The sequence below is a fragment of the Fulvia fulva genome, chromosome 2 (assembly GCF_020509005.1).
Source record: "Fulvia fulva chromosome 2, complete sequence".
Classification (NCBI taxonomy): Eukaryota; Fungi; Ascomycota; class Dothideomycetes; order Mycosphaerellales; family Mycosphaerellaceae; genus Fulvia; species Fulvia fulva.
Genome location: NC_063013.1, coordinates 5,931,537 through 6,072,433, shown reverse-complemented (window position 1 = coordinate 6,072,433; position 140,897 = coordinate 5,931,537). Strand labels below are relative to the sequence as shown.

At 45.9% G+C, this 140,897-nt stretch overlaps 18 protein-coding genes across 18 annotated transcripts; 9 read left to right on the top strand and 9 right to left on the bottom strand.

The window, feature by feature from the left end:
- Positions 1–76,724: 76,724 nt before the first annotated feature.
- Positions 76,725–77,294, bottom strand: CLAFUR5_03592 (General amino acid permease AGP3; the record flags this gene model as incomplete). The annotated part of the gene is made up of 1 exon (XM_047902740.1): positions 76,725–77,294. The coding sequence occupies one exon, from the start codon at positions 77,292–77,294 to the stop codon at positions 76,725–76,727; it is 570 nt and encodes a 189-aa protein (XP_047758816.1).
- A 51-nt stretch (positions 77,295–77,345) lies between these two features.
- CLAFUR5_03591 (General amino acid permease AGP3) lies at positions 77,346–78,384 on the bottom strand (the record flags this gene model as incomplete). The annotated part of the gene is made up of 3 exons (XM_047902739.1): positions 77,346–77,372; positions 77,420–78,039; positions 78,108–78,384. The coding sequence occupies 3 exons, from the start codon at positions 78,382–78,384 to the stop codon at positions 77,346–77,348; spliced, it is 924 nt and encodes a 307-aa protein (XP_047758813.1).
- A 2,322-nt stretch (positions 78,385–80,706) lies between these two features.
- Positions 80,707–81,567, bottom strand: CLAFUR5_03590 (N-methyltransferase tcpN; the record flags this gene model as incomplete). Its single annotated transcript, XM_047902738.1, has 1 exon — positions 80,707–81,567. One exon carries the CDS (start codon positions 81,565–81,567, stop codon positions 80,707–80,709), a length of 861 nt encoding a protein of 286 aa, XP_047758814.1.
- A 1,229-nt stretch (positions 81,568–82,796) lies between these two features.
- CLAFUR5_03589 (Chromosome transmission fidelity protein 18) lies at positions 82,797–85,433 on the bottom strand (the record flags this gene model as incomplete). The annotated part of the gene is made up of 1 exon (XM_047902737.1): positions 82,797–85,433. One exon carries the CDS (start codon positions 85,431–85,433, stop codon positions 82,797–82,799), a length of 2,637 nt encoding a protein of 878 aa, XP_047758052.1.
- A 339-nt stretch (positions 85,434–85,772) lies between these two features.
- Positions 85,773–86,957, bottom strand: CLAFUR5_03588 (Mitochondrial phosphate carrier protein; the record flags this gene model as incomplete). The annotated part of the gene is made up of 3 exons (XM_047902736.1): positions 85,773–86,160; positions 86,213–86,632; positions 86,773–86,957. The coding sequence occupies 3 exons, from the start codon at positions 86,955–86,957 to the stop codon at positions 85,773–85,775; spliced, it is 993 nt and encodes a 330-aa protein (XP_047758051.1).
- Positions 86,958–88,921: 1,964 nt separating this feature from the next.
- On the top strand, positions 88,922–90,135 carry CLAFUR5_03587 (uncharacterized protein; the record flags this gene model as incomplete). The annotated part of the gene is made up of 3 exons (XM_047902735.1): positions 88,922–89,011; positions 89,061–89,288; positions 89,461–90,135. 3 exons carry the CDS (start codon positions 88,922–88,924, stop codon positions 90,133–90,135), a joined length of 993 nt encoding a protein of 330 aa, XP_047758058.1.
- Positions 90,136–90,293: 158 nt separating this feature from the next.
- Positions 90,294–92,540, top strand: CLAFUR5_03586 (ATP-dependent RNA helicase DRS1; the record flags this gene model as incomplete). The annotated part of the gene is made up of 1 exon (XM_047902734.1): positions 90,294–92,540. One exon carries the CDS (start codon positions 90,294–90,296, stop codon positions 92,538–92,540), a length of 2,247 nt encoding a protein of 748 aa, XP_047758057.1.
- Positions 92,541–94,691: 2,151 nt separating this feature from the next.
- CLAFUR5_03585 (GTPase-activating protein gyp10) lies at positions 94,692–96,455 on the bottom strand (the record flags this gene model as incomplete). The annotated part of the gene is made up of 4 exons (XM_047902733.1): positions 94,692–95,204; positions 95,265–95,698; positions 95,749–95,877; positions 95,936–96,455. 4 exons carry the CDS (start codon positions 96,453–96,455, stop codon positions 94,692–94,694), a joined length of 1,596 nt encoding a protein of 531 aa, XP_047758060.1.
- An 840-nt stretch (positions 96,456–97,295) lies between these two features.
- CLAFUR5_03584 (uncharacterized protein) lies at positions 97,296–101,249 on the top strand (the record flags this gene model as incomplete). Its single annotated transcript, XM_047902732.1, has 1 exon — positions 97,296–101,249. The coding sequence occupies one exon, from the start codon at positions 97,296–97,298 to the stop codon at positions 101,247–101,249; it is 3,954 nt and encodes a 1,317-aa protein (XP_047758059.1).
- A 303-nt stretch (positions 101,250–101,552) lies between these two features.
- CLAFUR5_03583 (Hercynylcysteine sulfoxide lyase) lies at positions 101,553–103,031 on the bottom strand (the record flags this gene model as incomplete). Its single annotated transcript, XM_047902731.1, has 3 exons — positions 101,553–101,745; positions 101,803–102,847; positions 102,908–103,031. The coding sequence occupies 3 exons, from the start codon at positions 103,029–103,031 to the stop codon at positions 101,553–101,555; spliced, it is 1,362 nt and encodes a 453-aa protein (XP_047758054.1).
- Positions 103,032–103,389: 358 nt separating this feature from the next.
- CLAFUR5_03582 (uncharacterized protein) lies at positions 103,390–104,313 on the bottom strand (the record flags this gene model as incomplete). The annotated part of the gene is made up of 1 exon (XM_047902730.1): positions 103,390–104,313. One exon carries the CDS (start codon positions 104,311–104,313, stop codon positions 103,390–103,392), a length of 924 nt encoding a protein of 307 aa, XP_047758053.1.
- A 359-nt stretch (positions 104,314–104,672) lies between these two features.
- CLAFUR5_03581 (Mediator of RNA polymerase II transcription subunit 21) lies at positions 104,673–105,208 on the top strand (the record flags this gene model as incomplete). The annotated part of the gene is made up of 2 exons (XM_047902729.1): positions 104,673–104,723; positions 104,774–105,208. The coding sequence occupies 2 exons, from the start codon at positions 104,673–104,675 to the stop codon at positions 105,206–105,208; spliced, it is 486 nt and encodes a 161-aa protein (XP_047758056.1).
- A 1,272-nt stretch (positions 105,209–106,480) lies between these two features.
- On the bottom strand, positions 106,481–109,366 carry CLAFUR5_03580 (TPR repeat-containing protein; the record flags this gene model as incomplete). Its single annotated transcript, XM_047902728.1, has 1 exon — positions 106,481–109,366. The coding sequence occupies one exon, from the start codon at positions 109,364–109,366 to the stop codon at positions 106,481–106,483; it is 2,886 nt and encodes a 961-aa protein (XP_047758055.1).
- A 1,020-nt stretch (positions 109,367–110,386) lies between these two features.
- Positions 110,387–111,106, top strand: CLAFUR5_03579 (uncharacterized protein; the record flags this gene model as incomplete). Its single annotated transcript, XM_047902727.1, has 1 exon — positions 110,387–111,106. One exon carries the CDS (start codon positions 110,387–110,389, stop codon positions 111,104–111,106), a length of 720 nt encoding a protein of 239 aa, XP_047758516.1.
- A 425-nt stretch (positions 111,107–111,531) lies between these two features.
- CLAFUR5_03578 (uncharacterized protein) lies at positions 111,532–112,227 on the top strand (the record flags this gene model as incomplete). Its single annotated transcript, XM_047902726.1, has 1 exon — positions 111,532–112,227. The coding sequence occupies one exon, from the start codon at positions 111,532–111,534 to the stop codon at positions 112,225–112,227; it is 696 nt and encodes a 231-aa protein (XP_047758517.1).
- A 20,261-nt stretch (positions 112,228–132,488) lies between these two features.
- On the top strand, positions 132,489–133,301 carry CLAFUR5_03577 (uncharacterized protein; the record flags this gene model as incomplete). Its single annotated transcript, XM_047902725.1, has 3 exons — positions 132,489–132,789; positions 132,872–132,946; positions 132,994–133,301. The coding sequence occupies 3 exons, from the start codon at positions 132,489–132,491 to the stop codon at positions 133,299–133,301; spliced, it is 684 nt and encodes a 227-aa protein (XP_047758522.1).
- A 1,162-nt stretch (positions 133,302–134,463) lies between these two features.
- Positions 134,464–134,763, top strand: CLAFUR5_03576 (uncharacterized protein; the record flags this gene model as incomplete). The annotated part of the gene is made up of 1 exon (XM_047902724.1): positions 134,464–134,763. One exon carries the CDS (start codon positions 134,464–134,466, stop codon positions 134,761–134,763), a length of 300 nt encoding a protein of 99 aa, XP_047758523.1.
- Positions 134,764–136,489: 1,726 nt separating this feature from the next.
- On the top strand, positions 136,490–138,516 carry CLAFUR5_03575 (uncharacterized protein; the record flags this gene model as incomplete). Its single annotated transcript, XM_047902723.1, has 2 exons — positions 136,490–136,637; positions 136,712–138,516. 2 exons carry the CDS (start codon positions 136,490–136,492, stop codon positions 138,514–138,516), a joined length of 1,953 nt encoding a protein of 650 aa, XP_047758524.1.
- Positions 138,517–140,897: the final 2,381 nt, after the last annotated feature.

Genomic DNA, 140,897 nt, shown 5'->3' with positions numbered 1-140,897 from the left:
AAAGCGAACCTAGGAGTGGATAGAGAGGAAGGAGGAGGAGGAAAAGGTACGGAGGAAAAAGGGCAATAAGGCAAAGATATAAAGCCTCGTAGAGTAGGTAGCGGGCTACCTTTAGGAATAGGAATAGAAAGAGAATCCCCTACCGAATCGAGGACCCCTAGCCTTACGCCCCTTCTAGAGACACAACTACCTACTCTACCGTGACCTAATAAGGGCCGAAGTAAGTATCGCGATATAGATTAGGTCCGAACATATCGGGTTAAGGGCCTACCTATATAGAAGGAAAGTCCCGGACGTATATAGCCTAGTATACTAGTATAACTACCCGATATAGAACCCGGAGCACATAATACTACGGTGCCCGTAATAGGTAGAAGGACGAGGCTAGTAGAGAGCTAAGGTAGTAAGACGCGACTACTAGTTACTCGTAACGGATAAGCTAGACGTAAGACGGATAGTATAGTAGATACTATAGTAGGGCTTTCTTAAACAGTTCGCGCTAGCTAGCGAGACGGAGGAGTAGATAGAGAAGAGGCGGGAGGTTAAGGGGGTATAGACAGGGTAGTTATTAGGGCAGGCCTATAATACTAGTATACCCTTAATAAGGAAAACACGAAAGAAGGTAAGGTTAAGAACGTATAGGAGAGGAAAGGGGGTTTTTACTTTATAATACGAGTTTCCCCTTTATAATAAGAAGTAGGTAGTATAGCTATAAAGACTAATAGGCTCTATAACAGTATAATAAACAATATATATATATATATATATATATACTACCCTTACCTTATCGAATATTACTCCCTATATAGACGCCGTAAGCCTCTTTATCGAGGCTTCGTTAACTTACGCTCGACTCTAGGCTTTCTTAATCTACACGTTCTAGCTTAGCTTCGGGTCGAGCTAGATCCCTAGTACTTATAGCTCCGCTAATAGCTTAGTCTCGTAGCCTTAGATTCTTACCGCTAACTTTATATTATAGTATATTCTCGCTCTACTAAAGTATATAAACTAGTACTTTTTAGGGGCGAACCGGGTACTATACTTCTTTACCTACTCCTCGTATTTCTTATACCTATCTTTAAGGAGGCGACAGTTCTCCTCTATCGAGTCTAACTAGGCTAGACTGTTTATGTCGTCTACGAATCCTAATACTAAGGTTTACGGAGAGGTAAGTAGGGGGATTAGATTAGACATAAATATTAGAAACAGAATAGGGGAGAGAGTAGATCCCTAAGGTATTCTAGCCTCTACCTTTACCGGGTCGGACGTATACCTCGCTAGGACTAGGTATATTGTCCGTTCCTAAAGAAAGGAGTAGACGAACTTCGTTACCTACTAGGGGATACCTTTCTACTATAGGATATGTATTAGCCTTTAGTATTAGACGTTGTCAAAGGCTCCTACGATAGCGAGGGATAGTAAGGACGCTACTCGGTTCCTACCGTAGTACTAGAGGGTCTGAATTTGCTCTATAATTAGCTCTATTACTATTAGTGTTAATCGCTAGCTTCTTCCCCCTATCTATATTACTAGGAGTACGTAGTTGTCCTCGGCTAGCTACGTAAGTCTCTAGGCTACTATCTTTTCTAGGACCTTCCCTATTATGTTTAGAAGTACGATTAGTCTATACGATTTGGGCTAAGTATAGTCCTCCTTCTATAGCTTACGTAGCACTACTATAATAGACTCTCTATACGGCTTCGGGTGATACCCTAGCCGTAGGTACGCGGTAAATAGGTTTATAAGGCTCGGCGCGATCTCTTCTCTTTATTCTTTTAGTAGTATATTTAGTATCCTATCTAGGCCTAGGGCTTTTCGTCCTTTTAGCTTACTTATAACTCCTATTACTATATTAGACCTAACCGCCTAATCTATATCTAGGGGTTCCGGATATATACTCGGGTCGATATCCGTAAGGTCTACCTCTACTTACGTCGAAAAGAAATAGTCGGCTAATACTTTTGCCTTGCCCCGGGGCGTAGTCTAGGCGATCCCTTCGCGGTCTACGATCAGAGGGAAGTAAGGGGTTCGTTACTCTTTAGGTAGTCGTACCTATTTAGCTAGTCTCTATATCTATTCCGGGTTTTCTATAACGAGCCCGATCGTCGCTCTCTAGTCCTATAGCTTATCGCGTCTTATCTATGCCTTCTTCTCTTATGTCGCGTAATAGTATTGCTCCTACGTCTCTTAGGTATATTCCTTTGTCTACTATCGCCTTGCCCTTCTAGCCTCCTTTACCTTCGTAGAGTATTTAGGGGTCTAGAAGGCCTTCTACTACGTTAAGGGCCGGAGTAACGGCGTATATTGTTACGCTACTTACTATATAACCGAGGTAATCTATTCTACTACTTGATCTAGCTAAGCTATCGTCTCGAGTTCCCTATACTACGGTAGGTTCGCTATTAGGAAGTCTCTTATATCGTCCTAGCGTACCTTCTTCTAGTTATAGCGTAGTTCGTTTACTAGCTCCTCTATCTCCTTTACCCCTAGCGTAGTTTAAATAGGGATATAGTCTAAGGAGGCCTCTAGCGCGTAGTTCGGTCGGTATTAGACTAGTCTCTCTTTAAGTTCTCGTAATAGAAAGTATTAGTCGATTATACTTATACTTATACGGGCCTTCTACGTCTTTATTCCCTTTAGGGTTACTAAGGCTATTCCGTAGCGTACGGTTATATCTAGTAGCTCCCCCCTAGAAACGCGTACGGGGGAGTGAAGTCGAGTCCCTACTATAGGTAATAGAGGTTAAAGTCGCCGAGGAGTACTTACTTCGCGTCTTAGCTTAGGGTCCGCTCTAGGTAGGCGAGGGTTCCTAGTTCCCTACTCGTTCGACCCTACGGTAGCGGGTTATAGACGGTATAGATCTAGATAGAGCCTTATATCGTATCGATCTAGATTAATATTATGTCTCCTAGGTTACCCTACTACGGTAGTATAACCTTCTACGACTTAAGGTCTATAGTCTTACTTACGTATATATATATCCTCGGGATAATACCTCGTTTACCTACGATTACGGTATAGTATCTCCGGTTATTATAAGTAGCTAGGAATTTTACGTAGGGGTTGATCTATAGTTCCTATACTATAATAACGTAATGCCGTAGCGGGTCTAGCTCTTATAGAGAGTAGCGCTAGAATTTGTCCTTACTTTTGTTTACGTTATACTAAACAATAGTAATATCGTCGTATAGTATTATTTATTATCCGTAAGATCTATTTCCGTACTAACCTACTATATCTCCTAAGTCTATATCCCGCTATCCGGCTAGCCCTAGGACCGCTAGGGCGCTCTAAAGATTCGTATTTGGCCTAGTTCGTTAGTAGCCCGGTTAAGGTGTCTAGGCCTACCGGGAGGTAGATACGTTTAAGGTTAGGTTCCCTTATTTAACTCTTCTACCCTCTTCCTCTTACTCGGCTCGAAGCCCTTATATACGGTAGGTCCCTACTACTATCGTTAGAGGTACCTAGCTAGTATAGAGATCCTTACTTATCTCGCTCGTTCTTATACTACTATTCTAGCTAGGCATTAGTTTAAATACGCTAGGTACCTTCTACCGTAGTATATATACCTACTCTCCTTTTTTAGGCATTCCCTTCCCTAGTATAGGCCTACGTAGTAAGGACACCTTAGGGTCTTCTCCCCGTATTTTAGGGCTATTTAACCGTACTACTAGTATTAGAAGTACTATAGTACCCTATAGCTACTCTAATAGATCTCCGTGTCTATTCTCTCGTAGTTCTAGAATAGCCTATTATCTAGTATCTAGTTAGCTTGTTTCGCTGTCTCTACCTAGATAATAGGCGATAAATACGTCTTCTCTCCGTTTACTATCTTATATAACTATACCGCCTTCGTTAGTCGTACTCCTAGGGATATATTCTAGTTCTATACTTAGAGTTAGGAAAGGTCTTTGACCTTAAATGTCCTAGGGACCCCGTAGGCGATAACGGTGTACTATTAGTAGGAGACTCGTACCGACTTCGCGACTTTAGTAGTCTACTCCTTATAGGTCTCTAGTTTTTGTCTATTAGACTCTTATACGGTAGAGAGTCTTACTACGCCTATTACCTCTATCTTCGCTCTAACTATCTCCTTACTTATTACGGCTACGATTTCTTATTTCTCCGCCGGATTAGTAATATATAGGCGTACCGTATTACTTACCTTCGTAGGGGGTTAATTCTTACCTACTACTACTATTACCTATATAGTTAGTATAGACAACTGACCACCCTAGTAAGTAAGGGCGCGCCTAGTGACTATAGGATAGCTTACGCGTAGGTGTATATACTTGTCGGTCCGCGGGCCGTAAAATATATATAGTGATCCTAAAAAAAAATCTGAAATTTTTAGATTCCTATATCTTCGCCTTATAGAGAGATTCCTCGTAAATCCTAGCTTCCTACTAAGGTCGCCTCCTAACTATATAGATAGATAGATAGATAGATATTTCATTAAGCTGTTGTAGTGCCCTTTGGCCTATATAGCTATACTATCTTGTTTTTGTATATATAGAGGGGAGACCGTGTTAGTGAAAACCCCTCCTCCTTCCCGCCTGTCTTTTCCCCCTAGTTATCGTCTTAGATTTCCCTTGTTAGGGGTACGCTAGTGTTATAGGCCTGCCCTAATAACTACCCTATCTATAACCCTCCTAGCTTCCGCCTCTTATCTATCTACTCCTCCGTCTCGCTAGCGCGGCTAAACTACTAGAGGTATCCCTACTATAGTATCTACCGAGAGATTCGGCGAATGTTGTCCCTAATAATTGACTTATAGTCTCTCCTTCCCGCTTAGTGCCTCCAATTTTCCCTACCTCTCGCCTACTACGGGCATCGTAGTAGTATATATTCTAGGTTTTACGATAGGTAGCTACACTAGTAGGCTAGGCTATAGATGTCTAGTACGCGTCTCCTAAATAGGTAGGCCCTTAATCTAATGTGTTCGGACCTAATTTGGATCGCTATACTTGCTTCGGCCCTTATTAGGTCCCTATATAGCTAGTAATTATGTCTCTAGAATACTCGGAGTACTATCGGGCCTATTGTCTTAGGGGGCTTCCTTTTCTAGTCCTACTCCTATAGGTAGCTCGCTATCTATTCCGCTAGGCTTTAGGTCTTAGCCTTGCTCCCGCCGGCCTAGCGAGTCCTACGCTCCTCCTCTTTTCGTACTAGCCATTCGGTACTTATCTATACGGCCGTAAAGGTAGTAAGGTCATCCTCTTTTTAGCTTGTCCTATATCCGGCCCCTCTCCGGTAGCGGCTTTCTATCTTATTCTTTGCCTCCTAGATCGTGGTTTATACTAGGTAATCTGTCGTCTTTGCCGCGTATTAAATTCTTATTCCCCGGATATATTAGCCGATTAGTAGTGTTCCTATCTCTATTTCTACCGTGCTTATTAACGTTGTCTTATATACGCCTAGTATCCTACGTAGGTTGCCTACCTACTAACTATATATATCTTAGTAGTACCCCTATATACCCCTACTACGTAATTAACCGTTAAAGGTTAACGAGATTCGACGCGTAAATTTTAGGGTCTAAAGGGGGCCCTTAGCTCGTTAATATATCCTTCTCTATTACGAAACTGTTCCTAGTTTCACCTCCGCTACGCCTATTATAAACTAAGAAACTATACCTATAAGTTATACGTTAGGAAGGCGGATCCGGCGTCTAGTCAAGTAGTTAGTCTAGAGATAATAAGGAGATCGCAAGTTTATTCTATAAGGGGCTAAGGAGGCTAAGTTAAGGTCTAGTCTTCGTAGTAAGCCTACTCTTAAATTAAGAATATAGCCTAGAAATCGGTTAAGCACGCTAGAAACTAGGTACTAGAACTAGAAGCTAGTTAAATTAAGGTTAGAAACCAAAACTACTAAGTAAACTCCTTAGTAAAGGAGGCACGACTAGGAAGTAAGAGCCTCCTTCTAAGCATTTTTCTAAAGGCTAATATATATCTATAGTACTAGTGAACTATAAGTTAGGGAACTCCTTACGCCTAAAAAAAGAAACAATAAAATCCTATCCCTCCTTTAACCTAAATCCTAGTGAATTTGGCTATCTCCTCCGTAGTAAGGTTATTAGGCCGTACCTATAGTCTCGTCGGCTTAGATTCTAGTTCCGGAAGTATAGTAGCTCTATTAATGCCTATTAGAAGTATATCGTCATCCTATTCGTCGTTAGATTCGGACGTAGTAGGTCTGTTCTCGTTCGGAAGATTGCCTTTTTCGATATTCGTAGTATTAACCCTATCCTCTAGCGCTATAATGTCTTTAGCTTTAGGAAGATCAAGCTCCGGGTCCGGTCTTAACTATAGGATTAGCTTGAGGTTCTCTCGGGCTTATATACCCTTTAATCTCGTACTATCAAGCTCTTCGAGGACGTATATACTAAACCCCGAGTATACCTTAGCTATACGATACGGCCTAAGCTAGCGGTAACTAATCTTTCTAGATAGGTCACCCTTATACTGCTTGTCGAACTTGACTATAAGATCCCCGACCTAGAACCCCTCGAAGTTAATACTATATTTAGTATCGAAGTATTCCTTACTTAGAGTACGAAGCCTTACTCTTCGTAACTACAACTCCTAAAGACTTATGTCCCGTACCTATAATTAACGCGCCCGAATAGCTAATAGCTCCTCTGTTAATCTAATAGAGCCCTATTTATAGTTCGCCTATATCGGGTATTCTACCTCGATTAGGAGAACAGTACGATAGCTATATAGGACCTCCGCCGGAGTTATACCCGTAATTCTAGATACTATAGTTCTATTAGCCTAAAGTACCGTAGTAATCTATCGTTCCTAGGACTTATAGGTGTGCTTAGTAAGCTACGCTAATATAGCTAGAACAGGTCGATATCCTACTTCTATAGTTATATTTAACTACGTATAGTAGGGTAAGATCCGGATATACTTAATACCTATACTAATAAGTATCCTCTCTACCTCCCCTTTGTTAATACTAGCGTTATTAAGCATAATCTTATAGTAGCATCTATGCCGGCTAAACACTATCTTATATAAGAACTTAGTAATCGCCCGTAAATTTAGAGGCTTCCGTATGACCTTCGCCTTAATCTACCTACTTAGAGCTTCTCGGGCGATAAGTAAGTACCCGTTTCTATATACGTAGACGGGATCGTAGTACTACCTCTCTTCTCTAACCTACTAAGTCGATAAGTACATTTCTCCTACTCTCTAGTTGCCTTCGCAAAAGTTATAAGGAGCACAAGTCCTTACCTAATTCGATATATTAGAGAAGTAGCCCTTCTAGTAATACCGGCTAGTAATAAGATTATATACGAGCTCTATATTCCGGTGACTATACTTTTTATAACAGTGTAATACGATCTCTTTCTAAGTATTATTATCGTCTACTACTAGCTATATTAGTACACACCTTCGCCGCTAATAAAATAAGAGCTTGTCTCTTAAGTAGTACCGAGGACTCTTCCTAACGAGGTTTCGATACTTAGCCCGGGTGACCCCTTCCGGTCGTGTTCGATATACTAGAATATAAGCTATAAGCTCGGAATTGTTACTATACTAGGGTTCGAGGAGTCGTTTACGCTCTAGAATAACGGGGAAAGTGTTAACTACCTCGGCGTAACGGAAGAATTTGTCGTTAATTATCTTATTAATATTATCCTTAGGTTTCGTAAGCTCCTTAGCTATATATAGTTTACGAGATAGTACATCCGGTCCGTAGTACTTCTTCCTATCGATATACCTTACTTCAAAGGTAAATAGCCGGATCTAAGTAACCTACCTTACTATTATAGAGTTGAGAACATTAGATACTAGCCGATTTAACTACTATACTAGCGTTTTAGTATTAACTTCGAGGGATCGACTTCTTATTATAGGGCCTAATGTTATTATCGATCTCTACGCCAAAACACGACACATTCGAAAGCTCTTATTAAGGCTATTCTAACGATATATAAAGTAGGCCACTACCCCTAGGACTAAGGGAGTTCTACCTTATTTAATCTAGATAGCTTAAAGCTCTCTTCACCCTGTTTCTTTAGCTCTAAACGCCGCGGAGGTGCCTAGCTACATTAGGCAACTCCTAGGCAATAGTAGCCTAGGCTACGGTACTAACGGCGCCTACGGCCCTATAGGCGAAGCACCCCTAAGACAACTAGTAGCAACTTATAGAGGACGTAAAAAGTATAGAAACTAACGATCAGCTCCCTTACCGGTCTCTATAGGTAATGATCACTTAGCTACGTACGGCGCTTATACTGTCGTATTACCGAGGGTAATAAGAAATAAGGACGACGTCCTAGGCGATTAGTAAGGCCACCCGGAATCAACACCCCTATAGCTAGGTATTGGTCGCGGCATCGATACTAGGCCCCCGCCTAACGTACGATACAGTTACGATCCGTATTATAGTAAAGGAAGACTAGGCCAAAGTTACGAAGCTATCGAACAAGGAGCTCGCCTAACGAATTAACTAACTAGGGGTAGTCGTAGTAAACTAACAGTCTAACGGCACTCTATAGATCTATACTAGCTCTACTACTACTAGGAGGCACCTAGAGGTATAGCTATAGTAGGTATCTAAGGTTACGGTATTAGCGAAGGTCTTAATAAAACAATTCACGATCCTAGTCTACGATATGCCTAAGGAGTTTGAACTAACTAACTAGGGTTACCTACGCGCTCTCTAAGAGGACAACCCGGTCACTCTTAACTCTCTAATCTAGAAGGCGACTTGGCTCTATAGGAAATGGCTAGAAGGTAAGAAGGCCTCGGCGCTAATAGTATAGCTATAAGACGCGAAAGCGGCGGATCTAGCGATAGAATAAGGCCTAGTCTAGTAATATAGCCTTAAGATAGTAGAAAAGTACTCCTTATCCTTTCGTGTCCTCTAATGCTTCAAATGCTAACAGTATAGACACTAAACCTATACGTATATAAACAAGTAGGCCTACTCGAACTGTATAGGAGACTATATATCTAGGGACTATATATCGACTACGAGACGGTACGCGAACTGTCCGGGGTACTACCTATCGTATAGTACGGAATGCCTATAGCGGAAACTAGCGAAAAACAAGGTAATCATAAACAGAACCGTCGCCCTAAGATTCTACGGCGACCGTAAGGCTAGCCTATACCGGAACTAACTAGCGGTAGTCGGGTATAAGCGCCCTAGGGCCGAGAACGATATAAAGGATACGTAACCTAGGGCGTACGGGACGCTACGTGCTCTACTAGCTACGGCGAGGGAATCTAACTAGGCCCGGCTCCCCTTTAGTATATAGCCGATAGGCGTAGACTAGGACGTATAGGGTAGTAGGATATAGGACGATATAGAGGAAATGATTGTCGATACCGATAACTAGCCTCGACACGCTTAGTATTATCTAGTATAATGTTAACTATAGTAAGGATATAGTCTAGAACTATTTCCTATACGAGGCGGACCTACGCGTCTACTACGTCCTTATAATCTAGGAGCTATAGATTAACCCGTACTATAAGAGACTAACGACCTATAAGTCACTAGGCTATACGATATACTTACGAGGCGACGGTAGACCCCGTACGTGCTTCTATATTAGTAAGGACATACTAGAATCCGACTAGGAGGTAGTATACTACGTAGACGAAGAGGGCGGGGGCGATGTTACCTCCCTCTACGTAGATAGTACCTAGATATACAACCTATATACACAGCCGCTAGCCTCGAGGTCTAGCCGCGACCTAGGGGTCTATAGACACCTAGACAGTGCGCTTAAGAGACAAGGGTGCCACATCGTAGTAGGAGACTTTAACATATACTACCCTTCCTAGGAAAGCCTTATATAGCCGCACCCTATAGCCGACGAAGTACTCGACTTAATAGCGAGTAACGTAATTGCCCTTAATACCCCGAAGGACCTAGGTACCTAGAAGAGAGGGGGACTCTAAGGCACGATCGACCTCTCCTAGATCTTAGATAGCTACTACTATACGGTAACCTACTATAGGATCGAATATAAACTCGAGGCGTCGTTAGACTATATACTAGTTAGGACCTCTATTACGATATAGATATAACGTATACTAGCGAGAACCCCTAAGCTAAACTAGGGAAAGGCCTACTAGGCTAACATCTAGGCGTACCTCGATAACTCTAAGAGGCTAGTCTAGATCGCGTAGTAGTAATACAATAGTAAAGACGAGATAGACAAAGAAGTCTAGGGGTTAATAGACGAAATAAGAAAAGCGACCTCACTTTACGTTCCGCTTACCTAACTAACGATATAGTCTAAACTATACTAGACGCCGGAGTGTACTACGGTAGTAAGAGAAGTAAGGAGAGCCCGCCGGGTATAGACGAGCAGCTATAGCGAGGAGGCCTAGAACGTATATAGGGAGGCATACTAATAGAAGAAAGCTATAATACGGAGGGAGAAAGCAGTCGGCTAGAGGGCTATAGTAGAAGAAATCGCCGGCAAGCTAGAGAGGATATAGAAGCTAGCGAAATAGGCCCGATAGGACCCTATATAGGGCCCCTCCTTCTCTATCCTAGCGCTATAATCGCCTAGTAGCCCGGTTAGCGACCCCGAGGCCAAGGCGCTTCTACTAGCTAGCAAGTTCTTCCCGCCCCTAGTCGAGGCTGATCTAAGCGATATAAACAGCTCTACTCCCCTAGCCCCTAGTATCGCGGTCTAATAGGAGGTGTCCGAGGGAGAAGTTGCCGCTATACTAAGGAAGTTACCGGCGAAGAAAGCCCCGGGGCGGGATAGGATCCTAAACGAGCTACTATAGAAGTATAGAGATTAACTAGCCCTAGTAGTTATAGCGATCTTTAACGCCTGCCTACAGACCGGGTACCACCCGATAGCTTTTAAATAATCGACGACAGTGGTCCTACGTAAGCCGTAGAAGGAAGACTATACGTAGGTAAAGTCGTACCGCCTAATTACGCTCCTTAATACTCTTAGGAAGGCGCTTAAGAAGCTAGTTATAACGAGACTCTCCGAGGCGGTAGAGGAACACTCCCTACTCCCGGACACCTAGATAGGTACGCGCCTATAGCGATCGACGCTATCCGCGATAGAACTTATTACCTCTTAGGTAAAGGCTATCTAGTATAAGAATAGGGACAAGGTAGCTTCCTTACTTAGCCTAGACATATCGGGAGCCTTCGACTACGTGTTATACCCGCGGCTACTCTATATCCTAAGGTCGAAAGGACTCCCTAAGTAGCTTATTAACTTCGTACGGTCCTACCTCTAAAACCGTAGTACGTCGATCCTAGTCGGCTAGTATAGAAGCCCATTTCAAGTAGTCTATACTAGAATCCCGTAAGGCTTAACGCTAGTACCTATTCTGTTCCTCTTCTTTATAGCGACGCTACTCCTAGCCCTAGGATCCTAGAACACCGCTACGAGCGGCTTCGTAGACGACATAAACATCCTAGCGTAGTCTTCCTCGACTAAGAAGAACTATAGGCTACTAGAAGAGAAGTATAAGATCTACGAGGATTAGGCTAGGAGGCACGGGGCTCGGTTTGCCCTAGAAAAGTATAATCTGATACACTTTACGCGCCGGCTACGGTTCTATAATATATAAGCTTCTATCTAGATATAGGGGCACACGACTAACCCGGCAAATTAGCTTAGGATCCTCGGACTATAGGTAGACCCGGCGCTACGGTAGAGGAAGTACGTATAGGCAATATTACGGAAAGCTAAACAGAATATTGCATTATACTAGAGGCTCACTACGTCTATATAGGGGGTAGACTTCCGGTAGTTACGCCTTCTATATACGGCTATTATACGGCTAGTCCTTACCTATAGTAGCCAAGTGTAGTCCTTAGGCGAGAGGGCCTACCTATCGAAGGGACTCGTCGCGCCGCTAGCGAAGATCTAAAACTAATGCCTAAGGAAGGGCACCGGGGTATATAAGTCGACGCTAATAAGGATGCTTAAGTACGAGACCGCTATACCGCCGATCGACCTATATATCTAGGGACTACGGACCTCCTACTTAGGCAAGTCGGCATAGTACCTAGTATAGAAGGTCATCGCTAGTACAGTCGTAAGGGCCCGCGAATTAGTACTAGCGTATAAGGGTATTCGACCCGGAAACGAGCCGAACTACCGGGTAAGGGACGAATAGCTAGCAATATAATAGGAAGGTAAGAAATCGTTTATAGAGCAACTATAGATAGAGAGGTAGAACAACTAGGTTGTAGGGCATAGTAGACGCCCTTAGCTAGCGGGACAACCTAAGGAATAGTTAGCTACAAAATCCGCGGTTAAGTACCCCCCGAAGCTTATCTACTACCGCCTTACGAGGGTATAGAGTAGTATAGTAACCTAACTACGAAGCGAACATATCGGCCTCTAGGGGTACCTATTATAGAGGAAGGTTCTAGGATATACGAATACTAGCTACCCCTACGGCTATCGCTCCTAGAACGTACGGTACGTACTCCTCGTCTATCCGAGGTAGTCGCTAGGAAGGGGGGAGTAGATAGTAAAGGCGAGGAACCGGACGATTAGGGCACTTCTTAACAACGCTAAGGACCTACGGCGTATTACGAACTAGATACTAGAGAAGGGCTAGCTAGAACAGTACCGCCTAGTAGGAGTAGTATAGGAAGAGAGGACACGACGTAGCGCGACGAGACCGGCTAGGAGCGGGGGCTAACGGGGTAGTGACATAGACTACGTACGTTTAGAGGGAAAGCTAATCTAGATAAGGAGTAGTTAGGAGCGGGAAGGGTTTTCACCTATTCGGGTTTCCCTTTATATATAACAATAGATATATACCTATATAGGCCGGATAGGGTCCTAGAACAGGGGAATGACAAATCTATCTATCTATTAACTTCGAGGATAAAGTCTACTCCTACGAGGTAGCGCTATACCTTCTTAAGGCCCTTTAGTACTTCGAGGCACTCCCGCTTTCCTATTTCGTACTTAGCCTCGTTTACGTTCTAGGTACCGCTCTTATACCTTACTAGGTATCTTCGTCGAGTGTTATCTAGTAATTACTACGATATTATACAACCCTACCTAATACTACTCGCGTAAATAGAAACAAAGATCCTACTAGCTCCTAGTGCGTAGGAGATAGTTACTAACGCTAGTACTAGTACTAAGAATCTTACTAGGTTCTCTTTCGAGAACTACTTATTCTTAGTCTAGACAAACTCGACGTCCTTCCTTAAAAGCTTATATATTAGCCGAGCGATAATCACGAACTAGGGGACCTAAATCCGGAAGTAAATATAGATCCTAATATAAACTCGAACGTCCTTTACGTACTTTAGGGTTAGCTAGTCTAAGATTTTAGCTACTACCTTAGGATCTAGATAGCGGCCGCTCGGGCTAGTAATATAGCCTACGATCTTTAGGGTCTTATAAAGCCACTACGACTTCTCCCGTACGACTACCGCTCCGGCCCTCTCTAGGTCCGTAAGAACAAGATTAAGGGATATAATATATTCTACGACCTATCGTCAAAAGCTAGACTCTACCTTAGCGTTACTATAGTCCTTAGTAGGACCTTTTACGCCGATATCGTCAAGAAATAGTTTTACTCGGTAAGAAATATAGTCTATTAACACCCTAGTTACTACCCGTACGAACTAAGTAACTAAGTTCGTCGTACCCTATAGAAAAGTTATATACCGTATAAGCCTAAGAGGCGTTATAAAGGCCGTCAAATCTCGGCTGCTTTCGTTAAGCGTGATCTAGTCGTACCCTAAAAACAAGTCTACTAAAGAGGCTACTCTATACCTAGTAAAGTCCTCCGAGAACCCGTCTATATCTAGGGGAATGTTCGTATCCCTTATCGTTACCTCGTTTAAGAGTATAGCGGAGTTGATCAATCTATATAGTATAGCTTTACTATTAAGCTCGACCTTCTTCGCTACTAAGAACTAAGCATTCGTATAAGTACCTTAACTATACTTAAGAATTCTGTTCTTAATTCTAGCGCGGATAATCTATTCTATAATCGCTCGTAAGCTTAGGTATAACCGAATGTTCCGCGCCTACTACGGTTTATACGTAATCGTTATAATCTTCTAAGGAGGCATAACATTATGTCTAATCTACCGTATATAGCTAAAATCCTACGCTAGGACACCTTCTCGGTTAAAGAGCATTTTATTAAACATTTGTCTTTCCTTAGCCGAGAGAGCGATACTAACCTTAATACTAGCGAGCCTTTTAGGTATAATTCTCGAGCCGCGCTTAATACTAGAGAACTTTTTAATAAGATACCTCCTATCGAACGGGCCTTGCCCTACTAGTATTAGAGATTCCTAGTAAAGGGCCTTCCGCTTCTAATCTATATCACTATCTACCTTCGACTAAGGCCTCTTATAAACGCACGTATTAACAGGTCTTTTCTTGTTAGCTTTTCGCTTATATATAGTAAATATATACGGTATCCTAATACCGGGTCTATATAACCCTACGTCCTGTTTCTAAGCCTACCTATTAATCTAGCCCTATTTTAGGATCTTAGTATACTAGTCGCCCTATACGGAGTATATATTTATAATGACCTACTCTCCTAGAGCGTTAGTAGTTACCTTAGCGCTTAAGTATTAGCGATTCCCGAGTAGTCCTAGCAATTTCTTCGAATACGGGCTAAGGTCGAGGACATTTTCTCTTTATTATAATACGGGGCCGCGGTAGTTCTTAAAGTAGTCGAAGACAGTCGTGTCTATAGGCTTGGGTTTTAGCTTCGTTATGCCTTCTTATCGATGTCGATACGCCGTATTATTAGAACACTCCGCCCCTAATATATTTACTAAGGTCTCCCCGACTAGACTCGAAAAGCGGACTTGTTTTAAAACCGGACTTCTAATGCTTTTAGCGGGTTGACTACCGTGAATTAACCCGCGTTCGTATTTTTCGAGGACTATAGAAGTTCTTAAAGAGTTTTGTACTTGTTAGTACCTATAATAGCCGTGAATATCACACTTTTACCTTCCCTACTAGCGATTGTTCCCTCCTATAATCTATCGTCGTAGTTACGGCCTATTAGTCGTACCTTCCTATACTAAGGGTAGCTAAGGATCGTAGGCGAATCTAGATTAGCGGAGATGAATATATCGATCTAGTAGTATATACTAAACACCTAAGTGTCAAGCTTTAAAATTACCCTCTTAAACTTCGCTCTTCTACCCGCTCCTTAAAAGGACAAGTAGGCGCTAGGTACGATAGGCAAGCTAAACTTATATACTATCCTCGGGCTAATAATATTGACTTTAGATCCCTCGTTAAGTAGGGCTCGAGTCTAACCTTTACTAGTCCTAAGCTCGGTAACTACCTAAGGACTAGGTACTACTATAAAATCGTCTAGTATACTAGAGAGACCGATCTTTTTAATGTTCTCGTACAACTCGGCGGTAGGGACAGTATCCTTACTATATAATATCGTTAAGAACATACCTATAGAGCGAGCTTAATAATTATCCCGAAAGACTTCTTTATTAGCCTCTTCTTCCTCGTCTTTATAGGTAGTAACATAACTCGTACGGACTTGAGTCCCTTCTTAGCTAGCTAACTTACGGACGGTAGTAAGCTTAGACTATAGATTAGGGGTATTTACTACTCTCCTAAACAAGGTAGTCTTAACTTAGCGACTATACCGAAACTAGTCCCGGGTATTAACGTTTAGAAACGTAGTCTAAAGAATTTGATCAATCTAATAGGTCACTTCCTCCTCCTTAGTAACGGGCCTATCTCCTATACCGTACTGTCGGACGTAGTTATTAATCCTTATCGTCTTTATATTCTATAGCCGTTTACGCTATACGAATAGGGCATTAATAGGCCCTACCGGCTGTTCCGAGGGCGTGGGCCTTAACTTAGCTCGAGGCTTAGGTGTCCTTCTAAGAGTCTCCCCTAACGCTACCGTTAACTAGCTTCTACTAGTCCTAGAACCGGCGTCTTTAATCATCTCTACCTCCTACTAACTAAGTTCTTCCTACCGGATCTCCTCTTCGAGTTCTTATCGTATAGCTTTAGCGGCCTCGGCTCGTACCCTTAATGCCTATATACTAGACCTAGTTCGAGGATTCGGGTTCTTTATAATTCCTACTAGAGCTTTGCCTCGAGATTTATTACTCTAGATTAGGTAGGCCTTAACCTTAACCTCGTCCTAGTTTATAATCCTACTCCCTTATAGAACCGGTTCTCCTTCTTCCTTAAACTAGATCTAGTGACTACTAGCGGCCGTCGGTTACTACCTAGATCTAACATCTTAAGGGCCGTATTCTATAAGGTGTCGGTTATTTAGTAGAGGTTTAGAGGAGTCAGGAAGCTTTACGCTTAAGACACTAGTATAATCTCGACCTATCTATTGTTTCCGAAGCATAGGGATTTTCATGTCCTTATTAAATAGAATCGGGCTATAGTGTTTCTTAAGCTACGGAAGTATACAAAGGAGCTTAGATTTACTATAGTCCCGTCGGAAGTTAAACTTAGGGGGATTTAGATCGGTCTTCTTTCCTAGGTACTACTAGTTATTCGTCGCTAAAAAGACATACCCTTATAAGATAAGGAATAGTATCGCGGGGTATCTATAAGCCTAATGTTTCGTACTACTATAGTTATAATAGTACTAATTAAGCGCTTTAGACTACTCGCGGTTCTATAACTACGGGCGCTATATTAAATAAACCTACGGTTTAGGCACTCGATTAGGGTTCTCTAGTTATAAAGACCTTTGATTTTCACTAGAGTTAAAGGATCTAACCTCCGCCGCGCGACCTTGTTAGTAAGCCCGAATACTTATTTCTGCTATTTTCTAAATAAGATTATCGTCGATAGTAGCGGAAATAGCTAGTTTGTTAAGTATATTAATCTTAGGGATTAAGCGCGGCATCTACTTTATAACTGACCGATAAAGCTACGGTAAAGTAAGTAGAAAGTCCGTATATACGGCCTTCTATCCTTCTTTACTATTAGCGATACTTGTCGCCTCGTCTAGTATCTTTTAAAAGCGCCGAAACTTCTTAGGCTACTTTAGATAGAGCCTATATTTCTTTTAAACTGCCTTAGTAACTGACTCTAGGAGCCCCTAAAGTAGAAGACGGCTACGGGAGCTATTATCGAGGTCTTCGGGATCAATTAGGTCACTAGAGGCTACGGAGAGACGGATAAACTCCTTTATATCCTATTCCTTAGAGCTTTTCCCTTTCTCTGCCCGGACTATCTCTTTAAGATATTCTCGACTTCCTAATATCGAATAGGTATCGAATCTCGAAAATTTAGCTAAGAAGGACCTCCTAAAGGTACTCCGCCTTACTTACTATCCCTCTAACCTTATTACTAAACGTCGGATAGTAGTCTCGTAGTTACGCTCGAAACGACCCTATAAGTTGTCTTTCTTAATTAATAGCCTTAGTAGATACTAGTCTATAAGATTATTAAACCTCTCCTAGAATTTAGTAGCGTTCCTACTATTAAAGAGGGGGTTTTCCGGACTCCCTAGAGTAGGGAAGCGAGGTCCTACATTTTCTATAGTAATAGATAGATTTGTTATTCCCCTATTCTAGGACTCTATTTAGCCTATATAGGTATATATCTATTATTATATATAGAGGGAAACCCGAATAGGTGAAAACCCTTCCCGCCCCTAACTTCTCCTTATCTAGATTAGCTTTCCCTCTAAACGTACGTAGTCTATGTCACTACCCCGTTAGCCCCCGCTCCTAGCCGGTCTCGTCGCGCTACGCCGTATCTTCTCTTCCTATACTACTCCTACTAGGCGGTACTGTTCTAGCTAGCCCTTCTCTAGTATCTAGTTTGTAATGCGCCGTAGGTCCTTAGCGTTGTTAAGAAGTGCCCTAATCGTCCGGTTCCTCGCCTTTACTATCTACTCCCCCCTTCCTAGCGACTACCTCGGACAGACGAGGAGTACGTACCGTACGTTCTAGGAGCGATAGCCGTAGGGGTAGCTAGTATTCGTGTATCCTAGAACCTTCCTCTATAATAGGTACCCCTAGAGGCCGATATATTCGCTTTGTAGTTAGGTTACTATACTACTCTATACCTTCGTAAGGCGGTAGTAGATAAGCTTCGGGGGGTACTTAACCGCGGATTTCGTAGCTAACTATTCCTTAGGTTATCCCGCTAGCTAAGGGCGTCTACTATACCCTACACCCTAGTTGTTCTACCTCTCTTTCTATAGTTACTCTATTAACAATTTGTTACCTTCCTATCGTATTACTAGCTATTCGTCCCTTACCCGGTAGTTCGGCTCGTTTCCGGGTCGAATACCTTTATACGCTAGTACTAATTCGCGGGCCCTTACGACTATACTAGCGATAACCTTCTATACTAGGTACTATACCAACTTGCCTAAGTAGGAGGTCCGTAGTCTCTAGATATATAGGTCGATCGGCGGTATAGCGGTCTCGTACTTAAGTATCCTTATTAGTATCGACTTATATACCCCGGTGACCTTCCTTAGGCATTAGTTTTAGATCTTCGCTAATGGCGCGACGAGTCCCCTTAATAGGTAGGCCCTCTCGCCTAAGGACTATACTTAGCTACTATAGGTAAGGACTATTACGTTAGAAGTATAGGAAGTTATTATACGGGCTTATATAGGGTGTTTTAAAAGCAGGTTATATATTATATATGTCTATCTAGAATAGACAAGTGTTGCTCTTAAAGAGGCTATAGGTAACTAATTAGTCACCTAATTCTTATCGTACGTAGCCTTAAGTCCTAATAATAGGATATTACCTATATATATACTCGGATCGCGACACACCCCCTTAGCTCGTACGCTAGAGTAAATGAGCTAATTCCTATATAATCGCGTGTACCCTATTATAACTACTCCCCCTACCTATAGTAGTAACGTCAGGCCCTCGGTGTCACTACTACTATAGTAAGGGTAAGTCAGCTATTTTAAGTAAAGTGAGCTAAGGTGAGTAAGGTAAGCTTTGTACCCCTTCCCTTATTCCTTACTTTCACTACTACTATTGTTACCTATATAAAAAAGTATAGATTTTATAACTATTACCGGTAAGATAGCTTAGGTAATAGTCCCGTTATACGGACTTTTACTTAAGTATATAATCATCTTACCTACCGGCAAACATTAGAGGTCCTGAGTTTAATCTAGGGGTAGCCTTAGTCCTATTGTATACTTAAACATATATTGTCGTCCGCTTAACTTATTAAATTGTCCGATAATTACTCTATACTAAGTTATTTCGCTCCGGCGAATAGTAAGAGAGCTCGCTCTACCCCTAGGGAGTATAAGATACTAGTTAGTAGCGTAATGTACTAGGCTGTCTACGACAGAGCTTATACTATATAAGGTATAATAGGGCTCTAATAGGTAACACCGGAGTAACGGTATCGGAAAGTTAAAAAGGCACCTTCGGGGTGCCTTACTTTCTATACTTTTAAAGGTAGTGACACCTTTTTGTTTTAGGCAAGTGTGTACTATATATAAGGTACGAAAGTAGCGGATAATATAGTAATAAGGTAGTAGTATTGTTACTAGTAGTAAGTTAGAGGCGTTTCTTACGTTCTAATTAGACGCGCTACTTTTGTCGCGCGCGCGTACGCTACTACTAGTAATAGGGGTGTTTCTCGCCCTTACGCTATTAGCTAATAGGAGTCCGAGAAACACCTATTAATAATAGTACTAGGGCCGTACCGGTGAATAGTAGATACTTTGCCCTAGCTTCGTTATTGTCTATAGTATTAGTAGCTACTAGTAGCCGTGTTTTACGCCTACTAGTACTTCTAGAGAGGTGTCCGTAAAGATAAAGCCGTTCGGTGTTCGTTTCGAGATAAGGTAAGGCCGCTACTACGGGCTTCTTAGGCATCTATTAACCCGTTACCTCCTAATACGGCTATAGAGGGTACTAAGGTACGTAGGTCTACGCCTTCCTTAGCTATATTAAGCAGCTTGACGAAGTGCTTATGCTTCTATAGTAGAAGTAGCTTAGTCAGCCCGTCTATAGGCATGTCGTTAGTACTAAGATACTTGATCTTAATGTCTCTACGCTAGTCTCGCTATCGGAGCTAGTAGTAGTAGATATTAACGTAGCGTAGCTTCGTATTAAGCTTTTGCCCTTATTAGTTAATAAGGCGGATAGTCTACGTATTATCGTAGTATAAGTAGGTACGCTAATTGAACTAAAGGTATATCTTAGCGAAGACTCGTTCCTACTATATAAGCTCTAAGGCGGCTTACGAAAGCCCGAGTAGCTTAGCCTCTATTAAGGACTTAGTAATAGTAATTTGTTTAGATGCCTTATAATCTACTAGTCTACTAAACAGTATAAAGAGTATAAGAACCTAGCTATTTAAGCTAGTCCTATTATTATTTATACCGTAGGACGCGTCTAATGCTCTAAAGAACTCGTAGTTATACTAAGGTACTCTAGTTAGCTATAAAGGCTAGTGATATGTTTACTAGCGCTATATATAAGGTAGAGGTTCTTAGTCTCTAGGAGATAGCGTAAGTACTAATCTATAAGCTTAAGGTATGTCTTAGTTAGCTTAGTTAGATACTACGATAGTATAGATACGGAAAAGGCGATATTAGGCCGCGTATATATAGCGGCGAAGTTAAGGGATCCTATACGTTATTAGTACGTAAGGATAGCGATAGAGGTAGGTTAATGACCCTCTAGAACGGTCTAATCAAGGTGTTAATCTACTAGTACTATCGTTTTGCGTACATTCGTAGATATACTAAATTTGGCGGCTAGCTTCTTAATATAGTCTTCTTAAGAGAGCTATAGTAAGCGCTTGTTTCTATCGCGCGTAACCTTAATTCCTAGGAACTAGGAGAGATTACCGAGCTCGTACATTTTGTACTTAGTAAGTAGCCGCTACTTAATATTAGTAGTATAGGCCTTATACTTACGGTAGTAGAGTATAACTAGGTCGTTAACGTAAAAGAAGAACATAACCTTGTTATTATAGTAGATATATTCGGAGTCCGATAGGGGTACTAGTCTAAGGGAGGCTAGCGTCTCGGTTAGGGAGTTATACTATAATAAAGGGGATTCCTTTAGACCGTAGAGGGCCTTAACTAGCTTAAGGGCGTGTCTATAGGGTGGCCTATCGATTCTAGGAGGTGGTTATAGAGATATAGTATATAGTAGGTCCGAGTTTAGGAAGGCGTTAATAATATCGAATTGTTCGGCTTCTAGGTCAAAGCTCGCGGCTATAGTATAGTAGAGGCGGAACATACTTACTAGTAGTATAGCCGCGTATATATCTAAGTGTGTTCCTTATAAATCGCCTCTTACGTATAGCCTAGCCTTAAAGCTCTTTAGTATACCGTGCTCGTCTAGTTTATATTTATATACCTACTTAAGCGGTAGTAGTAGCTAAAGTCCCTCCTCTTACTAAGTATCCTAATCCTTCTCTTCCTTTATTACCTATCTGAACGTACCTGTTGCTAGGGCTTTAGCAAACTCCTTAGCTATAGCTTCGATCTACTATTAGGAGAAGCGGTGTTTTATAGCGGCTCGGTAGTTAGAAGGTTCGGGCGGAAGGTTATCGCGGTATATAGAGGTAGTAGTATCAATACGCCTTAGAGGGCTATTGCCTCTTCGTGTAGGGCTTCGATCGCTCTTATCGCGATAGGCGCGTGTTCTAGGTCGTATACCGGATATCTAGCCGATAATAATATTAGCGACTATAATCTAGTATAGTATATAGTAGAAGTAGGCCGTTCGTAGGCGCTTTCTATTCTCTATAACTATATAGTCAGACTCCTCTAGTGTGTAGAGCTCTAGCTCTAGGGGGAAGAGTAGTATATTAGACGCGTTATATATTAACGCGTCTTCTAGTAGTATAAATATAAATAGATATAGCTCGCGATTAGGGTCCGTATTACCTATAATCTCCTTACGGTCTTCTACGGTAAGGGCATCTATTATCTACTACTAGAGGGTGTTGTAGTAGTTAGTAGTATTATATACTAACTACTATATATTGTCTTGAGTCACGTGATCTGTTACGTACTCGATTTGCCGGTCTTTTTAGTTATATATTACTAACTCGTAGTGTTACGGCTAGTATAGTTCTTACCTAAGGAGCTTTTAGTAGGCGTCTCGAGGTTATTAGGTATATAGCTACTAAGCCTGTTCTTCTACCCCCTCGGTCTATACTATGTCTTGCTCGTAATAAGCGATATATAGGTCGTAGTATTATTTAGGCTCTTTAGCCGGTTCCGCTATTACGATATTCTCGATAGGGGTCGTATACCCTACTATTAGGCGTAATAGGTTATAGAACATAGTCTTATCGAAGAGGACGTCCTTAACTCGTATAACCCTATCTTTTAATAGGTCCTATACGCGGTAGATGTTAGTAGAGTCGTATCCTATAAGGTAGCCTATAAGCGCTCTCTCTTAGAGTTTCTCGCTCTTACTAGGCTAATCTAGTCTATAGATAAATACGTATATAAGGGAGCTATATACTACTATATAACCTACGTTCGGAATTCGTCCTATTACTAATTCGAATAGGGTCTTCTAGCACTTTAACTAGATAGGGGATTACTAGAGGATATATACCGCTACTATAGTATATTCTAGCTAGAGCTTTTCCGGTAATCGTACGTAGATACAAATAGTTATACTTATAGTAATAATTAGAGCTCTAGCTCTTTCTACTAGGTCCTACGTAGGCGCGTATTCCGCGGTTACGTACTATTTAATCTTGTTGTTATTAATGACTAAGCGAAACACCTTCCTAATAGCGGGCTTATTATCGCTATAGAAGTATACGAACCTACGACTAATAAAGTTAATAAAGCTTAGTAGGCTATTAAAGCAAGCTAATACCGATTACTAATCCCTATTCTTAATAGTAAACTAGAAGTATCTATAGGTATCTAGATCGTAGAAGTAGACGAGGTACCTATTACCGTTATAGGCGACAGTGAATTCTACTAAGTCTATAGCTATATAGCCGTATAGGGTTATTACCCTAATAGGCTAAGACCGATTATATACCTTATAAGCTTTACTAAGCCTATATACTCTATAATATATAGTAAGGGGTACGCTTAGACTATCGTTAATAATCACCTCCTTAACTCTAAGCGGTAACTACTTAATACGTTTAGCGCTAATATAACTAAAGATTTGATACTACTAGCGGCTAGAGAGCTTTTAGTATTTAATAGGGGTCCTACTAGACGTAGCTATACCTTTAGTACCCCTAGTACTGTTTATAACTACGAGAACGGTACGGTTACTATCCTCTTAAGTAGTTAGAGATACTACGCTATTAGTAGGTTTATCGCCGATGTTTGCACCCCTACTAATAGTGCTAATAAAGTGCGCGTTACGCATCTTTTTAGTAACCTTCGGTAGTACTAGGCCCTCTTTTATAGGCTATTAGTAAATGATAGGTGACTTAGTTAGTATAACTACCTTAAAGAAAGGGATTGTACTAGTAGGGCGGTATAGGTCTATCAATTTAGTGTCGTTATACTATATTAAATTGCTACGTCCGTACTACTAGAGTCCGGCTCTTTCTATACGTATATAAGAGATAACGTTTATATAAAAGCCTAGGCAGTAAGCTATATCTAGTAAGGTAAATAAATAGCCCCTAATTGATATATAAACACGCCCTAACGCTATAATTAGAAAGGTAGTTATTCTAGCCTAGATTTCTAAGGTAGTAAGGCGCTCTATAATAAACTCTTCACCCTCCTAGTTATAATAATTGATTATATAAGTGTCTAAACAGTTATTATATACCTAGTAATCCCTAAAGTTAACGCTTAACTTACTAATTGAGCTAGAAAGAACAGTAAGGCCAATAAAGCCCTTATCGCTTAGTAATGCCTTCTTCGTATTAGCAATAGCCTTATCACGTTCCTAGTCCTTACGATTGTTACGATTTAACACGCTAAGTAGACGCTCGCCGTCGTTGCTTAAGTAGTAGTTAATAAAGTTTCTCTAGTACTTCTTCTACTACTCTAAGCGCTAATCCTTTACTAGGCGCTTATCGGGGTTAATTATATTATATAAGAACAGGCCCTTATAATAGGTGTCCTTAGGCTCGCCGGTAATGTTCTAGTAGCCGCTTAGCCTATTATTATCCTTGTCTTTATTCTTATTGCCGCGGCTACTACTACGACCCTTATTACCGCGGCTATTACTACGGTTATTGTTACTACGGCTACTACTACGGTCACCCTCCTTTTAACTAGTACCTATACGTGCTATTTTATCCTCTACTAAGGTTTCTCCGGAGAAGGTTACGAAGACTAATCGACCGTTAGTTATTACTAGTACGGTATTGCGTATCTATTCGAGGTAACGCTTAGTAAGCTTTTATAGTAACATTTTATTACGCTTCTACTCGTTATATAGAGAAGCACCGTAGGCTAGAGCCTACTTCTACTAAATAGTAAGTAGGGAGTGTCTTCTTAGGTCGTTGTACTTAGCGTAGTTATACTTAAGTATCTTAGTCTATAAAACTAACTAGTCTAAGTACTAGTTATCGATTCTACGTACGCTAGCCTTCTAAAGCCTAGACAGCTTAAGCGTAAGCTACCGCTTACGTAGTATATCGTCTAGACTATACTGATCCTTAAGAGCCTAGTATTTTGCTCTAAGGGTATTCTAGCTATATATTAGCTCTTACCCTAGCTCTATCGTCGTACGGATAAGGTAGGTAATGAGCTTTAATTGCGTAGTAGTGAAGATATCGTATATCCGTTACCTTCGGTCTACGTCTATTTATCGTAGCTTAATAAGGTCTTTTAATATAGCGTCTCCTACCGTATACGCTTATTAGATTTCCTTAAACGTTAAGTAAGTAGGCTCTATTAGCTTGTTACTTAGTAAGGATCTATATACTTCTAGACATTTAAAGACTCTACGTAGAGCTCTAGCTAACGGTCAAACTTGTCCTATTAGTTATAGCTCTTTAGAACTACGGTACCCTAAGGTAGGGTACCGGTAGTTACCGGCGTCTCGGTAGTAGCTATAACTACAAAATAGGTTATATATAGGCTAGTAAAAGTTCTACGCGGGTTTACTAGGCCTAGGGGATACTACTATACTAGTTGTAGTAGTAGTGCTATAATAATACAAACTCTGCTTTAGGGCTTCCTTATTATAGCGAATATTAGTAAGCGCTAACCGGGCTTATAACTATTACGTTAGAAGTGTAGGAAGTTATTATACGGGCTTATATAGGGTGTTTCAAAAGCAGGTTATATATTATATACGTCTATCTAGAATGGACAAGTGTTGCTCTTAAAGAGGCTATAGGTAACTAATTAGTCACCTAATTCTTAGCGTACGTAGCCTTAAGTTTTAATAATAGGATGTTACCTATATATACGCTCGGATCGCGACAAGGACTAGCCGTATAATAGCCGTATATAGAAGTCGTAACTACTAAAAGTCCGCCCCCTATATAGACGTAGTGAGCCTCTAGTATAATACTATATTCTGTTTAGCTTTCCGTAATATTACCTATACGTGCTTCCTCTACCGTAGCGCCGGGTCTACCTATAGTCCGAGGATCCTAAGCTAATTTACCGGGTTAGTCGTATACCCCTATATCTAGATAGAAGCTTATATATTATAGAACCGTAGCCGGCGCGTAAATTGTATTAGATTGTACTTTTCTAGAGCAAACTAAGCCCTATACCTCTTAGCCTAGTCCTCGTAGATCTTATACTTCTCTTCTAGTAGCCTATAGTTCTCCTTAGTCGAGGAAGACTACGCTAGGATGTTTATGTCGTCTACGAAGCCGCTCGTAGCGGTGTTCTAGGATTCTACGGCTAGGAGTAGTGTCGCTATAAAGAAGAGGAACAGAATAGGTACTAGCGTTAAGCCTTACGGGATTCTAGTATAGACTACTTGAAATAGGCTTCTATACTAGCCGACTAGGATCGACGTACTACGGTTTTAGAGGTAGGACCGTACGAAGTCAATAAGCTACTTAGGGAGTCCTTTCGACCTTAGGATATAGAGTAGCCGCGGGTATAATACGTAGTTAAAGGCTCCCGATATGTCTAGACTAAGTAAGGATACTACCTTGTCCCTATTCTTATACTAGATAGCCTTTACCTAAGAGGTAATAAGTTCTATCGCGGATAGCGTCGATCGCTAAAGGCGCGTACCTATCTAGGTGTCCGGGAGTAGGGAGTATTCCTCTACCGCCTCGGAAGGTCTTATTATAACTAGCTTCTTAAGCGCCTTCCTAGGAGTATTAAGGAGCGTAATTAGGCGGTACGACTTTACCTACGTATAATCTTGCTTTTACGGCTTACGTAGGACTACTATTGTCGATTACTTAAATACCGTTAGGTAGTATCCGGTCTATAGGTAGGCGTTAAAGATCGCTACGACTACTAGGGCTAGTTAATCTCTATACTTCCTTAGTAGTTCTTTTAGGATCCTATCCGGCCCCGGGGCTTTCTTCGCCGGTAACCTCCTAAGTATAGCGGTAACTTCTCTCTCGGACACCTCCTATTAGACCGCGATACTAGGGGCTAGGGGAGTAGAGCTATTTATATCGCTTAGATTAGCCTCGACTAGGGGCGGGAAGAACTTACTAGCTAGTAGACGCGCCTTAGCCTCGGGGTCGCTAACCGGGTCACTAGGCGATTATAGCGCTAGAATAGAGAAGGAGGGGCCCTATATAGGGTCCTATTAGGCCTATTTCGCTAGCTTCTATATCCTCGCTAGCTTGCCGGCGATTTCTTCTACTATAGCTCTCTAGCCGACTACTTTCTCCCCCCGTATTATAGCTTTCTTCTATTAGTATGCCTCCCTATATACGTTCTAGGCCTCCTCGCTATAGCTGCTCGTCTATACCCGGCGGGCTCTCCTTACTTCTCTTACTACCGTAGTATACTTCGGCGTCTAGTATAGTTTAGACTATATCGTTAGTTAGATAAGCGGAACGTAAAGTAAGGTCGCTTTTCTTATTTCGTCTATTAACCCTTAGACTGCCTCGTCTATCTCGTCTTTACTAGTATATTGCTACTACGCGATCTAGTCTAGCCTCTCGGAGTCGTCGAGGTATACCTAGATATTAGCCTAGTAGGCCTTTCCCTAGTTTAGCTTAGGGGTTCTCGCTAGTATATATTATATCTATATCGTAATAGAGGTCCTAACTAGTATATAGTCTAACGACGGCTCGAGTTTATGTTCGATCCTATAGTAGGTTACTATATAGTAGTAGCTATCTAAGATCTAGGAGAGGTCGATCGTGCCTTAGAGTCCCCCTTACTTCTAGGTACCTAGGTCCTTCGGGGTATTAAGGGCAATTACGTTACTCGCTATTAAGTCGAGTACTTCGTTAGCTATAGGGTACGGCTATATAAGGCTTTCCTAGAAAGGGTAGTATATATTAAAGTCTCCTACTACGATATAGTACCCTTGTCTCTTAAGCGTACTATATAGGTATCTATAGACCCTAAGGTCGCGGCTAGACCTCGAGGCTAGCGGCTGTGTATATAGGTTGTATATCTAGGTACTATCTACGTAGAGGGAGGTAACATCGCCCCCGCCCTCTTCGTCTACGTAGTATACTACCTCCTAGTCGGATTCTAGTATGTCCTTACTAATATAGAAGCACGTACGGGGTCTACCGTCGCCTCGTAAGTATATCGTATAGCCTAGTAACTTATAGGTCGTTAGTCTCTTACAGTACGGGTTAATCTATAGCTCCTAGATTACTAGGACGTAGTAGACGTACGGGTCCGCCTCGTATAGGAAATGGTTCTAGACTATATCCTTGCTATAGTTAACGTTATACTAGATAATACTAAGCGTGTCGAGGCTAGTTATCGTTATCGATAATCATTTCCTCTATAATGTCCTATGTTCTACTACCTTATACGTCCTAGTCTACGCCTATCGGCTATATACTAAAGGGGAGCCGGGCCTAGTTAGATTCCCTCGCCGTAGCTAGTAGAGCACGTGGCCTCCCGTACGCCCTAGGTTACGTATCCTTTATATCGTTCTCGGCTCTAGGGCGCTTATACCCGACCGCCGCTAGCTAGTTCCGGTATAGGCTAGCCTTACGGTCGCCGTAGAATCCTAGGGCGACGGTTCTGTTTATAATTGCCTTGTTTTTCGCTAGTTTACGCTATAGGTATTCTACGCTATACGATAGGTAGTACCCCGGACAGTTCGCGTACCGTCTCGTAGCCGATATATAGTCCCTAGATATATAGTCTCCTATATAGTTCGAGTAGGCCTACTTGTTTATATACGTATAGGTTTAGTGTCTATACTATGAGTATTTAAAGTATTAGAGGACACGAAAGGGTAAGGAGTACTTTTCGACTATCTTAAGGCTATATTACTAGATTAGGCCTTGTTCTATTACTAGATCCGCCGCTTTCGCGTCTTATAGCTATATAATTAGCGCCGAGGCCTTCTTACCTTCTAGCCATTTCCTATAGAGCTAAGTCGCCTTCTAGATTAGAGAGTTAAGAGTGACCGGGTTGTCCTCTTAGAGAGTACGTAGGTGACCTTAGTTATTTATATCGAGCTCTTTAGGTATATCGTAGACTAGGATCGAAAATTATCTCGTTAAGACCTTCGCTAATACCGTAACCTTAGATACCTACTATAGCTATACCCCTAGGTGCCTCCTAGTAGTAGTAGAGCTAGTATAGATTTATAGAGTACCGTTAGACTATTAGTTTACTACTACTACCCCTAGTTAATTAATTCGCTAGGCGAGCTCCTTATTCGATAACTTCGTCACTTCGGCCTAGTCTTCCTTTACTATAATACGGATCGTAACTCTATAGTATATTAGGCGGGGGCCTAGTATCGATACCGCGACCGATACCTAGCTATAGGGGTATTAAATCCGGGTGGCCTTATTAATCGCCTAAGCCGTGGTCCTTATTTCTTATTACCCTCGGTAATACGATAGTACTAGCGCCGTACGTAGCTAAGTAATTATTACCTAGAGAGACTAGTATAGGAGCTAATCGTTAGTTTCTATACTTTTGACGTCCTCTATAAGTTGCTACTAGTTGTCTTAGGGGAGCTTCGCCTATAGAGCCGTAGGCGCCGGTAGTACCGTAGCCTAGACTACTATTACCTAGGAGTTACCTAATGTAGCTAGGCACCTCCGCGGCGTTTAGAGCTAAAGAAATAGGGTGAAGAGAACTTTAAGCTATCCAAATTAAATAAGGTAGAACTCCCTTAATTCTAGGGGTAGTAGCCTACTTTATAGATCGTTAGAATAGCCTTAATAAGGGCTTTCGAATATATCGTGTTTAGTAATAGCGCCTCGATCGATATATTCTAGTAGTATATAAGTATAATATATAAGGATATACCGAAGGTAGTCGTAGATTTCAAGTATAATAACTAAGACAAGTCTATACTAGTTAACTTCTATCCGCTATAGGACTAGGTACTAAACGAGACGCTACGCGACCTTAACAGACACTTTGCCGAAGTAGATATATACGCTATAGATCTAGCGTCTTAGGTGACTTTATTTATACGACTACTTTATAGTACTAGCGATATAGCTCTACCTCCGACTAACTATACGCCTTATAATATTACTATAGACTATAATAGGGGGGTTTTACTAGTACCTACTTCTAGTAATTGTCTAAGCGAGGATACTAGCTCGGCTATATCTTTACACGCTCGTACCGGCTATATTAGCTATAGTAAGGGATAGGCTAACGGCGCTTACTACGGAGGACTAGATTTAACGGCGTAAACTTATATAGATAGATAGATAGATTATTCATTCGCCTGTTTTAGTGCCCTATGGCCTATGCAGGTCTCTCGCTATTTAGGTCTATTTGTGTAGGTAGGAAACCCGATTAACGGATGAAAACCTCCTCGTCTTTGCCCTCCTCGTTCTTTCCTGTCTTGTCCTTTCGTTCTCCTTCCTTCAGGGTACGCTAGTGTCATGGTTGTTACCCTATGACTACCTTGCCCGTAACCCTGGTGATGTCCTCCTCTCGATTCCCTTTCTCCCTTCTGTTTCCCCGGCTCTTCTCTCTCTCTCCCTCCTCTCTATCCACCTTTCCGTTTCTACTGCTAGGGAGAATTGCTCTAGGTAGTCCTCGTTAAGGATCCATCTTGTCACTCTCCTTATATCTTGTCTGTCCTGGATGATGGCCTGGTATTGCCTGTCTCTTGCCTTCGCCCTCCACTGGCTTCTCCCTTTTACCCACTTAGTACAGTTCAGCACCATGTGCTCCGGGTTTTGGGCAAGGAAGGAATCGTATTTAGCAAGCTAGCTACGAGATAAGGTGACAAGTCTTAACCGCGCTTTCCCACTCATCTAGCACCACCGTGTAGCCTCGTTTCGAGAGGTTAGCCCGGAGCAAAAGCTTCCCTCTACGCCCTCCCTCCCTGTTTGCTCCTTAAGCCAATATCCACCTCCATAGGCCTGAGCCCTTTAGTGCTCTCTATTGACCGACATGCGCATCCGTCCTCTCGGGCTGTACAGACAGTGTCAGCCGTCGCTGCCAGTGTACACCACGCCCCAGGTTTTGACGCCCTTCGCGTTACCGCAGCCTATCTCTAGAAAGCGGCCGTCCATGCCTCGCAGGTCTGCTCGGGGCACACACCACGCCGGGCAGCGTACTCCTTGCGTTTCCACCTACTAACCAATATGAAGTTCCTTATCACCCTGCCCTCGATCCTCCCCGATCACAGAACTAATCCACTTGCATTGTACGTCTTTTCCCCGTCCTAACAGCCGTCTTTTCCTTGCTCAGGCTATCGTCTTTTCCTCGTCGCAATCTACCATGTCAGACTAGGTGCGTTGTGTAGCGGGACAGGCAGTGCCTCAGGCAAAACCCTCGTTCCCATACCGGGTGTTCAACAGGCCCTTACAGGCTTCGTCGCGTGTCCACCTACCCACCGCATTGCCCGCTGGCAAACACCAGATTGTTTCGTAGTCCGCTCGACGCCGTTGCATAGTCCGCTCAGTTGTTGTTCTGTAGTCCGCTCGTCCAATGTTCGTCGCTTAGCCCGCTCGGTTTGCGGTCTCCGGAGGTGAAAATTCTGCACTCATACCAGAGGTGTCCTGTCGAGCGTATAGGCCACGGTTCCGCGCCCTTCTTACACGTAGAAAGAAGAGGGACTCGCTCCCGACACGAGTACACGCTCGTCGGATGGTTTTCATACCCGTTTTGCTGGTAGTCCTCTGTTCGCCGCGGCTTCGCCTACGCTACGCGCCCGTCGCGCCCACGACGCTCCAGCGTGAGAATACTTGGCTCTCTCGTAGCTAGACGAGAGGTTCGTAGCCGACACCACGTACAGGTGATTCTCGTCGTCGACCCGTAAACTTATATAGTTAAGCTACTAGAGGATACGATAGATATAGAGGATAATAAAGCCTTCGCGTACGTATTAAGGATAGTTTAAGGATATACGCTTCGAGACGAACGTGTCTTAAGGGGGGGTAGTGTTACGGTAGCTCCGTAAGTAGAAGATTCGGATCGGGTCACGTGACTCGTGATCACGTGACATCAATGACTAAGCTTAGCCCGAGCGCGACCTCGGCTTCCCTTAAGAAGCCCTCTCTCTCTCTCTTAGAACTACCTTCTCTCTTTAGCTATTGACTTCGTTAATAAACTACTACTATACTCGTCTACTATAGCCTCGTAATATAAGTAACCGGCCGACTACTAGTATACTTCTTTACCGGCTATTTAGCTAATAACGATAGCGATACTATACGCTTCTTCTTATCTATCTTCTTTACGAGAAGTTGCTCTTACTTAATCTTATTAGATTATCCTCGATACTTTTTATATATCGCGAGTATCTTACCCTTATTCTTCTTACTTACTTTTAAGATAAACTTCGACTTCTTCTTATATCTCTTATGTTTACTATAGTAATACTTATTAGGATAGGCGGACTTACTAGTATCGGAATTGCTACTATTAGTAAGCTCTAGATCGATATCGATACGAGATATAGACTATTTAGATAGATTATTAGGTAGTAGTAAAGGGCCTATACCGCCCGGCGCTAATATAACGGTAGCTATCGGGGAAGTAGGAAGGGCAATATTAGTTGTAGTTAGTAGTATTATATCGCTATACCTATTCTCTAACTCGATTACTCGCTAAATACGGAGGTAGAGTAGGAGAAAGTACGATATTAAGATAGAGATTACGAAAGAATAAGAGAGGGTTTAAGAATTAAGCGCAAATTATTTACGGAAGGAAAGGCGGAAGAGAGTAGAGCCTTCTATACGGCTATAACCCTAATTTACTATATTATATATAAGAATCCTCTACGCGTATCCGCTACGATTTATTAAATATTTCCGGCGTATATAGCCTCCTATACTAAAGACCGAGCTATATATATAATATTAGCTTATTAGTAGTATCTATAACTATATTATTAGGAATAGAGTATACGTACTAGGGCTTTAGGGTCCGCGGAGCTATAAGATTTAAGATATAGCTATAGGACCTTTTTAAGGAGAGGGAATCTCTAGCGTAAATAGCCTCTATAATATCGCTTAGGTCCCTAAAGGTAAATAGAATACCCCTTTTAATTACTATAAGGATCTCTAAGATAGAGCGTAGTAGTAAGCTACTTTACGTATTACTACTCTATTTAATATATAATAGTCCTACTTACTTATTATATTAGTAAATACTTTATTTAAGATTTAGGTAGCTTTTAACTTTCCTAGGCTTACTTCTTACCTTACTTTTAATAAAGGTATATATTTAATATAATATTACTTTACCCTATTCTTACGGGCGATATAGCCGAGTAGTTACCTATAACTATAGTACGTTATACAATATATCCTCGGTATACTATTATATTAAGCGTAGGAATATATATCTATAGAGATTAAACTTATCGCTTTGCTACGCTCTAAGTTTAATTATAGTAGTAGGCTAGGAAATTATTTCTTATAACTACTATTTAAATCTAGCTTACTATCTTATTAGTCTTAGTAAACTGTCGTATAGAACTAAATTAGATACGTAGGTCCTCGGCGCGTATTACTTTTAAGCCTATTAGTTCTTAATAGTATTATAAGGGCGCGCGTACTATAGGGTCCGAATAAGAGAGTTGTTGTTCTATAAAGCTACGAAAGAGGAGCGCGAGGCGCGGCGAAGTTATAAAGTAAAGCTAAGCCGCGCTAAACCGATACGGAAGGTCCGCGGTTTACCCGGGCCGACGTAGCTATAGTAAGGGGTCGCGGGCTACCCGTAATAGTACCCTACCTCTTAAAATGCGTCTTAGTCCTCGAAGCGTTATCTATCTTATACGGCCACTTGCCCGTACTACTCTATAACCGTACGAAAGTCTAATTATTCTCTAATACCTTATTATCGTCTAGTAATATATCTACATCCTGTCTATCTAAAACTAGCCTATCCGCGACCGGCTCCCTTCGAGAAATATACTACCTAGTTAGCTAGTTTACCCTAGACCGAAGTCTGTCTTCGGCTAGTACTTACGTATAATCCTTATAGCTAAGGTTAGGTATTATTATAGGCTCTATAGGTTTTACTCGAGTATCGGTATAACTACCGGTACTATCGTAGAGCTAAGGGTAGTAGGTAATACCGGAGTCCTTAGTTAAGACAGTAGGCTTTCCCGTAACCTAGCTAGTATAGCGGTACGTAGTAAATATATACTAAGTATATTCTATTAGAGGTATAGCTCGAGACAACTTATTCGTAACGGTGTTACTATTAACCCTAATCGTGTTAAGCCCGAGGACCTTATTACTTAGGAGGACCTAACTAGATAGAGCTACGAAGCCTATAGGCGTAGATAACTCCGGCCGGTTATAGTAAAAGTCTATAATAGCGGCGGCCGCGTGTTTAAACATATTCTTAGCCGGTTACTAGGTCTTACTATCCTCCTCATTCTAATATCTAAGCCATTTCACCTTATACTAAGTGTCTACTTTACGCTTCTACCCCTTCTTTACTTTACCTACTCGCTTACGGGTATATATATCTAAGATCTTCTCTACCTTATATATATATAGGTGTTACGACTATATTAGCGACTATATTGGCTTCTATAGTATCGGGCTCGATAATTATCGGTAGTAGTAGTACTAGATACTAGCCTTCGAGTAGTAGGAAGTCGGGATGATCGGCTCGCTAACGTAACGAAGTATAAAAGTAGTTATTAAGTCCTACTATAGCGTCCGATAATCTTAGTTTATATAAGAGCTTAGCTAGTATAACTTCTATAATCTAGTACGGGCTAGCGTATCTTCTACCGAGCTTCTTAGATAGTAGAGTCGTACGGATGTTCTTAGTACTTAGGTATACCTAGTCGTCTACTTTATAGTCTAGCGAGATGCTTTAGTAGCGGTTTACTACTTTAGCTTAGAGAGCTTATAACATCCGTATATTTTCTTAAAGGTACTTATAAAGGTCGTAAATCCGGCGTATAAAGGCTTTAGCCGATCGCGTATCTAGTCGCTAGAGTATAGTTAGTCCTCCCTCTTTTCTAGCGCTTAGGTCTACGCGCTCTATAAACTTAGGGTTATAGCCTAAAGTAGCGTAGAATAGCGACATACTAGTAATTTTAGAAAGGTGGTTGTTGATCGCGAACTGAGCTAGACAAAGCTATTCTACCTAGTCATCTTATACCTCGTTAGTAAATATACGGAGATACTATTCTATTACTTAGTTAGTACGTTCCGACTATCTATTAGTTTCTAGGTAGTATAAAGAACTTAGCCTACGACTTGTACAAAGTATCTTATAAAGTTTCTTCTAGAAGGTAGTAACCTATTACTTACCGCGGTCTAAAGTAATAGTATTAGGAAATCCGCGTCGGGAGAATATATACTTAAGGAAAAGTCTTACCGTATTCTATATAGTTATCGCTCCGATCGGAATTAGCTCGACTTCCTTTATTAGCCTATCTATTACGGTCATAATGTTATTATAGGTCATACTATCGAGGGTGCTATTAGGAAGTCCGACTACGAAGTCTACCGCGATATACCTCTAAGGTCGGTCCGGTACTAAAAGTAGGTATAATAATCTAGGTGGCTAGGAGTTATAAGATTTCGTCGTACGGTATATACGGCAATTCGCGGTATATCTACGTACTAATCTTACTAAGCTAGGCTAATAGAAATCTCGTGCTACGAGTTTATAGATTCGAGCTCTTCCTAAATGTCCTACTACTAGAGCGTTATAATTCATTCTAATAAGCCGAGTCCGTAGGGCCTAGTTATCGGGTACCTATAGGCTCTAACTATCGTACTAGTTTCGTATATATAATATATTACTATCTACCTTATAGTACGTAGGGTGTATCTTCGCCTTCTATAAGAGTAGAGGGATAGTACTATCTTTCTATAGTATCTTAATTACCGCCTTAAGTTCTTAGTCTAGGGCGTAAGTAGTCGTTATACGGTACTCGAGTTCAGCTTCGACTTCCGCTTTATTCGTAGTCTATACTTCCTAAGCTAGTACTAGCTATGTTTATAGTACCTGTTCTAGTTCTAGAATAAACTCGATTGCTTTAGGATTTAGGGGAGTCGTCTCTTCTTCTTCGGGCGTATCTTCGATAGTAGCTCGTATAGAGTCGATCTTAAGGAATCGCTCTAGCGGAAGTAATGTCTAATACTAGTACTAATTTCTCGGATCGTCTACCCCCTACGGAAGGTCCTAGCTACGTCTCGTTAGGCTATCTAGCTTCGTTCCTTATATACCTAGGCGGTATATAATCTAGAAGTTGAATTGTAATAGAAATTCTGCCTATTATTAAGATGTAGCATCTTAAAGGGAGTCAATAATTAGGAAGTGATCTAGTAGCCTAAGGCATCTACGATAACTTAGCTTATAGGGAGATACCTTCTCTCCCCTTTAGCTTAGATAGACATCTAACACAATCAATATATTGGATCCTAATATATTGCTATATACTCGTACTATTAGTTAGTTAAAGATTGATCTCTTACTCCACTCCGCTACTATCTACCCGTACCTATTTAATAGGTTATAAGCCCGGGTTTATATAGGAATAAGAGTATCCTATATCAGTATAGGTTACTTATATCCCTAGCTATCGTAGTAGAAAACATCTAGGAATTAGAAGTCTACTCCGTCTATCCTATTAAGGAGCTTAGTTCGATACTAAGTAATAGGTAACCTAGATAAGGACTCTATACGGCTTACTTAAAGCTAGTACCTTAAAGATACTCTATAGGTAGAACTATATCGAGATACTATTAAGAAGGACTTTAAGTAAGTCATTTAAAGCTCTGCTAGGAGAGACAGACCTATGTCCTAGCCCCGAGACCTTATACCGCTCCTTCTTTACTTTACTAAGTAGGCCTTAGTATCTATACCTACGAACTTTCCTATTCTATACTAGAAGCCTTAGTAGGATCTAAGCCACCACCTTGGAACATATACACCTTGTTTCATTACATCCAATTTATTATAGATTAATACTAAGAGAAGACAGAGGAGAAGGGAGGCAAAATCCTAATTCTTAGGAGGGACAATTAGAAGAGATAGTTCAACCTTTAGAGATATAAGGTAGAGAGCCAATTAGTATTCTTTGCAATTAATGACCTAATAGAAGTGTCTTTTGACAACATTAAGGGCAAGACTCTAAAACCCTAAGAAGGGGCTATAACTAAAGAGATCCTTAATACGCTAATATAGACAAGACACAATGTAGTGTACAACTTTAGTATCCTTAGTAGGATTATAGAAGAAGATGAATTTGAGCTTAAGGGCTTATGTGAATCTAGAAGAGCTGCTAAGAAGTAGGTATATCTCTAGAACAAGTATAGCTAGGTACTACTAACCTATATATATAAGCTCGTAAAGCAATTTGTGACCTTTGAGATAAGTAAAGAGTTCACTATTAGATCTATATAGACACACCTAGTTTCTCTTAGAAAAACGATTGCTAATATTGACCTAGAGGGTCAGTATTATAGGAAAGCTAATATAAGGATGACCTAGCTCTTAAGCTTACTGCTACCTGACTACTATATAGCTAGGGATACTATTACGGCTTAGCTAAAGATAGATCATAAAAGGACCTTAAAGATCCTTAAAGCTTAAGAAGCTAGGTTGGATCCCTCTAAGGCTAAGTATAGTATAGTAGCCACCTAGGTCAAGCCCTTAGGTCTAGTAAGACTACTCTCCTACCTTCTCTATAAGAAGGATCATCTGATTAAGGACTGCCCTAGTTTGCCTAAGGCAAGAAAGGTCCTTAGATCTCATTCCTAACTACTATCTTCCTAGAATATAACACATATTAAGAAGAAGAGAACTCCACTACCTACTTCAAGGAGGACACTAAGAGAGAAGCCTTCTATAGAAGAACTTAAGAAAATGGTGAAGAAACTCAGCTCTAACATGCTATCACTCTAGAAGAACTAGGCCTAGTCTTATATCTCTAAAGTAAAGAAGACTAGAAAAGGTTTTTCCGCCTAAGAGTTACGTAACTTATACAGCTCATCCCTAGAGATAATGTCTAATAATGATGAGTATGATGAAGTGGCTTACTCAACTATAGAAGTCTAAGGCAAGTTCCCCTCGTTAGAGTGGTTACTTAACTCCTATGCTTCATCCTATATAACTGACTAAAGCTACCTCTTTAGATCTATAACTCCCTTAATAAGGAAGAAATGGATCAAAGTGGAAGGTGGGTTTTTATTGGCTACTTATATTAGGAATGTAGACATAAGTAGGAGAGCTAGTAGAAAAGTTGTTTTAGAAGATGGCCTACTTATACCTAAGCTAGGAGTGAACCTGGTTTTATAGAACCAGTTTAGTAAGCAGTTTAGTGTATAACCTCTATTATTTTCTCTTGTTTCCCCCTCTAGTAAGACTGTTGTCTAGATAAAGCTCCTTAGGGGGGTTCTATTTATTAATAAGATTTCTTCTCTCCTATAAGAACGGGCATATTACTCATTATATACACTACTAATAAAGAATGCCTTTGTGACTACCCAATTAGAGACCGACCTGAAGCAGTAGGAGCTTTAGTATAGAAGATTTGCACACTTTAGGAAGAATTTGCTCTAGAATCTTTATAAGGTAATAGACATAAAAGAACCTATTCCTATCCCTAAGGATAGCTTTCACTAGTACAGAGTCTGTTTAATAGCAAAGATAAAGAAGTATAAAGGCAAAGTTATAGAGAGAAGACCTAAAAGACTTGCCCTTATATCTACTAATATATATGGCCCACTACTAATCTTAAGACTAGGATTCAAATACTAGCTTGAGATTATTAACAACTTCTCTAGGAAGAAGTGGAACCTTCCTCTTAGGAAAGGAGAAGATGCTCCAGTTGCTCTCTAGAACTAGAAGATCAAAGTAGAGAGGAAATCATTAGCGTAGCTAAAAGTAGTAAGACTTGATAATACAAAAGAACTTATTATATTAGTGAAGCAGTAGGAGAAGGATTTAGGGATTAGGCTCGAGCCGACTAAGGCATACAACTCTCTACAGAATGGACTAGTTAAGAGGTCAATACAAACCTTAGAGGACTCTATAAGGGCAATGCTTAAAGAGGCTAAAATGCCGGTTAAATTTTGGCCTAAAGCACTAGAGGCCCAAACTTATATAAGGAACAAACTACTAAATAGCCTAGATTACGAAAGGTTTAAGGTTTTACTAGATAAGGCTTTTAATAGTATCAAACCGACTATTAACTATTTGAAAGTTTAGGGATACAAAGCTATTGTCTATATAGACATAAGATCCTAACCTCAATAGGCAAGAAGTGACAAGCTAATAAATAGGGGTAAAGAAGCAGTATTTATTAGGTATATTAAAAACATAGCTAAAGCCTAGCTCTTTTAGGAACTAGACATAAGAGCTGTTAAACAACACATATATATAGACTTCTTTAAGGACCAGCCTAGAGGTGATATAGGTCTTAATGTTCTAACGTTAAATCTACTAAGTAGTACACTAGCTAGGAAGCCCTTAGGAAGGCCGAGGAAGAACATATCCTTAGGACAATCTACCTACCATTTAGGCGTCTATTAGAGCACCCCCGAAATAGATCAGCTAATTAAGAGCTCTAAAGTTGCTTAGCCGAGAAAGCTGTTTATATAACTTCCCTAACCTCCGGAGAACGTAGGGGAATTTTAGAAAATCGATTAGCTAATTAAGAGAAGCTCCCTAGATCCCTAGAAAATAGACGTTACTAGGTTATAAGTAACGGTCCCTAAATTATCCCTTAGAAAGAGAAAGGCTGACTATAATGTTAAGGGCTATAATATAAAATAGAAAGCCCTAAAATCTATAGTCCCTAAGCCTAGTAGGAGACTGTTCCTATTAACCAAAAATCACTAGACACTAGGAGACTATATTAAATTTAAGACCAGTCTAATTAAGAGGTGACAATCAAGCTACCCTCACCCTAGTGAAAGATGCACATGTTTATAACAAGTCGAAGTACATTAATATTGCCTATAACGCTATTAGGAAACTTTAGTAGAGGAGGCTTATTGCTATTAAGTACACCCTAACCTCTAAGATAGTTATAGACGGGTTTATAAAACCAAAGACTAGTCTACACTTCTAGAGGTTTATAAGCTAGCTGAACCTGTCATAAAAAGGTCCAAGTACTATTGACAGGAAGTGAGCAGACTATAACCTCCTATACGAGATGAGTAGGAGTGTTAAGATGTAGCATCTTAAAGGGAGTCAACAATTAGGAAGTGATCTAGTAGCCTAAGGCATCTACGATAACTTAGCTTATAGGGAGATACCTTCTCTCCCCTTTAGCTTAGATAGACATCCAACACAATTAACATATTGGTTCCTAATATATTGCTATATGCTCGTGCTATTAGTTAGTTAAAGATTGATCTCTTACTCTACTCCGCTACTATCTACCCGTACCTATTTAATACCTATTACGCTTATTAGCGATTTAGCTACTTCGCTATTATAAAATATTCGAGGTTCTTGTAGTCTATAAACACTTTAACTAGATCGCCGTCCTCGTCTACTTCGTAAGTAAGCTCCGGGCGCTACTCTTTGAATGCTTTAATAATCGCGAGGAGTTCCTTATCGTAGATCTCGTAATTATACTCCTAGGGGCTTAGCTTCTTCGAATAGAAAGCTATAGGATGTAACACTCCCTACTCGTCGTATTGTAAGAGCACACCTATATTAATAAAGTCTAAGGAGTTAGTCTTAACGACGGTCTACCTACCCGGTATATAGTATACTAGTATACCCGCCTTACTGAACGCTACTTTTAACGCCTCGAATGCCCTCTAGTAATCATTAGTCTAGTTGATTCTGCGGTTCTTGTAATTACTAGGCCTATCTAACTTCGTTAGGTTAGTTAATAGGGATGTAATATAAGAGAAGGTCTCGATAAACCTACGGTAGAAGTTCGCGAATCCTAGGAAGGCTTAGACATCCTTAAGATTAGTTAGTGCTTCCTAGGTCTATATATATTCTAATTTCTCCGGGTCTATCTCGATGCCCTAGGGTATAATAATAAGGCCTATATATTTTATACGTTCCTAGTAGAACTCGGACTTATCGATATTAATAGTAAGCCCGGTATCTCGTAGCTTAATTAATACCTTTCGTACGTATTCGACGGGTTCCTCTAGAGTGTCGCTAAAGATAAAGACGTTATCTAGATATACTAATATAAAGTTATCTAGATGTTCCTATAGAACCTTATTAATATATAACTAAAAGGTTACGGATCCGTTATAGAGGCCGAACGGTAATACGAGGCATTTATATATACCGTAGCGTATTACGAAAGATATTAGCCACTCGTACCCTTCCGCGATACGTAACTTATTAAAGGCTACTATAATATCTAGTTTCGTAAAGTACTTCTTTCCGTATATACGATTAGGCGTTTCCTATATTAATAGAATAGGATAGCGATTCTTAATAGTAATAGCGTTTAGCCTACGGTAGTTAAGATATACTCGTAGCCCTCCTCTAGGCTTTCTTACTACTAATACCGGTGCCGGTAACTAGCTTGTTTTCTAACCGGCCTTACATACCTTACCTTTTAAAGTCTATTAGAGTAACTATTTCTTAGCGGCTTTATTCTCCTTCTCGGCTAGTCCGTATAGCTTTCGATATAGCGGTTCTTAAGGTCTACCGGGTTTAATATAAATCTCGTAGTCGATGCCTAGTCGGTAAGGTAGGAGTCCCTCGTAGTATATAGGCGGGAGCTTCTCTTTAGGATTGTAGTTGAACTGCTTATCTAAGAGCTAATCTAGGTCATTAGCTACTATCGCGCTTAGTTTAAGGCTATTATCGTTATTGTTGTTATCCTCGCGCCCCGTAGGTATAATATAGAAGTACTCGGCCCTAGGCCGGTACGCGTATATCTCCTATACGCGCTACGAGACTTCCTAGTAATCTACCTCTTTATCTACCTCTAGAGCGGACATATTTAGCTCCGCCCCTCCGGCTACAAATCCTACTAATTCGCTAGTAAAGGGCTTTAGTCTATATTTCGTCTACTAGGTTCTACCGATATAGTTTAGAGATTATACTATTATCGATATCTTATTATATAGATAGTGACCGAAGCAGTAGTTAGATCCAAACGCCACCTCGCTAGTTTCCTAGAAGATGTTCGGGTTGTACGCGGAGAGCTACGATAGTCTAAAGACGATATCGTATTCGAGGTCGGTAACGTAGTATAGTATTTACTCGTAATAACCGCCGATAACCACGTCTATAAGGGCTATATATATAATCTAACGCGCTATAGCCGATCTATCTCCTATTATTAATCGTCTATTCTTCGTTAAAGGGATTAAGGGGGTTATATATTTACGTATAAATTTCTAATTAAGAAAGAGAGAGGTAGAGGTAGAATCTATAAGGCCGCGAGCCTTTTTATATTATATTATTACGGGTAATACTACATAAGCGTGTATAGCTAGTTATTGTTTATCTAGTATATATACTAATATCTTAAGCTCCTTACTATAGTCCGTCTCTTATATTCTATATCTCTTGATCTTATACTCTTTCTATCTTAGAAAGTTCGATTACTAACCGCTATCTACTACGCTTAGGTAGCGGTCGTACTATTTCCCTATTGCTATAGGTCGGTAGTAAGGGAGCCAAGGTTCGGGTTAGCGTTCGCGTTATTTCGTAGACGTAGAGAGCGGTAGTCGCCGTCGTAACTATATATCGGGCATTCGGGGTTTATTAATACGTACGAGCCTATACGGTAGCGGTAGTACTTACCCTACTTCTTAAGGTCCTTACGCTACTTACGGTTTAATAAAGGTAGGTTCTATAAGTGAACTAGTAGGTCCTCCTTCTTCTTCGTACCTACGTATTATAGTAGTCGCTAGACAATTATAGCGGTCGTACTAGTAGCTACGGCGCCTACGGTATTACTACCGCCCTATACGCCGTTATTGTTCGAATTAGGGTTACTATATAGGCGCTCCTTCTATAGATATAGTCGGTCGGTCTCGTAGAAGCTCTTATCTAATACCGTATATTCCTTAATAATATCCTATATATCGTATAAGCGTCTATCTACTTCCCTATCGCCGAAAGTCTTAATAAAGTACTTACGGTTAAGGCGGTTACGAAATAGCATTAGCTTAGTCTCGTCGGTCTACTCTATCTAAGTACGTAGCTTCGAGTAGCGAGCGTAGAAGGTAATAAAGGTCTCGCTCTACTCCTACTTATAGGTAGCGATATTAACTATAGCCTTAGTTCCTTCGTTACGGGTGCCGTACTAGCGCGTTATCTAATCTAGTAGTTCTTTACTAGTCTTAAACTCGTTAAATAATTATTGTCTAGGTACGGGGATCCTTAGCTTAATACTTCTCTAAGGGTTACCCTATGTCTATCTATATATAAAACGTAGGCCGTCTACCTCGGAGCGAAAAGTAGTTATAGTTAGCTTAAGAAGCACGCTACTATACTAACTATCGAAGTTAGGGTCGTTATCGTTCTTAAAGTACTTTAGGTTAGGTACGCCCTTACTAACCTCGATACCGCGTATTAGAGTACGGTCAATAGTAAATAGGCGTTTTAAAAGTTCGGTTAGGGGAGTCTATATACGGGTATTACGCGCTCGAGAGTCGCGACCGTTATTATTGTTAGGTCGTAGATAGTTTCTATTACGTCCTCGGTCGTTATTACTATTGCCGTCATTATCGTTACTACCGCCTCCGCCGCCGCCGCCTCTACTAGTAGCTTTACGATACTTACGTATTAGCTACTCGAGTAAAGTCTCGCGCGGAGGTGAATAGGAGGGTCGGCGACTAGAGCGGCCCCTACCTCTATTCTATATAGTGTCTTTAGTAGCTTAGAGTCGAGTCTTTAGATCGTTAACCTCCTTCTATAGAGCCTAGTTCTTAGCTTCGGTATCCTATACCTTCTTCTTCTCCTTTTCGTAAATCTCGCTAAATTGCTTATATAGGTTATTAGCCTCCCTATACTTCTTCTCTACCTCTTATAACTTTGCTAGGTTATAATCCTTCTTACTCTTTAGGTCTATAGCTATCTTCTATACTATAGCCTCCTCGCTTCGTAGTATCTTATAGATACGGTTATACTCGGTATATAGATAGATAGATGATTCATTTACCCGTTGTGGTGCCCTCCGGCCCATGCGGGTTTATGTCTATATATGTTACTGTATAAGGTAGGAAACCTATTCCTAGGTAAAAACCTCCTCTCCTTCTCTAATAGCTTCCTTGCCATGAGTTCTCAGTTTTCCTTCCATTAGGGTGCACTAGTGTCATGGTGGTTAGCCTCTGACTACCTTGTCTGCAACCCTAGAGTTGTCCCCCTCTTCCTGCTCTCCTCCTCCTTCTTTCTCTCCTCAATCCATCTCTCTGTTTCCCTAGTAAGAGAGAACTGCTCCAAAAATCCTTGGTGGATGATCCACCTTGTAATTCTCTGGAGGTCTCCCTTATTGCTGATCATGGCTTGGAAGTTTCTGTTCCTTGCCCTTGCCCTCCATTCACCTCTCCCTGTACTCCATTCTTTGCAAACCAGAAGTCTATGTTCGACATTCTGGGACAGGTAGCCGCATGGGCAACTCTTGTCTTCGATACCTGGGACTTTTCTCTGATGCAGGTATGCCCTGACTCCGATGTGTTCAGAGCGGATTTGTATTGCTATGCTTGCTTCTGACCTGGTCAGGTCTGAGTACAGTAGGTAGTTGTGGCTACCAAACTGTTGGAGTGCCTTTGGGGTTCCTGGCCTCTGTGGGGTTCTTGTCCATTCAGTCTTCCAGAGGAGTCCTGCCATCCTTTCAGCTAGAGACTGTTGCTTCTTCCCTTGGCTGGCTGCTGATCCTCTCCCTTGAGCCCTTCTGTCCTGTTCCTGCTGGGCTAGGTGCAGCTGTTCTGCTAGTTCTTTGAACTTCTGCAGGTCCTGCTGCTTCTGTGGGGCTGGATTGGGTCTTGCTTGTCTGTGCCTTCTTGTGCACTGGCTCCTGATTTTGTTGACTGCCTTCTGGATTACTAGCTGGGCTGGGTATGCAGACGTCTTTCCTGCATACTGGTATCTCAACCCTTGAAGGTAGAGCTTGGCTGGTGGGGAGCCAGACTCCATTTCGACCACCCTTGTTGGAGTTGACTTGTATGCTCCAAGCACCTTTTTCAGACAGGAGGCTTGGGCTCTGCTGATGGGATCTGCAATTCTCTTTGGGATCTTGTCTTGGGCTGACCAGATCTGGGCTCCATATAGCATGGCTGGCTTCACAATGGCCTTGTACATAACCTTTGCTTTCGCAAATGTGGCTCCCCATGTGGAGGCTGTAAGCCTGTCAATTGATTGCCTGTTGTTGTCTGCTCTTGCCTGTGCTTTCTTGACCTGTGGTCCCCAGCTGAGCTTTGGATCCATCCATATTCCTAGCACCCTTAATTCACTTGAGGGTTCTGTTGTGTGTCCCTGAATAGTGATTGGGGCTTGCATATTGTGTCTGTTTCTGGCTCTACTGAAGTGGATGAGTTGATACTTCTCTGGGGCAAATCTGGCTCCATGTTTCCTGGCCCATTCCTCACATTCCTTGTGTTTCTTCTGCAAGATTCTGCAGTTCTCTTCTGTGCTGTCTGACCAGGCTAGGATGTTTGTGTCATCTACAAACCCTGAGGCTGATGTGTTTCTGGAGTTTAGCTTTGCTGGCAGGTCTGCCATAAAGAGGAGAAACAGGATTGGAGACATTGTTGATCCCTGTGGGATTCCTGTCTCTGTAGGCATGCTGTCAGATTTGTATCTGCCCAGTCTTAGTCTTGTGGTTCTGCCTCTGAGGAAGGACTGGATAAACTGGACTGTCCAGTTAGGGATAGCCTTCTGTTTCAGGATGTGGATCAGCCTCTGGTGTGAGACATTGTCAAAGGCTCCTGATATGTCTAGTGAGAGGAGTGTGGCTGCTTTGTTGTTCCCAAAGTGCCATAGGGTCTTGATCTGCTCTGTGATAAGTTCCACAGCTGTTAGTGTTGATCTTTGTTTCCTGCCTCCCATCTGTTCTTCAGGAAGGATTCCATGTTCTTCAGCTAGGTTTGTCAGCCTTTCTGCTATGATCTTTTCCAGGAGTTTGCCTAGTGTGTTGAGCAAGGCAATAGGTCTGTATGCCTTTAGCTTTGTGTAGTCCTCTTTCTGTGGTTTTCTCAAGACCACAGTCAGTGACTCCTTGAAGTGTTTAGGGCAGTGTCCTTGGGCCATGCACTGTGAAAAGATGTTTGACAGTGCAGGGGAGATCTGGTCCTTGCATGTCTTAATGAACAAGTTTGGAATCCCATCTGGTCCTGGGGCCTTGTTTCCTGAGAGTGTCTTAATGATGCTCTTGATCTCTCCCTCTCCCACTGTGCAGGCAAGGAAGGAATCGTATTTAGCAAGCTAGCTACGAGATAAGGTGACAAGTCTTAACCGCGCTTTCCCACTCATCTAGCACCACCGTGTAGCCTCGTTTCGAGAGGTTAGCCCGGAGCAAAAGCTTCCCTCTACGCCCTCCCTCCCTGTTTGCTCCTTAAGCCAATATCCACCTCCATAGGCCTAAGCCCTTTAGTGCTCTCTATTGACCGACATGCGCATCCGTCCTCTCGGGCTGTACAGACAGTGTCAGCCGTCGCTGCTAGTGTACACCACGCCCCAGGTTTTGACGCCCTTCGCATTACCGCAGCCTATCTCTAGAAAGCGGCCGTCCATGCCTCGCAGGTTTGCTCGGGGCACACACCACGCCGGGTAGCGTACTCCTTACGTTTCCACCTACTAACCAATATGAAGTTCCTTATTACCCTACCCTCGATCCTCCCCGATCACAGAACTAATCCACTTATATTGTACGTCTTTTCCCTGTCCTAACAGCCGTCTTTTCCTTGCTTAGGCTATCGTCTTTTCCTCGTCGCAATCTACTATGTCAGACTAGGTGCGTTGTGTAGCGGGACAGGTAGTGCCTTAGGCAAAACCCTCGTTCCTATACCGGGTGTTTAATAGGCCCTTATAGGCTTCGTCGCGTGTCCACCTACCCACCGCATTGCCCGCTGGCAAACACTAGATTGTTTCGTAGTCCGCTCGACGCCGTTACATAGTCCGCTCAGTTATTGTTCTGTAGTCCGCTCGTCTAATGTTCGTCGCTTAGCCCGCTCGGTTTACGGTCTCCGGAGGTAAAAATTCTGTACTTATACTAGAGGTGTCCTATCGAGCGTATAGGCCACGGTTCCGCGCCCTTCTTATACGTAGAAAGAAGAGGGACTCGCTCCCGACACGAGTACACGCTCGTCGGATAGTTTTCATACCCGTTTTGCTAGTAGTCCTCTGTTCGCCGCGGCTTCGCCTACGCTACGCGCCCGTCGCGCCTACGACGCTCTAGCGTAAGAATACTTGGCTCTCTCGTAGCTAGACGAGAGGTTCGTAGCCGACACTACGTATAGGTGATTCTCGTCGTCGACCTATACTCGGTATATAGCGTAGTATACTAGGTGTTCTAGAGGTTATTAGCTCGCTCTATTATATCGAGTTGTCTACCTTTAGTAATCGCTATATTCACTACCTATAGTACGAAGTCGTAGGTAGTCTTCGGGTACTAGGATACGAGGGTCGTAAGTTTATCTAGTATAACACTCTAGTATTCGGATACGAGAATATGCTCTACCTCGTCGAGTAATAGGTACACCTTGTCTAGGTCGCCGCCTAGATTCTCTTCGAGCTTAAACTCGAACAGTTCTATAAAGTTAATCTTACTACCTTCTTCTCGCTCGAAGGCTTTCTAGTAAGCTTTATGAATTTCCTATTATAGCGCGATACCGGTGTCTACTATAACCCGCCGGTTGTCGTCCTATATCTAACTCTAAGGAAAAGAGGAGAGGTCGGGGAAAAGAGATATACGCTACTTACCTTTACTCTTAAGCTTTAGTAGCGGTAGTATACCGCCGTTCCTCTATAAAGTTATATTATCTAGGTTCGGGGGAGGCGTAACGATACCTGTTTCCTAACTATCTACGAGCGCGCGACTACCTACTATTAATGTCGCCGCGTTACGTTCTCTAGGTATTTACGCGCTATACGCCTTACCGTGTTCTATATTCTAATACGACTCTACGCGTTCTTCGAGTTCTATAGTTCTATCTATTCCTATTATTACGCGTCTCTTACCTAGATCCGCGATCTAGATAGGGTAGTAGAATAAACTATAAGGGCACGCGTACTATAGGGTCCGAATAAGAGAGTTATTATTCTACGAAGCTACGAAAGAGGAGCGCGAGGCGCGGCGAAGTTATAAAGTAAAGCTAAGCCGCGCTAACCTAATACGGAAGGTCCGCGGCTTACCCGGGCCTACGTAGCTATAGTAAGGGGTCGCGGGCTACCCGTAATACCTAGTTAAGGATACTATACTTCTCCTTTATATTACGTATAAGTAAGAACTACTTCTCGATAACGTCTAGATCTTCTATTAAGGCTCGCTAACGATCGTATCTACGTATTATACGAACCTTTAGCTCACGATACCGCCTAATAAACCTGTCTATCTAATTAAGACTAGCGGGCTTAAGACCCTTCTCTTATAGTAATAAATCGGCTATTACTCGTATACTAGCCTTTAATAGCGGGAAACCTCTAAGATCTAGCTCGAGTATATACTTAAGTATCACCCTCTCTTGTAGCTCTATAAGCTTCTTTGAATTAGGCTCGTAGTCACCCCGAGGAGGTCGTCTATTCAATCGATACCCTAGTATAGTTCGAGACGCGTCGTATACCTTTATAGTAAGTCGATTCGTGATTATCGCGTCGCGTTTTGTAGCCTAGATAGCTAAGGTCAGTTTAGCTTTGTTTAAAGATAGTATACGCTATAATAGTTATTATATAGCTATATCTATAGAAGTGGTACAGTTCTTAGTAAAAGTAGTCCGCTCGGTAGTATAGCCCGCTCGGTAGTAAAGTACGTTATATATCTATTATATATAGATAGATAAATTTGTTATTCCCCTATTCTAGGACCCTATTCGGCCTATATAGGTATATATCTATTGTTATGTACAAAGGGAAACCCGAATAGGTGAAAACCCTTCCCGCCCCCGACTACTCCTTATCTAGATTAGCTTTCCCTCTAAACGTACGTAGTCTATGTCACTACCCTATTAGCCCCCGCTCCTAGCCGGTCTCGTCGCGCTACGCCGTGTCCTCTCTTCCTATACTGCTCCCACTAGGCGGTACTATTCTAGCTAGCCCTTCTCTAGTATCTAGTTCGTAATACGCCGTAGGCCCTTAACGCTATTAAGAAGTGCCCTAATCGTCCGGTTCCTCGCCTTTACTATCTACTCCCCCCTTCCTAGCGACTACCTTAGATAGACGAGGAGTACGTACCGTATATTCTAGGAGTAATAGCCGTAGGGGTAGCTAGTATTCGTATATTCTAGAACCTTCCTCTATAATAGGTACCCCTAGAGGCCGATATGTTCGCTTTATAGTTAGGTTACTATACTACTCTATACCCTCGTAAGGCGGTAGTAGATAAGCTTCGGGGGGTGCTTAACCGCGGATTTTATACCTAACTATTCCTTAGGTTGTCCCGCTAGCTAAGGGTATCTACTATACCCTATAACCTAGTTGTTCTACCTCTCTTTCTATAGTTACTCTATCAACAAATTCTTACCCTCCTATTATATTACTAGCTATTCGTCTCTTACCCGGTAGTTCGGGTCGTTTCCGGGTCGAATGCCCTTATACGCTAGTACTAATTTGCGTGCCCTTACGACTATACTAGCGATGACCTTCTATACTAGGTACTATACCGACTTACCTAAGTAGGAGGTCCGTAGTCCCTAGATATATAGGTCGATTAGCGGTATAGCGGTCTTATGCTTAAGTATCCTCGTTAGTATCGACTTATATACCCCGGTGACCTTCCTTAGGCATTAGTTTTAGATCTTCGCTAACGGCGCGACGAGTCCCTTTAATAGGCAGGCCCTCTCGCCTAAGAACTATACTTAGCTACTATAGGTAAGGACTAGCCGTATAATAGCCGTATATAGAAGTCGTAACTACCGAAAGTCCGCCCCCTATATAGACGTAGTAAGCCTCTAGTATAATACTATATTCTGTTTAGCTTTCCGTAATATTGCCTATACGTACTTCCTCTACCGTAGCGCCGGGTCTACCTATAGTCCGAGGATCCTAAGCTAATTTACCGGGTTAGTCGTATACCCCTATATCTAGATAGAAGCTTATATATTATAGAACCGTAGCCGGCGCGTAAAGTATATTAGATTGTACTTTTCTAGGGCAAGCCGAGCCCTATACCTCCTAGCCTAGTCCTCGTAGATCTTGTGCTTCTCTTCTAGTAGCCTATAGTTCTCCTTAGTCGAGGAAGACTACGCTAGGATGTTCGTATCGTCTACGAAGCCGCTCGTAGCGGTGTTCTAGGATTCTACGGCTAGGAGTAGCGTCGCTATAAAGAAGAGGAATAGGATAGGTACTAGCGTTAAGCCTTACGGGATTCTAGTATAGACTACTTAAAATAGGCTTTTATACTAACCGACTAGGATCGACGTACTACGGTTTTAGAGGTAGGACCGTACGAAGTTAATAAGCTACTTAGGGAGTCCTTTCGACCTTAGGATATAGAGTAGCCGCGGGTATAACACGTAGTCGAAGGCTCCCGATATATCTAGACTAAGTAAGGATACTACCTTGTCCCTATTCTTATACTAGATAGCCTTTACCTAAGAGGTAATAAGTTCTATTACGGATAGCGTCGATCGCTATAGGCGCGGACCTATCTAGGTGTCCGGGAGTAGGGTACTCCTCTAGCGCCTCGGAGAGTCTCGTTATAACTAGCTTCTTAAGCGCCTTCCTAAGAGTATTAAGGAGCGTAATTAGGCGGTACGACTTTACCTACGTATAGTCTTCCTTTTACGGCTTACGTAGGACTACTATCGTCGATTACTTAAATACCGTTAGGAAGTATCCGGTCTATAGGTAGGCGTTAAAGATCGCTACGACTACTAGGGCTAGTTAATCTCTACACTTCTTTAGCAGCTCGTTTAGGATCCTATCCGGCCCCGGGACTTTCTTCGCCGGTAACTTCCTAAGTATAGCGGTAACTTCTCCCTCGGATATATTCTATTAGACCGCGATACTAGGGGCTAGGAGAGTAGAGCTATTTATATTGCTTAGATTAGCCTCGACTAGAGGCGGGAAGAACTTACTAGCTAGTAGACGCGCCTTGGCCTCGGGGTCGCTAACCGGGCTACTAGGCGATTATAGCGCTAGAATAGAGAAGGAGGGGCCCTATATAGGGTCCTATTAGGCCTATTTCGCTAGCTTCTATATCCTCGCTAGCTTGCCGGCGATTTCTTCTACTATAGCTCTCTAGCCGACTACTTTCTCCCCCCGTATTATAGCTTTCTTCTATTAGTATGCCTCCCTATATACGTTCTAGGCCTCCTCGCTATAGCTGCTCGTCTATACCCGGCGGGCTCTCCTTACTTCTCTTACTACCGTAGTATACTTCGGCGTCTAGTATAGTTTAGACTATATCGTTAGTTAGATAAGCGGAACGTAAAGTAAGGTCGCTTTTCTTATTTCGTCTATTAACCCTTAGACTGCCTCGTCTATCTCGTCTTTACTAGTATATTACTACTACGCGATCTAGTCTAGCCTCGCGGAGTCGTCGAGGTATACCTAGATATTAGCCTAGTAGGTCTTTCCCTAGTTTAGCTTAGGGGTTCTCGCTAGTATATATTATATCTATATCGTAATAGAGGTCCTAACTAGTATATAGTCTAACGACGGCTCGAGTTTATGTTCGATCCTATAGTAGGTTACTATATAGTAGTAGCTATCTAAGATCTAGGAGAGGTCGATCGTGCCTTAGAGTCCCCCTTACTTCTAGGTACCTAGGTCCTTTAGGGTATGAAGGGCAATTACGTTACTTACTATTAAGTCGAGTGCTTCGTCGGCTATAGAGTACGGCTATATAAGGCTTTCCTAGGAAGGGTAGTATATATTGAAGTCTCCTACTACGATATAGTATCCTTATCTCTTAATAAGGAAGGAATCGTATTTAGTAAGCTAGCTACGAGATAAGGTAATAAGTCTTAACCGCGCTTTCCTACTTATCTAGTACTACCGTATAGTATCACGGCCCTAGGCCTAGTAAATAGTTAGCTAGTATATAGGTCACGTGACCGCGCGTTACTAGCGCGCCTCGGCTATATATAACCTCGGCGTACCTCGCGCTCCTCTTTCCTACGTACCTAGCTACTTTATATTAATACGATTATAAACCGTTATACTTAGCTAGGTCTCTATATCTATAGAAGAGCTACGATAGGATCTATAAGAGCGTAGATTATTAATAACCGCGACAAGAAATCGCGGCGTACGATAGAAGAGTACGACGTAGTATAAGAGACTACCTTAGGCTAAGTAGTACCTAATATAGTACGACCCTAAGGATAGCGAGGCTCGCTACTAGCTATACGCCTAGTAGTACGGCGCGAGTCTATATTTAATATATAGACTTAAGGACAAACTTAAGAATAGTAGTAGGCTACTAACGACGCCGTCTAGTAGAGACTCGAGAACTTATAGCGCCTAGTTACCTACCTACCTACTAAGTTCAACTTGTACGACCTCCTTACCGACGACGAGATTTAAGAAGTTAACGGTATAGCTATAGCGGTAGTCGACTCCGATAATAACGGCGGGACCGAGGAAGGCGAAGGAGAAGAAATATAATAAGTCGCGAAAACCCTCCGTATCCTAGTTATTAACTTCCTCTAACTCGACGCTAACTAGCTCGTTAGGCTAATATAAGATCCCGAGATAGTAGCGGCTATTTACTTTATCCTACGCCGCGCCGAGTAAGAGTATAGGAATGTAATATAGATAGCTACTATCCTTTACGAATAACTAGGTAAGGTAGGGTAGGAACTCGGGAAATAGAAGAGCTACAAACAGTAGATACGTAACGAGTATAACGTATTAGTTAAGGACCGCGATATATAGAAGACTAAGAAGGAGGAAGCTACTAAGTACCGCGATATATATTAGAAGGACTTAGGTATAGTACGAGTAGAGATGAATTAGGCTAAGTAGTAGCTTATTACGGTCTAGTAGGAACTCGATAACCTAAAGGCTTAACCTAAATCCTCCTCTAGCGCCGTACTCGTAGTACAAAACGAGTCTCTAAAGAAGTAAGCTAAGGAAGCCCTATAATAGCTTAACGATAACGACTCTAAGATCAAGGCACTTGAATTAGACCTCGATATATATAAGACAGAGGCTCAAACCCACTAGAACGATATCTAGGAGCTGAATTAATCCTAGTAAAACTAGGTCGACGAGCTTAAGAAGTAACTCGAGGATCGTAGTAGGTCTAGGATACGCTCGTCGCTATCTCGCGTAATGTTATAACGCCGCGTACTATAGAACGGTCGTAACTCTTTAAGAGGTAAGGATGATAAGGCGGAAGGTAGACGAGTAACTAAGAAGGTTAAGAAACACTCTCGTAAGCTAGATAATAACGACTCGGACCTATTATCCGAAGGTTTAGAGTTAGAGGAAGACTCGGAGTCGGATAGCGATACCCGTACTTATTACCGCTCTTCTAAGAAGAAGAAGTAGGTATACGACTTCGAGTCTCTAGTTAAGTACGATACCGAACTTAGCCAGCCCTTTAAGACTTAGCGCGGTATTAATAAGCCCGAGAAGTTTATTAGTACTATCGATAGTAAGCTATTAGGACCCTCCCTTAAGAAGTTCCTCTTAGAGTTAGAGACTATCGTCGACTATACGGTCTTCCGTAATAAGAAGGTAGTATTAAAGTTCGTCTATAACCTCCTTACTTCTCCTAGTAACGCGTAGGAGTTAGTCGGACCTAAGATTCCTACTATTTCTAGCATCCTCGCGAGTAATAAGAAGTTATATAAGGGCATTAACGACCTAATTTAAGAGCTCGCTAATCGCTATAGTAACCGTAACCCTATCGGCCGAGCCCGCGAGCGTATATACTCTCTAAAGATAGACGGTAAGGACACCTTCTAGTCCTTCTACCCGAAGTAGCGCTAGAACGTAAACATCCTAGGCCTAAAGGGTAAGGACGCGATAGACTACCTATAACGTAAGCTAATAGTCCGCTACCTTAATAAGTATCTAACGTATCGGCTAACCTCTCTTAGCGATATAATCGATAACTATTAAATAGGTACGGGTAGATAGTAGCGGAGTAGAGTAAGAGATCAATCTTTAACTGACTAATAGCACTAGTATATAGCAATATATTAGGAACCAATATGTTAACTGTGTTAGATGTCTATCTAAGCTAAAGGGGAGAGAAGGTATCTCCCTATAAGCTAAGTCATCGTAGATGCCTTAGGCTACTAGATCACTTCCTGATTATTGACTCCCTTTAAGATGCTACATCTTAACACTCCTTCTCATCTTGTATAGGAGGTTACGGTCTGCTCACTTCCTATTAATAGTACTTAGACCTTTTTATGACAGGTTTAGCTAGCTTACAAACCTCTAGAAGTGTAGACTAGTCTTTGGTTTTATAAACCCGTCTATAACTATCTTAGAGGCTAGGGTGTACTTAATAGCAATAAGCCTCCTCTACCAAAGTTTCCTAATAGCGTTATAGCTAATGTCAATGTACTTCGACTTTTTATGAATATGTGCATCTTTCACTAGGGTAAGGGTAGCTTGATTGTCACCTCTTAATTGGACTAGTCTCAAATTTTATATAGTCTCCTAGTTTCTAGTGATTCTTAGTTAATAGGAACAGTCTCCTACTAACTCTAGACAATCTATTTCTCTTAGTAGTGAAGCTAGGAATTAGGACTACTTTGTATATATATTTATAGCTATGTATTTAGCCTCTATTATAGATGTTGCTATAGACTTTTGCTTCTTACTTATCCAAGAAACTGGTGCCCTATAGAGGAAGAAGATATACCTAAGGATTAAGACTCTGTCTGCTTTGTCTATTATATAATCAGAATCACAGTATCTAATAAGGTGTCCTTTTCTAGACTTTAAGAACTGAAGTCCTAGATCAGGGTATGATCTTAGGTACCTAGTGATCTTCTTTAAAGCCTTTATATAGTAGGTAGATAGGTCACTCACAAATGAGCTCATCCTTCCTAGGGCAAAAGCAATGTCTAGCCTTATGATTATTACTAGCTATATCTAAGTACTATTAATACTCTAGTACTCTGCCTTATCACACCTCTTATCTATATGGCTTGAAGGTTTGAGGGCCTTATAGCTGTCTATAGGTGAGTGTATAGGTGCTGCCTTCTTATAGTTCATTCCTATCTTAGCTAGGCTGTCCCTAACAAAGTGTCCTTAGTCAAGTTTTAGGATTCCTCTCTTCCTGTCCCTTATGACTCTTATACTAAGGATCTTTTTAGGTTCACCTAGATCTTTGATCTTGAAGATCTTGCCAAGTTCTCTTTTAAACTAGAGAACATCTATCAACTTTAGTGTAGCAATTAGAATGTCATCTATATTTATAAGGATTATGATCTCCCTCTTCTTATAGATAAGTAGGCATAGATCTACTTCTGACTATATGAATCCAATCTCTCTGAGCTTTAATACACAGAGTTGATTCTAATCTCTAGCTGCTTACTTAAGTCTATATAAGCTTTTAAGGATTTTGAACACTATATTTAGTAGAAGCTCAACTCCTAGTAGTAGTAACATAAAGATGTCTTTATAGAGGGTGCTTTTTATGAATGCATTGTTCATATCTACTTAGTAAAGATAAAGATCCTTCTTATATATAATAGCCATAAACACCCTAAGGGTGTCCTGTCTTACTATAGGTGCAAATGTCTCTATAAAGTCAATACTAAACTTCTATAAGAAGCCCCTTACAACTAGTCTAGCCTTGAACTTTTCAATAGCTCTACTAATGCTTCTCTTAATATTAAAGACCTATCTTAATATAACTAGATTTGCTCCTTTTAGTAGAACAGAGTTTTCCTAGGTGTTATTACTCTATAGAGTATCTAGTTCCTTTTAGATTGCTTCCTTCTAAAGATGTCCCTATTTCTTATCATTTATAGCATCCTTATAGGATTTTGGAATTAGGACCTCTTACTTATATATAATAGCTTCTATAGTTGCTACAAAGGCCATTTCCTTAACTTCTTCTAGGAATTTGCTATCCTATAGTATTGAACTGTCTACTGATTATATAGCTGTAAAGAAAGCTTAGTAAAAAGCAGCAAGGTTCTCTAAGAGGTCTATTACTTCTCCTACTTTAGTAGTTAGTTCGGGCTTAGGGACTATAGATTTTAGGGCTTTCTGTTTCATATTATAGCCCTCAATATTATAGTTAGCCTTTCTCTTTCTAAGGGATGATTTAGGGACCGTTACTTATAACCTAGTAACGTCTATTTCCTAGGGATCTAGGGAGCTTCTCTTAATTAGCTAATCGATTTTCTGAAATTCCCCTACGTTCTCCGGAGGTTAGGGAAGTTATATAAACAGCTTTCTCGGCTAAGCGACTTTAGGGCTCTCAATTAGCTGATCTATTTCGGGGGTGCTCTAATAGACGCCTAAATGGTAGGTAGATTGTCCTAAGGATACGTTCTTCCTCGGCCTTCCTAAGGGCTTCCTAGCTAGTGTACTACTTAGTAGATTTAATGTTAGAACATTGAGACCTATATCACCTCTAGGCTAGTCTTTAAAGAAGTCTATATATATGTGTTGTTTAACAGCTCTTATGTCTAGTTCCTAAAAGAGCTAGGCTTTAGCTATGTTTTTAATATACCTAATAAACACTACTTCTTTACCCCTATTTATTAGCTTGTCACTTCTTGCCTATTAAGGTTAGGATCTTGTGTCTATATAGACAATAGCTTTATATCCCTAAACTTTCAAATGGTTGATGGTCGGTTTAATACTATCAAAAGCCTTATCTAGTGAAACCTTCAACCTATCGTAATCTAGGCTATTTAGCAGTTTGTTCCTTATATAAGTTTAGGCCTCTAGTACTTTAGGCCAAAATTCAACCGGCATTTTAGCCTCTTTAAGCATTGCCCTTATAGAGTCCTCTAAGGGTTGTATTAACCTCTTAACTAGTCCATTCTGTAGAGAGTTGTATACCTTAGTTAGCTCGAGCCTAATCCCTAAATCCTTCTCCTACTACTTTACTAATACAATAAGTTCTTTTGTATTATTAAGTCTTACTGCTTTTAGCTACGCTAATGATTTCCTCTCTACTTTAATCTTCTAGTTCTAGAGAGCAACTAGAGCATCTTCTCTTTTCCTAAGAGGAAAGGTCCACTTCTTCCTAGAGAAGTTGTTAATAATCTCAAGCTAGTATTTGAATCCTAGTCTTAAGATTAGTAGTAGGCTATATATGTTAATAGATATAAGGGCAAGTCTTTTAGGTCTTCTCTCTATAACTTTGCCTTTATACTTCTTTATCTTTGCTATTAAACAGACTCTGTACTAGTGAAAGCTATCCTTAGGGATAGGAATAGGTTCTTTTATGTCTATTACCTTATAAAGATTCTAGAGCAAATTCTTCCTAAAGTGTACAAATCTTCTATACTAAAGCTCCTACTACTTTAGGTCGGTCTCTGATTAAGTAGTCATAAAGGCATTCTCTATTAGTAGTGTACATAATGAGTAATGTGCCCGTTCTTATAGGAGAGGGGAAATCTCATTAATAAATAGAACCCCCCTAAGGAGCTTTGTCTAGACAACAGTCTTACTAGAGGGGGAAACAAGAGAAAATAATAGAGGTTATACACTAAACTGCTTACTAAACTGGTTCTATAAAACCAGGTTCACTCCTAGCTTAGGTATAAGTAGGCCATCTTCTAAAACAACTTTTCTACTAGCTCTCCTACTTATGTCTACATTCCTAATATAAGTAGCCAATAAAAACCCACCTTCCACTTTGATCCATTTCTTCCTTATTAAGGGAGTTATAGATCTAAAGAGGTAGCTTTAGTCAGTTATATAGGATGAAGCATAGGAGTTAAGTAACCACTCTAACGAGGGGAACTTGCCTTAGACTTCTATAGTTGAGTAAGCCACTTCATCATACTCATCATTATTAGACATTATCTCTAGGGATGAGCTGTATAAGTTACGTAACTCTTAGGCGGAAAAACCTTTTCTAGTCTTCTTTACTTTAGAGATATAAGACTAGGCCTAGTTCTTCTAGAGTAATAGTATGTCAGAGCTAAGTTTCTTCACCATTTTCTTAAGTTCTTCTATAGAAGGCTTCTCTCTTAGTGTCCTCCTTAAAGTGGGTAGTAGAGTTCTCTTCTTCTTAATATATGTTATATTCTAGGAAGATAGTAGTTAGGAATGAGATCTAAGGACCTTTCTTGCCTTAGGCAAACTAGGGCAGTCCTTGATTAGATGATCCTTCTTATAGAGAAGGTAGGAGAGTGGTCTTACTAGACCTAAGGGCTTGACCTAGGTGGCTGCTATACTATACTTAGCCTTAGAGGGATCTAACCTAGCTTCTTAAGCTTTAAGGATCTTTAAGGTCCTTTTATAATCTATCTTTAGCTAAGCTATAATAGTATCCCTAGCTACATAGTAGTTAGGTAGTAGTAAGCTTAAGAGCTAGGTCATCCTTACATTAGCTTTCCTATAATACTGACCCTCTAGGTCAACATTAGCAATCCTTTTTCTAAGAGAAACCAGGTGTGTCTATATAGATCTAATAGTGAACTCTTTACTTATCTTAAAGGTCACAAATTGCTTTATAGGCTTATATATATAGGTTAGTAGCACCTGGCTATACTTGTTCTAGAGATACACCTACTTCTTAGCAGCTCTTCTAGATTCATATAAGCCCTTAAGCTCAAATTCATCTTCTTCTATAATCCTACTAAGGATACTAAAGTTGTATACTACATTATGTCTTGTCTATATTAGCGTATTAAGGATCTCTTTAGTTATAGCCTCTTCTTAGAGTTTTAGAGTCCTACCCTTGATGTTGTTAAAAGACACTTCTATCAGGTCATCAATTACAAAGAATGCTAACTAGCTCTCTATCTTATATCTCTAAAGGTTGAACTATCTCTTCTAATTGTCCCTCCTAAGAATTAGGATTTTGCCTCCCTTCTCCTCTATCTTCTCTAAGTATAAGTCTATAATAAATTGGATGTAATGAAACAAGGTGTGTATGTTCTAAGGTAGTGGCTTAGATCCTACTAAGGCTTCTAGTATAGAATAGGAAAGTTCGTAGGTATAGATACTAAGGCCTGCTTAGTAAAGTAAAGAAGGAGCGGTATAAGGTCTCGGGGCTAGGACATAGGTCTGTCTCTCCTAGCAGAGCTTTAAATGACTTACTTGAAGTCCTTCTTAATAGTATCTCGATATAGTTCTACCTATAGAGTATCTTTAAGGTACTAGCTTTAAGTAAGCCGTATAGAGTCCTTATCTAGGTTACCTATTACTTAGTATCGAACTAAGCTCCTTAATAGGATAGACGGGGTAGACATCTAATTCCTAGATGTTTTCTACTACGATAGTAAGGGATATAAGTAACCTATACTAATATAGGTTGCTCTTATTCCTTTATAAATCCGGGCTTATAACCTGTTAAATAGGTATAGTTAGATAGTAGCGGAGTAGAGTAAGAGATTAATCTTTAACTAACTAATAGCACGAGCATATAGCAATATATTAGGAACTAATATGTTGATTGTATTAGATGTCTATCTAAGCTAAAGGGGAGAGAAGGTGTCATGGTCTCCCCACAGAGTGTACGGAAGGTGGGGACAGAAGAGCCTCAGAGCGCTCAGAAGTCGTCAAGAAGTGACAGTCCAGCTTGGTGTGTGAGCGCCAAGAATCACATGCCCCGCAACATTCACTACGGGACCCAGCCCTCCAAATTCACCCCTCTACCAAACCTTGAAGCACGTGGAAGACTCGGAACGTAGGGCAGGTTGGAATAAGGTTTTGAGCAAAGCTGCTGAGCGCGGCTTCGCACGGGTTAGCCCTGTTGATGCGGGGACACGCACTCGCGAGGGTCGCGTATAAATATCTGGCCTTCCCCAGGCCTCTCTTGCTTTCTTCGTCTTTTGTTTTGTGTAGCAATCATACCATACCCTTTTGCATCTGCACTTCGCACCTGCATTCTCGCTTTCACCCTTGCATCTCACAGGCCAGGCTCTCGCCCTGACATCACAAAAGACCAACAAACCGTCAACCACTCGAGTCATCCTCATGGGTGACCACGCCACCGATGGAGGTGTCAACCTCGACAACCAAGACACTCCATTCCACTTCAGTGAGTGGACTGACATCCCCTTCTCGAACGCCGCTGCCTTCGGTGCCTGGGCAAACGCCAACCCCGACACCGCCTACGCTCTCATCAACCGCACCGTCTCCTCTTTCCGCGAGACCGCCCAGCAGGTCGAGCAAGCAAACAACCAAGCAACATACCTTCAAGGTATTGTGAACACCTTCCAGAACCTCGCCCCGCACGCCGACGACAACCGCCGCCAGCACTTCTCCAAGAAGGTCAACGACCCAGACGAGTTCGACGGCAACAAGAGCAAGTTTGAGGCATTTGAGACACAGCTCACCATCAAGCTGTTGGCTAATGCCGACCACTTTCCGCAAGAGAAGGACAAAGTCACGTACGTCTTCTCCCTCCTTCGGGGAGACGCCGCGGCTCAGGTACAACACTACATCGACAACGCCACGCAGACTATCGGCTGCCCGGACGTCCTCACCTTGATGCAGGACCTCCGTGCTGCCTTTGGTGATCCAGACCGTAGAGCCACCGCCCAGAACGCCATCCACAACCTCCTCCAGAAGAACAAGAGCTTCGCCGAGTACCTCGCGGCCTTCAACCGCGACATCGGGTTCACCGGCTACAACGAAGAGACCAAGAAGAGCACTCTCCGCCGTGGTTTGTCAGCAGAGCTTCTTCGAGCCCTCGAGGACAAGGACGTCGGTGCTATGAGCTTCCGTGAGCTCGTCGAGACCTGCCAGCGCCTCGACTCCAACATGAAACACACCGCCTCTCTCCTCGCTTCCCGTTCTCAAGGTCGTCAGCCTCGTGGTCCCGGAAGCCACTTCGCTGCTCCACTAGGCGCCGCCGCTCCTACGGCTCTCCCTCCCGTCTCTGTAGGTGACGCTATGGATCTCAGCGCTGGTGCCGCCGTCCCTCGAGTCCAGGGCCTCGTCAACGGTAAGCTCACTCCCGAAGAGAAGCTTCGCCGTCGCCAGGCCGGACTCTGCACCTACTGCGGCGGTCCAGGCCACATCGCAGCCAACTGTCCGCAGCTCGCTGCCCGTAACGCCCGCAACCCGGTTCGCGGCGCTGTCGGCGCTATCGAGCCTGCTCCAGCTGCTCCCGCTGAGCAGGAAAAAGCCTAGGTCTTCCTCATCGACGCGATGAAGACCAAGAACAACGTTTACCGAAAGTGAAGAGAGGAAAGAAGTTGAGGATCAATACAGCACAGCTAGACCTGTACGACGAGACGGGCAAGGACCACGCTTGCAAACCGTTCGTCACGAATGTAAATATCGGCTCAAAGAAACTCTCTTCTTCCAATCTCACTCTCATGGACACTGGCGCACTAGGCGAGTCTTTTATGGACTATAAACTCGCGACCTCTCTCAACCTCGAACCCCAGGAACTGAAGTACCCTCGCACCCTTGAACTCTTTGACGGCACGGAGACTACCACTGGTAAGATTACTCATGTTGTACACACGTCAATCACCCTCGGAGGCAAGCGTATGTCGATCACCAGCTTCCTTACGTCCCTACCGCATCAGAAGTTTATCCTCGGCCTCCCCTGGTTCAGACGACACCGACCTATCATCGACTGGACTTCCCTTACTGTCAGCTTCCCTCCAGAAGTTCCTCCGGCACCTCCGCCTTCTCCGCCGCCTCAGCGCGGTCCTGAGTATACCAAGATCTTCCAGGTGAACGCCGCTGCCTTCACCACTGCTGCTAAGCAGCCCAAAGCTCAAGTCTTCGCCGCCTCTCTCCGCGATATCGACATCGCCCTCGAGAAGCTCGACAAGAAGCGTACACCTACCGACCCTGCTACGAAGGTCCCTCCTTGGGCACACCACATCCTCCACGTATTCGATGCTAAAGCCGCAGACGAGCTGCCTCCTCATCGCCCTCACGACCACAAGATTGAGCTAGAAGAAGGTGCAGAGACACCGTTCGGACCGTTATATTCCATGTCCCGAGAAGAGCTTATCGTCCTCAAGAGATACCTCGAAGAGAACCTAAAGAAGGGGTTCATTCGAGCGAGCCGTTCCAGCGCTGGCAGTCCCGTCATGTTCGTCAAGAAGCCCGGCGGTGGTCTACGCTTCTGCGTAGACTACCGAGGCTTGAACGCTGTTACAAAGAAGAACCGCTACCCAATACCGTTGATTCAGGAGACGCTCGAGCGCCTCTCTAAGGCCAAGTACTTCACCAAGCTCGATGTCATCGCTGCGTTCAACAAGTTACGAATGGCAGAAGGACACGAGTATCTCACAGCCTTCCGTACTCGCTACGGGCTGTTCGAGTCGCTCGTTATGCCCTTCGGCGTTTGTAACGGGCCTAGTACCTTCCAGAACTTCATTAACGACATCCTTCAGGAGTTCCTCGATCAGTTCTGTACTGCCTACATCGACGACATCCTAGTCTACAGCGAGACCAAGGAGGAGCACCGCGAGCACGTCTGTAAGGTCCTTCAGAAGCTCGCAGACGCCGGCTTGCAGCTCGACATCGACAAGTGCGAGTTTGAGAAGACCGAAGTCAAGTTCCTTGGTTTGATCATTACCGCAGACGGCATCAAGATGGACCAAGAGAAGATCGACGCTATCGTCGAATGGGATGCTCCTACGAACGTCAAAGAGGTCCAGGGTTTCCTAGGCTTTGCCAACTTCTACCGCCGCTTCATCCACGCATTTTCGGGCGTGGTACGCCCTTTGACGAAGCTCACGCGCAAGGGTGAGAAGTTCGCCTGGACCGACGAATGCCAGGAGGCTTTTGACTTGCTCAAAGCGAAGTTTGTTGAGAACCCGCTTCTACGGCACTTCGATTTCGAACTGGAGACCCGTGTAGAGACCGACGCATCCGACGGCGTGGTGGGCGGTGTCCTGCTACAACGCCGCTCGCCTGAATCCCCCTGGTTACCTGTCGCCTTCCTCTCCAAGAAGATGACCGCTACGGAGTGTAACTACGAGATCTACGACAAGGAGCTTCTCGCCATCGTCAAAGCTTTCGAAGAGTGGCGCCCCGAGCTCGAAGGCTCTGCTATGCCCGTCCAAGTAAGCTCCGACCATAAGAACCTCGTCTACTTTATGAAGAGCAAGCTGCTCAATCGTCGCCAGGCCCGCTGGAGCGAGTTCCTCTCCCGGTTCAACTTCGTGATCTCGTACACGCCCGGCAAGGCCAACTCGATGGCCGACGCCCTTACCCGCCGCCCTGGTGACTCTCCAGTTGATCGAAGAGGGGGCCGGCAAATCGCAGGGCAACAAGTCATCAAAGAGCACAACCTCTCTTCCGAGCTTCGAGAGTACCTATCGAACGGCCAGCCTACGCTCGCCGCTTCCTTTGCTACTCTCGTGCTCGCTCCTGCCTACCTTGACGAGAGTGACGATGAATCCGAGCCTGAAGAATACGCCTCGGACGCTGAGGACTTGAACGACGATGAAGAGGGCTCAGTAACGACCGACGGCTCATCCGAATCAGACTTTGAGGGGTTTGATAATGAGGAGCAGCCCGAAGGCATTATGGCACGAGTACGAACAGCGTACGATGCCGACATAGACGCCCAAGAGTTAGTTCAGGCCCTTGGATCTGGCGCGAGGACATTCCCGGGCTTCTCGCTGTCCGAGTGCGAGCTCCAGGAAGGTGTCGTCTACTTCCGTAAGAAGCTTTACGTACCGCAGCCCGAAGGCTCTAATATCCGAGCTGAGATTCTTCAAATCATCCACGACTCCGCCTCTGGGGGTCACCCAGGCGTAGCCAAGACCCACAAGCTCCTCGCTAGGTGTTACTGGTGGCCGCATTCCTGGAAGGACGTCCGCCGCTACGTGCTGAACTGCGCTACTTGCCGAAGAGCCAAAGCTAACCGCCACCGTCCCCACGGTCTCTTGCACCCTCTCCCGGCTCCTGATCGTCCGTGGAAGCACATCACTATGGACTTTATCACCGATCTTCCTCACGGCAAGACCTTCAGCGGCGTGAAAGCAAAGGCCCTTCTAGTGATCGTGGACCGTCACTCCAAGGACCGGTACATGATCCCGTGCTGGAGCATGACCGCAAAGGAGACTGCTCGCTTGTTCTACGAATTGGTCTGGCGCTTTCAAGGCCTCCCGGATAGCATCACCTCTGACAGAGGCACCCAGTTCATCCCGCACTTCTGGAAGCGTCTGTGTGCTATCCTGGGCATCAAGCATAACCTCTCGACCAGTTTTCAGCCACAGACCGACGGCCAGACCGAAATTACGAACGCTATCCTCGAGCAGGTCCTTCGTTGCTTCGTCGACTACCACCAGAAGGATTGGCCTCAGCATATCCCTGCGGTGGAGTTCGCTACTCGTAACTGGGACTCGGAGACTACTGGCTACTCTCCCTTCTATACTACGAGAGGTTACCACCCTCGTACAGGCATGGAACCAGAAGAACCTCTCCCGCCTACCGAAGACGCAAACGAGCAAGCAGCAGACGCGTTCGCTACTATGCTCTCACAGATCCATGAAGAAGTTCACGACGAGATGGTGTACGCACAAGCAATCTACGAGGATCAAGCCAATCGTCGTCGCCAGCCAGCTCCCGACTACCAAGTAGGCGATATGGTCTACCTCAACTCTAAGAACATCAAGACGGACCGCCCCTCCAAGAAGCTGAACTGGAAGAACCTAGGTCCTTTTGAGATCACCGAGCGTATCAGTTCACACGCCTACCGTCTAGCTCTTCCTGCGAACATGAAGATCCACGACGTCTTCCATCCCGTACGCCTTCGGCCGTCGGCTGAGGACCCATTCCCGAACCAAAACCAAGACATGCCAGGTCCTCCCGATGAAGTAGAAGTCGACGAGCCTATTAACCTACCTTCTGACGACTATGCCGTCCGCAAGATCCGGGGAATCCGCGCAGAGCCTAACGACGTTGAAGGACTACCGCCGATCAAGTATGAAGTCGAATGGCAAGGTTGCCCTGAGTGGGATACCTCATGGGAACCTATCCAACATATCATCTTCAATCGTCAAGCAATCGAAGAATACCACGCCCGCGCAGACGGCCCAGAAGTCAACATCGGCAGGCTCTTCGAATCTGAGCTCTTCGACGGGGCTTACCAATGGTGTATCGACCATGACATCAGGCCTAGGCCTGGTACTGAAGCTGAACATCCTCGATATGTGGAACTACTACGGCTTCGTAGGAACTCAGCTTTGTTCGGGGGGGCTACTGTCATGGTCTCCCCACAGAGTGTACGGAAGGTGGGGACAGAAGAGCCTCAGAGCGCTCAGAAGTCGTCAAGAAGTGACAGTCCAGCTTGGTGTGTGAGCGCCAAGAATCACATGCCCCGCAACATTCACTACGGGACCCAGCCCTCCAAATTCACCCCTCTACCAAACCTTGAAGCACGTGGAAGACTCGGAACGTAGGGCAGGTTGGAATAAGGTTTTGAGCAAAGCTGCTGAGCGCGGCTTCGCACGGGTTAGCCCTGTTGATGCGGGGACACGCACTCGCGAGGGTCGCGTATAAATATCTGGCCTTCCCTAGGCCTCTCTTGCTTTCTTCGTCTTTTGTTTTGTGTAGCAATCATACCATACCCTTTTGCATCTGCACTTCGCACCTGCATTCTCGCTTTCACCCTTGCATCTCACAGGCCAGGCTCTCGCCCTGACAGAAGGTATCTCCCTATAAGCTAAGCTATCGTAGATACCTTAGGCTACTAGATCACTTCCTAATTATTGACTCCCTTTAAGATACTACATCTTAATAATAACCTTTATTAAGCCGATAAAGACTTTAAGATCTTAGACAGCCTCTCCCTCCGTAATAAGAAGCCTAAGAATAATAAGAAGGACAATAAGAAGGACGGTAAGGATAAGGACGATAAGCTAGTAGGCGTAGCTCCCGGTAAGCTACCTCGTAAGGCCTAGTCGACCCGTCCTAAGCCCTTTAAGAGTAGTCTCGGTAAGACCTTAGACAAAGCCGAGAACACTCGCTATATACGCGAGAGCCTCTATAAGAACTACCGTAAGCCCGGTTACCGCTTATAGTAGCGTACCTACGAGCTCTTCGAGTACGAAATGCCGGTACGTCTAGGTACTAACGCTAGCGGTACTAACGTCGTCGAATTACCGGCGGGAAATACGTAGTCTACTACTTAAGCGTAGAAGTAAGTAGATATAAACAAGAACAGTTATACGAAGAATTAAGAGAAGTACTACTAGTAGAGCCTCTACTAGAAGGACTTAAGCTATTATTATATATTCTTAGGGATAATACGGATCGTAACTATATCGCTATTACCCCTAGGACTAAGGGAGTTCTACCTCATTTAATCTAGACAGCTTAAAGCTCTCTTTACCCTATTTCTTTAGCTCTAAACGCCGCGGAGGTGCCTAGCTATATTAGGTAACTCCTAGGCAATAGTAGTATAGGCTACGGTACTAACGGCGCCTACGGCCCTATAGGCGAAGCCCCCCTAAGACAACTAGTAGCAACTTATAGAGGACGTAAAAAGTATAGAAACTAACGATCAGCTCCCTTACCGGTCTCTATAGGTCATGATCACTTAGCTACGTACGGCGCTTATACTATCGTATTACCGAGGGTAATAAGAAATAAGGACGACGTCCTAGGCGATTACTAAGGCCACCCGGAATTAATACCCCTATAGCTAGGTATCGGTCGCGGTATTGACACTAGGCCCCCGCCTAACGTACGATATAGTTACGATCCGTATTATAGTAAAGGAAGACTAGGCCGAAGTTACGAAGCTATCGAACAAGGAGCTCGCCTAACGAATTAACTAACTAGGAGTAGTCGTAGTGAACTAATAGTCTAACGGCACTCTATAGATCTATACTAGCTCTACTACTACTAGGAGGTACCTAGAGGTATAGCTATAGTGGGCATCTAAGGTTACGGCATTAGCGAAGGTCTTAACGAAACAATTTACGATCCTAGTCCACGATATACCTAAGGAGTTTGACCTAACTAACTAGGGTCACCTATACGCTCTCTAAGAGGACAACCCGGTCACTCTTAACTCTCTAATCTAGAAGGCGACTTGGCTCTATAGGAAATGGCTAGAAGGCAAGAAGGCCTCGGCGCTAATAGTATAGCTATAAGACGCGAAAGCGGCGGATCTAGCGATAGAACAAGGCCTAGTCTAGTAATATAGCCTTAAGATAGTAGAAAAGTACTCCTTATCCTTTCGTGTCCTCTAATACTTTAAATACTAACAGTATAGACACTAAACCTACACGTGTATAAATAAGTAGGCCTGCTCGAACTATATAGGAGACTATATATCTAGGGACTATACATCGACTACGAGACGGTACGCGAACTGTCCGGGGCACTACCTATCGTATAGTACGGAATGCCTATAGCGGAAACTAGCGAAAAACAAGGCAATCACAAATAGAACCGTCGCCCTAAGATTCTACGGCGACCGTAAGGCTAGCCTATACCGGAACTAACTAGCGGCGGTTAGGTATAAGCGCCCTAGGGCCGAGAACGATATAAAGGATACGTAACCTAGGGCGTACGGGACGCTACGTACTCTACTAGCTACGGCGAGGGAATCTAACGTTCCGCTTACCTAACTAACGATATAGTCTAAACTATACTAGACGCCGGAGTACACTACGGTAGTAAGAGAAGTAAGGAGAGCCCGCCGGGTATAGACGAGCAGCTATAGCGAGGAGGCCTAGAACGTATATAGGGAGGCATACTAATAGAAGAAAGCTATAATACGGGGGGAGAAAGCAGTCGGCTAGAGGGCTATAGTAGAAGAAATCGCCGGCAAGCTAGAGAGGATATAGAAGCTAGCGAAATAGGCCCGATAGGACCCTATATAGGGCCCCTCCTTCTCTATCCTAGCGCTATAATCGCCTAGTAGCCCGGTTAGCGACCCCGAGGCTAAGGCGCGTCTACTAGCTAGCAAGTTCTTCCCGCCTCTAGTCGAGGCTAATCTAAGCGATATAAATAGCTCTACTCCCCTAGCCCCTAGTATCGCGGTCTAATAGGAGGTGTCCGAGGGAGAAGTTGCCGCTATACTAAGGAAGTTACCGGCGAAGAAAGCCCCGGGGCCGGATAGGATCCTAAACGAGCTACTAAAGAAGTATAGAGATTAACTAGCCCTAGTAGTTATAGCGATCTTTAACGCCTACCTACAGACCAAATACTACCCGATAGCTTTTAAACAATCGACGACAGTAGTCCTACGTAAGCCGTAGAAGGAAGACTATACGTAGGTGAAGTCGTACCGCCTAATTGCGCTCCTTAATACTCTTAGGAAGGCGCTTAAGAAGCTAGTTATAACGAGACTCTCCGAGGCGGTAGAGGAACACTCCCTACTCCCGGACACCTAGATAGGTACGCGCCTATAGCGATCGACGCTATCCGCGATAGAACTTATCACCTCTTAGGTAAAGACTATCTAGTATAAGAATAGGGATAAGGTGGCTTCCTTACTTAGCCTAGACATATCGGGAGCCTTCGACTACGTGTTATACCCGCGGCTACTCTATATCCTAAGGTCGAAAGGACTCCCTAAGTAGCTTATTAACTTCGTACGGTCCTACCTCCAAAACCGTAGTACGTCGATCCTAGTCGGCTAGTATAGAAGCCTATTTTAAGTAGTCTATACTAGAATCTTATAAGGCTTAACGCTAGTACCTATTCTATTCCTCTTCTTTATAGCGACGCTACTCCTAGCCCTAGAATCCTAGAACACCGCTACTAGCGGCTTCGTAGACGATACGAACATCCTAGCGTAGTCTTCCTCGACTAAGGAGAACTATAGGCTACTAGAAGAGAAGCACAAGATCTACGAGGACTAGGCTAGGAGGTACGGGGCTCGGTTTACCCTAGAAAAGTACAATCTAATACACTTTACGCGCCGGCCACGGTTCTACAATATATAAGCTTCTATCTATATATAGGGGCACACGACTAACCCGGCAAATTAGCTTAGGATCCTCGGACTATAGGTGGACCCGGCGCTACGGTAGAGGAAGTACGTATAAGCAATATTACGGAAAGCTAAACAGAATATAGCATTATACTAGAGGCTTACTACGTCTATATAGGGGGCGGACTTCCGGTAGTTACGACTTCTATATACGGCTATTATACGGCTAGTCCTTAATTATAGTAGCTAAGTATAGTCCTTAGGCGAGAGGGCCTGCCTATCGAAGGGACTCGTCGCGCCGCTAGCGAAGATCTAAAACTAATGCCTAAGGAAGGTCACCGGGGTATATAAGTCGATACTAACGAGGATACTTAAGTACGAGACCGCTATACCGCTAATCGACCTATATATCTAGGGACTACGGACCTCCTACTTAGGTAAGTCGGCATAGTATCTAGTATAGAAGGTCATCGCTAGTATAGTCGTAAGGGCCCGCGAATTAGTACTAGCGTATAAGGGCATTCGACCCGGAAACGAGCCGGACTACCGGGTAAGGGACGAATAGCTAGTAATATAATAGGAAGGTAAGAAATTATTTATAGAGTAACTATAGAAAGAGAGGTAGAACAACTAGGTTGTAGGGTATAGTGGACGCCCTTAGCTAGCGGGATAACCTAAGGAATAGTTAGCTACAAAATCCGCGGTTAAGTACCCCCCGAAGCTTATCTACTACCGCCTTACGAGGGTATAGAGTAGTATAGTAACCTAACTACGAAGCGAACATATCGGCCTCTAGGGGTACCTATTATAGAGGAAGGTTCTAGGATACACGAATACTAGCTGCCCCTACGGCTATCGCTCCTAGAACGTACGGTACGTACTCCTCGTCTGTCCGAGGTAGTCGCTAGGAAGGGGGGAGTAGATAGTAAAGGCGAGGAACCGGACGATTAGGGCACTTCTTAATAGCGTTAAGGGCCTACGGCGTATTACGAACTAGATACTTAAGAAGGGCTGGCTAGAACAGTACCGCCTAGTAGGAGTAGTATAGGAAGAGAGGACACGACGTAGCGCGACGAGACCGGCTAGGAGCGGGGGCTAACGGGGTAGTGATATAGACTACGAACGTTCAGAGGGGAAGCTAATCTAGATAAGGAGTAGTCGGGGGCGGGAAGGGTTTTTACCTATTCGGGTTTCCCTTTGTATATAACAATAGATATATACCTATATAGGCCGGATAGGGTCCTAGAACAGGGGAATGACAAATCTATCTATCTATATATTCTTAGGATAGTAGAAATAGAATATAACCTAGTTATTAGCTTATACCTAGTAATACCGGGCGTAGCTAATAGGCAATATACATTGACTTTCCTTAATAATAGTACTAACTTAGATTATATTGACTCTTCTTATACGCGTAAACACAACCTACCCTTAACTAAGCTTAATAACCTATTAGCACTCGGATTAGCTAATAGGTCTATAGCTACGGAAATGATCGAACACCGTATAACTATAGAATTCACGCTTAGTAATAGCTATAGAAAAACGAGAACGTTCTAGGTTACTTATCTAGAATACGATATAGTACTAGGTAGACCTTAGCACGATAAATATTAGCTAGGTATCTACTTTGCCTCTAGTATAATAACCCTCGACTCGGAGTACTATAAGGAATATTACCTATAGAGCGGTAAGCTAGTCTAGGTATAGAGTGTTAACGATAAGTAGGAGCCTATAATTACTAAGCAAAGCTTCGAAGTAGCTCTAAAGACCCGATTACTATATTAAGCTACCGTTAAAGAAGACGATAAAGGAGATCTAGTCTAGACTATAACTTCCGACGTAATTATAAAGTAACGACCTAAGTCCGAGACATCGACCGAGACGCCGCCCGTACCAATACTACCGGATATCGATATCTAGGAAGTTAGCGAAGCGGCTATTAATAGAATAGCTAGGCAAAAGGGAGCTAAAGTATATATAATATTTATTTACGATAAGAACGAATAATAGTCACTAGGGGATCTCCGCGTAACGGACCCTTTAATAGCTTATACTATAAGTACTCTAAATATACGTAAGGTAGTAGTATATAGGCCCGATACTAGCTATAGGATACTATCCGATAACAAGACTATCGAACGACTAGATACTCGAGTAGCGGCGTTCGTACTAGTAGCGTAGCGTACTAGCCCGACACTGTCCGCTTATAAGATATACGTATAGTCTAATATTAACAAGTTTATAAAGAAAAAGGAGGAGACAATCGATCCGAAGGATCACCTCCTACCTATCTATTACGAGTTTATATACGTCTTTTCTAAGTAAGATACGAAGGAGCTTCTACCGTATAGGCTAGGTATCGACTATAAGATTAAACTAAAGCCTAGCGTGACTCCGCCCTTTAGCCGACCTTACCGTATATCAAACTAAGAGGACGAGGTAATAGCTTATTAGGTCTAAGAACAATTGGCCTAGAAGGGCATCCGTAGATACGAAGGAAGGGCAGACGTATCTTTACCTATACTTATCGTTAAGAAACCTAGCGGAGGACTTAGAGTTTATATTGACTATAGATAGGTAAACGAACGTACGATAAAATCTAGGTATCCTATACCCTTAATGTAGGACATACTTAACCGTATTATAGGGAAGAAGTACTTTACTAAGCTAGATATTATCGCCGCCTTTAACCGTATACGTATAGCGGAAGGGTCGGAATGGCTTACGGCGTTTACGATACGGTATAGCCAGTTCGAGTACTTAGTAATACCGTTTAGACTATATAATGTACCCGGGATATTTCAATCGTATATTAACGATACCCTAAGAGAGTTCCTCGACGACTTTACGTCCGCGTACCTCGACGACATCCTAATCTTTAGCGACACGCTCGAAGAACATATCGAGTATATAAAGAAGGTGCTCCGTAAATACGGTAAGGCGGGCCTTTAGCTCGATATCTCTAAATACGAGTTCTATACTTAGTCTACTAAGTACCTCGGATTAATTATCGGTAAGGATAGCGTATTAATAGACCTAGCTAAGGTATAAGCGATACGTAAATAGGGGACTCCTACTAACGTAAAAGATATCCTTACGTTTAATAGATTCTTAGGCTTCTATCGACGCTTTATTAAGGACTATAGCAAGATAGTTCTGCCTATAGCAAAGCTAACTAAGAAGGACAATCCCTAGTACCAGACAAACGAATATTAGAATACGTTCGAAGGACTAAAGTAAGCATTTACCGACGCTAAGGGAATAGTACTAGCGATGTTTACCCCCGGAAGACGTACCGTCTTAGAGACTAACGTAAGCGACTTTATAACCGTAGTAGTCCTATCGTAATATAACGAGGACAATATCCTCCGCCCTATCGTATACCTATCGAAAAAGATAGGCCCGTAGGAGTGTAACTACGACATCTACGATAAGGAGTTACTCGTAATCGTTAAGGCGTTTAAGGAATAGAAGCTAGAGCTAATAGCCGGCGACATCGATAAACTAGACTTCGAGAACTTTACCGACCTAAGCGGCTACCCTATACTCGTCTATAGCGACTATAAGAACTTAGAATACTTTATGACATCTAAGTAGCTAAATAGACGCTAAGCTAGGTAGGCCGAGTTCTTATTACAGTTCTTCTTTAAGATCGTATACCGACTAGGAGTATAAGGAGCGAAGCTAGATAGCCTTACTCGACGTTCCTAAGACGCTATCTTATATAATAAGTCAGATCCGCGTTATACTTAATAGGATAGGGTACTACTAAAACTAGAACACTTCCTATCGGTTAGCGTAAGCTAGATCCTAAGACTATCCGTATCCGAAGTAGAAGGAGTAGTTATAGACGAAGCCCTAGTAGTAGATATTAGCAAGTTATATAAACAAGATAACGTAGTCGAAGCTACTACCTAACTGGCGGTAGGAGAACTAGTGAAACTACTCCGAAAGAACAAGATAGACGATAAGTACGTAATGCTAGTCGATAGTATAATATACATTAAAAACAGATATAGCGGGTATAGCCTCTTCGTTCTACCTATAGAGGATAAGGAGAACACTATCTATATACGTATAGTCAAAGCCTTTTACAATATACCGGTAGCCGGACACCTAGGTAAGACTACTACGAGTAGGCTCGTGTTACGATATTATATATAGCTAAGGATAACCCGTTTTATTAGATCTTTCGTACGCGCCTACCGGACATATCGTAATAGCCGTAGTATTAACGAACTATAGTACGGACTTTTAGCCCTACTACCTATCCCCTTCGATACTTAGGATAATGTCGCTATAGACTTCGTTATCGACTTGCCTAGAGCGAAGTGTACGGCCGACGGTCAATAGTACGAGAATGCGCTTACGGTAACTAATAGACTAGGTAAGGAGCGCTACTATATTCTAGTTCTCGAAATAATAGCTAAATATATCGCCTACGTCTATATTAAGCACATCTTCTTACGCTATAGATTACTAAAGACGATTATATCGGACCGCGGACCTTAATAGATTTTAGCCTTTTAGGGACGTCTTTATAAACTACTATAGATCAAGCGTAAGATCTCTACCGGGTATCATCCTAAGACCGATAGACAGAGCGAGAATACGAATAAGATAATAGAGCAATATCTACGAGTATTCATTAGCTATATATAAGATGACTAGCCGGACTAGTTACCGCTTATAGAATTTATAGCTAACAACTATGTCTCTAAAACGACTAGTATAAGCCCCTTTATAGCTAATATTAGTAAAAATCCGAGATACGCGGATGTAGAGCTCAACCTGCCTATATAGCTACTCCTATATAAAAAACGCCTAGACGCGGAATTAGTAAATGCCTTCGTATAGCGTATAAAAGAGCTTCGCTATAAACTAAGAGACTCGATAGAGATAGTATAAGCGTCGTAAGCCGAGTACGCAAATAAACACCGTACGATCGTACTACGATACGAAGTAGGTAATATAGTACACCTTAGTACTCGTAACTAGCGTACTAAGAGCCCGTTAAAGAAACTTAACTACCGCTATATTAAATAGGTACGAGTTACGTAGTAGTAGAAGACGGCGGATTATATAAAAGACGAAGAAGGACCTAATAGGATAGCGTATATCTATATATAGTATCGCTAGTGTTAGTGTAGGTAGATACTAGGTGTCCGGATGTTTACTAGCCTATAGGCTAGTAAACCCTAATTACGTGATCTAGTTATATAACACACCTATACCTACATGCTTGTCCTACGGCCTATATGTTCTTAACACGCTATACCGGACCTTATACGATTACTAAAGTACTACTATATAATACGTATCGCCTAGATTTACCGCGATCGCTAAGTAACTTATATAACGGCTTCTACGCTAACCTACTAATACCGGTATACAAACCGATACTAGGCTAAGTATAACTACTACTAGCGCCTATAGAGGTAGAAGACGATAATAGCGATATAAGTACGTATTAGTTACTAGATACGATACTAGATATAAAGAGTATACTACCGCTAAGACTAGCGCTACGTAGTAGAAGGAAGGAGAGACGATACGAGTATCTAGTATAATAGATTAGTTATAGTAAGCCTACTTAGGAGCCTACTAAGGAGTTAATAGATACTACCGCCGCCTCTATCGCGGACTTCTACTATAACTATCCTACGAAGGATAGGCTAGCCGGCTTTATACTACTACTAGGGTAGATTCTAAACGAGGATATACCCGAAGACGTTATAATTAGCGATACTATAAACGCTTCGTTAATAGCTACGTCTAACCTAGTAACTATAGGAGGACTACGTATACTAATCACGTAGGTGCCTATAGCTCTACTACCGGTTAAGAGCTACGAGCCTAAGACTAGTATAAGTAAAGACCCGTAGGCGGCTACTTTAAGTAAGATAACCGACGGTAGGTAAGTATAAGATAAGCGTTAACGCGAATAGTAATCTTCCCTTAACTTAGTAACTATAGCTACACCGCTAACATTAGTTAGTAATAGGTACTATAGCTCTTCCTTAATATAAGTAATAGAAGCTATAACGGACTCTTTCGCGGAGTTCGTAAATCGCTACGGTAAGCACGAAATCACGACTTATATAGGCTAGGTTAGCTACCGCGGAGGATACGATAATACCGGCCGAGGTAGTAACGACGACACGATAGCGGATAGAATAGATAATAGAAGTAATAGAAATGACGATATAGAGGATAACACTACTTTCGTAGTAGCGATGATACGAGCTTAAGGGACTAAGCGCGATTTTGAAGGGGGGGTAGTATTACGGCCCTAGGCCTAGTAAATAGTCAGCTAGTATATAGGTCACGTGACCGCGTATCACTAGCGCGCCTCGGCTATATATAACCTCGGCGTACCTCGCGCTCCTCTTTCCTACGTACCTAGCTACTTTATATTAACACGATTATAAACCGTTATATATAGCCTCGTTTCGAGAGGTTAGCTCGGAGTAAAAGCTTTCCTCTACGCTCTCCCTCCCTATTTACTCCTTAAGCTAATATCTACCTCTATAGACCTAAGCCCTTTAGTACTCTCTATTGACCGATATACGTATCCGTCCTCTCGGGCTATATAGATAGTATTAGCCGTCGCTACTAGTATATACTACGCTCTAGGTTTTAACGACCTTAGCGTTACCGTAGCCTATCTCTAGAAAGCGGCCGTCTATACCTCGTAGGTTTGCTCGGGGCATACTCTACGCCGGGTAGCGTACTCCTTACGTTTCTACCTACTAACTAATATAAAGTTCCTTATTACCCTATCCTCGATCCTCCCCGATTATAGAACTAATCTACTTATATTATACGTCTTTTCCCCGTCCTAATAGCCGTCTTTTCCTTACTTAGGCTATCGTCTTTTCCTTGTTATAATCTACTATACTAGACTAGGTACGTTATGTAGTAGGATAGGTAGTACCTTAGGCAAAACTCTCGTTCCTATACCGGGTATTTAATAGGCCCTTATAGGCTTCGTCGCGTATCTACCTATCTACCGTATTACCCGCTAGTAAACACTAGATTGTTTCGTAGTCCGCTCGACGCCGTCGTATAGTCCGCTTAGTTATTATTCTATAGTCCGCTCGTCTAATATTCGTCGCTTAGCCCGCTCGGTTTACGGTCTCCGGAGGTGAAAATTCTGTACTTATACTAGAGGTGTCCTATCGAGCGTATAGGCCACGGTTCCGCGCCCTTCTTATACGTAGAAAGAAGAGGGACTCGCTCCCGACACGAGTACACGCTCGTCGGATAGTTTATATACCCGTTTTACTAGTAGTCCTCTATTCGCCGCGGCTTTGTCTACGTTACGCGCCCGTCGCGCCTACGACGCTCTAGCGTAAGAATACTTAGCTCTCTCGTAGTAAGACGAGAGGTTCGTAGCCGATACTACGTATAGGTAATTCTCGTCGTCGACCTCTATTATATATATATATATCTATCGCGTCTAGCTACTCTATATCTACTTCTACTTTATCCGGCGCGGTCTACTACTAGTAGTTATAGTTCTTCGTCCGGCTTAGGCGTAATCTATTTCCTACCTATAACGTTATATCTAGACCTATCTCTTTATTTCTAGGGGAGACCCCCTAGACTCCCCCCTACCTACGGCGCTAGCGCTAGGTATTCAGTATATACTTACTATCGTACTATCGCTATTGGTATCGGTATTAGTATCGCTATCGCTATCGCTAGCCTTAGGTATATATATAGTATCGTAGTGTAGTAGATAGATAGGTAGGCCCGGTATTAGCGCGAGAGGCTAACTACTTATAGGCTCTACGTAGGATTAGTTTTGACTAATTAAAAGTGTCGCTATATATATCGCTAAGCTAGGCCCTACTTCTAAGAAACAACACGGGCGACTTAGTCGAGGTCGAGCATGTAAGCTGTAGCTGCAGCGCTCGATACTATCGTCTCAAGGGTGTGCAGTCTTGGGATCGATGTCGGTACATGTACAACAGCTGTGGCAATGGGCTCCTAAACGCATGGCCTGTCAAGTCTTTCTGGACAAAGAAGGAAGTGGATGGGGACATTGTCATGCCAGACGGCCAGCGGATCATGGCAGGAACATCAACCGGTGGTGGTAACCGCAGTTTCTAGGCTCGCGAAGATCACCTAGGGTGAGATGGCATTGCATAGAAGAACATTGGGGGTTACATTAAGTCTTCTCAGAAGCTCTTCAAGACTCTCTGCCACCAGTTTAGACGTCTCCCACTGCGATCATCGAAGTCCGACTTCTTCTTATCCAGATCCACGCGTTGTCCAGAATCCAGGTCGATCTCCCATGATCTCCAAAAGTGCGTCTTGTTGATCAACTTGAATACGAACCAGATAATAGGGAACAACGGCAACAGAATGTATGCATCCACAAAAGTTCCAGCTGTGAATGGCGACAAGGTCGTCCAACCCTGTACAAGCGCCAGAAACATGTTGGCACCCAAGCCAAAGTAGGCGTTCCAAGGATAGAGTAGCGATTTGTATGGCAGGTCGTCAGATGATCGCCCTTGCTTGTGCCACGCCGTCCTGAACCGTATGTGGATGAACGAGATAGAACCCCATACGAGAAACGTCGAAACACCACTCAGGTTCACGATGTAGGTGTAAGCTTTCGCAGCGCCGGTGCTAACGTTCATCATAGCGAGGGCGCCGAATGCGTTCGTCAAGACAAGCGCAAAGACAGGGACGCCTCTTCTGTTCGTCCAGCCAAGGAAGCGTGGCGCTTGCCCGCCTTGTGCCATGTAGAGCACAGTCCGCGAGCCGATGTAGATGGAGCTGTTGACTGCACTGAGTCATGTGATGAAGATGAAAGCGTTGATCTGCCCATGTCAGCACGAGGCGTTCGGTTCGGCAGAGTGATACTCACCAGATGCACTCCACCTTGCCAGCCTGCGATCTGTATCGCGACTGTCATAGGACTCTGGAGAGAACGACTGCCGCCTTCGACAAGTTGATCCGCGTTGGCAGGGCAAGTCAGACCGAAGAAGAACGCGGACCTCATGTAGATGAAGATGATCCGCCAGAAGACCTGTCTGATGGCCTGAGGAACAGCGACACCTGGGTTCCTGGTCTCTGTGGCTGCTACTGCCACACATTCGACACCAGCGTAGAACGTCGAGCAGAAAACAAAGACTGCTGCGACTCCACGAAAGCCATTACCGTTCCAAGGCCCTGGATCGTTCCAGTAGCGGGAAACAAGAGCACCATCCTGTCCAATAAGGCCGCCACTTGCGTAGATGATGGCAAAGATAAAGTACGCGGTGAGTCCAAGCAACTTCACAAGCGCTAACCAAAACTCTGCCTCGCCAAATGCTTCGACACCTATCAGCTGAAAGGCCATGAAGGCAAACCAGAAAATCAAGAAGTATCCCCAGATAGGCACCCTGTCGCTCCAGAAGACGAAGATGGACGATATCACATTATACTCGTTGGCTAGCACGGCTGCCCAGATGATAAAGTAGTTCCAGCCAACCGCCACGGCAAAGCCTCTATCAACCATTCTTTCGGCCAGCCCAACAAAAGATCCATTACCAGGGTATAGGGTCGTGACTCACCCAAAGACTGCATGATACTGAACGCGATAATGCCAATCACTCCAAACCCGATAATCAATGAAGCAGGACCTCCATTTTGCAGCGCGGAGCCAGATCCGACCAGTAATCCAGGACCAATGATACCAGCCAACGCCATCATGGAAAGATGTCGATTCTTCAACCCTCGCTTGACGCCACTGTCCGGATCGATATCCTCCCTTCCGATACGAACATCGTGCTCGTGGTCAGGTGATTGGAAGCCATGCTCGGTAGCTTCGGCCTGTTTGCGACCGAACATGTTTGTGAAGGCTGCAAGGGCTGGAGAGATGTAGAGTAGAGAGATATGTTCATAGAGTAGATGCTGCAGGGATTGTGATAAAGTCGAGAATGCGATACTTACCGTGGCGTGGCCTCGTGGGATACCATGCAGACTCTTCTGCAGTTCTTCGATGTCGCCATCGTTGAGGGCGATGATCAGATAGGGCAGGGGTCCATGACTTAGCGTGTTAGCCGCATTCTTCGCCGAGGACTAGAGAATGAGGTGGGGGTTGTTCCAGTTCTTCTCGTCGTACTGGAGAGCATGTCTCGCTCTCGCAGATACCATTTGGCTTGGTGGTGGTACTGGCGAATGCATGACGCTGATGGAGTTCTGTTTCTTTTGGAGGCTTCGTATGCCGCAGATGGTGAGCTGCCTGCGGCGTCGTATGCAGGCATCGGTACATGTATCTGCAACAATCCTCTCTTCCAGTTGCGCATGTGAATGATGCGGATCTTGATGCGGATCTTGAGCAGGACAAAAGGTCGTTCGTGCTCGTGGAGAAGGAGACACATTTGACATCCTTTGCTAAGATATCTTGCTAAACCATCGCTCCTCGTTCTTCGGCAAGCCAAAGATGTCTTTCACGATGCCTTGCTGTGCCCTTGGCGCTGTCCTTGCCACGACTTGCAGAATCCGCCGCGATCCTTCTCAGCCCTAGATCATATTGCACGCACGTTCTACTTTACCAATACTGACATGGACCACAACCATAGCTCCGGAGCATATCTGACCCACATCGTATACCGACTTGTCAGCGCCTCTCCTGTTCCCGCCTGGCTGGACGACCACATCTCTCCCACCTTCAAAGGTGACTTCGACAATTTTCCCGCATCGCAGACCTGGCAAGAGATTACTGAGGTATTCCGCTTGATCAATCGCGCAGATCCCGACTACAAGTCCTCGATCTTGAACACGACGGTGGATGTGCACCAGCAGAATACACGCGCTGATTGCTATCTTCTGATCGAGACGCTTGGGAGACCTCGGAATGTTCGTCGGCTCAGAATGGCACGTTTGAAGTGGCGCAGACGGGATCTGAGGTGGGAGATCTACCATTTACTGGGCATCCGAGCGGCGACGTTTGATGGAATGTGATCAGAACGTGGCAAGAGCAGCAGCCGATCGTCAGCGAAGCGAGCATCCCGGCGAAAGATCACTGTCATTCTGAGAGTGTGCTTTGCCCAACGAGCATCCAGCGCATGAGACCTCGATGACCCCGCCAGGCGTTATCAGCCCAATCTTGTCTACATGCGCTGACTCGAGGCGAACCCGGCGACTCCTGGCGGGGAGCTACCCAGATCTATGGAATTCCCAAGGTCGAGCAATCAAAGTCTTGCGTCGATCTTGGCAGCGGCGACCTTACTCTAGCCATCCGCGGCTTCATTGAGTATCGTCACGAGTTCTAAGACCCTTTCCACTTCTGTGAGTCGAAGCGCCGGACGAGTCTTGAAGGCGTACTGGTAAGCATTCAGGAGGATGACGGCTCACGACGAAGTCAAGGTCCCGGTCGCCCACCCAATCTGTGGGAAGGACTGCGAGGTCTCCTCGATCTGGTTCGCCCTGTGCCCCGACCTCCTCACATACTCACACTATTATCCCTCTGATCTATCAATTGATGAGATGGCAGCCCATGGCACCGTTCCCACCCCTCCAGCAGCTTTTCTCCACATCGGAATCAAGCGAGGGAAGGATCTCGGTCACATCATCGGCGAATGGGAAGGCTGTAAGAAGGACCAAGGGCTGATGATAAAGTACGTTGCCGGTTTGGGTCTCGACTTCACTTACTTAAAACGCTGTCCAACGGGCGCCATGGCCGTTCGACATACATACATACATACATACATACATACGGCGACGCGCTACAAGCTCGACTGCATCGGCACGGCCTTGCTACTTAGCTACACGCTAGCGTGTTCAAGGGTAGGCCTTTGGTTTAATAACGAGTCGAGGCGCTGGGCGGCAATCAACTTTGTCACCTGCCCTCGGACGTCCTGGAAGTAAACGCAAAAGGCAAGCCGCTACGCGTGCACGGCGTCGAAGCTGCTTGCAATTACATTGAAACAGTGCTCATGCCTCCACTTCAAGAAGGCGTTACACCTGAGAAGGAAGCGAAATAGGCTCTGAACGCGTTGAATGAGAAAGGCTGGCAGAAGTTCCTTGCTTGTTTCGAGAAAGAGCGTGCCGCAGGTGTACCGGATATACACGAGAAGCTGAACGACGTCCGTTTGACGGCAGCAGATGTCAAGGACGAGGATGAGGCATAAGTCAGACAGAGATGTAATTGCTCGACAGGCTCTTTCCTTAGCTACTAGGTTTCCTCCCCGTAATCACATGCATATCCCACCTAACATATACTCCTCCTTCCATCTCCTCAACAGCCTTCTTATACATATCATGGACCCATTGCTCATCATGCACCCATTTCCCCTGCTGCTTCATTTTGATCAAAGTTCCAGCACTCACCGCTTGCAACCCAATCAACGTATGCTCCTTCCTCGTCTCCGCCGCGCGATCAGAAGCAATCACATCCTCCCGCACATCTACAAATCCAGCTTTGGCCACGTTCTTCCGCAGCTCCGGATTCACCCCATCAATCAAAGCGACATCGTTCTCCCACTGCAAGGTCATAAAGGCATGGAGCATCGTCTTTGTTGACTCCATCGTCTGTGTTGCGGTGCTCTGGAGTGCTTTGAGGCGAGGGAAGTCGGACTCAAACCATTGAAGATATCCACCGGGTTTCAGCAGCTTGAGAATGTTCTGAGCAACCGTGATCCAGTCCTTGCTAGAGAGTGCGCAGATCAGATAGCGGATATGGACGGCATCGAAGGTTGAGTCTAGAACTTTCGGGAGCGGTTCCAGAATGTTTAGAATTTGGTAGGAATGTCCACCTCGTTGGTCGGCGGGTGGGAATTGAGCATCGGAAAGATCGAAGCCAGTGAAGGTCCAGCTAGAGGGAGCGGTGGCGGCAACATCACGCATCCATATGCCAGTGCCAGTAGCGATTTCCGCGATCCGGGCACCCTCTGGAAGATTTGCTGCGATGGTGGGATGAAGGACAAAGCCAGTGTTCTGGATGATGAGGCGATGTTGGTGCTCTAGGCGAATGCTTTCGGTTTTATCTCTTGGCAAGGAGTATGCGTCCTTGAAAGTTGATCCTGCCATGTTAAGTGATTCTGGATGTCGACTGGAACACCTCCAAGCCATGGGCGAGGAAGCTCATAGATATATGGAAGTGAAGTCCTCTTACCCGGAACTAATACAGTCCTGGGCATAGTTTTTACAGCCCCTGTATTTACGCTAACCCCTTCCGGCTATTCATGTCCATCTCAGGAGGTGTTGCTACCTTCAATCTCACTATCAAGAATGGGCCAAGCTTACACCTGAGGACATACAACGTATATGCAAGAGTATGCGAGACCGCTGCGAGGCAGTAATAGCCAACAATAGAGGACACACCAGGTGGTGAGCTACGCCAAGCAGTGGATACATCCTTCCTGATGAGGAAAGGTGGAAGAACAGGGGTTGTAAAAATTATGCCCAGGACTGTACATAAGCTTTTACTTCAGCGGCGCTGGGCGATCTCACAACCATAGATCATGTTCCATGACACGGGATCTGTCTAGCTGTGCCGTGTTCCTTGAGCGATCTGGTATGCTTCGGCATGAGTAATGATGGCATGTCCAGGATCTGTCGTCTCTGGAATCGCGTGACATGCTAGGTACTAGCTATTGCTCAATCTTTGACTTTGGACAGCTCCAACCCACTAATCAAAGCTCGCTGAACACGGTATGAAGCTTTGGTGTCCTAATAGAGATGGAGCTCGGTAGACTTGTTCATCCACGGGCCCGGAAAAGCTGCAACATAGAGCAGGTGTTAGAACAATTTGGTCCGAAAATCCATTCCTGGGTCCGGATGTCGCTCGAGGCTTCGTCCTGCGACCTACACAAGGGTTCAGACAAACGCCGATGATGTATATCTTATGCTTTCGAGGTGCGCACGATGCTCGGCCGATCAGAAGTCGGTCTTGAGCTACCAAGCTGTCTTGATGGTGAGAATGCTGATCGAATGCAGCCACGCTCTTTGACCTGTGATCGTGAACGAACCCTTTCAGACTCGGATTTCCAGGGAGACCGAACTGCCGCGGTCTCGACAACAACTGGTCCGGGTTCTCCAAGTATACGGAAACAACACTCACCACAACAGGTATTCGCGCGCATTCCGAATGTCGATGAAAGACTTGTCTCTTGCTTCAAGTGCACCAGACCTCCCAACAATATTATGCAGCACGTAATCTGCTTGATGCTGACAGAAATGCCTCAAGCCAAGCCCGACTCGACTTGAAAGATTGTGATGCAGATATAACCTTCAGTACGCAGACATGCCATACACCACTACAGACCTTGCATCAGTTCCTTCAGTGTTATAGGCTTTCGCACAGCATTGGAGAAGCCTTCGTGGTACGTTACCCAAACCGTCAAACCCGACTTCTTTTCCTTCTGTGGCACGACAGCGCCTCCAGCAGGAACCGCTATGGGCCTGCCAAAGAAGTCGCGAGCTATGCGTTTCCTGGGAGCCTCGAGCTCATCTATCCCGCCACGCTTCGCAGGTGCAGTGTCACTGGTAACGACGCCAAATCTTGCGAGTCGACTTTCATCATTGAGTCGCGCTTCTTCTTTCTTCCATTCTTGCTCGATTACTTGGCGAACGGCATATCGAGTCCTGCCGCCGCTATCGCCGAAGCCTTTGCCGCCTGTCTCGTACGTACAAAGCGTGTCGAGAGGTGGTTCGACACGGTATATCCATTGCTGCGGACCAAAGGACATGCCCTCGTCCTGAGAGACCTTGACACGGTCGAAGCGCACGCCAGTGGCGCCCATGGCGTTCACGGCTCGCTTCACAAGTGTCTGCTCCGAAGCTTTGCGGACAGAGGCGATGCTCTTGTCCTTACCACTGCCACCAACAACGATCGGATTGATATTTGGGCACAGCATGCGGAACAGGTAAGGCTGAAGTTCGGTAGCAATGTCGGCCGTCGAGCAGTAGAGGCGAGTCAAGGGATGCGAAAGTGCAGCCTGCAGAGTCTGGATATGCGCGGCGTTCTGTTTTTCGGCTTCATGCGCAGCCCATGATGCACTGGGTCCGGCGAATGGATGTACGATGGTTTGATCGTCCTCGTCGCCAGCTTTCAGATCGTATTGTGCTCTTGTCGGCGAAGCGAAGAGGTGATGGAACGCTAGAATTGGCGAGCTCAGATATGGCGCCAGCTCCCACTCGTTGCTGCTGAAGACCGCGCTTGACAGGCGATCATGGAAGTGAAGCCAATCGTATGCCGAATCAGGCTTTGACAGCAGATCATTGTCCTGGAAGTTGCGTGTTGGGTACATGGAGAAGCAGTCAGTCATGATGCGATCAGACTCGCCATGCGTATCCACCAACTCTCGCAAGCGCTCGGTCGCTGTTCTTCGAAGTCCTTCTGCAACGCCCTTGACCGTGGCGATGTCGGCATTATGCTGAGGCGTCACGCTTGCTGAAGACTTTGGGAACCCGGCGCCCTCTTGAAAGACCCGCTCTACAATGTCTTTCGGTCCTCCTCGGCCCAGTGCTCGTGCTGCGCCGCCGCCATGTTGAAGGTCGCTGAGGACGTGCTCTTCCACCCACTTACGTGTTAATCGAGCGCTACCATCGCCAGTGTTGCGCAGCTTTCCAGCAACCCACTCTCCGACGACCATGATACCTCGCATATCTCCTTCGCCAGCTCCATTGCCATTGCGCTCCTCTTTGCGATTCGACACACCCCATGTCGCCTCACAGAGTCGGCGGACACCGTCACCCTCACAGGGTACGCCCTCCTTTTGCAAGACTTGCTGCAGTCGGGTCGTGATAGTCTGTATGGGCGCTTTCCGAACGTGAATGATCTCGGCAAGATTGCTTTGTCGTAGCGGTCGCAATGATGGATGGTATACGTCGTTGCAGACGAGTATAAGGGGCCGCAGTAGTCGGAATCGGTCACCCTTCTTCTTCCTGGCTGGTGCTTGCGATAGTGTACCTAGAGCACTGGAGTTCTTCTGGTCAAGCGTGACGAGATCGATCAACGCTTTCACAAAACCTCCTTCACCGCTTCCGCCACTGCCACCAACCACTCCATCGACCTCATCCACCACCACGCAGACCGGCTTACCAGCTTTTCGTGTTCGCCCATCTACTGTCTTCGTGTCTACACCCTTTACATTCTCTGTACCGACCATGTCTCGTATGCGGCCCTTGACAACTGTGCTGCTCCTCTCATCACTCGCGTTGATCTCTTGCACTTCGTAGCCAGCTTGCTTTGCACATACATGGGCTAACGTGGTCTTTCCCAACCCGGGTGGGCCTGTCAGCATGAGGATCTTGCGATGCAGCTTCTCTTCAAATGCACCCTCATCCTGCTTGGCCTTTGGTTTCGGTCGATAAGAGCCAGGAAAGACGATCTGATCCCAGCGCTTGAGCCAATGCATGACTGCTCGATGTGTCCTCTCGTCGCCTACGAGGTCGGTAAACTTCTTGGCGCGGTACTTCTCGGTCCATAGCAATGATGACTTCTTGGTGGATGGAGCTGGTAATTCAGCCGGTGGCGTGGGCGCTTGGTATGCAGCCTTTGGTACGCTCGCTTCTGCCTGGGCATCTTCGAGCAGTCGGTGAATGTCTATGCCGTAGTACACTTTCTGGGCTTTGGCAGGTCGCTGCGTCGCGGTGAAGGTGCCTCCAAGCTTGCGTTTCTTGGGTGATGGGGACAGCGGGGGGGAAGAGGGCATTGTACTCGCCATCTGGACGGGAGACGAGGCTGGGTCGCTACGGAAGATGTCGTTCGTTTGCCAGATTCGCTGAATGGGCCTGACGCGTTTGTTCTCGCGTTGGGCGGCGTGGATAGCGTCCAGGTCGTCGGAGAAGGCAGTCGCGGCGGTAGAAGCAGCGTACAATTCATTCAAGTCATCACTGTCGGGCACGTCATTATCGTCGTCGTCGAGTTCATAAGAGGATGTCATGTTCATTCGCAGCACGAAGAAGCGCTGACCTGGTGGAGTGAACGCGTCCGGAGATCACGCGTCGTGATGGCGATGCGGCCGGACTCGGTCCGAGACCGATCTTCACTGTACATGTGCACAACTTCATTATACTTGTCTGGTCAAAGATAATAGGTCATTGCATTCAAAACAGGACGCCGGCTCCCTAATGCTCTACTGTACACCAAGAAGTAGCTGAGAACTTCTATCGTCTAGAATGCCAGGGTATCACTGAAGCGCAGCCTAGCTCAGGGATACACAGCTGTCATCTCAACTTATCCTCCCGCGTTGTTTTGCATGCATCAAGTCATATTACTCGCCAATCGTCTATTTGGCAATCTCTACACCACCAACGGCACCGATAGCCTTCTTGATGTCGCCGTAGATGGCGAATTGACCGGCAGTGAGAGTTCCAACCATGAAAAGACGAGCACCGATACCGCCGTATGAGCCACGGATACCAAGCTCCTTGGCGATCTTGATCAGACGGCTAGTGGTGCCCTCTCCTGGAAGACCCTTGGTCTTGTTGATTTTCGAAAGCATGGTGTCGGCTGGCTGGGAAACGATGGCGGCAGCGAAACCAGCGATAAGACCGGAACCAAGGTTGATGACGGTTTGAATGCCGGCACTGGTGTTGTTCTTGTCGAAGAAGTTTGCGTAGGCAGCCTCCGAGACCTTCTCGTACACAACGAACTTGGCCATGGTGTATGGAACCCTAGCGAGCCTCGTTAGTAGTGCGCGCATTGGGGAGAGCTTGTGCCACTTACTGCTTGAACAGGATTGGTCCGAAACCAGAGTAGAAACCACCAATACCCTCTTGGCTGGCAATCTTGCCGAAACCCTGGGCAAGTCCATTGGCAAAGCCTGGCTCAGAGACCATGCGAATACGGGTAGCCTCTAGAGGGCACAGGGCAATGTCGGCGAAGAACTCGGCGAGGGCCGAGGAACCAAGGTAGACGGCAGTGCGGTTGTTGGAGGCAGTCTCGTAGCCGAGCATGTTGATCGACTGCTGCTTGAAAAACTCGTAACCACCGAACTTGAATGCACCCTGGAGGAAGTAACCAGCGAAGGTTGGACCAACACCGGTCCAGAGCGCGCCGGCGCCCTCATTCTTGATGACTTGGCGGAAACCACCGATGAGACCGCGGTTGTAGGTGGCTGGATCGAGCTGGATACGGGTCTTGACGCTATTCAATGGCTCGTGTCAGCTGTTGTTATGTTGTGTCCCTAGGCGCGGCATCGATCGTCGGGTATGTGTTCAATGCCATGCGCTCCGTATATCACGCCAGATACCGCGCTTGAGATTGTATGTGTGGTTCTGACTTACACATCGACTGGTGTGAGGCCTCCGTGGGTAACGGAACAACAGACGGCCCCGGCGAAAGCGAAGCGCGAGTATAGGGCGACGCCAGACAGCTTCTTGGGCTCAGCAGCAGCCTCGACGTTCTGCTTGATGCTGTCGAGCTTCGACGAGCCCGTCGACGTGGGTGGTGCTGTAGCAGTGCCGCTCATTGTGAAGGTGTTGATCGGAGGTAGGTTGCAAGGGTTGCGAAGAAACAGTCGGAGTCGGAGGCGCGAAAGTGGTGCAGTCTGACCAGAGTGTGTTGGAGTGGAATGTAGCAGAACGGCTATTCTGAGCTACTGATGAAGCAGTAGGATGTTCAGCGTCGGATAGTGACAGAGAGAGCGCTGTTGCTATTGCTGGGAGAAAAGTTTACAGGTTGACTTCATCCCTCAAATCCCGTCCTCCGAGATTCTCCGCACTCCGCAAGCCAATGGGTGAGCTTCATTGCGCACGGGGTGGGCCCGGACATAGGTTGGCTTTCGCCGTCTCTTCACTTGGCAGACCTCCTACGACAGTTATATACGAGGCGCCATTGCATACCTTTTTACAGAGGACACTATTTCAATATTTCGTTGCGACAGGGTGGTATATATCTTCACTCGAGATTGTGGTGCGGTCTGGTGAGCTAAAAGGTCGTCGGGAGCAATGCTTTGTATGCCAGGCTCACAGGCCAACCCAAGCGCTTGTATATCGCAACTGCATAACCTTCAGATCTCCCTCAGCCTCTTTCCTAGCAACAATGCCGACTCCAGCTTCGTGCGAACACCTTGCAGCTTAGGCTTTGAGATACACACAATCCCTTGCGATCAATTGAAACTGCACCTCGCGCCTTCGTGATCAAGGTCGTTCGAATCGTGCTTGGGTTCGGAGCGCATGCCTGGCCTCGAAGGCCGCCTCCCTGATTGCAACGGATATGCACTTTTTGAAACTCTAGACTTGGCCTCTGTCCTCACTTGCCTCACTGTGGACAACCTTGGAAGTATGTGAGCAGTGTGTAGGCCTGACATTCCATCAGAATGGAGCCTGAAGGCATGGACATTTCCCTGGGCGCGGAACGAGCGCAAGAAACTGTCCTTTCTCTCCACCGCCATGCCCATCTGGAATCGTTCAGCCTCTTCTTGGGCACCCCTTTTGCTGTCCAAGAGCACGACGCGGACATTTGCGACGAGGGGCCCACAAGCAGTGACCTTACCGTGTGTGCTTCCAGGTTGTGGACAGTCTCGCTATCATCGGCCTGTCATCGATGTCGGTTATATGAACACATTCACAATGTAATGTGACTCTGCCTCCTCGTGTACGATACGATACGATGCTTTGAGTTATATGCCTCCATCCATGCTCTTGCGCAAAGGTCTAGCGAAGCACAGTTGCGGTAGCTTCGTTGTCGAGGTGGGTGGGAGCCCGCATGATGGGACCTTGCACATCGTTATATCAGCGGGAGTGGCGCAAAATGTCCCATATGCGAGGCCCCAACGACCTTGTTGAAGGCAAGATGCGGCTACAGGTTGTTGTCGAGATCAAAGCAGTGGCAGTGAGAGCGAACAGTAAGTATCCGCCGCTAGCGCCGGCCCATGTTCCGCACCACAACGGCGCCGAGGCTTTCTGTTCAACGTCGTTTCCTCTTCATCCTTCACGACGAAGGTGATGGATCATCTGCCTTCACAGCTCGGGAAGAGAAGCATCAAAGTCACCGCTAATAAGCTCATGTCAAGGAGGGAGAAGCTTTCGATCACCGTCTACATCGCGTGGCCGCCGGGCGATCTCTTCCGTGTTCGCAGTAGCCAGCTGCTTTACTGGACTTCGCGACGCCCATCTGTTGGTGCTAAGGCATGGCAGGATGGGTGACACCTCTCGGTCCTCAGCTGTGAGTACTGTGCGGTTCTGCCAGCATGAGCTCTGTACGGACAGCCATTGCGCCGCGACCACTGCAACGAGAGATCGCGCATTACTGTTCAAGGCCACGGAGAAGATCTGTCGGGGACGCTACCTCGGGTGTGCTGCCATGAAAGTGCAGTCAAGAACGAGGATACCACACGAGTAGTTCTCTCGTATCTCCTTGAGACATTCCACTGCTCAAAGACTTTCTCTCTGCCATAACGTCCAGCACTTCACAGGATCCCGACGACCCAACATGTTGTCAATCGAAGTATCCCTCTTGCTGCTTACCGGAGTAGCTGTTGCGCAGCTACCTATCGTCACGCAATTTCCGGTGACAACGCAGGTATGCCATCCCTTGAAGCAACGCGAGGATGCAGCTTACAACTGCCCAGACCAGCTTTCCAGCCCCTCCTTGTACCCAAGGGCCGTCTTCTACTGAGCAATTCACGGTCAACTACAATGTGGATGACACTCCATTCAAAGCTTGCCTAGGGCATAGTTTTTACAACCCCTGTATTTACGCTAACCCCTTCCGGCTATCCATGTCCATCTCAGAAGGTGTTGCTACCTTCAATCTCACTATCAAGAATAGGCCAAGCTCACACCTGAGGACATACAACGTATATGCAAGAGTATGCGAGAACGCTGCGAGGCAGTAATAGCCAACAATGGAGGACACACCAGGTGGTGAGCTACGCCAAGCAGTGGATACATCCTTTCTAATGAGGAAAGGTGGAAGAACAGGGGTTGTCAAAACTATGCCCAGGACTGTACACACGCTGATCCTTCCAGTTCGAATCCGTGGAACGGGGCTTCCCACTGACCGGCTTGACTCCGATCGGGGAGTATAACCTGCTCAACTTTGCCAACATCAACTTCGTCGATACTGACCCTGACTTTGACGGCAATCACCTTGGCCTTGCACCACACACTTATCCGTATGCTGCGACTTTCGGCGCCGGCACATCATCGTTGACTGGTCAGACTCCACTCATCAGCATAGACTATATCGAGTCGACCTTGAGCTCGTTCACACCGCGATCGTTCTGGTATGGCTGCGTGCTGCCAAGCCCATACACCGCGGGCTCTCTACCAGTGTCGTGCAACATCACTGCAACAGGGTATTCTCAGGCAGGAGAGCAGCTCGCATCCCAGACTTTTGCATTCATGACCAATGGCAGCGTGATCCAAGATCAGAACTTTGGCACTTTCAAGGGATTCAACAACATCTATAGCTTGGGATTCAGTGTGTCAAACCCGGTTGCCGCTGCAGCTTTGATCGATAACCTCATCGCGACTCTGGAGCAGCAGAGTGCAGGCCGTACCATCTTGGTAGTTACAACAATGGCACGTAGCCGTAAGACGAGACTAGACATATTTGTGACCAGATTCTTATGGCAATTGCACATGCAAATGATTGTCCTGCGTCAGCGTATTGCTCAGCATTGTATTGACTGTCGAGAGTGAGCGTTCAATATTGGCCTGGATTAATTCGGTGATACCTCGGCATTGAGGCCCTGCATCTGCATGTACCCCAGTTCCCAAGTGCAGCTCCAGAAAAAAAAGAGCCTCGACCCGTTTCGATCATCTTGTTGAACTTTAGCATACTGCATTGAACTGTCACCATGTCTATAGACGACTTGATTGGGACGCTGTCGGATGGAGATATCTCTGATGAGGAGTCCGGGGAGGAGGAAGTCGTTGCGCCTGTGAGCAACAAGCGCAAACGCGACACAAAAGCGCAGACGGCGGTAAAGAAGCAGAAGCAGGATAAGGACGAAGAGCTCGAGTCGGACTTCGAATTCGAAGATGAAGCTGGTGCTGTGGCCCTCGATTTGGACACGTGGGGAGGCGGAGTGCAGGACGACTACGACAGCATAGAAGCACTCGTTGCGCGGAGACGGCCCAAGAAGGAAGCGCAAGAGACAGTGTCGCATAACGAAGACGAGGACGAGGAAGAGGACGGGGAAGATCAGGTTGGGAGCGACGACGAGAGCGGAGACGAAGACTTGCACATGAATGGCGATCATGCGAGTGAAGAAGACGAGGAAGAGTTCCACACTGCGATCGATGATACCATGGAGGACGACGAGGACGAGAGCAACAGTGAGGGTGCGGAACCTGGGGCGGAAGAGGAGGAGGTAGAGGCAGCACCGCCTGTTGCACACCCCGACGATGAAGAAGCGGACTCTGCTTCGGAAGCTGGAGAGGACGCAGCAGAAAGAGAAAAGGCGAATGCATTCTTCGCCGATGGAGAATCAAAGAAGTCAGGCCCGACCGCGACGGCATTCCACGCAATGAACCTCTCACGACCCATCTTGAAGGGCCTAGCGTCAGTCGGCTTTGACAAACCAACACCTATCCAGATGAAGGCTGTGCCTGTAGCGTTGGAAGGCAAGGATCTGGTCGGTGGTGCCGTGACCGGTTCTGGTAAAACAGCTGCCTTTCTCATACCTATCCTGGAAAGACTGCTCTTCCGTCCCAAGCGAACCGCAACAACACGCGTTGCCATTCTAATGCCCACTCGAGAATTGGCACTACAATGTTTCAATGTGGCGAAGAAGCTTGCAGCTTTCACAGACATTACAGTCGCCATGGCAGTCGGTGGTTTGAGTATTAAGGAGCAAGACAAGGAGCTCAAGATGCGACCGGACATTGTGATCGCTACACCTGGACGTTTCATTGATCTCGAGCGCAACTACCGTTCCCTTGATGTCAGCACCATCGAAATCCTAGTACTGGATGAGGCCGATCGCATGCTGGAAGAGGGTTTCGCAGACGAGCTGAACGAGATCTTGACCAAGATCCCGAAGTCTCGACAAACTATGCTGTTCTCAGCCACCATGACCACGAAAGTGGACGACCTTGTCCGATCAGGTCTGCAACGACCGGTACGGCTGATGGTCGATGCGCAGAAGCAGACAGTCTCTGGGCTCACACAAGAGTTCGTACGTCTGCGACCTGGCCGAGAGCAAAAGCGCCTTGGCTACCTCATGTACCTGTGCGAAAAGGTCTATACTGACAGAGTCATTATCTTCTTTCGACAAAAGAAAGAGGCGCATCGTGTTCGTGTCATCTTCGCGCTATGCGGCTTGAAAGCAGCGGAGCTTCATGGCAGTATGTCGCAAGAGCAACGTATCAACTCGATCGAGGCTTTCAGAACTGGAAAGGCGTCGTACTTGCTGGCCACAGATCTAGCGTCGCGTGGTCTCGATATCAAGGGCATAGACACCGTCATCAACTACGAAGCGCCGCAATCGCACGAGATTTATCTTCACAGGGTTGGACGAACAGCAAGAGCAGGCAGGTCAGGTTGTGCCTGCACCTTGGCTGCCGAGCCGGACAGAAAGGTTGTCAAGGCAGCTGTGAAGACAGGCAAGGCGCAAGGTGCTATCATTAAGCAACGAACCATTGAAGCGCACGACGTCGACGCCTGGGACGCACGCTTGAACGCCCTCGAACAGGATGTCGAAGATGTTATGCGGGAGGAGAAAGAAGAGCGTGCTCTCTCACAAGCCGACCGGGACCTCACACGCGCAGACAACATCGCCAAGTACGAGGATGAAATCATGTCGAGACCTAAGAAGACCTGGTTCGAAGGCGAGAAGGACAAGCAAGCTGCCAAGGAGGAGGGTAAAGCAATTCTCAACGGCGAGCCTGTTGTGAAGGCCGAGAAAAAGAAGGGCAAGCTTAGTAACAAAGAAAAGAAGCGCCTGCAAGACAAGGATGACCGTAAAGACGGTTCGCAGTGGATGAAGAGCAAGAAGGCGACAGTGGTGGGCAAGGCGAGAGACGAGAAGGGCAGAGAGAAACAGGCGAAGCATAAATCAAAGCCCAAAGGTGGGAAGCCCAAACCTAAGGCAAAGAAGTAGCAGGTAGCTGTTCGAGTCTATCGCACGCAGTGCAGCTGACCAGTTCACGATCAATGCCAGTGCTACCTCTGACGCTTCGCACGGTAGGATTTCGACCACCCGTAGCGTCCAAGACTGTCAGCCTGCGGCCTCCCTTACGCCCTCGCTCCATGCCAAGCATGATCCAATCACGTCCGTGTCAAAAACTCGAAAGTACATCCCCTGGTCCTCGCGCATTCCTCAAAATGACCTCCACCTTGCCCTGTGCCAGCGCTTCCGGCTCGTCTGACAGGTCGCCTAGCACCCTTACATGTAAAAAAGTGGTGTTCTCTAGACTCTTCCCGAGCGTAGCACGGGTGCGAGGAAATGTCCAGAGACCGCACCAGCAGGTCGAAAGGCGTCAATACCTTGAATCTGACGATCCCGATCATGATCGAGGCCAGGCTTGTCGTCTAGCATGGTTCGATCGGGTCCAATGGCCGACGTGATGGCTCTGAGGAGTGCCGGCCCATGCCATTAGCTCATAGCTTGCCTCGATCAGCATGATTGACTCGTGCGGCCTGGCGAAGAGCTTGGGGAGGGTAGAATTGGAAGGGATTGCTTCACGGTGGGTGGGCTGACACTGGTCACTCTGCGGGCTCGTCGATTAGCCGGGCTACGCTGGTGCCTCCAACGAATGCCCTGTCGTAGACTCTCTTCTCGCCTCGTACTGCAGTAATCACATTCGATCAGCCGTTTGGACAATGCGCAGATCATCGTGAGAGGGCCTAGATGGCTGGATCAATGACACATGGCATGCTACTATCCGCTAAAGAAGCCGAGACGTACCTTCGTCTGTCGGGCCACTGAGCCACTGAGCAGTAGTGCTACTACTCACCTACACTTGCATTTGGCCTCATCAGGGGGCCTCAGCGTATCGATGGCGTCCGTGGCATCTTCAGGTACATAGTAGTAGAAACGACAAGGCGAGGTCGACGCGCAAACACTAGCCCTCCTTCGTGCGACTTCTGCTTGTAGCTAACAAACGTGGGCCTTCGCTTAGTGACCACATGCATTCTCCGCCGTTACGATGTACGCAAGGTCCTGCATTGCTTGTGACCTAGCTTGTTTCGACGATGCGAGGCGTGCATGACTCTACTGCATGCGGGCTCTACAATATGGAATCGCATCTCTTGGACCTTTCCATCATTGTGGATCTATTGCTTTGACGCGGCGGCGATGAGTGAGATCATGGCGCGATTCGATCGGTGCCAGCTATCCAATGGGCTTTACCATTATGCATGGTCGGGGTCATGGCCCCTACAGGGCCGTTGGACTCCTCAGGGCTTGCACAGCACAGACAGAGATTTTGCGAATTTCGTGCGGCTCACTCCAGGCTAGTCTTGAGGTGCGGGTCGCACTTCATCCATTGATGCTGCAAGATGTTTGCTATGAGACCGAGTGAAGGGGACTGCGAGTGGCCAGGTCTATACTACGGACCCAGTGAGAGCCTGAAGTCTCGCGATAGGGCCATCCTTGGGAACAACCACAATGAAACAGAAGTTGGCGCGGAACACAATAGCCTTGCTCGAACACAATCTGGACCTATGACCGATTTGTCGCCGCAATGATCGTGCCGTGTGATTGCAGGCGTATATTGCTCAGGCTGAACCCTTGACTGGATCCGGTCAAGTATTCCAGCAACCATTCACTAATCATTGGCAAGTCTAGCCCATGTTGGCCAGAACTAGGCTTTCATGTGACACTAACCAACAATCGCATGCATGGATCTGCGCTATGGATGGCTGAGGGTCATGTATATCTCCAACGACGATCTCGATTTAATAGAGGGCAAGGGTACCACGCAAGTTTCAGGGATCATGGCCAGTACACTGGGGGTCGATGGCACTCTTCCACGGTGGGATATAGTTATTGCCACTTTTGGTAAATGCTCGACTCTCGTACATTGGGAGGGTGGTCTTACCAAAGCCGTAGACATAAGGCGACCCCGCATAAGTGATTGGGATAATCGTCCCGGTGATATGGGTCGTTGATGTCTGGCAGATCCAGCGTCCTACGCACTCCCCGTCAACATAAGATCGAGTGGTCAGGCTGTACCATTGTCCATGCCAACTTGTAGCACGGACGTCAAACTCTGTGCTCCCTAGTCACATGATCGCTGCGTGCTCGCTCCTACGACAGGATGCGAGCCAGCAAGTGCCAGAGATGATCCACGGCTCTGCGCTGTGCATTGTGGACCATTGAGACCCACCCGGCTCCGCTGAACGTCCCGCCTGTTCGGCCAAAGTACAGTGCTAGCACAGCGACAAGGACCGCGGCGCCGGTCCAGCGTGCCGGCCGACGGTAACGCTGTACAATCGCTTGGAAGCGCCTGTGTAGGGCTTTAATCTGATCTTTTCGCTGGATCTGCCGAGCTTGAAGGTCGAAGTATCTTTCGCCGTCTCCGAAGGTCTGTCTAGACAGAGCATGCGGGTCGCGAGTTGTCTTCAGGACGCTGTATGAGCTGATGTGACTCCACGCTCGATGAGGCAATCTCTCAGGCGGGCACCGTCTGAAGAGATCTTGTGTCTTGCTGATCAGGCCATCCAGATCCAGGGGCTTCGGAAGCTTGGACAAGATAGAATGCAGCATTTCAGGCTCGTCATGGTCTACTTCGAGCAGCTCCAGTCTGCGCGACATGATGATCTGCAGGTACGTTCGTTAGCCTGTGTAGCTCGAGCCACTAGAGAATAGAGATCGACTTACTACCGCGAAGAGATAGACTGGGACAGCAGCTTCACTTGCTAGGAGGTAGTCAAAAAGTCGCGCGATGTCTCCATACTCTTCAATGTCATGCGCATAGAGCGTCAATGTTGCAGACAATGCAAAGAACGGCGTCGGTCGTGTTGCGCCTGCAAGATGTTGGCACAGCTCCACATCTGCAGCATAAAGAATTGCTGGGAGTAGGCGAAGATGTGACTCGGCACCCGCCAGTGTGGGCAGCATGAAATCTCTGATGCGTAACAGAGACAACCGTGCGACCGCGGCCTCCGCAACGTCGGCGCCCAGAACCAGCAACAGCACCTGGACAATATCATGGAATCCTTGAAAGTAACATAGCCTCGGATGTTGTCGTAAGACAGCAGTGATGACGTCTGAAAGCTCGCTTTTGCGTGCATCGAGACGTGCTGTGGTCTCGTCTAGACACAAGGTGAGCGCTAGATGTTGAGAGCAAGGCGACCACACTTACGCTCAGGGTAGTACACGAATGATCGATTGACGTCGAGCTGGACCTGATCTTCGTCCCGGTGTCGTTCAAATGTTGTCCATGGCACGTTGTCATGCTGTTGTCTGCCCGTGCAGCCGAGCAAGAAAGGCCCTAACAAGGCGATAAGCGTTGTTCAGCATGACGCTGGAGTTGCAGCAGGCTTGCTTACATGCCGTGCGCCTCACCTCGTCCTCAACAAGGCCGCCCTCGGATGCTGCCAGCTGGGTCAGAGCTTCGTGGTTGTCGTCTCGACAGGCTGCCAAGATGTCGTGCACTTTGGCCTGCTGATGCTGGGAGAGAGGCTGCGACTTCCAGGATGCCTCTGCTGGCGACAATGCTTCGCCCGAGGGCCTCCCTTCTGCGCCGTTTGCAAGGGCAGTCTTCTCATCGCCGCCACCGTTGTCCGCTGACGCCGCGCACTGAGCCGCATCCATTGAGATGAAGCGCGCGGACGTGCAGGTTGCCTTGTCGAGCCGGCGCACACATGGAATCACAATTTGCCGCGCAGTCAGGTGCAGTGGTACGTGAAATGCAGGCCCGGTCGCTTCCGCCTTCATGGACGCCAGGACGCAACATGGCAAGGGATGGATGCCAGGATGTTGACGCTTGACGTGCGATCGTCTCATGCCGCCCAGGCCCACGATCCGGCTAAGCTGCTTGGGGCAGTCGCACCGCTCACCTCCAGTCATGGAGGAAGGAGCATCATCACGACTGCATTCGGACGCGACAAGTCTCCGTTTGCATCGCCACCACTCATCCCTGCCATCGTTTCGCAGTGCGGGCACGGCGCGTGCAGCCAGCTTCTGATCTGTCACTTTTCCGCCGCACACATCTGGGCATGCAAGTGCTGTAGCAGCCACGACACCATCGTCATCACCAGAACAACGTTGAACCGTGGTCCGTGGCCACGCGATACCGCCTCGTTGGTGCGTCTTACCGCGTGCACACGTTGGTCCGTCGATTCCTCCGCCTCCCAATCCAAGCAAGCGGAGTCCTGCGCGCTGCAAGGCGTTCCTAGCTGCACATCATATTCGAAACGCAAAAGCCGCGAGCGCAGAAGCAGTCGTCGAAGGCTGGCCAATGGTAAAGAGCCTATACGCTCTTTTCCCCCCTGCCGCATGCGTGATTGCCATCAACGTTGCAGCTAATAACGCAAGGCAGTTGCGGCATCTTCCAGCTTATGCCCAACTTCCCACGACAGCAGTAGTCCGCCATTGTGACCACCTTGGCGGCCCTTATCCGCAGAGACGTGGACGAGACTCTACACTACAGTCACTTTGCACTGTCAGTCGCCGTGCTGTCAACACGGTGTCGCTTGACGGCTCATATATGGGCCGAGTGCTGCAGCCTGCAGGACCCTCACATGCTGATGGAGTCGTGCTGAACAACACTCGGGGCCTCCTCTTCGACTTCCTTTCTAGGCAATGGTCGTTCCGCAGCGTGCCCGATCTGTGCTCCTGAGGTGAAGAGAGAGCCCTGCACTGTTGCCTTCACATTCCGGATACGAGCCGCCATCTTGATTCTCGAACATGGATTTTGTCGACGATGAGGAGTCTTCTGCCTGGGCAACATCGGACCTGGACAAGCTAGCGGTATACACCAAAACACAGATCCGCGGCCCTGTCGTACAATGGATCCTACATGCACAGATCCGACACAGGCTTTGCAATGACGTTGTGTACGTTGGTGAAGACTTTATCGAGGTCAAGCAGGTCGGGAACCATGGACACCAAACACTCGTTGCCAGGAAGAACAATTTCGATGCCCATATACGTGCTGCAGCCGTGTTCAGCAATGAGGACGATGCTGAGACAGAAGACTTCATGGTCAAGCTTGAGGCTGACGCAAAGCGCACTGTTGATTCCCCAACATACCCTCCCCAGTCGGTCATGCTGACACTGGACTCGAACGATCTGGTCTTCCTCTACATGCACGAGGATACGCATGGGCATCCGATCTTCGTGCAACAGAGTGTGCCTATGCCCTCGTTCGATCGGATCCTGTTCCAGCCAGGTGAATACCTTGCGGTCGACCCCTTCTCTCGAGCCTTCGCGACTGCAGCAAACGAAAGAGAGGTCTTGCTATACTCAGCGAAGCCGAAGCAGCAGATACAGCACGAGATCAGCACAAAGTCACAGAGCTGGTGCCCGATCTCCAGCCAACGTCCCTTGCAGGTCGATGGAGTCATACTACAGATGGACTTCCTGGTACCCCCAGCAGACGACATGGACCACATCATACTGCTCTTGATAGTCGCAGATCAACGCCGCACAAAGGCCGTCAGGATCGACTGGCATTTCTCCTCTGGCCTCTTTCGCGCTCACATCCACCCTGGGCAGTCACTAGATTCCGCCAAAAGGATGCCAAGTCTGCTCGTACCACTACGGGACGCGTCTTTCCTACTTGTTACCGACGACGAAATCGTTCGTTGGAAGAATATCCTATCGGGTGTCGCTGACGGCGCAGATGTGCCGCTGACACGGGCGGAGCCAAAGTATCCTGGCAGCTCGCCGCAAAGTCCGATGTGGGCTAGCTGGACAAAGCCTCGACGTAGCCAAGCAGCGAGAAGGGGTCGAGACAGTATCTACCTGGCCAGAGAGGATGGGCTCGTCTATCTCATGGACATCGACAGTCGCGGTACTGCCCAGATAAGCTTAGCCGGAGACCTTAAATGTCATATCGGTACTGCTTTCGCATCACTCGGTGACGAGGGCGATCCGGACATTCTTGCTGTGGCCGGAGATGCGAGCAGCGGTCGCATAGTATCAATTGGACATTGGCCAAGTCCTCGTCGGCTCGAGGAACTTAGTCGTGATGCCACAATGGAGCCCGACATCATCGAGATCTTACCCAACTGGGCTTCGGCCATGGATATGCTCACCGTGGACGGTCGCAAAAGCAAGACAACAGGCGTACAAGGAGATGCTTTGTTCGTCACTTCAGGGCGACAGCCTTATGGCGCGCTGACTGAACTGCGAAGCGGCATAGATGCACCTTTGTCTGCCTATCTAGACATTGCAGGTTCCAGTACTACCGACATGTGGAGCTTCCCAGATCTTGCCTCAGGCTCGGTTATTCTGGTGCTGTCAGCTCCTACAGCGACAAGGCTCATACGCATATCGGCCGACCTCGATCAACTGGAAGAGATCGAGGTCGGAACAGCGTTCGAGGTGAGTGAACGCACGCTTTTCGCAGGCATCACTGCCAATGACCAAATGGTACAAGCCACCACTCGGACGATCTGCGTATCGACAACACTGGAGGCCAACTTCGAAGACACATCCCTGCTCACATTCGAGAAGCCGTCAAGCATCCTTGCAGCCACTTTGGTAGCTGATGTCTCAGCTCTGCTCACCGCGGAGCGTCACGACGATCATTTCAGTATCTGCTGCTACAGTCTGCCCTTCGAGGACAGTGACTCTGGTATTCAGAAACAAGCTTCTGTGAAGCTCAAGAGCGAAGCACTGTGTGTGGCTGCGGTCCTGGTTGGTGATAGCACAATCGCCATCACAGCTACGAACGATGGAATGGTAGCCTGCCTTGTCTTCAATAGCGGGCTTAAATTGCCGCTCATGCATATCAAGGCGCTTCCTACGTCGCTTGACAGCTCCAATGTCTGCGACAGCGTAGCGATTTTGCAATCGACTGATAAAGACGCAGAACAAGCTGCACTCCTCGCTGTGTGCGGATTACGTGATGGTAGAATCGTCACTTTCGAAGTTGACAGCGGCTCCCAAACACCGCTAGGCGACGCTTGCATCACACCTTTCTGCAGTAGTAGTGTGAAGCTGGTGTCTTTGAGCAAGGACAGGGACAAAGCATGCGCCATGGGTGGCGGTAGCACATGTCTTCTCTCATGGAACAAGCACAGCCCGGATCCACTGCACATTGATCAGGTTTGGATCACCGACAAGCTCAGGCCGTCGCTCTCGCAGGCGCCAGTGGTGGCTTGTGCTCAATTACCTATAGCTGCCAACCTGGCAACACCCTTCCTGGCCGATGCTATAGCGATGGTGTCTGGGGATGAGCTTCTCGTGGCGGGCTTTGCAGCAGTGGTGGGCTCTGTGCCGCGACAGATTCCCGTCAGCGGGACACCCACTCGTGTCATCTACGCTCATTCCACACGATGTATTGTGTGTTGCTCTGTCAAGACGGAGGTACGCACTTTGCCGTCGAGCAAGCCACATTCGCCTCCAGAGCAGAAGCGCCAGATATGGCCCATCATCGACTTTATTCCTGCCAAGAGCGATGATCCGTCATTCTCCTATCAGATGCAGCCCGGCGAACGAGTGTCTGCGTTACTTGAGTGGTCTTTCAAGCAGAGTAACGAGAAGACGTACTCCTTCATCCTTGTTGGTGGAAGCTATGTTCGCCAGAACGGCGCTCGCCGAGGTCGCATAACATTTCTGCAGCCAACAGTCCGCAACTGGGAGGTCGTGGATGTCTGCGAGAGCGGTCGCAACCTCGTGTTCGATGACCAGGTCTATGCCATGGCCCTGTATGATGACATGACATGTGTCATCTGCGCCGGTGATAGCGTGTATCTTTACATGTTCTTCGTGGAGGAGAAGAAATGGAATCAGATATGCAAGCCATTCAAATTGGCTAGCCCGGGCATCAAAGTCACGATAGAAGAGTTTGAGGCCGAGAGCCGCCTGATTGTCATCAGCACCTTGAAAGATTCTATCGTGAGTCTGTTGCTTGATGAAGAGGTCGATGACAGTCTACGTGACCTGACACCTACGATGGTTGCCACCAGGGCCGATAGCCTCCTCGGTCACTATACTATCAAGCCGGAGTATCTTGAGGCGTATGATTACGAGACCTTCACTCTTGCGACCACAAAGCACGGTCAGCTCTTCGCCATCAGTCGACACCAGGAAGACGAAGGACTTGATGCACCCCCGAAGTACATGTTTGAAGCTCAGTTGCCACACTCCTTAGTGCGATTAGCCGCGTCAAACCCAAGCCATCACCGCGGCGATGCGCCAAAAGGTATCCCAAGATCCAACGAAACAGGCGCTCCCCTACCCAGGATCACTGGCTGTGCCACCAATGGAGCCATCATGGGAATTTTGTTGATTGAAGACGTGATATGGAAACGGTTATCATGGTTACAGAGCCTCGTCGAGTGGTGCCCAGAGCTATCACCTCACTCCTACGCATCGCCTGCGTACAGCCCTACAGCCAGTAGAGCCATGGATACAAGAGGCCGCGCAGTGCCGGTTGGTTTGCACAGCGTAGAGAATGAAGTCGTCATGCTATTCTCTGGGCGAAGTCGGCTCAACGATATGCACATCGACGGCGATGTGCTAGAGCGTGTGTTCGAGAGAGGCGCGATCGAGGCACTGGAGAGCCTGATGAAGCGGCTGGTGCGGGAAGACCACGCTGTCGGCGCATGGTTACGGAAGCATATAAACGAAGAACTCGGCGCCTTGCATGAGGTTATTAGGATAGTGCGGGATCTTAACAGATGGATGTGATACTTGAATACATTTGGAGCAATGCGGAAGTGGCGGGAGCGTTTCGTACATGTGGAGAAGGTATGTGCTAGAGTATGCGGTTGCGATCGTACATCAGCATGTGGGCGGCCGGAAAGGGACAGAACGGGGTAAGGACAGCATGATACCCATGGGGGAGTTGGCATCAAAAGCCATCGAGCGGATCAGTAGACTTAGACAGTATCATCAGTCCTCACTTTTGTCATCGCTTTCATCTTCACGCCGTCGCGAGTATCTGAGCCCTTGTTGCGGCCATTGGTAGCGTGGCATATCTCGTTGTGTGTCCTACGACTTGGATTTCTCCTTCCACTCCCCCTTCCTCGCCCTATCGCATACCTTTTGCAGCGGTTGCCCACACCAGTCAAAGTCGTCGATGGTCAGATAGATCTGCGCACTCAATCTGATCCAGAACTTGCCATTGTGAATGAGGATGGCGAGGAAAGTATTGTGTTCGTCCACGAGCACTTTCGAGATCCACCTGTGATACACAGTTAGCAAGTAGTCGCAATCATACCGATTTGAGCACCGGACATACTGTGCAACCTTGACCGCCGTACCATAGTCACCGCCGCTCATCTCGGAATACGACAGCGGCAGTTCCACATTCGCAAAACTGCACTTCGTAAGACTGCGCTCAGCGTTATCCATAACCTCCGTCGCCAGGCTACTCGACACCTTCTCACCACCCTCCCTTGCCAGCTCCTGACAGTACGCGAAGATCGCCTCCTCGCCTTTCCACTCCTTCCACGTAACCTTACTCCTCCACTTCAACGCCGCAGGCACGCAAAGATACGGCGAACTGTCCAGCGTTCCCACAAACTCGAAATTGTTCACAAACTCGCTCTTCGCACTTGGCGGCAGCGGACTGACTAGACCCCCATCGTCTAGCGGCACGAACCCATGACTCGTCGGCAAACTCGAGCGCATCAAGCGATGGTTCCGCTCGGGGACGTAAAAGACCGCACACGCTCGCGGGACGTGAAGCCATTTGTGGCAATTGCTTACGAAGAAGTCCGGGTCCAGCTCTGTAAGGTCCAGGGGGATGTGACCTACGCTATGGGCCGCATCGATCATGCTCAAGACGCCGTGAGATTTGCAGAGGCGCGTGAGGTCTTCGAAGGGCATGCGGACGCCGGGCATGGAGACGATGGTGTCGAAGACTGCTAGGCGAGGGTTCTTGCCTGCTGATTTGATTGCTTGGACTGTGGCCTCAAACTTGGAGCAGAGGTCTGCGTCGGAGGTTGGGTATGTGTATTCGACTTTTCGGCTTTCGGCGGGGGTAGTCTCGGTGATGTATTCGATGGTCTTGTGGCAGCTGCCATAGATTGTTGCGAGGTAGATGATCACGTCTCCGGGCTGGTAGACTAGATTTCGGAGGACCGTGTTCACGCCGGTACTAGCGTTGGGAACGAAGACAACTCCTTCGACGGGTGCGTGAAGGCATTTAGCAATGGCTGTGCGCGCTTCGTCATTGAGTCGGGGATATTCATAGCGGATGAACCAGTCCGGGCGCTCTTCGTGTTGATCTTGGAAGTGGCGTAGGACGGCTTTGATCTCCAGTGGATACGTCCCGAATGACCCTTCACATCATGAGTATCATAGAGAATGTCTTTAGATGGGCCAATTGGCCTGAAGCATACCGTGATTGAGGTTGACGTAGTCCTTGGCAAACCCGAAGTGCTTCGCTGCATCTCTGCCACATTCGATGCGCTCAATGGCGTCGATTGCTTCAAAGGGGTCATCTGAGAAATTGGTATGTTCCATGATGCGCGCTACCAGGATTTCGCTTTGGAAGAAATGGCTTGTGTGTCTTCTACGCGAGCTATATGTTAGTGGTCCCTCATGAGTCAATGTCGAACGTTGGAATGGTCTGTGAGTCAGGCATCCCGTTGCAGTATCATGTTATAGGGCGTAGTACTACGTACTTGATGCAGGTCCAATGTACAAACTCCTTCGCCTCAGGGCCGATTACCACAGTAAAAGCTCGCTTGATGCAGGCGCAGGATAAGATTTGCTAAGCCGACCTGAGATTGGCCGATGTCGGAAACATTATCGGGATTTGGCCAGATGAGCCGACAACAGATCCACTCGATTTCGTGGTGAGCCAGTTCCATGCCCAAAACTAAGGCTTCCAATGTTTGCCCTGCCATAACAGAGCTACTGTATCATGCTTCTCATCCTTACATGGAAGGAACTTCATCTCTCGTTTGCAGAACATCTCCATCCCAACCTTCTGATGGTAGAGAGGCATCGCTTCCATGCCTGTGAGGAAGGCATTCGTTGCAGCAGGATTCCAGAAGAACTGCTGGAGGAAGCCCATGTCGGTGATCAGCATGAAGCCAATGGGTAAGCTGCTTCGCTGTATGGCTTCTCGAACACCTCTAGTTGATGAACGATCCGAAATCAACAACGCCATGACATCCTTCCCTCGCCAGCCCAGCGGTGCGCCTTGACAAGCACCTTCCAATTCGCGAACCATGGCTGGACGCGTGTGCGTTGCTCTACATTGAGCCACAATCTTGATCTCGTGGGGTGCCATCGGCAGGTTCCACTGTCCAAGTAGATCTATGCCAAGATCATTGGCACGCCCGACTCTGTCCAATGCGAATCCATAGTCTTCCAAGGCGCCAGCTGCGTTGTATTCATGGTAGGTGCCTCTGTAGTATGTGGTGTTCTCACTGAGGTTGGTTTGCACAGCATACTTTAAGAATGTGTCAACATCGTGATGATGTTTGGAGCGCCCCTTAGCTGATGCCGCGATGGCATGAATTGCTGAGTCCACGATGCCCTGGCTTGCTTCTGTGTTCAGGCTCCTCGTCCTTGCTGTTCTGATCGTAGCCAGAGGCGCGGGTCTTGTCGTCACGTCCAGCGTCGGCCGGACTGTTTTGACGAGCGTGGCTGGGGGAGGTGGACATGCGGCATATCGGCAGATGTAATGCCGTCGTTGCTGCAAATGACAGCGGGTGTAGTGGCTCAGAGAGGTAGTAGGATTCCGTGAAAGTATGGCTGCACCGGCGTCAAGATATCGTCCGCGAGCGAGGCTCATGCATTGGCGTGAGAGAGGGCGGGTGGGGAGCATGAGCAGTTGCCTGACGCGCTCATGCTGCGACCCTATCGTGAAACACGCGACGCGACTGTGTAAGTGAATGAGCAGAAGAAACAGGCCGGTCATCGCGAACTCCGTTGTGGAGCAACTCGGAGCGCGGGCCGCTGCAGGAACGCGCGAGCTGCCTTGTCTTTCGGCTGCTCTTGCCCAAAGGTCGTCTCATTCACACCACCGGCATGTGACGACGACACATAACGCGCTGAACAGCTACATGTAGCGCATGTGAGCCGTCCTATATCAAGCTCTACACCTGCGTTGATGTTGCCCGTCTGGACACTTACGCTTCGACATCAGCCAAGATGTCTGGCCCAGCAGATAGCCTCACGCAGCTCCAAGACTGCATGGACACGGTAGGTTTCTTGATGATGCGCGTTATGGTACCGTGCTGACATTCTGGTAGATGCTGACCATGATGTACGCCAACTTGAAGTACATTCAGGACAAAGCGCCGTACAGCGAGATCGAGCGTCAGCCTAGCCAGGCACCACAGAGCGCGATCACCAACGGCGAGACTGCTACCAATGGCGATGGTGCGGCGGCGGCACAGAACGGCAACAATGAGGCAGGCACGCCAGTTCCCGAGGCGCCAGACAAATTCAAGCACGAGCTGGAAGACCGAGCCAAGGATCTAGTCCTGCAGCAGAAGGCCATGGAGTACATAATTGAGAGGCTGCCTGGATTGGGAAACAGCGAGGCTGAGCAAGAGAAACGGATGCGGGAGCTGGAGTCAGAGCTACGTCAAGTTGAAGAAGAGCGCGCGCGGAAAGAGGTTGAGAAAGAGGCTATGGTGGACCTTTTGGGAGAAGCCATCGGTAACGTAAAGAGAATACCGTGATGAGGCTTGCCAATGATGCTGCGTGCATGGTTCAGGGCACCGCACATCGCGACTTGGACACTGGAACGCAGATCGAATGTGTGGCATGACTTGAACCGACGAGTGGGGAGCGATGCGATCATGGTAACACAAGATTGCGCCTGTGGAGCGAACAGCGCCATAAACGTCCTGTGCTGTTCACCGTATCTTAATCGCACAACACAACATCCCGGGGGGTCACGATGCGAAAGTGCAGCGAGGTCGGATCGTCACTGCGTTCACTACCACCATGTAGTCTAACCCTGCCACCTCAGTGTTCCATGCTTTGACTGGCGCAATGAGCAAGCATGACTGCTCATACGGTCACTGCTACCTTCGGAAAGCGGTGTTCACGATCTCCGCTAAGAAAAGTACTTCGAGTGCATATCGCAACATGGCTGCACAAAACATACACATGACGATTGTGGCTGGTACTTCGTGAACCAAGACCGAGAGCTCACCCAAGACTATCCCCTAAAACATTATTCGGGTCCACAAAGACATTTGTTTCAGGCCAGAGAGCTAGATATACCCGCCGGCAGAGCCACTTCACAAAGATCACTATTGGGAATACGGACCGCAAGTACCGAGAACTAGCCTGCCTACTGCAACATCAACATGACCAACCACAGCCATCAGCGAAGTCAGTCGACCATCGACCCACAAGAAGAATCTTCTGCTGCTGCGTCGCTCCGTGCACATCTCCGAAAGTCAGCAAGCGCGCCAACGGTACACAAGGGCAAGTCAAGGCAACGATCCGCATCCTCCACCACAGCCGCAGATTCTGGCATCAGCATCAAGAGCAAGTCAGATCTAACAGCTCGTGACTGGTACTATAAGCAAAGGCCGAAAACACAAGTATATAAGCTGCACGTGGCCAGCTATACTTCTGCGTATACAAGACCGGCAGTGGACCTGATGCGAGAGATACTGGAGGTGCGATATCCGAAGCCACCACCTGGTTCGAAGACAGTTCGGAGACATGGGGCAACGGAGTCAGGGACGGATGACGAAAGCAGACCATTGCTCAGTGCGACCCTACCCCGGCAACGTGGGTGGCTTGATGCAGTGCGTCGTCGTGGTGGGTTGGCTTGGCCGACGCGGTGGAATCTACTCACAAGGCATCCTGAAGAGCACGATGGCCAGGCGGATCGTGATGCGCAGTGAGGTCGACGCGGTGTCCCTTGTTGCTCGAAAAGTCGTTCAACTGCCTGACTGAGTCCGACTCATGTTGCACGCAGTCGTCAGGCTGCATCATATTGGACCGGCATGCAGAGCCAGACTGCAACCCCTCAACCCCTCCATACTCTCCTTCAACTTCTCCCAGCCAGTGCCATCCTCCCAAGCATCCTTTCCCTTTCCAAGAATACCCCTTATGGCAGTCCTAGCTTTGAACTTCCAATCCTTCGCCACTAACTCTCCAGATCCTGCAGCCATGCCCTCCGTCCTCTCCCTCTGACCCAGACTCTCATACGCATCGACCAGTCTCACAGTGGCATCCACGACATTGTTCCACTTCGCCTCGCTATCACTCTCCCAACCCGGCTGACTCGTTACCGCCCTCCAAGCTTTCTCCTCCGCATCGAGAGCTGTTGACGGCTTGTTTCGCCACAATGCAAGTTTGCCGACAATATGCCAGAGTTCGGCGGAACTTGTGATCAGGGGCACCACGGTCTCATCGACGAACTTGACCACCATACGGGTGAGACCTGGTTGAGAGGGGTCGTATGTATCGCTTGTGGCAATGATGTGGTTTACGAGCTTCGTCATGATCTCAATGTCAATGCATTTCTCGCCGTCGGCAGGTCCGCGAATATCGATGATGCGCTTTTGTGCTGAGAGGATGGAAGTCCAATCGGGTTCCGGCCGGATGGAGGCAGCCACGATGAGGACGTTCTCCCAGATACGGAACGAGTCGTGTTTGAGGGAGGCGGCACGTTTGAGGGCTTTCAGAGCCTCGATCCGGATGTTTTGTGCGCGTTCTGCGGCGGTCGTTGTTGACGTGACCGCTTCATCCTCGTCATCCAGCTTGACTGACTCGGTAGGATGTGCTTCATCCTCTGGGTCGGTGTGGAGGAGGGCAGCGGCAAGATTTGACCATGATTCGGCGTCCGTCTCGTCGAGTTGTACGCAACGGGAGAAGGCCTCGACTGCTTTGGAGAACTGTGCGAGTTCCAGAAGAGCGCAGCCTAGTGCAAACCAACTCTGTTGATTCAGCTGGTTGACCTTCAGACTCCGGCTGTAAGCTTCTGCTGCGCGGACCATATTGCCGGCTTGGATGAAGTGCCGTCCGATGGAACGCTGTGCGCGGGCATAACGTTCGTTCGACACTTCCCATGCCTTCTCGTACATCTCAATTGACTGATCGATGTCGCCCAAAATGCAATATAGCCGTGGCGCGTCGAGCGGTGGCGGTTCACGAGCAGGTCCTGTCCACTCCTCCTCGTCACTGATCTCACTTGCTGGTGTGTCCGGACCTTCATTGGTGGCATAGAAGAGCTGCCGTCCCACGATACGCTTGGCTTTATCTTCACGCTCCGTTGCTGCGTGACACAAAGCGGCCTCTGCCCACATCTCGAGTCTCTCATAGATCTCCAGAGCAGATCTCAATCCCCCTAGCTGTACCCAACGAGTCGCAAGCTCTGCCTCGAGCTCCCACCTAGTGGGTGTTGCAAGCTGAAATATGTACCTGATGCGCTCGGCAACAGGGGCACTCTCTGACTCCTTTGCCTTGGGTAGGAAAGATGTCGTTTTCGGCGCAGACACTTCGGTACCCTCCTCCCCTGATGAACCTTCAGTGGCGGTATCGGCGATTACTTGGTCGACTAGTGTCTGCAATTGAAGCAGCCCACGCTCAACTGTCCGCGACCTGTACCCTTCAATCCTGCTTCGTACCAACAGCGCTTGTGTATAGACTTGCCAGTTGGAACTGCCTCCTTCCAGAACGCGAGTTGCGTATGGCAAAGTCTCCTCCCTAGTCAAGCCATCCTCAGGCGACGTGTTCTTGATGGAGGATGCAAGTGACAGTAATATGATGGAATCTAGTGGTTGTAGCTGAGGCTGGTCCGATGGATCTAGCTCTCTCAACGAGGGCGGCAAGTCTTCGCGATCTTTGAACTCGGCAAGTGGCGCCTCGGACGGCTTTTCTGTGAAAGAGATGGATTCCAGCAAAGTATCATCGTTGAGATCCAGGTTGGCAGGTCTCGTGCTCTCCTCGTTACCGTTCTCAGCTGTCGTTTGTGACTGTGCGCCGGCGGTCGTGGCAGACTCTGTGTCAAGATGGCTCTTCGCGAGCACAAGAAGCTGGCTTGTGTCTTTCTGTTGAAACTTCGTCCGCTTTCCCATCAAACCAGTAAGGGCGAACTCAAACTTGCGATCGTTCTTGGCTTGATCAAGGTCAGCTCGTGCAAACTTGTCCAGGCTGTGATGTGTATGGATCGTTGCCCGCTCGAGCAGAAATTCTGCTTCAAGGTTTGCTCGATCGCCACTGTACGTTTTGAAGTCCTCGAGGAGAAGCTCAATGTCGTCGTATATGACATTCTGCAGGGTCGAGGAAACTTCCGACAACAGTCTTTGCTGCAGGAAGGCGACTCTGATCTTCGCCCATCTCGCTGCTTTGACATTCTTCAGTACTGCTGGACATGTCATGACCGCATCAGCAAGACAGAGAAGCTCGATGTGCGGCGTCAATTTGTAAGGAGCAATGCCGTCTACTGTGAGACTGGATAACAGTTGTTGCCTTACTTTTTGCCTACTGTCGTGACCAGAGCCATCGGTCTGGGGCAATACAAGCGCGGATGGCTGGAACTCCAGAGGTGGTCCAGTCACGTTCGCCTGCACGAAGGCTAGTAATGCAGCATATCCTATGCAGAAGAGAATGACCTGTCTTTCTGGCTGTGTCCTGTTTCCACAGAAGGCCCCCAGGCGATGGAATACAAAATCGTTCCAGCTTTTGAAGTCTTCCGGTGTGATAGACGACAATTCTGTGTCATTCTCCTGGCCAAGCAATATACGAGCTTCTTCAGATTCCAGTAATGTCTTGTACTCGCCTTCTTCGAGGTGCTTCAGATGTGTTCCCGCTAGCCGGGCGACTTCGGCGGGCAAACTGGCGCGTAGATACGTCAATAGCGTGTCCGACATATTCAACTAAGCTGTCGTCGAAGTAAGTGTTCTTCAAGTTCACGGTTGTGTTTCTAGTCATCTGCTCAACAATTTTCTGGAGGCAAGAGCTACAGACTCACAGGAAGCCTAATCTCGAAGTGGAAGGCAGTGGGTCTGATACCTCGCGCCTGTCATCCGAGACAGTGCACTTCCTCTTCACACTACATGTACGACATCAACAACAACATTCGCTTGACCCCATGACGACGGTTGCGGCACTGTATGGCAAACATTTCACCAGACATATCTGCTACCTTGACATAGAACGATCAACCCTCCCGCGGAGAAGCACCGCAGTCGATGCGACATCCCAAACCCAAGAAGAGACGGTATCAGCGAGCAGCACTTCCAACAACATAGGGCTGAGTCTATACGCATCTCTGCAGGCCTAAATTTCGCTTTAGCATCGTCCGAGGCTCATTCTGGCCGTCTTGACATTGTTCAGCACGCAGCACAGCCATGAAGCCATTCGCTTGTGACCCTATTCTGAGCCGCGACACCATGCAGCTGTTGGCTCGCTTCTGCAATCCTGCAGCCAGTTCTCACCTCAGCCTCAGGTTTCCACAGGACGGCACTCCTTCTACACCCATCTGGGACCAACTGCAACAAATAGCGGACCGTGTCATCCCATCTGTGCATGGGTTGAAGATGCAGAGACGAACTGCATTGTCAGCTTGTGCAGTCGCGAGGCTAAGCATTAGTGATAAGAATTGCCATCTCTTCGATCGCCTTCGCTTTGCTCTTCCTTCAGACACTACAGCATCTCTTAGTGTTTCATTCTCTGTCCTTAATCATTGTTGCAGTACACAGACTCTTCAAGATAGTGCCCGGGTGTTGATCTCAGAATATTTATCATAACTACCGGCATCGATACATACAGCGAGGACACAAGCGATACGCAACTCTAGTCGAGGTCCGGTTACATACCGAAGAAGCGCCATTCTACCCCAAACGAAGACTCTGAAGCACTGTCATTACCACGACATCGTACCTCCTACCATGGCACCGCTTACCCTCGCGCTAAACGTTGCGATCGGCATTCTGATGGTAGGCTCCATCATCGAGCTATCATTCATCAGCAGTATGGTAGGGTGGCTACATCGAAGAGCTGGACGAGACTTCGACATCAATTACAATGGCAGCACATTCCCACTCCACGGCAAGCCTCTTGGCCTATTAGTCGACCAAGGTCACACTAGCAACGGAGCAGCAGGAACAGCTTTCGTCTTGATAGGCATGGGAGGTATCCTTGCACTGTGGCTCCGTAGCCGAGCCACTCGAACAAGCTCCATCCTCAGCAGAATCGGAATGTTCTGGTATTATTTCTGGCTAGCAATGACAGTGCCCTCGATTCTGCTTACACTCGCGGCCTTGATCTATACCCTTGTTCTCACGAACAATCACGACGGCCAGATCATCGACATCGCTATTGCTGCAACACTGGACAACCGCCCTTACCCGAATTATGTCGCCTACCCGCTCGATGAATGGACGCCTGAGAACTGGTTTGGTGCTGTGCTGCAGTTGCCCCTTACACACAATAGCGATGCAGGTACAATCAGAGAACATCTGCGGGTAATGCGAGGCTGGCGCTGGAACCTCATCCCAATGTTCATTATTGGGCTTGCGGTGTGCCTGATCGGAATGGCGGAGGCTTGGTCGAGACGTCGAGACGTATCGTCGAAGATGACGGTGCAAGAGAAGAGGTTATCGGCTTGAGTGAGCTATCTGTTCGTTCCTGCATTCATTCCAACAGCAACGCCGAAACCTATGCGTCAATACCAGGAAGGCTTCAAACCTTTGTCCTGTTGGAAGATGGAGAGATGCTGCAGTAAAGCGTCTGGTCTCGTGGCGACCTTTCATGCTTCCTTCGCTTGAGAGGTGGGCAACGGTAACTGCCAAAGAAAGATCTCGGATGCATGTAAGATTAAGGTGATCGCGTGGCGGCACGTGTAGCATTGAAATATGATGCTGGCCTTTGGCTTCGATAGGCTGGATTCACTTCATTGAGTACCAAATGTGGCTAGCGCCCTTTCTCTTTCACGCGCGCGAACGCCCTCACTATGCGATATTTGCATGTCACCGCATCCCTTACTTCGTGCTTACCTATCCAGTCCTTTCCTAATCGCGACGACCGATTGAACATGGGCATCACGGCCCCAAAGTACGAACCGCTGGCCAATGAAAAAGCGGGCAGTCAGTCTCCAATCGACGACAGACGCTTCTCCACCGAGAACCTAGCATGGCGACACCAACGGACCTCGAAGTTCAACCTCTTCTGGAACACCTTCCTCATCCTCGCCGTTGCCATCATCACTGCTAGCATCGCCCTGATGGCCGCTCGCGTCATCAACATCATCCCCGGCGCCAGTGTTGATCCAGCAAGCGGCATGAACAACTACGTTCACTGGCAAGATTGCGGCAACAGCTCGACAGAAGCTCGCGCAAAAAACTGCAAGTTCGATATCATGCTGACCATGTGGGTGCCTGCCGACTGTCTTGATAAAGACGACACCGACCTGATGGAGGATTACCTGGAGAAGCACAACTTCCTCAACAGAATGTATTGGGACGATCGTCTCACCCACAAGGCGACCGAGAAGGAGATCCGCAAGGGAGACCACGATTATATGTACATCGAGAACGAGTTTCATTGGACGCATTGCCAGTACCTTTGGCAAAGGCAGATGGGCTCGTGGATCGATAGACGGCCTGTCATCAGAGGCATTTGGGCGAAAGAACACACCAAGCACTGTGGCGAGTTGATGCAGAATCACTCTTTGGCGGGAGACCTCACCACGTTGGCCGTGGGGTTCGAGGAGTGTGGAAAGCCACTGTGAATCATTAGCGAGTCAGATCAACATAGCTGCTCTTACCTTCACATTACTTCGCTTCATGTATGAAACTTTCTCGTGCATGTCTTATAGGCTGTGTCTCGCACGTGATGTCTTGAATGAGATGTCCTGTCTCGGTACGTTGTATGTCTCGGCTGATCGACCGAATGGGGATCACGACTTGTCACGAAAAGATGAACTCAAGGCGCCGGTGTTTTACAAGATCGGGAACACTGCTCCGGTGGTTGTGATATATTAGCAACATCGCTATACAAAGCGCGCGGTCTAGAAGACAGCCTTGTGTAAGTTTGTTCGAAGGTCAGTCCGTGCAATTACGGAATCAGTGCAGGTCAAGGTTTATGCTTATACGGCGACCGTTAGCGACTTCTATGTAACAACTCGAAATAGAAACAGTAGCGCCGGTTACGTTCTGGTACTTTGCCTTATCTATAATACGCAAAGTTCTACTAACGTAAAGCACTAGTGAGCTGGGAATTTTGTCTTAGTACGACCAACTTCTTAATTATCCTACTATGTCTTAATAACATAATATATAATTGTCTAATAAAGAAGGCAGAATTGCTCTTACCCTCTCTGCCTATCGTCAGGGCTAATTTCCGAGTCTCCTACGCGTAGCTATAGTATATTACGTATCTTGTTCGACGCTAACTAGCCGGTACTACGGAATTACTCCTCGCGTCGATACTCGCCCTATCTAGTATAAGCTTACGTTAACCGAAGAATAGACGATTGTTCGATATATCCTCGACCTCGATTCGCGAGGATTTGCGCCTACCCTTAGCGAGGTATTAGATATAGCGGACAAGCTACTCGGTAAACGCGACGCGGATCCGGTAGGTAAGAACTAGGTAGAGAGATTTGTTTTACGCTCTACTAAGCTTAAAACGGCCTTTAACCGAGCGAAGGACCGTTAGAGAATACTCTAGGAAGATCTAGAAGTTATAAGCGCCTAGTTTAAGCTTATATAAGAGACAATTACTAAGTATAGCGTAAATAACGAGGATATCTATAACTTCGATAAGACGGACTTTTAGATACGCGTAATTAGCTCTATAAAAGTCGTTACTAGCTAAAACGACGCTCTTGCCCTACGGCTACTTAGCCTAGTAATAGAGAGTAGGTTATAGTCATTTAGAGTATCTATACCGCTAGCTACTCGACCCTACTCTTTATTATCTATAAAGGGAGCGTCTATGTTTTAGTATAGTATAAAGAGGTAGATATACCGCGAAATTAGAAGCTAACGGTCTCCAAGAATAGATAGACGAATAAAGTACTTAGCCTCGAGTAGTTAAAGCACTTTAACGCGTATATAGAGACGCGTTCTATAGGTAGCTATAGGTTACTTATTTTAGACGGCTATAAGAGCTATTTGAACTAGGGTTTTAAGGACTACTATCTAGACTATAAGATCCTTACGCTCTATATACCGGCATAACACGATAATAAATAAAGGGGCGATAGCGTCGTAAAAGTAAAGAGCGCCTTCGAAGGGCGGCGAATAAAGGGGGACGCGTAGAGCGACGACGCGCCCGGGAGAAACGGGATACGGAGACTATCTACTATAACGACTATAACAACTAGATAGATAGATAGATTTGTTATTCCCCTATTCTAGGACCCTATTCGGCCTATATAGGTATATATCTATTATTATATATAAAGGGAAACCCGAAAAGTTGAAAACCCTTCCCGCCCCCGACTTCTCCTTATCTAGATTAGCTTTCCCTCTAAACGTACGTAGTCTATATTACTACCCCGTTAGCCCCCGCTCCTAGCCAGTCTCGTCGCGCTACGCCGTGTCCTCTCTTCCTATACTACTCCTACTAGGCGGTACTGTTCTAGCTAGCCCTTCTCTAGTATCTAGTTCGTAATACGCCGTAGGCCCTTAACGTTATTAAGAAGTGCCCTAATCGTCCGGTTCCTCGCCTTTACTATCTACTCCCCCCTTCCTAGCGACTACCTCGGATAGACAAGGAGTACGTACCGTATATTCTAGGAGTAATAGCCGTAGAGGTAGCTAGTATTTATATATTCTAGAACCTCCCTCTATAATAGGTACCCCTAGAGGCCGATGTGTTCGCTTCGTAGTTAGGTTACTATACTACTCTATACCCTCGTAAGGCGGTAGTAGATAAGCTTCGGGGGGTACTTAACCGCGGATTTCGTAGCTAACTATTCCTTAGGTTATCCCGCTAGCTAAGGGCGTCTACTATACCCTATAACCTAGTTGTTCTACCTCTCTTTCTATAGTTACTCTATAAACGACTTCTTACCTTCCTATTATATTCCTAGGTATTCGCCCCTTACCCGGTAGTTCGGCTCGTTTCCGGGTCGAATACCCTTATACGCTAGTACTAAGTCGCGGGCCCTTACGACTATACTAGTAATGACCTTCTATACTAGGTACTATACCGACTTACCTAAGTAGGAGGTCCGTAGTCCCTAGATATATAGGTCGATTGGCGGTATAGCGGTCTCGTACTTAAGTATTCTTATTAGTATCGACTTATATACCCCGGTGACCTTCCTTAGGCATTAGTTTTAGATCTTCGCTAACGGCGCGACGAGTCCCTTTAATAGGTAGGCCCTCTCGCCTAAGGACTACACCTAGCTACTATAGGTAAGGACTGGCCGTATAATAGCCGTATATAGAAGTCGTAACTACCGAAAGTCCGCTCCCTACGTAGATATAGTAAGCCTCTAGTATAATACTATATTCTGTTTAGCTTTCCGTAATATTGCCTATACGTACTTCCTCTACCGTAGCGCCGGGTCTACCTATAGTCCGAGGATCCTAAGCTGATTTACCGGGTTAGTCGTATACCCCTATATCTAGATAGAAGCTTATATATTATAGAACCGTAGCCGGCGCGTAAAGTGTATTAGATTGTACTTTTTTAGGGCAAACCGAGCCCTATACCTCCTAGCCTAGTCCTCGTAGATCTTATACTTCTCTTCTAGTAGCCTATAGTTCTCCTTAGTCGAGCAAGACTACGCTAGGATGTTCGTATCGTCTACGAAGCCGCTCGTAGCGGTGTTCTAGGATTCTAGGGCTAGGAGTAGCTTCGCTATAAAGAAGAGGAACAGGATAGGTACTAGCGTTAAGCCTTACGAATTCTAGTATAGACTACTTAAAATAGGCTTTTATACTAACCGACTAGGATTGACGTATTACGGTTTTAGAGGTAGGACCGTACGGAGTTAATAAGCTACTTAGAGAGTCCTTTCGACCTTAGGATATAGAGTAGCCGCGGGTATAATACGTAGTCGAAGGCTCCTAATATGTCTAGACTAAGTAAGGATACTACCTTGTCCCTATTCCTATACTAGATAGCCTTTACCTAAGAGGTAATAAGTTCTATCGCGGATAGTGTCGATCCCTATAGGCGCGTACCTATCTAGGTGTCCGGGAGTAGGGAGTACTCCTCTAGCGCCTCGGAGAGTCTCGTTATAACTAGCTTCTTAAGCGCCTTCCTAAGAGTATTAAGGAGCGTAATTAGGCGGTACGACTTTACCTACGTATAGTCTTCCTTTTACGGCTTACGTAGGACTACTATCGTCGATTATTCAAATGCTATTAGGTAGTAACTATAACAACTATAAGCTACTAACTAGAAGAACTAGTATATAAAATACGGTATAGATACGGTCGAATATACCGCGATTATATACGAAATTATAGCTACCCTCGCGAGCGCTAATCTACTCTATAAACGCGCGATCCGTAGCCTCCTCGAGAGCTTAGCTAAAGTAATCTAGGAGCTACTACGGGCGACGAAGGCGCTAGCGCTAGTAAAGGAAGTAACGAACGCGGACCTCCTACGGGAGATCTAGGCGCTAGGAAGAGCTAGGCCGGCGATATATACCTAAGCGGCTATAGTAGCCGTAGAGTAACTAACGTACCGCGTTAGGCTAGTTTAGCGCGAGGTTACGATATATATAGACAACCCTAAAGAAAGAGAGCGGGTAGCGGTACTATTATACTAACGCCTCGTAGAGTAGGCGCGCTAGGCTAGTAAATAAGACATTATTATAGCCTAGAAGCTAAAGAGTAGAGACGTACGCTATACGCTCGTAACTATAGCGGGGAGACCGACGCTACTATAGAGCGTAGCCGGTCGACGACGAGAATTACCTATACGTATTATCGGCTACGAACCTCTCGTCTTACTACGAGAGAGCTAAGTATTCTTACGCTAGAGCGTCGTAGGCGCGACGGGCGCGTAACGTAGGCGAAGCCGCGGCGAATAGAGGACTACTAGTAAAACGGGTATAAAAACTATCCGACGAGCGTATACTCGTGTCGGGAGCGAGTCCCTCTTCTTTCTACGTATAAGAAGGGCGCGGAACCGTAGCCTATACGCTCGATAGGACACCTCTAGTATAAGTATAGAATTTTCACCTCTAGAGACCGTAAAATGAGCGGGCCGAGCGACGAATATTAGACGAGCGGACTATAGAACAACAACTAAGCGGACTATATAACGGCGTCGAGCGGACTACGAAATAATCTAGTATTTACTAGCGGGCAATACGGTAGGTAGGTAGACACGCGACGAAGCCTATAAGGGCCTATTAAGTATCTAGTATAGAACCGAGGGTTTTACCTAAGGTACTACCTATTCCGCTATATAACGTACCTAGTCTAATATAGTAGATTACGACGAGGAAAAGACGATAGCCTAAGTAAGGAAACGACGGCTATTAGGACGGGGAAAAGATGAATAATACGAGTAGATTACTTCTATAATCGGGGAGGATCGAGGGTAGGGTAATAAGAAACTTTATATTAGTTAGTAAGTAGAAACGTAAGGAGTACGCTACCCGGCGTAGTGTATGCCCCGAGCAAACCTACGAGGTATAGACGGCCACTTTCTAGAGATAGGCTACGGTAACGCGAAGGGCGTCAAAACCTAGGGCGTAGTATATACTAGTAGCGACGGCTAATACTATTTATATAGCCCGAGAGGATAGATACGTATATCGGTCAATAGAGAGCACTAAAGGGCTTAGGCCTATAGAGGTGGATATTAGCTTAAGGAGTAAATAGGGAGGGAGGGCGTAGAGGGAAGCTTTTACTCCGGGCTAACCTCTCGAAACTAGGCTATACGGTAGTACTAGATAAGTAGGAAAGCGCGGTTAAGACTTGTTACCTTATCTCGTAGCTAATACGATTCCTTCCTTATTAAACGACGCTAGGGGTGAAGGCGATAGAGGAGCTAGTAAGCGAACTACGCCGTAACTAGAAGAAGGTACGCTAGGACGATATAAGAGGCTTCCTAATAGCGAACCTACTATAGTATAGAGAACTCGAGACGACAGCTTAGCTATATCAAGTAGCGGAACAGATTACCTCGGTTATATAGTAAGTAGCGTAACAATATACGCCGTTACTCCGGCCCTTAACGTAGTAGAAGGCCTTCTAGACCCCTAAATACTCTACGAAGGTAAAGGAGGCTAGAAGGGCAAGGCGATAGTAGACGGAGGAACATACCTAAGAGACGTAGGAGCAATACTGTCGCGCGATATAAGAGAAGAAGGCATAGATAAGACGCGATAAGCTATAGGACTAGAGAGCGACGATCGGGCTCGTTATAGAAAACCCGGAATAGATATAGAGACTAGCTAAATAGGTACGACTACCTAAAGAGTAACGAACCCCTTACTTCCCTCTAATCGTAGACCGCGAAGGGATTGCCTAGACTACGCCTAGGGGCAAGGCAAAAGTATAAGCCGACTATTTCTTTTCGACGTAAGTAGAGGCAGACCTTACGGATATCGACCCGAGTATATACCCGGAACCCCTAGATATAGATTAGGCAGTTAGCTCTAATATAGTAATAGGAGTTATAAGTAAGCTAAAAGAACGAAAAGCCCTAGGCCTAGATAGGATACTAAACCTACTACTAAAAGAGTATAGAGAAGAGATAGCGCCGAGCCTTATAAACCTATTTACCGCGTACCTACGGCTAGGGTATTACCCGAAGCCGTATAGAGAGTCTATAACAGTAGTACTACGTTAGCTATAGAAGGATAACTATACTTAGCTTAAATCGTATAGGCTAATTGTACTTCTAAATACGATAGGGAAGGTCCTAGAGAAGATAGTAGCCTAGAGACTTACGTAGCTAGCCGAGGATAACTACGTACTCCTAGTAATATAGAAAGGGGGAAGAAGCTAGCGATCGATACTAATAGTAATAGAGCTAATTATAGAGCAAATTCAGACCCTCTAGCACTACGGTAGGAACCGAGCGGCGTCCTTACTATCTCTCGACATCGTAGGGGCCTTTAATAACGTCTTATACTAAAGGCTAATATATATCCTATAACAGAAAGGCATCCCCTAGTAGGTAACGAAGTTCGTCTACTCCTTTCTCTAGGAACGGACGATATACCTAGTCCTAGGGAGGTATACGTCCGACCCGGTAAAGGTAGAGGCTAGAATACCTTAGGGATCTACTCTCTCCCCTATCCTATTTCTAATATTTATGTCTGATCTAATCCCCCTACTCACCTCTCCGTAAATCTTAGTATCGGGATTCGTAGACGATATAAACATTCTAGCCTAGTTAGACTCGATAAAGGAGAACTGTCGCCTCCTTAAAGATAGGTATAAGAAATACGAGGAGTAGGTAAAGAAGTATAGTGCCTAGTTCGCCCCTAAAAAGTACTAACTTATACACCTTAGTAAAGCGAGAACATACTATAATATAAAGGCGGCGGTAAGAATCTAAGGCTACGAGACTAAGCTATTAGCGGAGCTACGAGTACTAGGGATCTAGCTCGACCCGAAGCTAAGCTAGAACGTATAGATTAAGAAAGCCTAGAGTCGAGCGTAAGTTAACAAAGCCTCGATAAAGAGGCTTACGGCGTCTATATAGGGAGTAATATTCGATAAGGCAAGAGTAATATATAAGGCGATCGTTAGACTAGCTATACTATACGGGGCATAGATTTAGGGAACAGGAGGCGTAGGTAAGCCGATCCTAAAACGGATAGAGTAACCCCTAAATAGGATATAGGTAGGTAACCTACGTAGGATACTAGGCGTATATAAGACAACGTTAATAAGTACGGTAGAAATAGAGACGGGAACACTACTAATCGGCTAATATATCCGGGGAATAAGAATTTAACACGCGGTAAAGACGATAGATTACCTAGTATAAACTACAATCTAGGAGGTAAAGAATAAGATAGAAAGCCGCTACCGGAGAGGGGCCGGCTATAGGATAAGCTAAAAAGAGGATGACCTTACTACCTTTACGGCCGTATAGACAAGTACCGAATAGCTAGTACGAAAAGAGAAGGAGCGTAGGACTCGCTAGGCCGGCGGGAGTAAGTCTAAGATCTAAAGTCTAGCGGAATAGATAGCGAGCTACCTATAGGAGTAGGACTAGAGAAGGAAGACCCCTAAGATAATAGGCCCGATAGTACTCCGAGCTTTCTAGAGACATAATTACTAGCTATATAGGGACCTAATAAGGGCCGAAGCAAGTATAGAGATCTAAATCAGGTCCGAATATATTAGATTAAGGGCCTACCTATTTAGGAGACGCGTACTAGACATCTAAAACCTAGCCTACTAGTATAGCTACCTATCGTAAAACCTAGAACATATACTACTACGATGCCCGTAGTAGGCGAGAGGTAGGGGAAATTAGAGGTACTAAGTAGAAAGGAGAGACTATAAGTTAATTATTAAGGACAAAGGTAATATTCGCCGAATCTCTCGGTAGATACTATAGTAGGGATACCTCTAGTAGTTTAGCCTCGCTAGCGAGACGGAGGAGTAGATAGATAAGAGGCGGAAGCTAGGGGGGTTATAGATAGGGTAGTTATTAGGGCAGGCCGATAACACTAGCGTACCCTTAATAAGGGAAATCTAAGATAATAACGACGGGGAAAAGACAGGCGGGAAGGAGGAGGGGTTTTTACTAATACGGTATCCCCTCTATATATACGAAAACAAGATAGTATAGCTATATAGGCTAAAGGGTGTTGAGAATATACAGGTTATAGGGTCAACATTGAGTGCTTAGGGGGATTAGTAATTAGGGCTTACTAGTCAAGTCCTAAGTACAGCTGTCCCTCCTAAAACACCTATACTAATACCGGCGATACTATATATAGATATACGCTATCCTATTAGGTCCTTCTTCGTCTTTCGTATGATCCGCCGTCTTCTACTACTACGCAACTCGTACCTGTTTAACAAAGGGCACTATAATAGCTTAATGAAATATTCTACTAGCTCTAAGAAGCTCTCTAAGAGGAAGCTAATATATATATCCTAGTCGGCGATCTTAACCTCTACTACCTAAGATAGAGAGGTAATAGCGTACTCTCGGCCTATAGCGCCGTAGATACGCTTATTAGTCTAGTAGAGGTATCCGGCCTTAGCTTAGTACTACCCGTAGGTACGGCTACGTATTAGTAGAAAAATATAACCTAGACGCTTAACCTAACCTTCGCGATATAGTAGATAGCCTAGCGGACTATCTTCTACGATACGGACCTATAACTCGATACCGGCTATCTAGACTACCTAGCTATCCGTATAACGTTCGACGTAATATACCTATAGGCGCTACTAGCCCTAGAACTACGGCCTTAGTAGAAGAGAGCGGACTAGAAGGAGATTAATAAGGTACTAAAAGAACGAATAACGGCCCTCGTACCGCCGGTACCCCTCCGCTTAGAGGCGGAAATCGACGCGGCGGTAAGGAGTCTATAGTAGTATATAGTAGGAGTAATCCGGGATAAGATCCCCTATACCCGACTCTCGAAGTACGCGTCGCTAGCCTAGTCGTAGGAATACGTAGACGTAGTCCGTATAACGGTAGCGGCGCGGCGCCGGTAGAACGAGATAAAATAGGACGCTATATACGCCTAATACCGCCGACTAGATAACGAGAAGGGTAGGATTATTAGGCGCTAGGGTAATATTACGTAGCGTAACGCCGTCCGTAAAGTTATAGGAGACCGAAGTAAGGTCTAGAAGCTCGCTAGGTAGGCGCGTACGAGGAAGCTAGAGACGCCGCTACTACTACTATAGTTCCTACCTATCCGTAATAGATAAGGGGTCCTCTAGGAAGCCTAGTAAGGTAGAGCCGACGCGCTAGTAGAGGCGTTCTTCCCTCCTCCGGTTACTACCCGACTCGACGATATCGAAGGCTTCGTATACCTAACGGAGCTCGAGACTAGCTAAGAAGTAACGGAGGCGGAGGTACTAATAGTACTAAAAGCGGCGCTACTAGATAAGGCCCTAGGACTAGATAAGATCCCTAACCGTTTCCTTAAGTACTACCGCTAGACGCTCGCCCCGTACCTTACGGGGCTATATATAGTATACCTCCGGTAGTTATACGTACCGGCCCCCTTCCGGTACTCGAGTATAGTCGTCCTCCGTAAGGAGGGTTAGGCTAGATACGACGTTAGGAAGGCCTACCGCCCGATAGCCCTACTTAGTACGATCGGGAAGGCGCTAGAGCGTATCGTAGCTAATCGTATCTCTAAGCTAGCCGAGGGGTACTAGCTCCTCCTAGCTAAGTAAATAGGAGCCCGACTAGGGCGGTCTACGACGACCGCCCTAGAACTCGTTACGGAATAGGTTTATATAATCTAGGTAATACGCTAATAATAGGTCGCTACCCTACTATCCCTCGATATCTCGGGAGCGTTCGATAAGGTTTCCTACGCCCGACTACTCTATAATCTCCGGGCGAAAGGTCTGCCTAGCTAGCTCGTTACGTTCGTTAAGTCCTTCCTTAGTAACCGGTCTACGTAGCTCGTCCTAGGGGAGTAGCGTAAACCTTAGATACGGCCTATAGAAACGGGGATCTCGTAGGACTTATCGCGCTCTCCGATCCTCTTCCTTTTCTTCGCCTCTACGCTCCTCCCGCTACTTAGAGGAAGTACCGGCGGTACTAACTCCTATATAGACTTTATCGACGATATAAACATCCTAATATATAGCGACTTAACCGAGACTAATTACTACTAACTCGAAGCGGCGCTCGAGGTATATAACGACTAGGTAGCGCGATACGGAGTAGTCTTCGTCCCTAAGAAGTACTAGATAATCTACCTTACGAGGACGCCGAAGAAGTATATCCTCTAAGCTACGATCGAGGCCGGGACCGGCGTAAGCTAGATTACTCTATAGCTATCTATCCGGGTCCTAGGATTCTAAGTAGATACGTATCTCCGGTAGTACGTCTACCTAAAGTAGCTCCGGTAGCGGGGAGACTAGAACAAAGCCTTAGTTATACGCCTTACGGCCTCTATATAGGGCGTAGCCTTTATAAAGGTACGCTAGCTATATAGCTCTATTATCTAACCGGCGATCACCTTTAGGGTACTAGTCTAGTATCTATCCTACGCGACTAGCTAGATAAAGTAGATTTAAAAGGTATAGAACGAATGTTTACGTAGGGCGACCGGGGTATACCGTACTATACCGACGTAGGTCCTAGAAGCGGATACGTAGATCGCGCTACTAGTACTTTACCTCTAATAGCTCGCTATAGGCTATACGCTCTAGATAGCGAATAGTAAGGTAGGGAGCGATATCCGCGCGGCGTACTAGGCGATTACGACACGCCTTCGATCTATAGCGCCTAAAAAGAAGATAGGATTATAGGCCTAGCGGTAGCTAGATACGTAATAAACCCCGATAGTAAAGTTCCGAGTATAGGCCCTAGCTAGTAGTATACTAGTATTAGGAGCGGGATAGGGACGCGAATAACGGAAGGCTATAGCGAACGCGGTCCGTATATATATATAGGGAATCTAGAACGAGCGCTAGGAGAAAGGCGAAAGGTACCTAAACGGGTAACTACTATAACGACGAGCGTACCGACGAGAAGACGAGATAGCGGCAAAGACAGGACCTATTAGCCGAGATATAGTAATACTCTTCCGAGCCCTTACCCGCCTATAGGTAATAGTCGCGATACTACTCCGCTCGGAATATATTAGGTTTAAGGACTATCTATATCGCCGAAAGGTACCGGGAGTAGATAGTAGCCTATACGAATAGAGATATATTTAGACGCCCAAATACGTCGTACTATTCTACCTACGCTTTATAGAAGCCCGGTAGGTAATACGCCTCGAGACTAGGGCTATAGACTTCTAATATATAATAGGTATAGCGCGTAGGATACGAGGAGCGGTACGAATAGTAATACGGACCGGCCTACTATAGTAGTTCTAGATAGCGGATAAGATAGTAGTAAGAATAGGGGAGGTAGCCTAGGAGGAAGAGCTCTAGGAAGCCTTCGAAGGCGCCCTACCTATAGACGTAGTAGAACTCCGGTAGTACCGACGACTACGTAGGAGCCCGGAAGGGTCGACTCGTCGTCTACTCGATAGCTAGCTCGTTTTCCGCTCGACGTTCGACCTGTCTCCTACTTAATAGGCGACCCGCCTCTACTAATAGTCGACCTATCGTCTATTTGATAGTCGGCTAGCTACTAATACTCGTTCCTAGGTACCGGGTAGATTAGTACTCCGGGGCGGCTAACTACCTAGTGTTCACTACTTCTAGTACGATAGATTGACTAATAAGTAATAGAGAGAACTTACTAATACCCGAAGAGGGGTTTCCCCCGTACGACGGTTTTCCCCTCTCTCTTCCTTAATAGCCCCCGGCCTCGTAGACCTTTTAGGAGCTAGATAGGTTTTATAAATATATATATATACCGGCGTATTCGTCGTATATCCTATAGCCTCTTAATGTGTTTTGTTTTGCGCCGTTAAAGCTAAAGTACTTATAACGCGTACGAGACTTAGCGCGTTAGCGCGTCTTCTATATTAATAAAGAAACCTTTCTTCTAGCGTTTAAAGACGCGTTTTTCGACGTATTTACCGCGTTAAACTATAAGAAGGCCTTTAAGGCTATAGGGTTAGTTCTTATTAACTCGTAAGTAGTACTTAATCGCCTTAATATACGCCTACGAACCCCGCTAGGACTATCCCCGCCTTAGACGACATTATAGTAGTCTTGAACTCCGAGTAATTCGAAGGAGTTTACGTTATAATCTAAGCTTATATACGACGCTATACTAAGTAACTCTAAAACAGCTTATAATAGCTTCTCTTAGCTTATAAAAGGCGGCGAAGTAATACTATAAGAGAATAGGCTTCTAAGAGCTCGTAACTCTAAGCTTAAACGATAAGTTAGGACTCTTATAAAGCGCCGATCTCGTAAATAAAAGCGTCTCTAGTACGGCGGGGTCTTAGAGTATAGAGTTAGGTCGTTATAGGTAGTCGTCGAGTCGTTAAAGGCTATAGAATAGTTAAAGAAGAGTCGTAGGTCAGAGGGTACGAAATAGGGCTAGCTAAGTAGACGGCGGTATAGTAACTACGGTCGGACTAGCTATAACGTACGAACGTACTAGGAAGATAAAGAGAACAATTCTGAATTAGATAAGAGTATTGAGTTCACTAGTTCTCTATTTAATAGTAGTAAAAACAATTAATAAAGAATACGAGTTAGTCGTACTAAGACAAAATTCCTAGCTTACTAGTATTCCTAGCTTACTAGTATTCCTAGCTTACTAGTATTCCTAGCGTACTAGTACTTTATGTTAGAGAAAAAAGGTACTAAGATATTATAAGAATATATATAAATATAACTAAACGGAATAGGTATCTTATATTACGTTAGGTTTATCGTAATCTAAGCGTATATATAGATAGATATTTCATTTAAGCTGTTATAGTGCCCTTTAGCCTATATAGCTATACTATCTTGTTTTCGTATATATAGAGGGGACACCGTATTAGTAAAAACCCCTCCTCCTTCCCGCCTGTCTTTTCCCCGTCGTTATTGTCTTAGATTTCCCTTATTAAGGGTACGCTAGTGTTATAGGCCTGCCCTAACGACTACCCTATCTATAACCCCCCTAGCTTCCGCCTCTTATCTATCTACTCCTCCGTCTCGCTAGCGAGGCTAAACTACTAGAGGTATCCCTACTATAGTATCTACCGAGAGATTCGGCGAATATTACCTTTGTCCTTAATAATTAACTTATAGTCTCTCCTTCCCGCTTAGTACCTCTAATTTCCCCTACCTCTCGCCTACTACGGGCATCGTAGTAGTATATGTTCTAGGTTTTACGATAGGTAGCTATACTAGTAGGCTAGGCTTTAGATGTCTAGTACGCGTCTCCTAAATAGGTAGGCCCTTAATCTAATATATTCAGACCTGATTTAGATCGCTATACTTGCTTCGGCCCTTGTTAGGTCCCTATATAGCTAGTAATTATGTCTCTAGAAAGCTTGGAGTACTATCGGGCCTATTATCTTAGGGGTCTTCCTTCTCTAGTCCTACTCCTATAGGTAGCTCGCTATCTATTCCGCTAGACTTTAGATCTTAGACTTACTCCCGCCGGCCTAGCGAGTCCTACGCTCCTTCTCTTTTCGTACTAGCTATTCGGTACTTGTCTATACGGCCGTAAAGGTAGTAAGGTCATCCTCTTTTTAGCTTATCCTATAGCCGGCCCCTCTCCGGTAGCGGCTTTCTATCTTATTCTTTACCTCCTAGATTGTAGTTTATACTAGGTAATCTATCGTCTTTACCGCGTGTTAAATTCTTATTCCCCGGATATATTAGCCGATTAGTAGTGTTCCCGTCTCTATTTCTACCGTACTTATTAACGTTGTCTTATATACGCCTAGTATCCTACGTAGGTTACTCTATCCGTTTTAGGATCGGCTTACCTACGCCTCCTGTTCCCTAAATCTATGCCCCGTATAGTATAGCTAGTCTAACGATCGCCTTATATATTACTCTTGCCTTATCGAATATTACTCCCTATATAGACGCCGTAAGCCTCTTTATCGAGGCTTTGTTAACTTACGCTCGACTCTAGGCTTTCTTAATCTATACGTTCTAGCTTAGCTTCGGGTCGAGCTAGATCCCTAGTACTCGTAGCTCCGCTAATAGCTTAGTCTCGTAGCCTTAGATTCTTACCGCCGCCTTTATATTATAGTATGTTCTCGCTTTACTAAGGTGTATAAGTTAGTACTTTTTAGGGGCGAACTAGGCACTATACTTCTTTACCTACTCCTCGTATTTCTTATACCTATCTTTAAGGAGGCGACAGTTCTCCTTTATCGAGTCTAACTAGGCTAGAATGTTTATATCGTCTACGAATCCCGATACTAAGATTTACGGAGAGGTGAGTAGGGGGATTAGATCAGACATAAATATTAGAAATAGGATAGGGGAGAGAGTAGATCCCTAAGGTATTCTAGCCTCTACCTTTACCGGGTCGGACGTATACCTCCCTAGGACTAGGTATATCGTCCGTTCCTAGAGAAAGGAGTAGACGAACTTCGTTACCTACTAGGGGATGCCTTTCTGTTATAGGATATATATTAGCCTTTAGTATAAGACGTTATTAAAGGCCCCTACGATGTCGAGAGATAGTAAGGACGCCGCTCGGTTCCTACCGTAGTGCTAGAGGGTCTGAATTTGCTCTATAATTAGCTCTATTACTATTAGTATCGATCGCTAGCTTCTTCCCCCTTTCTATATTACTAGGAGTACGTAGTTATCCTCGGCTAGCTACGTAAGTCTCTAGGCTACTATCTTCTCTAGGACCTTCCCTATCGTATTTAGAAGTACAATTAGCCTATACGATTTAAGCTAAGTATAGTTATCCTTCTATAGCTAACGTAGTACTACTGTTATAGACTCTCTATACGGCTTCGGGTAATACCCTAGCCGTAGGTACGCGGTAAATAGGTTTATAAGGCTCGGCGCTATCTCTTCTCTATACTCTTTTAGTAGTAGGTTTAGTATCCTATCTAGGCCTAGGGCTTTTCGTTCTTTTAGCTTACTTATAACTCCTATTACTATATTAGAGCTAACTGCCTAATCTATATCTAGGGGTTCCGGGTATATACTCGGGTCGATATCCGTAAGGTCTGCCTCTACTTACGTCGAAAAGAAATAGTCGGCTTATACTTTTGCCTTGCCCCTAGGCGTAGTCTAGGCAATCCCTTCGCGGTCTACGATTAGAGGGAAGTAAGGGGTTCGTTACTCTTTAGGTAGTCGTACCTATTTAGCTAGTCTCTATATCTATTCCGGGTTTTCTATAACGAGCCCGATCGTCGCTCTCTAGTCCTATAGCTTATCGCGTCTTATCTATGCCTTCTTCTCTTATATCGCGCGACAGTATTGCTCCTACGTCTCTTAGGTATGTTCCTCCGTCTACTATCGCCTTGCCCTTCTAGCCTCCTTTACCTTCGTAGAGTATTTAGGGGTCTAGAAGGCCTTCTACTACGTTAAGGGCCGGAGTAACGGCGTATATTGTTACGCTACTTACTATATAACCGAGGTAATCTGTTCCGCTACTTGATATAGCTAAGCTGTCGTCTCGAGTTCTCTATACTATAGTAGGTTCGCTATTAGGAAGCCTCTTATATCGTCCTAGCGTACCTTCTTCTAGTTACGGCGTAGTTCGCTTACTAGCTCCTCTATCGCCTTTACCCCTAGCGTAGTTTAAATAGGGATATAGTCTAAGAAGGCCTCTAGCGCGTAGTTCGGTCGGTATTAGACTAGTCTCTTTTGAAGTTCTTGTAATAGAAAGTATAGGTCGATTATACTTATACTTATACGGGCCTTCTACGTCTCTATTCCCTTTAGGGTTACTAAGGCTATTCCGTAGCGTACGGTTATATCTAGTAGCTTCCGCGTACGGGGGAGTAAAGTCGAGTCCCTACTATAGGTAGTAGAGGTTAAAGTCGGTAAGGAGTACTTACTTCGTATCTTAGCTTAGGGTCCGCTCTAGGTAGGCGAGGGTTTCTCGTTCCCTACTCGTTCGACCCTATAGTAGCGGGTTATAGACGTTATAGATCTAGATAGAGCCTTATATCATATCGATCTAGATTAATATTATGTCTCCTAGGTTACCCTACTACGGTAGTATAACCTTCTACGACTTAAGGTCTATAGTCTTACTTATATATATATATATATATATCCTCGGGATAACGCCTCGTTTGCCCGCGATTACGGTATAGTATCTCCGGTCATTATAAGTAGCTAGGAGTCCTACGTAGGGGTTGATCTATAGTTCCTATACCGTAATAACGTAATACCGTAGCGGGTCTAGCTCTTATAGAAAGTAGCGCTAGACTTTGTCCCTACTTTTGTTTACGTTATACTATACGATAGTAATGTCGTCCTATAGTATTATTCGTTATCCGTAAGGTCTATTTCTATACTAACCTACTATATCTCCTAAGCCTATATCCCGCTAACCGGCTAGCCCTAGGACCGCTAGGGCGTCCTAAAGATTTACGTTTAGCCTAGTTTATTAGTTGCCCGGTTAAGGTGTCTAGGCCTACTAGGAGGTAGATACGTTTAAGGTTAGGTTCCCTTATTTAACTCTTCTACCCTCTTCCTCTTACTCGACTCGAAGCCCTTATATACGGTAGGTCCCTTCTACTATTCTTAGGGGTACCTAGCTAGTAAAGAGATCCTTACTTATCTCGCTCGTTCTTATACTACTATTCTAGCTAGGTATTAGTTTAAATACGCTAGGTATCTTCTACCGTAGTATATATACCTACTCTCCTTTTTTAGGCATTCCCTTCCGTAGTATAGGCCTACGTAGTAAGGGTACCTTAGGGTCTTCTCCCTATATTTCAGGGCTATATAACCGTACTATTAGTATTAGAAGCATTATAGTACCCTATAGCTACTCTAATAGATCTCCGTATCTATTCTCTCGTAGTTCTAGAATAGCCTATTATCTAGTATCTAGTTAGCTAATTCCGCTGTCTCTACCTAGATAATAAGCGATAAATACGTCTTCTCTCGGTCTACTATCTTATATAACTATACCGCCTTCGTTAGTCGTACTCCTAGGGATATGTTCTAGTTCTATACTTAGAGTTAGGGAAGGTCTTCGACCTTAAATGTCCTAGGGACCCCGTAGGCGATGAAGGTATACTATTAGTAGGAGACTCGCGCCGACTTCGCGACTTTAGTAGTCTACTCCTTATAGGTCTCTAGTTTTTATCTATTAGACTCTTATACGGTAAAGAGTCTTACTACGCCTATTGCCTCTACCTTTGCTCTAACTACCTCCTTTTAGCCGATTCTATCGACAATCTCTTTACTTATTAGAGCTACGATCTCTTGTTTCTCCGCCGGATTAGTAATATATAGGCGTACCGTATTACTTACCTTTATAGAGAGTTAATTCTTACCTACTACTACTATTGCCTATATAGTTAGTCTCTAGGCTACCTTCTATATTACTTATTAGATTGTCTTTGGGATTTAGTATAATAGCGCTTTTAGCGCTCCTAGTAGCTATACTATAGTGTTCTTATATACCCGGGCTAGGTATTTATTATCCCCTAGTAAGTTTCCCGCCTCCGTAATAGGGTCGTCTACGCTATATTATTTATCGTTAGTCTCTACTTTCTATATAGTAGGCCTTAGCTTATGTCCTAGGTTTTTCCTTAGTTTGTTCCTCGGCTAAGCTCTTAGTACTAAATATTCGTAAGGCTATAGCTCTCGTTAGTTCCTATCCTCCGCTACTATTCGGGGTGAGGTCGCGCTTCCTAATTAGGTAGTTGTCCTCCGTAGCTCCGTAACTCTAGGGTCTACCGTTAGGGAAACGGAACCTTAGTTTTAGGGTCCTTTATACTACGATTACGCCGCCGCTAGTATAGGCGGGTCGCTACTACTTAAGTAGATTACTCGTCTTAATAAGGGGTATCGAATAGATAGTCCTTATTAATAAATTAGGAATCCGATCCGTAGAATATATTAACCTTATTCTATCTATCTATATAAATAACGTAATACCTATAACGTACTTTACTACCGAGCGGGCTATACTACCGAGTGGGCTACTTCTACTAAGAACTATACTACTTCTACTTTAATTACGACGGTATCTTAATACGACGATATCCTATAGAATCGTTACTAGGAGGACAATTCCTCTTTAGATTCTTCGCTATCTAGTAAGTCTACTTAATAGATACGTACGTTATACCCCGACTCGCTATATCGCTTATAGCGTCGTAGCCTTAGTACTAGCTAAATACTATCTAGCGACTCTCTACTCACTTCCTACCTCCTAGTATCCTCTAGAGGTATTAATTACGACACCTTATCGAAGGTTAGAGACCCTCTAGACTAAATGTACTTGCGCTTTCGTGCTTTCTACTATATAAGGGCCTCGTTAGACTTACGTAGCTTACTAATCTCGCTTTATATAAGAGCTATCTAATACGCTATCTCTCTACTCCCTTTTATAAGCTAATACACCCCTTCCTATAACGAGTTTAGCGATAAACCTGCCCGGGCACGCATTTTGTTTGTTACTAGTATCGATTAAGAGTCGAATTCTTTTGTAGTTCGTAGTGTCTTCGACAACTAAGGGGTAGAGTCCGGAGCTAGAGGGGTTAGCGTACGTAGCTTAATACTAAGCTTGTCTATTACTACCTATAGATTAAATAGATCTAAACTAGCGCCTCTGAAGCTCGATAGGATGTTCTCCTGTCTAAATATAGCGTTATAGGCTATCCGGAAGGCGCGTAGGAACTCTACTTTATCGATATAAGTAATACGCTAGCGTACTAAGACCGAGAGCTAAGCACCGTATACCTTCTTTAAAAGCGAATAGCAACCTATATCTAATAGCTAGAGTAAGTACGAGGCGTGCGATAGTATATATAGGGCTAAGATCTTATATTCCTTATATAGATTCTAGAATGCCTTCGAGTTATAGCTCTCGTAGCTATCGATAATAAGTAGTCTCTATACCCTAGTTATACGAGCTATAGTATACTTCTAGAAATACTCTAGCTACCGTATACTAAACTTATTATTAGTCTAGCCGTTCTCTATTAGCCCGACTGTCTAGTCTAGACCTAAGTTCCCGTCTTAGTACTAGGTACTAATATACTGTTTACCTATAAGAATAACGTAGGGTAGGAGCGCTATTCCGTCTATATAGATAGTCTTAATTACTATTACCTATTCTCTATTGCCCTATTAAACGACCTTCCTCTTTCTACTACGCCTTTTTGAATCCGTAACGACGCTCTAAGACGTAATAATACCTTTTATGAACCTTATCTCGTCGAAGTTATAGGTGTCCTAGTTAAGGATGCTATACTTCTCCTTTATATTACGTATAAGTAAGAAGTACTTCTCGATAACGTCTAGATCTTCTATTAGGGCTCGCTAACGATCGTATCTACGTATTATACGAACCTTTAGCTCACGATACCGCCTAATAAACCTGTCTGTCTAATTAAGACTAGCGGGCTTAAGACCCTTCTCTTATAGTAATAAATCGGCTATTACTTATATACTAGCCTTTAATAGCGGGAAACCTCTAAGATTTAGCTCGAGTATATACTCAAGTATCACCCTCTCTTCTAGCTCTATAAGCTTCTTCGAATTGGGCTCGTAGTCACCCTAAGGAGGTCGTCTATTCAATCGATACCCTAGTATAGTTCGAGATATATCGTATACCTTTATAGCAAGTCGATTCGTAATTATCGCGTCGCATTTCGTGGCCTAGATAGCTAAGGTCAGTTTGGCCTCGTTTAAAGACAATATACGCTATAATAGTGGTTATATAGCTATATCTATAGAAGTGGTACAGTTCTTAGTAAAAGTGGCCCGCTCGGTAGTAAAGCACGTTAGGCTCTTTAAGAGTAATACTTATCTATTCTAGATAGATATATATAATATATAACCTGCTTTTGAAACACCCTATATAAGCCCGTATAATAACTTTCTATATAAATAACGTGATAGTAGGTAGCCGATAATCATACCTAAGGTATCTAGAGCTTTGGAGACCGGGCTATAAAGTCCTACCTAAACCCTTCCGTAATACTAAACCGTGAATTACGCCGTATAATAGAGATTATACTACTCGATATAACAACTAATCCTATATTAGTACTACTAGAACAATATAGAGACGTATAAACGTAAAAGAACCGCTCGTAACGACAAACGTAGTTTGACGAAACCTATAGTTTGCGGGTTCACACCTCGAACTGCTCCCTACGGTTTTGAAACCGTATTACCACGGTTCAAACAAGACCCATAACTAGGTAGACCCCTGTGGTAAAGGTCGCCCGTATGCTTAAGATCTCAACCTCCAGTTCCGCGCACGACACCTAGTGACCAGACATTCTTTTCGTTGTCCAGTTCTTTAACTACAACTATTGCAGACATGAAGCACTTTGCCGTTGTCCTCTCCGCCTCCGCTTTGGTCACTGCTGGCGTTGTTCGCCGAGACTATGGATACCAATTCTCCAGTGCGCTAGCGATCGGCCCTGTCGCCGACAATAACTTCATTCGTGAAGCGGTCACGACGCTCGAGCTGCCTGAATTAAACTCACCGCAGACTGGCAACCTTGCCCTATGGCCAGGTATGGGCACATCGGGAGGGCACCTGGTGCAGGGTCTTGCCATCTCCGTTTTAGACGGTAGCGCAGGTTGTCCAAAGGTCAAGGGAAAGTGGTGTATCGTTGGTACGTAAGGAGTCTGTGCAGTCTTCCCCTCTTACGACGTGCCGTTCCATAGTATTGAAACGTGTACTGACCTTTCCACCAGCCAGTACTCTTGAGAGTGACCAGCAGATGGGGAAAGCGGTGTCTGCTGATCCAGGCTCCTCTGTGACCTTCTCCTGTAAGTCATGCCATCCAGCCCAAGAATATGTCACTAACGGCTCCCAGACAAGTACAATGATGGAACTTTCAAGTATGATCAGGATATCTTGGTCGATGGTAAAGTCGTTTCCAGCCTCTCGACGGACAGCGGGAAAGCACAAGGTTGGGGTACGGCCGTCGAGTGCCAGAAAGCGGCCTGCGGAAAAGCCCCAGCACACAAGTACGTTGACACCAAGCTTGTGCTAGACAAAGCAGATCCGGGGTTCGGAGACACGAAGGGTACCACCGGCGCGACCGGCGAGCTCGTGACGGCTGATGGGGGCAAGACTTGGACCATTGACACCATCTCGATCGAGTCACACACGTATACTTGAGCTGGCCTCGGTGTGCTTGAGATACTGCCTGTTAGGCGTGCGTATATTAGGAATGGACATGTATGAAGTCACTGCAATAGTCAGCAAGACCTTCCAGAGCTGGGCTCAATAAGCATATACTGACTGAGATGCTCTTTCTTTCTTTGAGCGAAGTCCTCGCTGCGTTCTGTGTGTCATTTGTCCCTCACAAGCCTACATTGCACTGCCGTGAGGTCAACCCGCGGGACCTTGGCGGTACTCGCATCACACCCAGACGGCATCCTTGGCAATGTCCGTGGTCGACGTTGCATAAACTGTGCAAGAGCTAAGTCTGAGGTCAAGTCGTAGTCGTGAAGCCCACGTTACCATATACAGTCCTGGGCATAGTTTTTACAACCCCTGTATTTACGCTAACCACTTCCGGCTATCCATGTCCATCTCAGAAGGTGTTGCTACCTTCAATCTCACTATCAAGAATGGGCCAAGCTCACACCTGAGGACATACAACGTATATGCAAGAGTATGCGAGAACGCTGCGAGGCAGTAATAGCCAACAATGGAGGACACACCAGGTGGTGAGCTACGCCAAGCAGTGGATATATCCTTCCTAATGAGGAAAGGTGGAAGAACAGGGGTTGTCAAAACTATGCCCAGGACTGTACAATGGATCATCCATGTAGGTGGTATATTTATCCTGGAGCTCGATAAACTTTCTGCGGCATAGGGAGCACATCAAGATCCGAGGCATGGGGTTAGAAGCTTGGAGCTTGGAGCTTGGAGCCTGGGAGCTTGCGTGTACGGTGTACGCCTCTTACTCACACCATGGAATCGATATCTGCAACAGAGATTCCTTGTTGTCTCCTATCATGATGTCCAGTCCGTCAGCATAGCCACGTAGAGCCCAGAGTAGCTTGATGTTGATTCGTGATGCTGAGGCCGCCAGGAGCCGGAGTATCGATCGTAAGCGACTGTCGTTCCTTCTTTCAGGCGGTCTCGTGCTTCGATACTCAAGTACTTCACGCGTGCGACAAGCCTGCAAGCTCTGGTATAAAGGATTCAAGTTACGTGTTCGCCACCCCACCAACTGCCAGCTCACTCAGTGTACGAGGCTCCAGCGCGCGATTTCACTTACTGATCACTCCTCTGCGTTATCTGCAATTTACGCTGATCAACAACGTCAAGGATGGCGGGAAAGGACGACAACAACAATGGGCCGTTGATGCCATATGAGGCTATTATCGTGCTCTGTCTCGTTGGCGCCGGCGGACTGATATTATGTATCTGGGCCGTCGGCAGGCACTTCACCAGCGAGTCTGACCCAGAAAGGCCTGATAATATCGGCGCGGATGGCTACACACAGGCGCAGTATATGCGCATCGTGCGGATCCGGAATCAGGAGGACTTGCAGCGCAAGTATGGACATCTGACAGGATACCAGCCTCAGCCAAAACCAATGGCAATTTCCAGTGTGTCCTCGTACTGATCAGGACTTCGCTCATGATGGGACACATTGTGGTGTTTGCGAGCAAGCGCGATGAGAGCATGATGCGACCGGCAACCTCACAACCGACGCGTGAGAGAGCAGCGCGTGGCATACCAGGCCAGGACTGAGGAATGAAAGGCGGGTCCAGACAGAAGCGACGTTGCATGGAAGAATGAGCGCCGGTGGATCAAGAAGCGAAGTCATACGATGAGCTCAATATGATTATATGGCCAGAGTGAGGCAAACCAGGTGAAACGATGAAGCGACAGAGGCCAAAGTCGGAAAGCGGTGGGCGAGGTGGACAGGTCGAGCAACCAAGCACAGCGTCCAGAGAGCAACGAAGGCGTTGTAAGGATCGAGGTGAAGTGGCCGAGAGAACGGGTGACAGGTAACCTTAGATGTGGTTGGAGTATTGGAGAAGGAAAGAGTCGTGGACTCGTGGTAGAACGCTAGCATAAACACCTAGTGCACTCGGCTTCCTCGATCGTCGCGTTAAACCGCGACGTTTTAAACAAAACAGTATATTAGGCAATAACGAAGCGCTTATATGTAGTAATATATATACTAAAATGCTCGCCTATATATACGTTATCGAATACGTGCCTTAAAACGCTATATACTAAGAGTCTATTTTCCCGAGAGCAAAGAATAGCAAAGTCTTAGCGCTTATCGACGTCGATAATTTACGACAAACTTTTGTATATATAGCTATAACTCCTACTATAATGTATTTAATATTACGAAACTCAAATTATCGATAGATCTATAACCATTAGTTCTATATTTCTAGAAATTTGTATTCTCGTATCTAGCTATACTGAATTTTTTTAGAAAACTCGCGGTTCAGCGGACCGGGAAAGCCGAGTGCACCAGGTGTTTATGCTAGCGTTCTAGAGGAGATAGTTCTAGCCATGAAACCTTCCGGCGATGGCGCCTTGCCGATCCCTGCCGTCCTCTTCGACAACCTCACCACCGGTGGTCTCTTTTCTCTGCAATGGCGACAACATCGTCTTGAATCGGCCCTTGGTTGACACAATTGCTGCGAGCATAGCACGCGTGGTAGGCGTATGCACTGAATGAAGAGGACACGGTTCGGTCCTGAAACATACATGTCCCTCGGGCTCTTCGATCAAGAGATGGCTATTCGCGATCCACGAAACACACGATTCCACGCCTCGCACTGCTCAGGTATGAGCATTCCGAGGAGATTTGGCAGCATTCATTATTGAAATGAAGCGAGCGTGCCGGCCAGATATCGGGAGGACAGGATGCGTATGTAGTGGCCATTGCGCTTCGGCCCAGTGGAGAGCAGAAAACCGAACAGTGAACGTCGACGCTCAATGCCCACGAATACACGTACCCAGGCCTACGACTTCCGGCAGAGGGCATGGATTATACTATGTGCCGAAACGCTTTGCACGCCACTGGATCCAGAGTAGACGACAATGCTTCCTGAGTCGCTGCCTGAACGAGTCCTCGCGGCGCCTAGCATTCCTGCATACTCATATCTGCCAAGGCGCATAACGGATGCAAATCAGGAACACGCGACTACACATATCACTGTCTCGCGCTCTCTGCCACCCATGTCGATCTTGACCTGTCCATTGTGGGGAGCGCGTACGTATGTCGAGACATTCTTCCAATGCTTCGTGGCTGCTATGATGGCTATACATATCCTCATGAGTGCCGTCAGGCTCTCGCCTATCAAACTCTCCTCTGTTCCACGATGTATCTGACAGTCCTTGTATCATTCCTTTATGTCATATTGTTGTGTCTGGCTGACAAGACGCCATTCTACACTAATTCGAATTACAACACTGGCGCATATGGAAAGTATGTCACGCAAGACTTCGTCTCGAACCCTGAGGTTACCAGTGTACCTGTTGTCAACTTCATGAAACCATTTTCGAACTCGACGACGGCGCATACCTCTTTGTCGCGCCACGAGGCGCCGTGGCCGAACCGACACCGATGATACTGGACATTCACGGTCGAGCGATCTGGGCATCAACGAATAGCTATGGCCAAGTCTATAATCTACAGGTTCAAGAGTTCAAGGGCAACCAATACTTGACATTCTGGGCTGGTAACGATGCAGTAGGGGGTCATGGTGTTGGCGAGTACTACATGCTCGACCAGCACTACAACGAGCAGTTTCGCATCAAAGCAGCCAACGGTCTCGGCGCAGACCTGCATGCATTTACGATCACCAAAGATAACACAGCACTGATCAGCATTTACCAAGCCATTGCAGTGGACATCTCAGGCAAGGCAAAAGCGCGGACCTCGGGCTGGATCTGGGACTCCGTCTTTCAAGAGATCGACATTGAGACCGGCGAGGCACTGTTCCAATGGCGAGCATCTACTCACATACCGATAACGAAGTCTTACACCGATATGAATGACGCCGTGGAGGACGATCCATGGGACGTGTACCACATCAATAGTGTCGAAAAAGATGGGCTGGGAAATTACCTCGTGTCTATACGCTTCCTGCGCGCACTAATCTACATCGAATGCGAATCTGGCAATGTGCTCTGGCAGCTTGGCGACCGAGACAACTCGTTCCATGACCTGTCCAAAGGCGAAGCCACGACATTTGTGGGTCAACACGACGCGCACTGGTACGATGGCCACAACTACATCACCTTGTTCGACAACCGTGCGGACTGGTACCATCAGGCTAGCGACCAGTCGCGCGGAGTCAGGGTTGCCATTGACCTGGACAACATGACTGCCAAGCTGGACCAGACCTTCACTGATCCTTTTAACAAAATCTTGAGCACATCGCAAGGATCTGTGCAGACTCTACCGAACGGCAATGTCCTGCTTGGCTATGGCTTCAACGGTGTCGTCGCCGAGTTTGCTTCCAACGGAGAGCTCCTCTGTGACATGTACATGCAACCTGCGAGTACTTTCACTTCTGGTGATGTACAGAGCTACCGCAACCTCAAGTTCAACTGGACTGGCCTCCCGGACACTAAGCCAAGTCTGCTCTTGGAAGACAGCAAGCTATACATGTCTTGGAACGGCGCCACTGAGATTGCTACGTGGTTGCTGGTAGGCTCTGACGAGGACGAGAACCTGAAGCACACAGAAGAGGCCAAGAATCATGACGAACCGAGAGGGATCGATGGCGCCCTTGTTGTCGTTAAGACGGGCTTCGAAACAGTCTATGATGTGCTCAAGAGCAGCCGCTTGAGACAGTATGTTTGCGTCATTGCGATCGATCGCAACGGGACACCGCTGGGCACGTCCAACATTGTCGACATAGGTGGACTAGCAATGCCCCAAGATGAGGCTGCTGCTGCAGAAGCCGAAGATGCTGATGCGCCGGCAGACTATGAAGACGATACGACGGACTTGGCCACGCAAGAGGACTTGGAGAAGGATGTGGAAGACTTGCAGATCATCGTCTTTCTGGGTGCGCTGGCGCTCATGAGTGCTATGTTCATCGCATGTCTGACCCTCGGTAAGGACCGTCTTCTGCAACCATTCAGCAGAGCGGTGTATATGGCTGTACCGAACGAAGAGAAGTTGACTCCAAAGGTTGGCAACTCTCATAGCTGGCCCCTTAGGGTGAAGCGAGCGCTGAAAAGTGCCCTCTTCAGGTGGAGAGGAAGAGATGGCGCCACCGAAGTTGCAGCTCAACAAGGACTGCTGGCCAACGACAACCAAACCAGGGCAGAAGAGGGCCACAGTCATTACCCAGAAGTTCAGGAAATTCATAGCTCCACCACAGGTGTTGTATGACTTTTCAAATGGCCAAGGCAGGATGGCATAGTAATTTTCAGTCCTGATATCAAAAACTATGACGTTGAATCAGTGCTCGACCGTGAGGCGATTGTATGCATAGTGGACATTGTATTAGCAACAAAGCTATAGACAGCGTCGTGAAGTGAAAGCACACAGCAAGCACATCCTGGAAGATCGGGTGTACATCCACAAGCCTTTAGGCCATGCCGATTCGGCTCGCTCTCGGCTCCAGTGGGGTGCATTACGGACGACCGTTAGCGACTTCTGTGCAACAACTAAAAACAGGCTATAGTACGAAGCTACTCGTATCACGTTAGAAGTGTAGGAAGTTATTGTACGGGCTTATATAGGGTGTTTTGAAGGCAGACTATATATTATATATGTCTATCTAGAATAGATAAGTATTGCTCTTAGAGAGGCTATAGGTAACTAATTAGTTACTTAATTCTTAGCGTACGTAGCCTTAAGTTTTAATAATAGGCCATTACCTATATATACGCTCGGATCGCGACACACTCCCTTAGCTTATACGCTAGAGTAAATAAGCTAACTCCTATATAATTAGATAGATAGATAGATAGATTTGTTATTCCCCTATTCTAGGACTCTATTCGGCCTATATAGGTATATATCTATTGTTATGTACAAAGGGAAACCCGAATAGGTGAAAACCCTTCCCGCCCCCGACTTCTCCTTATCTAGATTAGCTTTCCCTCTAAACGTACGTAGTCTATGTCACTACCCCGTTAGCCCCCGCTCCTAGCCGGTCTTCTCGCGCTACGTCGTACCCTCTCTTCCTATACTACTCCTACTAGACGGTACTGTTCTAGCTAGCCCTTCTCTAGTATCTAGTTCGTAATACGCCGTAGGTCCTTAGCGTTATTAAGAAGTGCCCTAATCGTCTAGTTCCTCGCCTTTACTATCTACTCCCCCCTTCCTAGTAACTACCTCGGATAGACGAGGAGTACGTACCGTACGTTCTAGGAGCAATAGCCGTAGGGGTAGCTAGTATTTGTATATCCTAGAACCTTCCTCTATAATAGGTACCCCTAGAGGCCGATGTGTTCGCTTCGTAGTTAGGTTACTATACTACTCTATACCCTCGTAAGGCGGTAGTAGATAAGCTTCGGGGGTACTTAACCGCGGATTTCGTAGCTAACTATTCCTTAGGTTGTCCCGCTAGCTAAGGGCGTCTACTATGCCCTATACCCTAGTTGTTCTACCTCTCTTACTATAGTTACTCTATAAACAATTTCTTACCTTCTTATTATATTACTAGCTATTCGTCCCTTACCCGGTAGTTCGGCTCGTTTCCGGGTCGAATGCCCTTATACGCTAGTACTAATTCACGGGCCCTTACGACTATACTAGCGATAACCTTCTAAACTAGGTACTATACCGACTTGCCTAAGTAGGAGATCCGTAGTCCCTAGATATATAGGTCGATCGGCGGTATAGCGGTCTCGTACTTAAGTATTCTTATTAGTGTCGACTTATATACCCCGGTGACCTTCCTTAGGCATTAGTTTTAGATCTTCGCTAACGGCGCGACGAGTCCCTTTAATAGGTAGGCCCTCTCGCCTAAGGACTATACTTAGCTACTATAGGTAAGGACTAGCCGTATAATTACCGTATATAGGAGTCGTATCTACCGGAAGTCCGCGCCCTACGTAGATATAGTAAGCCTCTAGTATAATACTATATTCTGTTTAGCTTTCCGTAATATCGCCTATACGTACTTCCTCTATCGTAGCGCCGGGTCTACCTATAGCCCGAGAATTCTAAGCCAATTTGCCGGGTTAGTCGTATACCCCTATATCTAGATAGAAGCTTATATATTATAGAACCGTAGCCGGCGCGTAAAGTGTATTAGATTGTACTTTTCTAGGGCAAACCGAGCCCCGTGCCTCCTAGCCTAGTCCTCGTAGATCTTGTGCTTCTCTTCTAGTAGCCTATAGTTCTCCTTAGTCGAGGACGACTACGCTAGGATGTTCGTGTCGTCTACGAAGCCGCTCGTAGCGGTGTTCTAGGATTCTAGGGCTAGGAGTAGCTTCGCTATAAAGAAGAGGAACAGGATAGGTACTAGCGTTAAGCCTTACGAATTCTAGTATAGACTACTTAAAATAGGCTTTTGTACTAACCGACTAGGATCGACGTGCTACGGTTTTAGAGGTGGGACCGTACGAAGTTAATAAGCTACTTAGGGAGTCCTTTCGACCTTAGGATATAGAGTAGCCGCGGGTATAATACGTAGTCGAAGGCTCCTAATATGTCTAGACTAAGTAAGGATACTATCTTGTCCCTATTTCTCTACTAGATAGCCTTTACTTAAGAGGTAATAAGTTCTATCGCGGATAGTGTCGATCGCTATAGGCGCG